At 34.5% G+C, this 144,179-nt stretch overlaps 5 protein-coding genes, 1 long non-coding RNA gene and 1 pseudogene across 7 annotated transcripts; 4 read left to right on the top strand and 3 right to left on the bottom strand.

Annotated features, from left to right (window-relative positions):
• Window positions 1-1,021: 1,021 nt before the first annotated feature.
• Window positions 1,022-1,489, top strand: LOC137819423 (uncharacterized). The gene is made up of 3 exons (XR_011082290.2): window positions 1,022-1,110; window positions 1,192-1,284; window positions 1,373-1,489. It is a non-coding gene; the product is annotated as an uncharacterized LOC137819423 (long non-coding RNA).
• An 87,423-nt stretch (window positions 1,490-88,912) lies between these two features.
• LOC137818221 (uncharacterized) lies at window positions 88,913-92,799 on the top strand (annotated as a pseudogene).
• A 7,386-nt stretch (window positions 92,800-100,185) lies between these two features.
• LOC137819401 (glyoxylate/hydroxypyruvate reductase HPR3) lies at window positions 100,186-102,718 on the bottom strand. Its single transcript, XM_068623238.2, has 2 exons — window positions 102,224-102,718; window positions 100,186-100,922 (listed from the first exon to the last, which is right to left on the bottom strand). The coding sequence occupies exons 1-2, from the start codon at window positions 102,683-102,685 to the stop codon at window positions 100,395-100,397; spliced, it is 990 nt and encodes a 329-aa protein (XP_068479339.1). The 5' UTR covers window positions 102,686-102,718; the 3' UTR covers window positions 100,186-100,394.
• An 18,058-nt stretch (window positions 102,719-120,776) lies between these two features.
• LOC137817945 (glyoxylate/hydroxypyruvate reductase HPR3) lies at window positions 120,777-135,837 on the top strand. The gene is given in 3 exon segments (XM_068621170.2): window positions 120,777-121,397; window positions 135,233-135,566; window positions 135,569-135,837. Coding segments are annotated over 3 exon segments (975 nt in total). The 5' UTR covers window positions 120,777-120,938; the 3' UTR covers window positions 135,751-135,837.
• LOC150024750 (uncharacterized) lies at window positions 122,662-135,837 on the top strand. Of its 2 annotated transcripts, XM_090296717.1 has the most exons (3): window positions 122,662-132,530; window positions 132,603-132,728; window positions 135,240-135,837. In XM_090296717.1, exon 1 carries the CDS (start codon window positions 123,561-123,563, stop codon window positions 128,988-128,990), a length of 5,430 nt encoding a protein of 1,809 aa, XP_090152843.1. In that variant the 5' UTR covers window positions 122,662-123,560; the 3' UTR covers window positions 128,991-132,530; window positions 132,603-132,728; window positions 135,240-135,837. The 2 variants fall into 2 exon arrangements, with proteins under 2 accessions (XP_090152843.1, XP_090152842.1); XM_090296716.1 differs by having other exon boundaries at window positions 122,662-132,728.
• LOC137818601 (uncharacterized) lies at window positions 129,917-131,870 on the bottom strand. The gene is made up of 2 exons (XM_068622123.2): window positions 131,060-131,870; window positions 129,917-130,990 (listed from the first exon to the last, which is right to left on the bottom strand). Exons 1-2 carry the CDS (start codon window positions 131,868-131,870, stop codon window positions 130,149-130,151), a joined length of 1,653 nt encoding a protein of 550 aa, XP_068478224.1. The 3' UTR covers window positions 129,917-130,148.
• Window positions 135,838-136,377: 540 nt separating the features above from the next.
• LOC137818311 (Nucleotidyltransferase family protein) lies at window positions 136,378-141,876 on the bottom strand. Its single transcript, XM_068621647.2, has 6 exons — window positions 140,695-141,876; window positions 140,068-140,439; window positions 137,821-138,044; window positions 137,574-137,637; window positions 136,992-137,188; window positions 136,378-136,804 (listed from the first exon to the last, which is right to left on the bottom strand). Exons 1-6 carry the CDS (start codon window positions 141,763-141,765, stop codon window positions 136,594-136,596), a joined length of 2,139 nt encoding a protein of 712 aa, XP_068477748.2. The 5' UTR covers window positions 141,766-141,876; the 3' UTR covers window positions 136,378-136,593.
• Window positions 141,877-144,179: the final 2,303 nt, after the last annotated feature.

Raw genomic sequence — 144,179 nt, 5'->3', positions numbered from 1 at the left:
TTCAACTGTTTTTTGAAAAGAAGTTAGAAACTGTTTTCTATATAAACAATGTCTCTCTCACATGAAAGAGTGATGAGGAATTACGCTTTTAACAGAGATTAAACAATTTCCATGTGAGAAGAAGGATTGAAAAGAGTTTGTGAAAGGTTTCCAAAGAGATTTTCAAGTGTCCTTGTTCTAGGAAACCTTGAATCTTGGTGAAGGTGCTGGTGCAGTTTCTGCAGCAAATTGAACTACTGGTTTTGAGTTCTTGCATCTTCTTTTCAGGTGTAATCTTTCCTTTATTCTGTTTTGTAAAGGTGTAAGTGTTAGTCACTCCTTGATAGGGTTTCTTGGAGTGCAAGGTGTGCTGAAATAGGGTTTTTCAGCATTGTATGTGGTGTTCTTGTAGGGTTCAAGAACTGCTGGTTTTGTAAGTAATTGGCACTGTTTTTTAGTGAATTCCACCTTGGGGTAAGGTGAGACTGGATGTAGCTCTGTATGAGTGAACCAGTATAAAAACGTGTGTATCTTGCATTCTCATCCCTGCACTCTTTTCTGTCTTTGCTTAATCCTGTCAAGAACTAAATCTGTTCTTTTTAAATTGAATCTGTTAATTCTGGGTTAAGTGAAAATTGTTCTTCTTGTCTTGTTAAAGGTTTCTGATCATAAACTAGGTTGCTGCATATAATGGCTTAAGTGAATTGTGAACAAACTGACCATTCATTAAAACCTGTGAAAGGAACATTTTTTCCTGAGATCTTGTGTTGTGTAATCTTGGTTGATCTCTAAGCATAGCTATATCCTTTATCCTCACAATAATAAGCTGATCTGGTTCTGTTCTGATTCTCTGTTGATCACAATTTTATAGTGAACAAAATTCAGATTGTGCCAATACTGCTCTGAAAAATCAATCTGTTTCGTGTAAAATCAATCTGTTCTTTTTGCCTCTGGAATACTAAAAAATTGTGTGTTCTTGCGAAAATTTTATAAGCTCAATTCACCCCTCCCCTCTTGAACTTAGACACTAATAGACCCAACAGAAGTGACCTCATCAAGAATGTTCCAGCTGGATTAAACATGGAACAATGGGTTGTTTTTGTTGATTATCGTTTGAGGCCTTCTACAGTGGTGTAGTAAACTCTGTTTTTTTTTTTTATTAATAAGCTTACTTTAAGTTTACACAAAATTGATTTCATTTTCACTTTGTAGAACATGTGTAATAGAAATAGAGATATAAGGAAGAGACAAATTATTCCTCACACTGGTGGTGTTATGTCTTTGTCAAGAAGAAGAAATAATTTGGTATTTGTTTACTTATATTGTGCTCTTTATTTTAATATATTACAATTTCCACCACATTATACTTATATTATTATTGTTGAACATATAGAAAATTGAGACTGGTAAAAATATTGGACGAGCTGAAATGTGGAAGATCACACATAAGAGGAAAAATGGCATATATGTGAATGAAGAGGCGCTGGAAATTGGGGTAAGTGTTTGGACTACTTTGATGATGATGTATTGATCATAGAAATATATTGGGCTGCTTTGATGATGATGTATTGATCATGGAAATATACTGGACTACTTTGATGATGATGTATTGATCATGGAAATATACTGGACTGCTTTGATGATGATGTATTGATCATGATGATATATTGAACTGCTTTGATGATGATGTATTGATCATGAAAATATATTGGACTGCTATGATGATGATGTATTGATATGGGAAGTGGTGGATAGGAAAAAGAAAAAGCAGGAAATCTAGAAATAGTAATAATAATAAGAATTATAATGATAAAAATGAATGGTAGTTTATGTGATGGTGACAGGCACAAAGAGGTATGATAGCATGGACTTAAGTGGAATCAGGGGTGGGTAATTGTTATTTATAGATGAATAGGTGCATCTATATTTAGGGGTATGATTTTACAGATTTTGTCTCTAAGGTTCCATTGGTGAATGACTTGGGCAGCCATGCAAGGGCATTGCTATTTACGTCGAAGACTTGGCATAAGCAACCACATGGTCTTAATTTGGATAGTGATTGATGAGTGAGAATGCTATCATACAGATTTTAGCACTAGATTGATTGATGACCAAACACATGGTCTGTTCTTAATCGCACTAGATTTTAGCATGCTATGGGAAATTAATAATGGAGTGCAGGTATAAAGAACCTTTTACCACAAGGGAATTTTAAAATTAATCAATATTTTCTTTTATAGCATGCTTTAATTATTATGTACCATTATTCCAAACACAATCACATTATTATGTATAAATAATTAATAACCAAATGATAAAGTCACTAATCAATATCTGCATGCATGCTCCCCTTTTTCTTTAGTCAGTATATTCAGGCCTTTAATTTCTCAGTTTTTTTTCTTACCTTTTTACCTTCTTTGGGTTTTAAGTCACTGTCATCAAAATTGTAGAGAATTGGGATGAACTTTGGATGGTTTCTTTTATACCTTACCCTCATTTTATGTTGTAGTTGAGAGTTCAACCATTTCATTATGTTTACTGCTGCTGCCATGATATATTTTCAATTTTATCCAGGAAAAAATTGATGAACTAATGTTGACAAATCCAAAAGGTGGTTCAAATATATCTCCAAAAGATCCAATTGGTGTCATATTTGGTAAGGAGCATCCGGGTCGAGTTAGAGGGCTATCATATGGAGCTTGTCCCAGCCTTGCTTTCAAAGGATCCACAATAAGGCTAAGTGGTATGAACCATGCTTCCTCTAGTTCAACTTCATCAAATGTGGAGGACAAGATAACTCAAATGGAAAATGAGCTTGCAATTGTGAAAAATCAAATGAACACTTTGCTTGTTTATATTGCTTCAAGAAAAGACGTTCCAAAACATTTTGCTGCAATAGCAGCTAATTTGGTCATGCATCCACCAATGAGGTATTAATATATTTAAATATTTATTGGTGTCTTTTATTTTATAATTATAAACATACAAATTCATTAACTTAAAATTATTTATTTCAGGCATCAGATTATGAAAGTGGTGCTCCATCACCTAATCAAGTAATAGGATAAAGTGTCGGAAGCAAAACTGATTAGAGATGTGTGTTTTAATTTTAAACTTGACTAGGAATGTATGAACTTTTGAACAATTATGTGTTGGAATTTTAAACTTGATTAGGGATGTATGAACTTTTTATGTGTTTTAAACTTTTGAACATTATTATGTGTGCTTTAACTTTCAATTACATATAAACATTTGAACATTATTATGTGTGCTTTAACTTTCAATTACATATAAACATTTGAACATTATTATGTGCTTTAATTTTTATTGAAATGAATGGATGATTATAACTTTATACATTATTTTATTCTATTATGAAAAAGTGGTGGTTAAATTTTATAATTGTATAAAACAGATTATAAAAAAGATTATAGAAAAGTGGTGGTTAAATTTTATAATTGTATAAAACAGATTATAAAAAAGATTATAAAAAAGTGGTTAAATTTTACTTATTCAGTATTAAAATTACGTCAATTAAAAACGCCACTACTTACGAATATTATGGTGCCAGAATCTTCTTCAATGATTGTAAATTGCGACAGTTATAACTGACACTACTTACATATAAAAACCGCCACTACTTACACTATGTTTAAAGTGGCGGGTGTTGCGGTGGGTAACATAAAACCGCCACATTAAACTTTGTGGCGGCTAGTTCTATGGCGGTTTGGGAAACCGCCACAAACGTATATTGTGGCGGTTATAAATGTAACTTTATACGAAAAAAACCGCCACAATATACACTTTTTTTTGTAGTGAGTGTATGGCGTCTTGAGCATGTATAGACAGGTCTCTCTGCCATCGGTAGCAGTATTCCAATCATCTTGAAGTTTCCTAGCCATGGCTCTAGTGATTAGCCCAATTTGACATGTTGGTGGGTTGTCAATGGAGTTGGTGCTTGGGCTTCTTCCATCATCCCCTCCCTCTTGAAAAAGATTTGTCCTAAAATCCAATGCTTCGTTTTCTTCATTAGTACCTACAAAAGGGGACAAATCAATAACATTAAAAGTATCATGTACTCCATATTTCGCAGGTAAGTCAAGTTTATAAGCGTTTTTATTGACTCGTTTGAGGACTTGGAAAGGACCATCACCTCGGGGACTAAGTTTAGACTTTCTCTTAGTTGGGAATCTATCCTTCCTAAGATGAAGCCAAACTAGGTCTCATTTCTAAAAAATGATTTCTCTCTTCCCCTTATTGTTATATTTGACATATTTATCAGTTTGTTGTTGTATTTGTTCTTTAACCTTTTCATGCATTTTCTTAACAAATTCAGCTTTGGTAGCGCCTTCCTTATGCAGAAAAGTTTGTGGGTTAGGAAGGGGTAATGATAAGTGTCTAATTTCAGTAATATTTCATATTAAAATATAGGCACTTATGAGGATTTATTGCTAATTTACATATAAAATAATCCCTAATTTATGAATTTATACCTTTTTACATTTTTTATGATCTTTATTTGAATAAGAGTATTTTATTCCCAAATTTGGTGTTAATTGCAGATTTCTAAGGAAGATTGGAGATTTGGATTAAAGATGAATGATTTGAGCTAAAAAGATAAAGATAGAAGGTCCCAGAATGGAAAAGATGCAAAGAAAGATTGGGCCTTTTTTATGTTTTATCATTTAGCCCATTAGCGCGACACAATAAACAACCTAACCCTAGAAAACTAGGATAAATAGAGGGCTAGAGGCTCAACCTTAGTGTGCCAGATTGAGAGGAAAACACCATAGAGTGAATTGTAACCCAATTGGGAGAATGGAAGGTGATAGAAGTATGCGTGGCTAATTCTATCCTTTGGGATTGGGAGTAATCTGCTCAAACTCTTATGTATTGAGGTGATATTTTATATATTAATATTCAGTTCTTGATTGATTATTGGTATTGTTGTTTTACTTTTAATTTTCCGTGACAAATTGAGAATCTTAAATCTGACCGGGAGGTATTTTTAGGGTTCGGACCTAAACAACAATACTTAACATATTTGAGTGCTAGGAATAGACTTGAAATGTTAATTGCTATTAAACGTTTGAGCTTCGTTCTAAGTTGTTCTTATAATTATGCGAGGGATCGATAGTTAGGGAACATTCTTAAGGATTTTATATGCGAGGAATCGATATAAATGATTTTTATATGGGCATCAATTTCAATCAAAGAACTTAATATTGACATGCTAATCAAAATACATGAGAGTGAGAGAGATGAAACCTAATCCCTATTTTTCCAATTGAAACAACTAATTCTTTGTCTGTTTTCTTATTGATCATTGCCAATACAACCACTTTCAATACACTTTTAATTGTTTTGTTCTATATTTAGCGATTATTGTACTTGATAATTCACTGTTCCTTGTGGGATCGATATCCGTCCTTAGGGACAATTATTACAACTTCAAATGGGGAAATATTGGTAGTCTTGTGAACTACTCTATTGTATTCAAACTCAATATGGGGAAGATACTCATCCCAAAATTTGTGGCTACCCGTCATGACCGCCCTAAGCATAATAGAAAGAGATCGATTGACTACTATCGTTTGCCCATCCGTTTGAGGATGACAAGATGTGGAAAATTGAAGTTTGGTGCCAAGTTTTTCCCAAAGAGTTTTCCAAAAATGGCTTATGAACTTTGGATCTCTATCCGATACTATGCTTCGAGGTAATCCATGAAGTCTTACCACTTCTCTAAAGAAGAGTTTGGAAACATTTTGAGCATCGTCCACCTTGTGGGATGGAATAAAATGTGCCATTTTGCTAAAACGTTCCACAACCACAAAAATGGAGTCAAAATCTCTTGCAGGTCTAGGGAGTCCTAAAATAAAATCCATGCTAAGTCTTCCCATGGAGCACTTGCAATCGATAGAGGAGTATATAGTCCATTTGCTATTGTTTTAGATTTAACTTTTAGACATGAAATGCATCTAAAACAATGTCTTTGAACATCTCGTCTCATGTGAGGCCAAAAGAATTTTCCTTTTAAAAGATCAAGAGTCTTATCAACTCCAAAGTGGCCCATGAGACCTCATTCATGTGATTCCTTTACAAGAAGTTTTCTATGTGTGCCTTGAGGTATACAAAGTTTTCCTTCTTTAAAAAGATACCCCTCGGATACATAAAATCCTTCTTGTGCTCTATGTTCACACTTAGCAAAGAGGGATGCAAAATCTTGATCTTCTTTGTACAGTTCTCTTATGTTGTCAAATCCAAGAATTTGGTCTCCAAGTTTTGAAAAGAGCACATGTCTCCTTGAGAGAGCATCGACCACTATATTTGTACTATCCTTATTTTATTTGATGACATAAGGAAATTGTTCAAGAAATTCCATCCATTTTGCATGGCGTTTGTTCAACTTATGTTGACCTTTCAAATATTTCAAAGACTCATGATCACTATGAATGACAAATTCTTTAGAAACTAGATATTGTTCCCAAGTCTTTAAGGCCCTCACAAGTGCATAGAGCTTTGTCATAGGTGGGGTAGGTAAGGGTGGCTCCATGAAGTTTTTCACTAAAATAAGCAATAGGATGTCCACCTTGCAACAAAACCGCACCTATGCCAACTCCCGATGCATCACACTCTAGCTCAAAAGTTTTTGCAAAATTTGGTAAAACTAGAATGGGTGCATTAGTGAGTTGAGCTTTAAGCCTTTTAAGGCTTGTTCATGCTTCTCATTCCAACAAAATGGAGTGTCCTTCTTCACTAACTCATTGAGTGGTGAAGCTATACTTGAGAAGTTAGGCACAAAACGTCTATAAAAGCTTGCCAAACCATGAAAGCTCCTAACATCTCCTACATTTTGTGGTGTTGGCCATTCTCTGATGGATTTGATTTTCTCGGGGTCAACATGTACCCCATTTTTGTTAACTACAAAACCCAAAAACACTACACTATCCACACAAAAAGTACATTTATCACTATTAGCAAACAAACTATTAATTCTAAGCACTAAGAGAACTTCCCTAAGGGGCCTTAAGTGATCTTCTAGGCTTTGACTATAAACTAAAATATCATCAAAATAAACTACTACATATTTACCTATACAATCCCTTAAGACATGATTCATGAGCCTCATGAAGGTGCTAGGTGCACTAGTGAGACCAAAAGGCATCACCAACCACTCATATAGTCCAAATTTGGTTTTAAAAGCAGTTTTCCACTCATCACCCTCTTTGATTCAAATTTGGTGATATCCACTTTTAAGATCAATTTTGGAAAATATGATGGACCCATGCAACTCATCAAGCATATCGTTCTAGTCTTGGGATTGGATGGCTATATGATGGTGATGTTATTGATGGCCCTACAATCATAGCACATTCTCCACTTGCCATCTTTTTTTGGCACTAACAAGATAGGTACAACACAAGGGCTTAAGCTCTTTTGAACCCAACCCTTCTCCAACAAATCATGTAATTGCGATTCTATCTCCTTAGTTTCCTTAGGATTAGTTCTATAGGTTGGTCTATTAGGTAGGCTAGCCCCTGGAACTAAATCAATTTGATGTTCTATATCTCTAAAAGGGGGAAGTCCTATGGGGCCTTCCTTAGAGAATATACCATCAAACTCTTTTAAAAGCTCTTTTACTAGAGGAGGTAGAACAAAAGTCTCAAGATTAGTGGCAGTGCATGTAAGTGTTCATGTACAAAAGATAAGGCTTAGAGGTTATTCAAAAAGAAGCATATTTTCAAAGGTATTTTCAAATTTTTCGTCTTGTTGAATGACATTGTGGGAAGGAACACTCTTCTCCCACGCCTTTTGCTCCTAAGGGCTTTTTGTTTTTCTAATTTGATTTTTTTTTTTCTCTTCATCCCTCTTTTGTTTTATTTGTACTTGATCTTTTACCACTTGTGAATGTGATAAAGGATTGAGTATAAACATCTTTTCATTATGGGTGAAGGTAATCTCGTTGGTTAGATCATTGTGCATGGTTTTCCTGTCAAATTGCCAAGGTCTACCCAATAAGATGTGACAAGCTTCCATGGGAACTACATCACATAAAATGTTATCTTTGTAGTTACCCACAGAAAACTCGACTTTCACTTGCTTGTCTACAGTTAGTTCCCCATCTTCATTGATCCATTGAAGTTTATAAGGTTTTGGATGAGAGACTAATTGTAGATTTAGCTTTTCAACCATCCTAGCACTACAACAATTGCAACAAAAGTCATTATCCACAATGAGAGAACATATATTTTCTAAAACCTTGCATCTTGTATGAAAGATGTTCTCTCTTTGTGTTTCTAGGTTCACACTAGTTTTGTTGTTGAGGGTTATTCTAATTATCATTAATTCCCCCTCACATGGATATACTCTCTCATTGTTCTCCTCCTCTTCTTTTCCACTAGGTGTGTCATCACAACTACTATACTCATCTACCCCCCTTAAAAACAAAGTTCTTTGATTTGGACATTGAGCTTGTACATGACCTCTTCCATAACACTTAAAGCACTTGACATCCTTAGCGCGAATAGGTGGAGTGAGCATATCTTTTCCTACACTTTTGGGAGTTTCTCTTGGTTTTTCCTTAGGTACACTCTCCCCTCTTTTAAATTCTCTTCTTGGATAAGAATTAGGGTGTGAACCTCCCCTACGACTTGAAGTTTTCCTCAAATTTTGTTGTTTAACCTTGATACACAATTGAACCAAATCATTCAAGTCTTGGTAGGGTAAGAGTTTAACTCTATCTCTAATCTCAAGGTTAAGCCCACTTAAAAATCTTGCTATGGTAGTGGATTCGGATTCCCTAATGGAGGCTCTCATCATATATAGTTCCATTTTCTGCTTATATTCCTCTACACTAATGGTCTTTTGTTGGAGTCTTTGGAGCTTGTCCATTAACTCCCTATTGTAATAGGAGGGAATATGGCGGCGTCTTAAAGATCCTCTAAGATCATTCCAATATTATATGGGAGGGTCTTTATGAAGATGCCTATCTCTCTCATGGGCCGTCCACCAATACATAGCATTGCCTTGAAAACTTAGAGTGGCTAAGGGTACTTTGTTTTCTTCACTCACTTTGTGACAAGCATACAATTGTTCTACTTTCATCTCCCAATCTAGATAGATTTCTACATTTTCTTTGCCATGGAAATGAGGTAGATCTACCCTAACCTCTCTTGGGCATTCTTTTTTTTCCTTTCTAACTCTCCTAGGGTGTGGTTGATAGTACTGATTGATATTAAGACTTTGTTCCCCATACGATTCATTTCCCCTAGAGCTAGATGTATGTGAACTCTTTTTAGATTGGACGTATTCATCTCTTTCTTTAACCACTTTCCACTCATCTTGTATTAAAGAAAATTGAGCATCCCTTTCTTTAAGTTGGACATCATGTTGCAATCGTCTATATGAAAGTGCTTGAACATCTTGTGCTATTTTTTCCAGAAGAGATTTTTTGTGTTATAAGTATTTTACCCCAAAAAAGATAAGGCGAGTAATGAAGGTAGCTTTCCAGGAAAGAGATGTGGATCACTAGGATCTCTTAAGTACCAAGTCTTTCCTTGCCAAAATCTATCCCTCACAACTTTTCACAAACCTTTTTCTAAGTAATTTACTTAGATCACAAGTAGAAATGAAAAACACAATTTTATGTAAAGAAAACAGTGCAAAGAAATTAAACAATACAACAGAAGTAATTAAAGCAAAGCAATTTAGCTAAACACAATTAAAGATTACTAACTAAAAAGCTTTAAAAACTAGTTGAATCCTAAGGTGAGGCTTCTAGACACTTGGAGCCATTGAAGACACACTCACCATCTAATACGTAATTATTCCACTAATTAATCAAAGTTGAACGCAATTACAATTAAAAAAGAAATACAATAGAAATTGAATTACAAAAATAAAATTTCAGATTTCCTATACTATGCACTCCTTTACTTTTGGTACTCCTCCTTGTTGTGTTCCACACTTTGTATGTTTTTGTAATCTTATTTGTTGCAGCCACTTGCTTCACCTCTTAAGGTTAGTCAATTTAAATCTTCAAAACAGTACCTACTAAGTAGGGATGGACTTACCACAAAGGTTAATTCCAAACTTAACAAGCACCACTTTGAAATTCTTTCACCAACAATTAGAGGTCAACAAATTTAAAGCTAAGAACAATTCAATTTAGAAATAGGACAACAAAAAATGGAGTAATTGTATGACACAACTTGAAAGAATATTGCATAAATTTGAAAAGAAATCAAATAAGGCACTCAATAAAAGGTGGCACACAAATTGAACCTAAGGAATGACACTAGAATTGATTAAGAAAACCAAAACAGTACTACTGGAAATTTTAGGCACAAAATGCGTGACTTTGAAAACTTATGCTGAGCTGGATATTTGAAATTTGAATTTGAAATTTTAACCAAAAGCAATTCAAGATCTTAACAAAATTTTGGCGCTGGAATCACACCAAAACAATGCACCAATTAATTGTGATAAAGTTTTCAAATATGTTGTCAAATTACCGTCTCTGTTCGCGCCAGGATGTACACTTTTTTCATTTGATTTATCATTTTTTTCTATTTTATATTTTGAATTACTTCTTTTTTTTCTTGTTTTTCTAACACATCATCCTGTGTAAATCCAGAATTTCACAATTTTTCTTCAACGGATTTTAGTTTGATAAGTAAAAACAGCTAGCACAGAATTAAAACAGAGTAATCCTAATCCTGGAATTAAAAACAGTTTGAAGAAACTTCAAGAACACAATGGAATTTGATGTATAGAATTTGTATGGATCTATCACACAAACTCAAATCTAAAATTAAAATGCACCAAAGGATCAAACAATTTCAGATTAGAAAAACTGGACTCAAAGCAAATCAAGCAACCAAAATTATCAAAAACAGCACTACATGGAATTGATGACAATTTAGGAGAAACATGACTTGACAAAACATGTATAGATTCATAAAATCAAAAGACTCAAGAATCAAAACAGTTTGCATTGATTGAATCACAAAGAAATACTCAAATCCTACAAAAACAAAATAGTTTACCACAACACAAATGAATCCTACACAAAATTTGCAAAATAGAAGCTCAAGATTAATTTGAACATGATTTCACCGATTGGATTGAACCAAAACAACATCTAACACAAAAACAAAACTCAAAACAACAAGACAATCAAGAATTCATGAAGAACAACACGGAATTAAGATGAACACCACAATAAAAACAAGATAAGGCATTTATCTCTTGAAGACCATGGCTCTAGATACCAAATGATGGAGAAGTGCCTTCATGATTTGGAAATTTAGTTGATGATCGGCGGAAGCACTATGGATTGTAAGCGAACAAGGTCCTCCTAAGAGATGTGGTGACCTTGGAGGTGCATGCTAGGTAGGGAATGAGAGTGGTGGGGCCATCTCTCTTTGGTAAGGTGAGAATTGAAGATCAATAGCCTAACCTTGGGAGGTTTTGGGCAAGAATTGAAATTGGCTCAAATTTGGCAGCAATTCACTATGTATATTAATCTTGTAAAATCATGAGCCAAGGTACTCCTTAAATAGTAATGGAGGCCGGTTTACACCAAGGTAAAAGAGAGGGAAATTCAAAACTATTCTAATTGAATATTGGCGCCTAGAATTGAGCACATGGGAGGCATGTTCTAGAATCTAGAATGTGCAATTGGTTCTAGAACTTGCGCTCCATTTGGGCTAGCTTGGACCGGCCTAAGTTTAATTAGATTTAATCAAAATTACAAAAGAAATATCCTATGCTAATTTTGACAAGAATTTAAATGCTACTTTACACTAGAGTCTATGGCATCTTGAGCATGTTTAGATAGGTCTCTCTGCCATCAGTAGCAGTATTCCAATCATCTTGAGGTTTCCTAGCCATGGCTCTAGTGATTGGCCCAATTTGACATGTTGGTGGGCTTTCAATGGAGTTGGTGCTTGGGCCTCTTCCATCATCACTCATATTTTTCGTGAAGGGAATGTGTGTGCTGATAAGTTGACTAATTTATATTTATTCATAGAGAATCCTTTCATTGGTATAATAGGCTTCCATCTAGTTTGTTATTTGAATTCTTTATTAATAGGTATAGTCTACCTATGTATCATTTTTGTTAACATATGAGTTTTGGCCTAGTCCCCCCCATATTTTTGTATTTTTTTTAATAATACTTTTTTCATGTGATGGCAAATGATTGTTGTTACTTGAGGTGTCAGCCTAGCTCTGAGATCTCAAGTTGCATAATGATGCCTAACATGAAAACTTTTATTTTTAAAAAATGCTTATTCAAATGTAAATTGATATTTAGTTTAAAGAAATATGTTGAATATATGAGATATTACTAAAATTAGCAATCAAATTAGTTTAATAAATTTGTATTTATTGGTTAATGTTAATTTAAATAATTCCTAATTTGTAGGACATAGAAGTTTATTTCATAAATTTTCTAACATCATTGTTATCTATTTTAAAACTATATATAGCACCATCTCATTTATTAAATAAAATCAAAACAAACATTATTTTGGAGGTGTTTCTTCTTAAACTCCTACATTTTTCTTCTTGCACTCCTATATTACTATGAATTAACAAAATTAACCATTGGATTTTCTAAAAACTCCAAGCCAGCGCAGACCACCCTCCATCTTTCTTCTCTACATTTTCGTGGACACTATTGAGAGCAAGCAACGACAGTGGGATTCCTTCCCTTATTCGTGATTTTGGTGCGCTCTTAACGACCTGTGTGGTTTCCAGTAGCATTGCGACAGTAACTAGGTGTTTTTTTGAAGTTTATCTTTTGTTTCGGAAATGGTAATCTGATTTATTTGTAGAGTAGCAAATCTGGAATTGAAATGGGGAGTACATAGCATTCTGGAAGAACCACTTTGTATCATGTTACCAAAATAGGTAATCCAAAATGCTTCTAGAATAAGCTATCTGGATCCTGATAGTCCTTGGACTTGCATAAAGGACAATGTGTTCTTTGATGCATAAGTTATATGGGGTCGTTTTGGACAACACAAAATCTTTGGAGACCTTGGTGAATATGCCAAAGTGAATTTCTTCTTCCTTGGTCGAGCTATTGCTCCATTTCTGGTTTTGGCTTACTCATAAGGAATTTCCAGAGAAAAGTGGATAACTCTAATTCAGATGCCTGTGTTGTTCGGTGCCACCTCAATTATGCTCCTGCAACCGCTATCAACTTCACTAGTTGGATACCATTTTCCTTTTTCTTAGGGTACGTTGTATATAAATATAAACAGTGGTGGAAACATTGCAATTATGTATTGTTTGGTGGTCTTGATGCTGGAACTGCCTTTATAAAAAATCTTACTTTTTCTTGCTTTAAACATTTTATAATTTACAAATTCACCATTCTGGAAGTCAAAAATATGTTATGGAAAAGAAATTTTGAAATTGTTTTGTTTGAGGATTTTCTATTATGGAACAAAATTGGCTTACGGAACAACCCCTTTCCAGAATTCATTTATACCTTAGATTACTCATTTTGGAATTTTTTTTTTTCAAATGGATTATCTATTCTAAAAGTCATTCTTGAAACCGACTTCTGGAAATCTCCACACCTCATTACCACCCTGTTCGATTTAATACCGGTAGTGTTGTTACATAGCTTGTATTTATGTTATAGTAGGTTCTTTACATAAGTCTTTCCCATAGATCACTACATGTTCAGTTCCTATGTAATTACTTTGAATACAAAATAATATTCCCTTTTACTCTTTCTCCTTTACTCTTCCTGTTACATTTACATGGTATCAAAAGCAGGTTCATTTTTTTTTTGAATATGATCATGTGTTCTTCATTTTCTCCTGCTTTCGATCAAGAAACCTGTACCGTCCCGTCCCCGGACGTTGACCAAAGTCAAAGTCAAAGTCAAAGTCAAAAGTCGACGTATGGTGGGGCCCCTCAAGGAACCCAAGGAAGAAAGTCAACAAATTGACCGCTTGAGGCGTCGCTAGAGGTGGGCGTCGCCAGGTTAGGCGTCGCCAAGATGAGGCGTCGCCAGGTTGAAGCATCACCAGGTTAAGGCGTGGCCCAGAGCAGTTACAGAGAGAAGAGAAAGGTGGCTTCAAGGCCATAGTTCTGGTACCAGCAGGGAGTAACCTGACTCGTGAAGTACCCACGTCACCTCAGGGAGACCCCCGGGATAGATACGACCCATGAGAGGGTCATGCCCAGGGGTAAACCAGGTGCATGGTGCGAGAGGAAGGTAGATACACTCCCAGGGCGAGTGACCAGAGGTTGGGGTGCATGAGTTGGCACCCAGAAAGTCACCCCACGCGCCAAATGCACTTCGAGGAAAGATGACTCACACGATGGAATAACCCTAAGTTGGGTTACGGCGTTGTGAGGCCCTCTGCATAGAATACGATCAAGTCAGAAGAACACGGGGCAATAAGCACGTGTTCATCAATGTTTTAGTGAAAGATTGCTAAGGTACGCGTTAATTCAGTTAAGTTTCGAACGTCTCAAGGGATATTTTTATACGTTTTCAATGCGCTTTAACGCGCTTTAAATGCGAGAGGTGTATAAAAAGGGGCCTTGGGACGTTTGAAACGGGATCCGAGTTTTGACCTAATTCTCGCAGTTTTACAAACATGTAAACCCTAGTTGTTTCGCAGCGCACTCACTGTACGCACAGACAATTAGGGCAGCACAGTATTAGTTATTCAGTACTTCGACCACCTTCAGAGCATCCTTTCACGGTGTTCCGATACGGAGGTGTGTCACCCTTTGATGTTTCTCGCTAGCTGACTTGATCGTCGGAGTGCAAACGGCCGCGAGGGCGCCCCTTTGTTCACTTCTTTTCAGGTACTCACGGACGGAGTAGAGCGAAGGTGCCCTAGCTCATGAGGATAAGCCACACGTAAAGACAACCCTGGTTAACCGGCGGGAACAAAACCCCTTCATCCTCTTCCTTTACTGCTTCTCAACTTCATACCTTTTCTACATCTCTCACCCTTAAACTCATCGATCACAACTTTCGAATTTGGCGTCAACAGGTTCTTGCGTAGGTCGAAGGCCTCAATTTGCTTAATTTTTTGGAATTGTCTTCTGCTCCTCTACCATTTCTCTCTTCTGGTAATGAAAACCCTAATCCTCTCTCTCTTCTCCATAAACAACAAGATAATCTTCTGATTGCCTAATTGTTGGCTTCTATGTCGAATTCATTGTTAACCAAAATGGTTGGTTTACGACCGAATTATCAAATTTGGGACAAGTTGAATGTCTACTTTGCATCCAATACCCATGCGAAAGTTCATAAGCTCAAAACCCAGTTGAAAACTCCTAAGCGGGATCGATTTATCAACGTTTATCTTCTTGACATCAAGCGAGTTATCGATCTCTTGCGGTTGTTGGATCCAATGTTTCCACAAAAGATCATCTTGAAGCCATCTTGGATGGTCTTCCTGAGGATTATGATGCGTTCATCACCTTTGTCACGTCGCGTCTTGATCCCTACACTGTTGAGGACATTGAAGCTTTGCTCCTAGCTGAAAAAGAAAGGTTTGACAAACATAAGTCTCTTGATCGTCCTTTCATTCAAGTTAATACTATATCTACTCATTGGAATCCTTCGGCCTCTTCAAGATCTCCGTTTCGTGGAACTAATTTGTGTGGTGGTCGTGGTTCTGCGCGTCATTCCTTCAATAAACGACAGCCACAGTTTCGGGATTCACAAAAGAATTCGTGGAGTGGGGTTTGGGATTCTTCTTCTTCTCAACCTCTTCGGGTTCTGCGCGTCATTCCTTCCATTAATAAAAATCTTATTAGTGTTTCTAAGTTTGTTTGTGATAATAATGTGTTCTTTGAATTTTATCCTAATCAGTGCTTTGTTAAAAATCAAGCTACCAAAGAGATACTTCTCCAAGGAAACATACGTGATGGGTCGTATGTTTTTCCCTCATTACACAGATCTTTGCTACCCTCTGTGAATACTAGTTCTCACAACTCTATTATGACTCTGTATGAATTGTGGCATAAAAGACTTGGTCATGCTTCATCTAGAACTGTACAAAATGTAATGCAAATGAACAATAAATTGTGCAATAAAAATTCTTCTTTTTGTGATTCATGTGTTATTGCCAAAAGTCATCAATTGCCTTTTTCATTTTCACACACTGTCTATATTGCTCCTCTTTAGTTAGTTTTTGTAGACATCTGGGGTCCCTCACATGTTATTGCAAGTGATGGGTCCATGTATTACATTTCCTTTCTTGATGCGTTTTCTAGGTATACTTGGTTGTATCTCATAATTTCTAAATCTCAAGCTACTGCTGTTTTTTTGTGTTTCAAATTACTTGCTTAAAAACAAACTGGTTTTCTCATCAAATGTCTTCAAACTGATAATGCTAAAGAGTTTATTTCCTTAACAAAAATCTTGCATGAACATGGTATTACTCATAGATTTACCTGTCTACACACTCACAAACAGAACGGATCTGTCGAACGCAAACATCGTCATGTTGCTAACACAGGTTTGGCTCTTCTTTCTGCTGCTTTTCTTCCTCTTAAATTTGGGGGTGAGGCTTTTGTCTATGTTGTTAATATTATTAATCTTTTACGAACTCCTGTTTTAGATAATGTTAGTCCTCATGAAAAGTTGTTTTCATCTAAACCTGATTATACATTTCTTTGTATTTTTGGGTGTGCATGCTATCCTCTTTTGAGACCTTATAATCAACATAAGTTTGATTTTAAGTCATCTTTGTGTTTATTTCTTGGTTATAACAATACACACAAAGGATATGTTTGCCTAACTCCTTATAGGAAGACTATTATCTCAAGACATGTGATTTTCAATGAATAGTCCTTTTGTTATTAATAATGAGAGTAATAATACTGATTCTTCCTCCTCTTCTTTACCTATAACTGTGGTTTTTGTTCCTAATTTAGTTGATCAAGAGTGATCAAGTGCTTTGAAGAATCCAAATCCAAGGTGTTTTATGAAAGGTTGGTGTTGCTATTGTGTTTGGGTGGGATCTGGGTAGAATAAAGTGTGATCCACTCCTTTGTTGAATCTAAAACTGATGTGATTAAAAACCTTTTTGAATTCAAGTGTTTTTCCAACTAAGTGAAAAACAACCTGTTGTTTTGTCGAATCAACCGGTTGTTTTAATCTTAGGAGTTATGAAAAGGTTGAAAACTATTTTGGTTTGGTTGACTTAACTATCAAACCAAACAATCGGTTGTTTCGTAGTTTCAACCGATTGTTTCTTTGAAAATCCTAACAGAATTCAATTTTGAATGGTGAATCTGCTTTAAATGTTTTTCCAACTGAATACGCTCCTTCATTAATTTCTTTGACCAATCTTTGGAAAATATAAATGGTTTGTTTATGTTTTCAAATAAAAGAAGAAACAATTCGAGGAATTCAAGTTTGAGATAATTGATTTTAAGATTTCAAGATTCACATCAAGCTTTGGGTTTTCAAGAGATAGTGGAATAGGATTGCCATTGTATTCAGTTCAGATTGTACTGTGATCAGGTGTAATCGTTTCTAAATCTACTGTATTTCTGGTGTTGTGTTGCCAAGGAGTATTGTGTGTTCTTGAGGTGTTCAAGATCAAACTCTTGGTGTGGTTTGCCAAAGGTAGTGTGTTTCTTGAAGGGTTCAAGGTCACTACTTTGGTGATTTGTGTTTTGTAATCTGGTTTGATTGCTTAGTGAATTATCCAGTAGCTCTTGGCTTAAGAGTGAACTAGTATAAACTTTTGGTGTATTTCTCTCTTACCTTGAACTCATTTAAATTCTGTTTTAAGCTTTGCTGATATAAACAATCGATTGTTTTTCTGTTGCTTTGCTGTATAATTGCATAAATTCTTGGCTAACTTGGTTCCTGTTCTGGATTTACACAAAGAATTTTGTTAAACCTGAAAAAGTTTTCAAAAACCCCTCTTAAACAATTCACTCCCTTTCTAGTTTAAGGCCATATATTCTAACAATTGGCATCAAGAGCTTGGTACTTGAAAAATATTCAAGTTTGATTCTAAAATCTTTTTTCAATGGCTGAAAAACTACCTTTTGGGGAGGGTGCCTCAATTAACAGGCCACCTTTGTTTTGTGGTTTGAATTATCAGTTTTGGAAGGTTAAAATGAAAATCTTTGTTGAATCTCTTGATAAAGGAATTTGGAATGCAATTGAAAACGACCCTTTTATTCCAAAAATTGAAAAGGATGGATTTTCTATTGAAAAACCATGGTCCCAATTGACTGATGCTGAAAATAAAAAGGCCAAGTTTGATTGCATTGCCAAGAATGTCATAACCTCTGCATTGAACTCTAACGAATTTTTCAGGATCTCACAATGTGCATCTACTAAGGAAATGTGGGATACTCTAGAGGTCACTCATGGAGGAACAAATGATGTGAAAAGAGCAAGGAAACATACTCTAATACAAGAGTATGAGATGTTCAGAATGCTCAAAGGAGAATCAATTGCTGAAGTACAAAAGAGATTCACTCACATTATCAATCATCTAATGAGTCTTGGAAAAACCTTTGACAAAGAGGAGTTGAACATCAAGATTCTCAAGTGTCTTGATAGATCTTGGCAACCTAAAGTGACGGCTATCTCAAAATGAAAGGACTTGACATCTTTGACTACAGCCTCCTTGTTTGGAAAGCTTAGAGAACATGAGTTGGAGATGAATAGACTCAATGTTCAAGAAAGTGAAGACAAGCATGTAAGGAACATTGTTTTAAAATCTGCCAAGCACAAGAATAAGCAAGACTCAAGTGATGAAAGTGAGGAAGAAAATCTTAGCTTGCTGTCCAAAAAGTTCAGCAAATTCTTGAAGAGAAACCGCAACAAGGAATCGAACAAAGAAAGGTATGGAAACAATAAAACTAGTGATTTCAATTCTAACAATTACACTTTTTTGGTTGTGGAGAACAAGGGCATATAAAAAGCAGATTGCCCAAATAAAGAAGGCAAGTAAAAGAAGTCAAGCAATAAGGAAAAGAAAGGGAAATCAAAAAGAGCCTATATTGCTTGGGATGAAAATGAAGTTTCTTCATCAAGCTCCTCATCAAGTGAAGATGAAAAAGCCAATTTGTGTTTGATGGCTGAAGGAGATGATGATTCAAGCAGCTCAAGCAGTGTAAGTTTTTGTGCTTCCTTTAATGTTGAAAACTATAGTCAATTACTTCAAGCTTTTAAAGAAACTCATGAAGAAGCTAACCGATTGGCTCTCTTAAACAACTAATTGAAAGGGTTGAATAATTGGCTTGAAAATAGAGTCAAGACTCTTGAAGAAGAATTGGAAAAGTCAAAAACTGATTTTGAAAATCTTGAAATGCATTGCAAAAATTCTTCTCATTTTTGTGACTCTAAAGTTTGAGAAAATTGTAAAACTCTTGAGAGTAAGATCCACTATCTTGTAAAAACTGTGGATAAACTTTCAAAGGGTAAATCCAACTTTGAAACTGTCTTGGCATCCCAAAAATGTGTTTTCGAAAATCTGGTTTGGGGTTTAATCCTCAAAACAAGAAAAATGGGATTTCAAAGCCTTTTTCAAAAGTGCCAGAAAAACAACCGATTAAAAGATCGAAACAACCGTTTGTTACATGCTTTTATTGCATGAAGAGAGGCCACTCAGTTAGATTATGTAAAATTAGGAAATATTTTGTTTCTAAAGGTATTATGAGATGGATTCCCAAAGGCTATGAAGTTTCCAGTGATAAAGCTGAATCAAAAGGACCCACATTTGTAAGGGGACCAAATCTTGTTGCTTGAATTTATTGTGTTACAGGGATACTAAAAGAAGCATGGGGTCTTGAGTTATCTGATCAAGCTTTTGGAAGAAAAGGATTTTGTCTGGAACTTAATTAAGGTTTTGTACCAGATCAAGGTGTCTTGAAAGCCAAAAGAAGCATTCTTGATCATAAATAATGACTCATTGAAGGGACTTCATGACAAAAGGATAAGACTTTCTTTGTCTCTGTTTTTTTGTTACAAATTCATGCTAAAATCTTCATCCGTGTGTATATGTACAATTACATTTTGATTCTTCTCTATTTTTGTTTTAAATCTCAAACATTGTTCTTGTCGCAGAAAAACAACTGATTGTTTTCTCAAAACAACCGATTGTTTCTTCTATGAAAGCACTGCATAAAATTGATTTAATTTCTTTATGCATCCTATTTGTTACATATTTCTTTTTTAAAAGGACTATGAGTCAATAAAGCAATCATGAGGTCTGATTTGGTTCAGGAGAAAGTTTCTTCTTGTCATAAAAGGAATATATTCCATATTTTGGAAATTCAAGTGCCTTTATGACTAGTCAAATCCACATGTGCTGACCATGTGATTTTCTGGTAAGGGCTGACGTGGTTCTGTGCAAAGGCTGCACCAGATTCCTCTTCTTGAAGACTGAAACCCACTGGAAACAAAGGATCAAAGAGGATTTCTATTTTGCTATAAAACCCTCTACAGCTGTTTTTCTACACAAAAGCAACCCATTGGCATATCTCTTGTTGCATCTCATATCTTCCTCTTTTTTTCTGATTTCTCACATTCTGGTTTCATGGATTCAACTCCTCCATCATAAAAAAAGGTTTAAAACCACAACTATAAGATAAGGAGGACGTCTTGAAGGCTAGTTTTCAGGAGACAATGAATTGATTGTGTTGGAGATCTCACATCGACTAGAGATTAGAGCCTTTCATAGTATATAAGTGGGTGCAAACCTCACCTCATTGAGTCGGTTTTATGGGGTTGAGTTAGGCTTAAAGTCCACTTCGTAATATGGTATCAGAGCCATTTCGAGCCTATCCTAGTGAGTGTTTGTGTTGGGCCTATCGTGCCACCCGCTATCGGGCCGCTATCGGGCCGCTATCGAACCACCCATAATATATAGTCCCACACACGAGTTGGCAGTCTCGGCGTGAGGGGTGTGTGTTGGAGATCCCACATCGATTAGAGATTAGAGCCTTTCAAAGTATATAAGTGGGTGCAAACCTCACCTCATTGAGCCGGTTTTATGGGGTTGAGTTAGGCTTAAAGTCCACTTTGTAATAGATTGAGAAATATCGCTTTGAAAAAAGTAGAAAAGTGATAAACAACCCAAAAGTTGTCTCTTTTAGCTGGTTGAAGAGTTAAAAGCTGGTTGATGTGAGAAGTCTTCTCAAAGAACAACAACTGAAGAGGTTCTTAGAGATGAATAAGAACATATATCCAGATCTTATTCGGGTTTTCTACACCAACTTAAAGTTTGAAGGTAACAATCTTGTCTCTCATGTCAAGGGTGTGGATATGGAGATCACTCATGAAGTGTGGGCTGCTGTGACAGGCCTAAAGTATGCTGATTTGAGAATTAACAAAGGGAACATTGGTGTGGTGGAAGACTTCAACAAAATTCAATATTACAAAAGCTGTTTGAAGAATCCTCATGCAGAAGTAAGAACTTGTTCTGTTGGAGAGTTGAAATTGAATGAAAGATTGTTGGCTTTCATTATCACTTGGATTCTACCACTAAGAGGGAGTTGTTGAATCAAATATGATCAAAGCTTTGAAGAATCCAAATCCTAGAGTTTGGTGGAGGGCTGGAGTTGCTTGGAGTTGCTGATGTGCTTTAGAGTAGGATCTGGGGTAGTTTATCTTTGTAATTCACTCTTTGTTGAATCTAAAGCTTAAGTCCTTTCAAATCTTTTAAGTTTAAAGTGTTTTTCAAACTAAGTGAAAAACAACATTTTTGTCGAAACAACCAATTGTTTTATACTTAGAGGTTTTTTTGGAAAAGTTTGAAAACTGTTTTGGATGGTTGACTTGCTGTCAAACCAAAAATACCGATTGATTCGATGTTTCAATCGATTGTTTGTTTGAAATCCTAACAGAAACAACTTTTGTTAGTAAAGTGAGCCTTAAATGATTTTATAACAGAATACGCTCCTGCTTTAAATGCTTTGACCAAGATTTGAATGCTATAAATAGTTTGTTATGTTTTATAACAAACAACAAGAAAGAAAAACATATTTGAGTTTTTCAAAGAGCTTTTCAAAGAATTGAGTATTCACTTTGAGCTATGGTTATTCAAGAGAGAAGTGGAATAGGATTACTCTGTATTGATTTCAGTTGATTCTGCAACAATGTAATTCGTTCAAAAGAATTGTGTACATTATGGTGTTGTAAAGCCAAGAAGGGTTGTGTGCTCTTGAGGTTGTTAAGATCAACATTTTTGGTGTGTGTGTGTGTGCTGAGCCAAAGGAAGTGTGTTTCTTGAGGGGATCAAGGTCACTTCTTTGATGGTGTTTGTATGTAATCTGGTTTTGATTACTTAGTGGATTCCCCAGTGATTTCTGGGAAACTGGATATAGCTCTTGGGTTTAGAGTGAACCAGTATAAACTGTTTGAGCATCTCTCTCTTCATTAAACTCTTTAAATTCAGTTGTTGACTATATTTACTGGTATAAACAACCGATTGTTTTTGCGAAACAATCGATTGTTTTTCTGGTGTTTTACTGTTTTGAGCTTTATTTCTTGGTTAACTGAATTCCTAATCTGGTTTCTTGCAAAGAAATTCATTCTAGCTTAAAAGGTTTGTGAAAACTCCCTTTAAACATTTCACCCCCCTCTAGTTTAAAGCCATACATTCTAACAATTGGTATCAGAGCTTGGTACTTCAAAAATACTCAAGTTTGATCCTAAAATCTTTTTCAAATGGCTGGAAAACTATCTTTTGAGGAAGGTGCTTCAATTAACAAACCACCTTTGTTCTGTGGTTTGAACTACAAGTATTGGGAGGCTAGAATGAAAATCTTTGTTGAATCCATTGATCAAGGAGCTTAGGATGCAATTGAAAATGGCCCCTTCATTCCAAAGATTAAAAAGAATGGATCTTTTATTAAAAAACTTTGGTCCTAATGGACCAATGAAGAATGTAAGATGACCAAGCTTGATTGTATTGCCCAAAACATAATAGCTTTTGCAGTGGATTCTAATGAGTTTTTCAGGATATCAGAATGCAAATCTGCTAAGGAAATGTGGGACACACTCAGAGCCACTCATGGAAACATCACTAAATCAAAGGAAGTAAAGACAAGAGGTCAAGCAAGAAAAAAAAGGAGGCAAAATCAAAAAAGCCTCAACCTCGTCTTCATGGCTAAAAAGGAAGATGATTCAAGCAGTGTAAGTTCCTCTAATTCTTCAAATGATGAAAATTACAGTCAATTACTACAAGCTTTTCAAGAAACACATGAAGAAGTTAATCGATTGGCTCTCTTGAACAACCGATTAAAAGGAATGAACAACTGGCTTTTAAAACAGAGTCAAAACACTGGAAGAAGAATTGGAAAATTCAAAAACAGATTTTGAAAACCTTGAAATCCTCTACAAAAACTCTTCTTGCAAGTGTGACACTCTTATTTGTGAAAATTGTGAAAATCTTGAAAAGAAAGTTCATTATCTTGTTAAGACTGTGGATAAGCTTTCAAAAGGTCAATCCAACTTTGAGAATGTCTTGGCATCTCAAAATTGTGTTTTTGGAAAAGCAGTATTAGGTTTTAATTCACAGAACAAGCAAGACAAATTTTCAAAGTCATTTTCAAAAACTGCCAGAAAAACAATCGATTGATATGTCAAAACAACCGGTTGTTACATGCTTTTATTGCATGAAAAGAGGCCATTCTGTCAGATTCTGTAAAATAAGGAAATATGTTGTTCCTAGAGGTTTCATGAAGTGCATTCCCAAATATTGTGAAGTATCAAATAATGAATGTAAGTCAATTGGATCCACATTCATAAGGGGACCAAATATTTGTACATGAAAATCTACTTTGTAGGAAACTTTGAAGGAAAGCATGCAGCAATGGTATCTGGACAATGGCTGCTCAAGACACATGACTGGAGATAAATCAAAATTTGTAAGCATCACCTTTAAATAAGAAGGTCATGTAACATCTGGAGACAACACAAGGAAAGAATTCTTGGGAGAAGCTCTATATGAGACAAGGATATCTTGATCACCCGTGATGTTCTTTTTGTAGAAGGCTTAAAGCACAACTTGCTAAGTATTAGCCAATTGTGTGACAAAGGATATCAAGTGATCTTCAAGATAAACTCATGTGAAATTTGTCTTCCCAACTCAAAAGAGGTAATGTTGATTGGTAAGAGAATCAATAATGTCTATCTCTTGGATATCTCTTCTCCTTGTTTTAATGCCTTCTTTCTAAGCATGATGAGTCTTGGCTATGGCATAGAATAATTGCTCACATTCACATGAATCACTTAAACAAATTAATCTCAAAAGATCTTGTGTTTGGGTTGCCCAAGCTTAAGTTTGAGAAGGACCACATTTGTGAAGCATGTCAAAAGGGGAAACAAGTTAAAAACTCTTTCAAAATTAAAAATGTTGTTTCTTCTTTAAAACCCCTTGAGCTACTTCACATGGATCTTTTTGGACCTTCAAGAACCATGAGCCTTGGTGGCAACTATTATGCCTTTGTTATTGTGGATATCTTCTCTAGGTACACATGGACTCTCTTCTTGGAATCAAAAAGTGATGCCTTCTCTGCCTTCAAGAAGCTTGCAAAATACAAAGAACAACAACATTTGCTCAATAAGAAGTGATCATGGAGGGGAATTTCAAAATGAGAAATTCAGTAAATTCTGTGAGAAGATGGGAATTTTGCACAATTTCTCAGCTCCAAGAACTCCACAACAGAATGGTGTAGTGGAAAGGAAGAACAGATCTCTTGAAGAATTAACAAGAACAATGCTAAGCAAATCTTCTCTACCCAAGTACTTTTAGGCTGATGTTGTTAGCACCTCTTGCTATGTGATGAATAGAGTGCTAATAAGGCTAATCTTGAAGAAGACTCCCTATGAACTCTTCAATGGAAGGAAACCTATTATCAGTCACCTCAGAGTTTTTGGTTGCAACTATTTTGTGCTAAACAATGGAAAGGAAAACCTAGAGAAATTTGATGAAAAAGTTGATCATGGTATCTTCCTTCGCTATTCCCTAAATAGTCATGCATATACGATCTACAACAAGAGGCTAATGACTATAAAAGAATCTTTTCACGTGGTCTTTGATGAAGTTGATTACAAAAGCATTCAAGTCTCAAAGAACAACACTGAAGAGGATGAGCAGAACATCAATTTGGAGAAGTTGGACTACTGTGCAAAAAAACAACCAGTTGAATGCTCGAAACAACCGATTGAAATTCTGCAGCAGAGTGAGTTACCCAAAGAATGGAGGATCCCTAGAGATCTGTCAGTGGAGAACATAATTGGGCAGATAAAGGAGGGTGTTTCTACACGTAGTTCTATCTCAAACTTTTGCAGGCACACTGCTTTTGTCTCTCAAATTGAACCAAAGTCTATTGAAGAAGCTCTCAAGGATGAAAAGTGGGTTGAAGCTATGCATGAAGAGCTGAATCAGTTTGCTAGGAATGAGGTATGGTTTCTTGTCCCTAAAACAGCTGAGATGAACATCATTGGATCAAAATGGGTCTTCAGAAATAAACTGGATGAGGATGGAATGATCACAAGGAGCAAAGCAAGGCTAGTTACCAAAGGCAACAATCAAGAAGAAGGAATTGACTATGGGGAAACCTTTGCTCCTGTTGCAAGATTGGAAGCTATGAGGTTGTTGCTGGCTTTTGCATGTATGAGTGGATTTAAACTCTTTCAAATGGATGTAAAGAGTGCTTTTCTTAATGGCTACATCAATGAGGAAGTATATGTAGATCAACCACCGGGCTTTGAAAATCATCAACACCCTAATCATGTCTTTAAGCTGAAAAAGGCATTGTATGGGCTTAAGCAAGCTCCAAGGCAGTGGTATGAGAGACTCAGCAACTTCCTTTTGTCACATGGTTATGAAAGAGGAATGATTGATAAGACTCTCTTCATCAAGAAGTCAAATTCTGAAATTATCCTTGTGCAAATCTATGTTGATGACATCATCTTTGGTGCTACACAAGATAGTTTGTGTGAAGAATTTGTGACAACTATGAAAGGTGAGTTTGAAATGTCTATGATGGGAGAACTTTCTTTCTTTATTGGATTGTAGGTCAAGGAAACAAAGGATGGAATCTTTTTATGCCAATCAAAGTATTGCAAAGAAATTCTCAAGAAGTTTGAATTCTCAAGTTGTTATATGGATGCAGATGCTGCTGGAAAAGGGGTAGATCAAACAAAATATAGAGGTTTGATTGGCTCATTGCTCTATCTGACATCAAGTAGACCGGATATAATGTTTGCAGTATGTCTTTGTGCAAGATATCAAGCAAATCCAAAGGAATCTCACTTCAAAGTTGCAAAGAGGATTCTGAAATATCTCAAAGGAACAACAAATGTTGGTCTATGGTATCCCTCTCACTCTCCTATACATTTAATTGGCTATTCAGATTCTGATTTTGCAGGGTGTAAGCTGGATAGAAAAAGCACAAGTGGTACTTGCCATCTTCTTGGTTCAAGTCTCATTTCATGGCATAGCAAGAAGCAAGCTTGTGTGGCTCTCTCTACTGCAGAGGCTAAATACATTGTTGTTGGAAGCTGCTGTGCACAAATTCTCTGGCTTAAACATCAACTTGCAGACTTTGGATTAAAGAATAGCAAGGTACCTTTGATGTTTGACAACACAAGTGCCATAAATCTTACCAAAAATCAGATTCAACACTCAAGAACTAAGCACATTAAGATTCGCCATCATTTCATAAGGGATCATGTGAACAATTGAGACTATGAAGTGAAGTTCATTGAGGCAAAACTACAACTGGCTAATATTTTCACAAAACCTCTACCAACAGAAAGGTTCTTCTTTTTTAGAAATGAGTTAGGCATTCTTGACTCTCAAAATCTTTCCTAAACTGCTATATAACTGTTACAGTCTATTTCTGAAGACAAATAGGGGGGAAATTGATTGGTTCTTGTGTGTCTTTCTCTGGAAAATTGTTTTTAAACAGCTGAAAATTCTGAAATAAAAAATGCTTTTGCTTTTGCTGACAGAAACAACTTATTGTTTCATTCAAACAACCGATTGTTTGTCTGATATATTGCTTTATAAATGTGAAAAAATAACCTGCTGCTATAAGATACACTGTATTGTTTTTGCAGAAACTGCTTTAGATTCAATCAAGTCCAACACAAGCAACCAGGGATTTGTCTTCATCAAATAGGGGGAGATTGTTGAATTAAGTATAATCAAAGCTTTGAAGAATCCAAATCCTAGAGTTTGGTGGAAGGCTGGAGTTGCTTGAAGTTGCTGATGTGCTTTAGAGTAGGATCTGGGGTAGCTTATCTTTGTAATCCACTCTTTGTTGAATCTAAAGCTTAAGTGTTTTCAAATCTTTTAAGTTTAAAGTGTTTTTCAAACTAAGTGAAAAACAACCTGTTGTTTTGTCGAAACAACCGATTGTTTTATTCTTAGAGGTTTTTGGAAAAGTTTGAAAACTGCTTTGGATGGTTGACTTGCTGTCAAACCAAAACAACCGATTGATTCGATGTTTCAATCGATTGTTTGTTTGAAATCCTAACAGAAACAGCTTTTGTTAGTTAAGTGAGCCTTAAATGATTTTATAACTGAATATGCTCCTGCTTTAAATGCTTTGACCAAGATTCCAATGCTATAAATAGTTTGTTAATGTTTTATAACAAACAACAAGAAAGAAAAACATATTTGAGTTTTTCAAAGAGCTTTTCAAAGAATTGAGTATTCAATTTGAGCTTTGGTTATTCAAGAGATAAGTGGAATAGGATTACTCTGTATAGATTTCAGTTGATTCTGTAACAATGTAATTCATTCAAAAGAATTGTGTACATTCTGGTGTTGTAAAGCCAGGAAGGGTTGTGTGCTCTTGAGGTTGTCAAGATCAACATTCTTGGTGTGTGTGTATGTCCTGAGCCAAAGAAAGTGTGTTTCTTGAGGGGATCAAGGTCACTTCTTTGGTGGTGTTTGTATGTAATCTAGTTTTGATTACTTAGTGGATTCCCAGTGGTTTATGGGAAACTAGATGTAGCTCTTGGGTTAAGAGTGAACCAGTATAAACTGTTTGTGCATCTCTCTCTTCATTAAACCCTTTAAATTTAGTTGTTGATTATATTTACTGGTATAAACAACCGATTGTTTTTGCGAAACAACCGATTGTCTTTCTGGTGCTTTACTGTTTTGAGCTTTATTCTTGGCTAACTGAATTCCTAATCTGGTTTCTTGCAAAGAAATTCATTCTAGCTTAAAAAGTTTGTGAATACTCCCTTTAAACAATTCACCCCCCCTCTAGTTTAAAGCCATACATTCTAACATGAGCAACCATTTTGTTCTCACTGACGAAGATCTTGTATATATATATTGCATAATGAGAAAAGTCAAGATCAATTAGATCCATATCATCAAGGAACACATGCAAAAACCCTTATGCTATCTTGATTTCTAAATTCTTAAACTATTTTGAAGTGAATCTTGATGATGAAACATCTGAGTTGGTGAAATCAACACATGAAGTGAACAATGGTTCACTAAGCAAGATGGGTTTTACCAAGATCAATGGAAAATGGGTAAGTAAAGATGGTGATCATGGTGGTTCCTCAAGTGGTGCTCATGCTGAGCATGATGACGAAGATCAAGAAGCTGCTGAAGGTGCTAATATGAATGTTCAAGATGAAGAACAACCTGCTAGTGACTTTGGTGCTAGAACAAGTGTTGGACATCAAGGAGATAAGACTCCTTCAATGTCTTCCTTTGAGAGTTACATGGTCAATAAGCTAGATGGCTTTGCTGAAAACCAAATGAATCTTCATGATCTTTGTGTTACAAATTTTCAGAACTTTAACAACAGATTTCAAAGCATGGATACACGTTTTCTGACCCTTGATGAACAGATTGAAGCTGTTCAGAATCAGATTTTTGAGTTGCAGTATGAGAAAGAAGATTGAAGAAAAACAATCGGTTGATATCACGAAACAATCGATTGTGAAGCTTGGAAGTCAAGTCTTTGTTGATCTTTCTTTGTGTGTATTGCTTTATTTTGGACTATTCTGTTTTCATCTCTTCCTAAAGTCTATTTGTGAAGACAAATTGGGGGAGAATATGGTTTATATGTTTTCTTAAACTGTTATAACTTTGTTATATCTCTGTTTTAAGTTTCTGCTGCATTATTGGTTTATATGGAGCTATTTTTTGTTTAGTTTTGGTTGGTTTTTTTGCTTTTAGATTTATGCAGAAAACTAGTTGATGTATGATCATAACCTGCTATGAGAGATGCTCTGGATTGCATAGCTTTTTGTTTTGCAGGTGCTGTTTCAGATTCAATCAAGATCAACACAAGCAACCAGGGATTTGTCTTCATCAAATAGGGGGATATTGTTGATAAAGAGTGATCAAGTGCTTTGAAGAATCCAAATCCAAGGTGTTTGATGAAAGGCTGGTGTTGCTATTGTGTTTGGGTGGGATATGGGTAGAATAAAGTGTGATTCACTCCTTTGTTGAATCTAAAACTAATGTGATTAAAAACCTTTTTGAATTCAAGTGTTTTTCCAACTAAGTGAAAAACAACCTGTTGTTTTGTCTAATCAACCGATTGTTTTACTCTTAGGAGTTTTGAAAATGTTGAAAACTATTTTGGTTTGGTTGACTTAACTGCCAAGCCAAACAATCGGTTGTTTCTTAGTTTCAACCGAGTGTTTCTTTAAAAATCCTAATAGAATTCAGTTTTGAATGGTGAATCTGCTTTAAATGTTTTTCCAACTGAATACGCTCCTTCATTAATTGTTTTGTCCAATCTTTGGAAAATATATGGTTTGTTTATGTTTTCAAATAAAAGAAGAAATGGTTTTGAGGAATTCAGTTTTGAGAGAATTGATATTAAGATTTCAAGATTCACATCAAGCTTTGGGTTTTCAAAAGATAGTGGAATAGGATTGCAATTGTATTCAATTCAGATTGTACTGTGATCAGGTGTAATCCTTTCTAAATCTACTATATTTTTGGTGTTGTGTTGCCAAGGAGTATTGTGTGTTCTTGAGGTGTTCAAGATCAATACTCTTGGTGTGGTTTGCCAAAGGTAGTGTGTTTCTTAAAGGGTTCAAGGTCACTACTTTGGTGGTTTGTGTTTTGTAATCTGGTTTGATTGCTTATTGAGCGGTATTCTGGGAACTGAATGTAGCTCTTGGCTTAAGAGTGAACCAATATAAATTGTTTGTGTATTTCTCTCTTGCCCTGAACTCATTTAAATTCTGTTTTAAGTTTTGCTGATATAAACAACTGATTGTTTTTCTGTTGCTTTGTTGTATAATTGCTTAAATTCTTGGCTAACTTGGTTCCGGTTCTGGATTTACACAGAGAATTTTGTTAAACCTGAAAAAGTTTTCAAAAACCCCTTTTAAACAATTCACCCCCCCCCCTCTAGTTTAAGGCCATATATTCTAACAAATTGTCATTCTCCTATAACTACACCCATTCAATCATCACCTATATCTATTGTTGATAATGATTGTCAAATTACTTCTCCTATTCCTGTTACCAATCTTCATCCCATGGTAACTCGTGCTAAGGCAGTTATATCTAAACCCAAAATTCTCCATACTGCTGTGACTAATGACTCTTTTGAACCATCAACCTACAAACAAGCTATGAATCATTCTCAATGGCTGCATGCAATGCAATCTGAATATCATACTCTTGTTCAAAACAACACCTGGACTCTTACCTCTTTGCCTGCTAGTGCAAATTTAGTTGGTTGTAAATGGGTTTTTAAACTGAAATATAACTTTGATGGGTCTCTTTAACGCTACAAAGCGCGACTTGTAGCTAAAGGTTTTCAACAATCTGAAGGTTATGACTTTACTGATACTTTTAGCCCTGTCATTAAGCCAACCACTATATGAATTGTCTTGACTAATGCGCTGACCTCACGGTGGCCAATTCATAAAATTGATATCAACAATGCCTTTCTCCATGGTGACTTATCATCTCTTGTTTACATGCAACAACCACCTGGATTCTCTACTGACTCTACTCTTGTTTGTCGATTGAATAATGCCAAATACGGTCTCAAACAAGCACCTCACGCCTGGTTTCAAAAGCTCTCTACAACTCTTCTTCATCTAGGCTTTGTTGCTGCCAAGAGTGACACTTCTCTCTTCACACGGTTTACTCAATCTCACACTATCTTTATCCTAATTTATGTTGATGATATCTTAGTTACTGGTAGTTCTTTGGTCTTAGTGCAAGATTTCAGCAAACAGTTAGGCTTATATTTTGCCCTAAAGAATCTTGGACCGCTGCATTACTTCTTAGGAATCGAAGTTTCTTGGCTTAAAAACGATTCTATTCATCTATCTCAAGCGAAGTATATTAAAGATCTCCTAGGTTGCACTAACATGGTTAACTCCAGGCCCCAACCTTCTCCAATGCTTTCTTCTCTACGGCTTACTACTGATGAATTTGTCTCCGTTGATGATCCAACTTTATATCGGTCTATTGTTAGTACTTTGCAATATGCTACTATTACCAGACTCGAAATCTCCTTCTCGATTAATCGAGTTTGCCAGTACATGCATAAGCCACAGATTCATCATTGGAAAACTGTGAAACGTATTCTGCGATACTTGGCTGACACTCCCACTCATGGTCTTCTCTTAACTCCTTCACCAGCCTATTCTATCACTGGTTTCAGTGATTCTGACTAGGCCATGGACTTGGATGATTGCAAGTCTACCATTGGATATTGCATATTTATGTATCGCAATCTTGTGTCTTGGTCCTCAAAGAAACAAAAAGTTGTCTCCAGAAGCAATACTGAGGCTGAGTACAGAAGCATTGTCGCTACCCTTGCTGATATTATCTGGATCCAGTCATTGATGATTGAACTATGCATCCCTTCTTCCACTCCAACAATCCATTTTGATAATCTCGGTGTTGTTCGTATTGCAGCCAATCTTGTTCTGCATTCCCGTTCCAAACATTTCGAGCTTGACTTGCATTTCATTTGTGACCGTGTTCAGCATAAGCAGCTATTGGTTGTTCATCTCCCATCTCAGTTTCAAATCGTCGATGTTCTAACGAAACCTTTGTCAGGGACGATGTTTCAGAAATTCAAAAATAAACTTCAGGTGGTTGATAACTCACTCGTAAGTTTATGGGAGGGTGTTAGATATAATATTGGTGGTGTTGTTACATAGCTTGTATTTATGTTATAGTAGGTTCTTTACATAGGTCTTTCTCATATATAACTAGAGGTATTACTTTGAATAGAGAATAATATTCCCTTTTACTCTTCTTGTTACATTTACACACCCAAAACACTTCAACACAACCCATTTCTTACTTTCAACCACCAACGAAACCTTCGAAAATGTACCACCACCATGTAAGTCATTCAAACTACGTGCATGGTACTACCAACAATCATATGTTGCCATCCATACAAGGAAAAATCATGAGTAACACCGGCAGAGCCAAGGAGGGTAGATGGAGGCGGGAGAGGGAGGAACACCGGAGAAGAGAGGACCAATACAAACACAAGAAGTCATTGGAAAAGAACTCATCAATGTTCTTCTTCTCTAACTTTCCTGATAGTCATGGGGAGTACGAAATGTTTAGGGTTTTCCAGAAATGGTCAAGAGTGAGAGAAGTGTTCATCTCTAAGCGTCCAAACAAGTGGGGAAGACGTTTCGGATTCGTGAGATTTTACCCTGTTCAGAACGAACTGCAGTTGGAACAACAGCTAGACCAAATCCGTATTGGAAACCTTAAGTTATTTGTTAACCTCCCTAAATATAGGAGAGTTGAGGCCATACAGAAGAACGTAGGACATAGAAAACATAATAGCATGGCAAAGTGATGTGAATGTAACTACAAGAACACATGATTCTTGACATTCTTAGGAACAACTTGAGCTGGATTTGAAAGGCACTTTACTTTAGAATTGGATCAATGTTCTAAATTCAAGAACTCACCAAAACTAAGCACCAACCAAGACTCATATTGAAGTCCATGTATTGTCAAATTGAATCAAAACAAAAGGAAAGAAGAACAAGAATTAAAACTGGACAGAATTTAAATGATAGCTACTAAACCAAAACAGAATTAAGAACACAATGCTGGAAACACAAAAATAAATGATAGAAAAAGAAGTAAACTCTAGGAATCAAAACTACCGAATGGAAAATTGAAGAAAAGGGAAGAAGAACACTTATAGAATAAGATGCTTGCTGGATTTTGAGAATTGGAAGAAGCCATTCACGCCACTTGGAACCTTGAACCAAGATAAGTGATGGAGTGCCACCACTTGAAGCTCACCATAGCTCACAAGATAAGGCAAAGAAGAGGAAGACTCAAAACTCACAAATTCTCTCCAAAATTGAGTATAGTCTCTCTACTATAAAATTCCAATCTGAATTGTGAAGGACCTAAGCCCTCCTTTTATAAGAGTAAGGGTTGGTCATTTACATAGCTTATTCCCTAAGCTACCCAAAAAACTCCTAAGATCACACCCCCCTTACTAAGCTCACTCCCCAAGCTTCTAGAATTTGCTAAACTAAAGCCTAAAGATGCTTTTACAAAAGAGGTGTCTCATGTTTCCCTCTAAGCACCTTTCTAAACATTATTCTATATTATTTACAATTTAAAAGAAACTATAAAGAGAGATATTTAATATGAAGCCTATTATTTGAGAGTTTGTAGACTTCTTTATCTTTAGGCTTGATCTTCTCTTTGACTTCTTTTAATTTGTGAGAATACTAGAAGGAAGAACTTCAAATGTGTAGGTGAAAATCCTCTTCCTTCATTAATAAAATCCTTTCCTAGTGGATATCCATCATACTCCCCGAGTTGGAGAGAATTCGTCCACGAATTCAGTACTCCAGCATAAAACAAAGTCAGTTTGCTATTATATAAGAGAAGACAAGAAGAAATGGGCAAACATGACTTATCACTTTGAAATGGTGGGAGTTCAAAAAAAGATGGTCTATACACAGACCATGTTGGAAAAGATTGTTTAGGAATGATATTATTTGGTAAAATAGGAGATATGAAAAAATCATCCTTAACATTCTTTATCCAATATGGTGTGGAAGTAGGAACCTTAGGTAATGAAAATGACAAAGAAGAAGAAGACCATGTAGGCGTAGCACGAGTCAACAAAAGTGATTTAGTTGAGAAGGTATTAAGACTCGGTTTATCATGTACTTCAATTTCCTTTGCATTTTCTTTTTGAGTTTCTTTGGGATTGGTCCTATATGACGATGTGGTAAAGAAACCCTGGGCATTAAGTCTATTTGGTGTTCAATCCCTTTTAGAGGTGGTAAGCCTTTAGGAGGATCTTGAATCACATCTTCATAGTCCTTTACCAAATTGTCCAAACATGTGGGACTATCCTTAGCCGACTCACAGTCAATAGTCCTAGGAATAGCTAAAAAAATAGGCTTTTGAGTAACTATTACCCTTTTAACTTGTTGTGTGGACATGAGAAGGCTTCTCTTGGAACTTTTTATATCATTTTCTTTCTCTCTTTTTTCTCTCATTTTAACTTGGTCCTCATGTACTTCCTTTGGAGAGAGAGACTTAAGAGTGACTTTGTGCCCATGGAAGTGAAAAGAAATTTTGTTGGTAAAGCCATCATGAAAAACTTTTCTATCAAATTGCCATGGCCTACCTAAAAGTATATGAGTAGCTTCCATTGGAACAACATCACACAAGACCTCATCTTTATATTTGCCAATGGAAAATGTAATGAGGACTTGTTTGTTCACTACTATCTCACCCACCTCACTCAACCATTGTAACTTGTATGGGCTTGGCATGAGAGATGGTAGGCAATCCAAGTTTGTCTACCACTCTTGTGCTTGCCACATTCGCACAACTCCCCCCATCCACAATCAAAGAGCATACTCTATCACTAATAAGACACCTTGAATGAAATATATTTTCTCTTTGAGTTTCATCAAAAGGTTTTAACACTTGTCCAAGCATGCGTCTTATTACTAATAGGTCACCCTCATGTGGGCTTTCACTTTCACTCTCACTTGGGGATCTAGAAGGTGAGGAATGTCTAGAAGATTCGGACCCATGCTCACTACTATCGACCCCATCATGCATATACATAGTTCGTTTAGTAGGGCAATTAGAAGCAATATGTCCATAGCTTAAACATTTAAAACACTTCTTACTAGACGATTTTTGTGGTGATTTAGGCCTAGCATTGGAAGTGGAAGGCTTAGACTCTCTAGGTTTGAAAGTAGAGTCCTTAGAAGGGATATTTGAAAAAGAGTTATTTTTATTTTTCCAAGAAGAGTGGTAGTAGTTATCCTTAGAAGAATTTTTGAAAGCATTTTTCCTTGCAAGTTGATTTTCAATTTTGCTAGCAAGGTGCACCACATTTTCCAAAGAAGAATATTCTTGTAACTCTACCACGTCTTGAATGTCCCTTCGAAGGCCACTCACAAACCTAGCTATCTTAGCTTCATCACTCTCATCCATATTAACTCGAATTAAAAGCGTGTCTAGTTGTTTAAAGTAATCATCCACACTTAGCGCTCCTTGATGAAACCGTTGGAGTTTCAACATAAGGTCTTTCCTAAAGTGTGGTGGTACGAATCTAGCGCGTAAACATGCTTTCAAATCGTTCCAAGAGACCACGGGCGGCCTCTTGTGTAGGTCAATGTCCATGAGGTATTGATGCCACCATTGCATGGCATAGTCCAAAAATTCTAAAGAAGCTAACTTAACCCTATGCTCATCCCTAACCCCATTTACATCAAAAATTTGGTCCACCTTAGCCTCTCATCCTAAGTATACATTGGGATCACTTTCACCACTAAAACTAGGAAGTTTTACATTAGGAGAACAAGGGCCAGCCACATGTTGGCGCCTCTCTTCATGGTGATGATGTCTTGGCCTTGGATTATCTTCATAATAACCATGGGAGTGCCTTGAAGAATGCCGACTAGGAGGAGGAGTTCTTCTCTCACGGTTTTGATGCATTTCTTCTCGGTTTAACTCCAAACTTTGGAGTCGTGCTTCCATCTTCCTTATCACCTCAAGATAGTGAGCATTGGATTGCTTGGCATTCTTTAAGTCCTCATAAAGGGCTGCCTTTTGTGGTGAGCATGGTTTGGAGGACTCTCCACTAGAGAAATGAGCCATGAGCAGAAAATACACAAAAACAGAAAACAAAACAGTAAAAGAAACTTGTTAGACAATTAAAAAAACAGTGAGATATAGGTTGCTGGAAAATGCCCAAGAAAGCACTCAAACCACTCCAAGAAAATATTTTGTCCTCAACTAAGCCTTGCTTGTGAAATGGAGTAGCTTCAAGTGAAATATGTGACAGCAAACCAACTTACTTAAGAACAAGTCTCCACACAACTTTTAAGAAGAACAAAAAGACAAACAAGAAAAAGGTGTAAACAATAAAAGCTAAACCAAAAACAGAGAGTAATGTATGACAAACTAGAAAGAATATGAATGAAAGACAATCAAGAAAAATAAGGAACTCAATGAATAAAGAAGGCACACAAAAAAGAGTCCTAAAGAAAAGTGCTAGAGTAGATTAAGAAAACAGAAAACAGCTACTGGAATTTTTTTTTTAAAAGCAAACTGTGCTATGTTTACAGATTTAACTGTACCGATTGAAAGAGAACTGGAATGTGAAAAATTAACCACAGAAACTTCAATGTCTTAACTCAAAAATGGCACTGGAATGAGGTAAAAACAGTAAGCCAATTGAGAGAAATAAATTTTTCAAATTTGCTGCCCAATTACCGTATTCTTTTCGGCAGTATTGTACACTTTTCGTATTTTATTTATCATTTTTTGTGTACTTGGAATTTTTGAGTGATTCTTTTTTCTATGCTTTTGTAACACTTTGAAGTATGTAAATCCAAATTTTCACAAATTTCCAGTGAGCCAATTAATTGCAGTAAATTAAAAACAGTAGCACGTTTGTAAGAAAACAGAGTATCCTATTCAGGAAAGAAAAACAGTAAGATGAACTAGCAAAGACATAATGGAATTTGTGTAAAGGAACTTGTATAGAATGAAGATACAAGCATGAACTCAAATCTAAAAATGAAAATGCACAATGGATCAAGCAAAAAAACTCAAAAACAGAAAGTAAACCAAAGCAAGAAACAATCAAAGCAATAAAAGTACTACTAGAAGTAATGACAATTATGGATTAACATGACTAAGACAAAACTTGACATGATTACAAAATTAAAAGACATATAACAAGATATAACCACAAGTGAAAGGAAGCTTAAGGTCAGCTCTAGGAAGGAGAATGCCATTCCAAAAGAGCAGTCATACTCATATGAACAATGAGTGCTAGAGTCCTTTTCACAAACACATGGTGTAACAAAAGAAAACAACAAGAAAACTCAAAATAAATCCTAAAACAGAATGGTAAACAACTTGAATTAAAGAGCTCTTGAAATGTAAAGTGCAATACAACTCAAAATTTAAGCAACAACAAGCCTAGACTCTAGATACCACATGATGTGAATGTAACTACAAGAACACATGATTCTTGACATTCTTAGGAACAACTTGAGCTGGATTTGAAAGGCACTTTACTTTAGAATTGGATCAATGTTCTAAATTCAAGAACTCACCAAAACTAAGCACCAACCAAGACTCATATTGAAGTCCATGTATTGTCAAATTGAATCAAAACAAAAGGAAAGAAGAACAAGAATTAAAACTGGACAGAATTTAAATGATAGCTACTAAACCAAAACAGAATTAAGAACACAATGCTGGAAACACAAAAATAAACGATAGAAAAAGAAGTAAACTCTAGGAATCAAAACTACCGAATGGAAAATTGAAGAAAAGGGAAGAAGAACACTTATAGAATAAGATGCTTGCTGGATTTTGAGAATTGGAAGAAGCCATTCACGCCACTTGGAACCTTGAACCAAGATAAGTGATGGAGTGCCACCACTTGAAGCTCACCATAGCTCACAAGATAAGGCAAAGAAGAGGAAGACTCAAAACTCACAAATTCTCTCCAAAATTGAGTATAGTCTCTCTACTATAAAATTCCAATCTGAATTGTGAAGGACCTAAGCCCTCCTTTTATAGGAGTAAGGGCTGGTCATTTACATAGCTTATTCCCTAAGCTACCCAAAAAACTCCTAAGATCACACCCTTCTTACTAAGCTCACTCCCCAAGCTTCTAGAATTTGCTAAACTAAAGCCTAAAGATGCTTTTACAAAAGAGGTGTCTCATGTTTCCCTCTAAGCACCTTTCTAAACATTATTCTATATTATTTACAATTTAAAAGAAACTATAAAGAGAGATATTTAATATGAAGCCTATTATTTGAGAGTTTGTAGACTTCTTTATCTTTAGGCTTGATTTTCTCTTTGACTTCTTTTAATTTGTGAGAAGACTAGAAGGAAGAACTTCAAATGTGTAGGTGAAAATCCTCTTCCTTCATTAATAAAATCCTCTCCTAGTGGATATCCATCACAAAGTCAGCTTCGGCTAGACTGACGGAGAAGGAGGTGTGGCGAGAAAAAACAGGCCATGTTACTCGAAAGGATAACAAATCAAACGACACGTACGCTGAGGTAGTCCGCAAAACCTTCCAAGGTACCTGGAAAGGCCCTATTTTTGAAACCACGCCAAATGTTCCGGCATGGCTGTCCTATAGTGCTGTAGGATGGATGACCCCTGATCTCACTTTTGAGTCGCTGCGTGAAGAGTTCATCAAAGGAGGTATGAGTAGGATCAAACTGCGTTATATGGGAGACAACTTAGTTCTCTTAACCCCCAGAGAAGGTCAAAGGATGGATGAAATCATTAAGCTGAACAATGAATGGTTCGTCTCCATCTTTGAGGATATTGAGCCCTGGTCCGAGTCATACGTAGCAGGGCATAAAATTGTCTGGGTTAGATGCTATGGGTTGTCGTTAACCCTGTGGAACAAAGATTGCTTCACAAAAGTGGTTGGTGAAGTAGCATCATTGGTAGATATTGATGCATCTACTCGGTCGTGGGAAAACCTGGAGTTTGCATGCTTGCAGGTGCGTCTAATCAAGTCTGGAACAGCGGAGTTGACGAAGGGGTTCAAAATCAACGGGCGAGTCTATAATATCTCCATTGTAGAGGAGAGGCCTAGTCAAGGGAAAGGAGAATGCCTATGTCCAGAGTATCACCTTTCATCCTCGGACAGTATATCTTCATCAGAAACTATAGTGGAGGAAACGTTCTTTTCTGGCATATCCAGTGGTGACGGAGATGACGCCGACGTCGGCATCAAGAGGTGGAGTGGGATACCCGAGGAGGAAGGGCAACAATACTCCCATTCCTTGGTAGAATCAAAAAGGAAGTTTTTTGAGAAAAAAGCGCAAAGTGATTTCGAGTGTTAGAGTAAAGGTGGATTTTCATCCCCAAATGAAGTAAAATGTGTGCAAGGTGTGTCTGAGGGAGGGGCAGGCAGGTCTGTAACAAAGCAGGTCAACGATGCGTACAAACAAATACAACAATCGCTAGCTAACCTAGTTGAAGGGATCCAATTTTTTAATGAAATCTCTCTTGGGCCTATGGAGGCGGAGGCCCAAATAGGCAGAAGGGGTGCGCTCAGAAAAGAAGGAAGCTTTGATGGGCCAGAGGAAGGGTGCAAGAAGGGGGGTGAAACCGAAGACAGAGGCAGGGAGGGATCGACAGCATCGTCGTCGCCCCCGGTCACCAGTTCTCGCTCGAAGAAGGAAGATAATTATGTCCACCAAGGAGTGACGATAGTGCACGGGAGCGACACTGGTATCCACCCCTGCCATGCGACTCGCCAGTACAGTGCAGGAGCGGGATCCTCCATGGGAAGTTCAAACTCCCACCACAGTGACAACACTTGTCCCCGTAAGGAGGGGATCGAGGAAGGGTTTGAGGAAGGTGCGGAGAAGAGTATGCCTGGTGCGGATGAGAAGGAGGGGACTGGCAAAATTCCTCTGGAAGTTCGGAGGTTGGGGGAGTTAAGGCAAATGGAAGCGTTAACCGCCCATCCAAAGTGGAGATCAAAAGGCGGAGTTGGGAACCTACACCATGGAGTAACTTCCTCTTCCAGGTTAAGCAAATGCTCTTTTGCGGAATCTGTTAATGACATTGTACAGTGTAACAATCATTTGAAGCTTGAAGATGATACAGCTGAATCCGTTAGAATATGGGAGTTTGGTCAAAATTTGGGGATGGAGTGCTTAGGAGATGAAGGAAGTGTGGCTGGAGAATTGGGGCGTATGGAGATTAGGGACAACGAAGTTAACAAGGTGTCTCGGGGAGGGAGGAGAAAAGGTGTTCCATGATTGTTGTCAACCTCAATATCATAGGTTTGGGGGGGGGACGAAAAAGCGTTATCTGAACCATTTAGTGGTAAAGGAGGGTGCCGAATTCATGTGTTTGCAGGAGACTAAATCGTCCTCACTAACAGATGCCAAATGTTTCTCTTTGTGGGGCGACAACAACATTGGTTGGGTTCATTACGAGGGGCTCAATGGGGCAGGTAGCCTAGTAACAATGTGGCGTAAAACAACTTTCTCCTATGGTAATCACGTTGTGGGAGCGGGCTATATTGCGGTTATGGGTCAACATCTCAAAACAGGTAGCCAGTGTGTCATGGTGAACATTTACGCCCCGTGTAGTCTAAATACTAAGGTTGGCCTATGGGAAGTGTTGACAACACTTAAACAACAACACCAAAATCAAGCTTGGCTCTTCTGTGGAGACTTTAATGCTATGAGAAGGGAGGACGAAAGAAAAGGTTTAAGAGGCTACTCAAGCCAAAAGAAGGAGATTGAAGATTTTAATCACTTTATTGAAAATAATGGGTTATTGGATATTCCTGTTGTGGGTAAGAAGTACACATGGTTCAAAACCAATGGCACAGCTAAAAGCAAACTAGACAGATGTCTGGTGTCAGATGAATGGCTCCAAATCTGGTCGGCGTCTAAGCAGTATGTACAACCGAGAACGGTCTCGGATCATTGTGCCCTAGTGCTGAAGGCGCGGGAGAAAGACTGGGGCCCTAAACCGTTCAGATCCTTTGACGTGTGGCTTATGGAGCCGGATTTCAAGCCGATGGTAAAGAGTAAATGGGATTCATATCACGTGCAAGGTGATAGTATGTCCATTCTCAAAGACAAAATGAAGTTACTGAAAGCTGACCTCAAAGTGTGGAACAGAAATACCTTTGGCTGCTTGGAAACTAGTAAGAAACGAATTGTTTTGGCAATTGAGGAGCTTGATGCCAAGGATGACAATGATGCCTTGGACGGCATTGGCAATTTGAGGAGGATGGAACTGGTTAGCCAGCTGGGGTTGGTTGACAAGAAGTTGGACTCTATTTATAGACAAAAAGCAAGAGTGAACTGGTCCAAATATGGGGACACCAACTCAAAGTTTTTTCACTCTGCAATTAGATGGAGAAGATTAAAAAACGAGGTTAAAGGCGTTGTGATTGACTCGCAGTGGTGTGAGGAGCCGGAGGTCGTTCGCAGGGAAGCAAAACTTTTGTTTGAAAACAGATTTAAGGCCATAAAAGACTATGGTGTTACCTTAGGATCGGTGGAGTTCAAGTCCTTGTCTATGGAGGTTAGTAGGAAAATGATTTCTGACTTCACCGAGGAAGAGGTAAGGGATGCTGTATGGCAATGTGGAGGTTCTAAGAGTCCGGGTCCGGACGAATTCAACTTTAATTTCATCAAGAAATGTTGGGACGTCTTAAAAATGGATCTTATGGAAGCTGTGAGATTTTTTCAGGCTACGGGGTCTTTTCCCAAGGGTTGTAATGCATCCTTCATTGCCCTTGTCCCTAAGGTAAGAGACCCATCGCCGCTTGAACATTTTAGACCCATATTTCTTGTTGGAGCCATATACAAGATTATTACAAAGGTCCTGTCAATTCGGATGAAGGAAGTAATGTCTACAGTCATTGATGATAGCCAATCTGCCTTCCTTAGCGACAGAGGTCTCTTGGATAGTGTGGTTATGGCTAATGAAGTTCTTGAGGAGTGTAGGAGGACCCGGAGGAGAGGTGTATGTTTTAAGGTGGACTTCGAAAAGGCGTATGATTATGTCAGGTGGAGCTTCCTGTTTGACATGTTACGAAGGCTGGGATTCCATGAAAAGTGGATTATGTGGGTTAAAGGGTGCCTGGTCTCGTCTTCAGTGTCTGTTTTGGTTAACGGAAGTCCTACAGAGGAGTTTAAACCATCTAGGGGTTTAAGACAGGGAGACCCTCTAGCCCCTTTTATGTTTCTAGTGGTGGCGGAATGGCTAGCTGGGATTGTGCGCAAAGCGTTGAGTATGAGGGAGCTCACGGGGATAAAGGTAGGAAGGAACAACACTAAGTGTTGTTTACTACAGTTTGCAGATGACACACTCTTTCTCTGCCAAGACTCCTTCAATAATATCTTCGCTATTAAGGCCATTCTCCGTTGCTTTGAAATTGCTTCAGGTTTGAAAGTCAACTTTCACAAATCAAAGCTGGTTGGAATAAGTATGGACAGCTATGTCCTGAACACCTATGCGAAAACGCTTAATTGTCATACTATGCAACTTCCTTTTCAATACTTGGGGGTAGAAGTTGGTGGTAATCCAAGGAAGAAACAGTTTTGGGAGTCGGTGGTGAAAAAATTAGAAGTTAGACTCAGTTCCTGGAAAGGCAGATCCTTATCTATGGCAGGCCGCATTTGCTTGCTGAAATCGGTATTCACCACCATCCCGCTCTTCTATCTATCCATTTATAAAGCGCCAGTAGCAATTTGTAACAGAATTACAAGTTTACAAAGAAGATTCCTCTAGGGCTGGGGGAGAGAGAATAAATCCATCTCCTGGGTAAGCTGGGACAACATCTGCAAGCCTCCTGTAGAAGGCGGGTTGGGGATCAAAGAAATTAGGAGGTTTAACTCAGCTTTATTGGCAAAATGGAAATGGCGACTTGTGAATCACGAGGAAGGAAAATGGAAAGACATCCTTAAGTCCAAATATGCTTTAGAACCAGGCGGTAGACAAGTTGGTCTGAAATATCAATCCTGGTGGTGGAGGGACTTAGCCAAAGTGTGTGGTGAAGGTGAGGAGGAAGGGTGGTTCCAGAAAGCTGTTAGATGGAAAGTAGGAGACGGGGGTAAAGCCAGATTCTGGGAAGACGTGTGGCTACAGGACAACAACCTTAAATCCCTATATCCAAGACTATACACTCTGTCGCTGGACCAAGGTAAGACGGTGGGGGAGCTAGGAGGATGGGAGGATGATAGGTGGCGATGGAGGTTAAGTTGGAGGAGGGACAAATTTGAATGGGAAGGGAATATGGAGAAGGAGCTAATTTCATCGCTGTCTTTGGGAAGATTATACCAGGATGCCCAAGATTATCTTCTCTGGAAGGAAGATCCAAAAGGAATGTTCTCGGTGAAATCAGCATACTCCCTTCTAGTTCAGCATCAAACTCATGAAGCTACGGATAATATTTTTGGCCTCTTATGGCAGTCGAAGGCCACGCCAAAAATACTTGTTACTGCTTGGAGAATCCTTCTTGACAGAATACCTACCAATGATAACCTTATAAGGAGAGGGATACAGGTGAATTCGCCATTATGTGCTATGTGTGGTTTGTCAGACGAATCATCTCAACGTGTTTTCCTTGAGTGTGCACAGGCACAACAAGTATGGTTCTGTTGCTATCGTTGGATCGGCATTTTGGGGGCCAATAACAAGGACATAAGGAGTCACTTCGTAAACTTCTCTTTAGTCTACCTATCCAGTACACAAAACCAGGTATGGAGAGGACTATGGGCGGCAATTGTTAGAAGCATTTGGGAATAGCGTAATCAGGTAGTCTTTAGAGGAGGGATCCCCGATGCAGACGAAGTTTTTCAAAATGCTCAGCTATGGTCTTGGTTGTGGTTAAAACACAAGACAAATGGTTTCACATATGCGTTCTCAGATTGGCTCCTGAATCCCAATCACTGTCTCTCCGCAGTTATCTGACAGTTGAATCCCTGTTCGCAGGTTTTGGAGATCGCCGGTTCATGAAACGGCGATCTCCATGCGTGCGTAGTCGGTGGTCGACGAAGGTATGCAAAGGTCAACATGATCGCCGATCGATGAAACGACGTTCCCTATATGTGTGTAGTTGGTGGTCGTCAAAGATATACAAGGTTAACATGATCGCCGGTCGATGGAACGACGATCTCCATGCGTACGTAGTCGGTGGTCGTCGAATGTAAAGGTCAACATGATCATCGGCGATCTCCATGCGTGCGCAGTCGGTGGTCACCGGAGGTATGCAAAGGTCAACATGATCGCCGGTTGATGAAGCGGCGTTCTGTCAACATGATCGCCGATCGAAGAAGCGGTGTTCTCTATATGTGTGTAGTCGGAGGTTGCTGAAGTTATACAAGGACAACATGGTCGCCGGTCGACGAAACGGCGATCTCCATGCGCGTAGTCGGTGGTCGCCCTAGGTATGAAAATATCAACATGATCGTCGGTTGATGAAGCGGCGTTCTCCATAGGTCAACATGATCGCCGATCGGTGAAGCGGCGTTCACCACATGTGTAATCGGTGGTCGCCGATGTTGGTTATTTTTTGGGTAGGGTTTTCTCACTTTAAGGTTGTTCTGCTCCAACCATAAAGGAGAGTTTCGCTTGTGGATGATATAGGAAGTCCACTTCTGGTTACTGTATATGGGTTGGGATACCACTAAAGTATCCCCTTTAATTTTATTTATTCTTTGCTGATAAAAAAAAAAAAAAAGTCATTCAAGCTACCTTTCAAATAAAATTGACAAAGGTGATTTTCGTATTTCGAAAATTGTAAGGATGAAAAAGAAAAATATGAAGGTGCAATAAGAAACATCTTATTCAGGTATTTATTTGGGTACCATATTAAGATCATAAATCAGCCCAAAAGCTCAATTTCTAACATTTGGTTTCCCGTTAGTAGTCGGAATTTAAACATATATTTTCCTTTTTGTAAAAAAAGTACTAATTTAAAAATATTTATATAAATGATTAGACTGGATTAATTTATATTATTGAAATAAAGTATTATTTTGAGAAAAAAGTGATATTATAAAATATTAAAAAGTTTATTATTAATTAATAAATATTGTCATAATTACATAAATAAGATAGTATTATATATATAATTAGAACTTTTATTTATTTCTATAATTTTTTAAAGAATATCAAATAGCTTTTTTTATTGTATTGATTTTTTCTCTCAATGTAAAGCATCATGTGTAGTCTCATAATCACATGATCTTAGCTCAAAGTTTCTTTTTTCCCTAAGTTTAACAAATATTATTTTGCTAATAAATTTTAAAAACTTAATCATTATTAATAATTAGTATTATTAACTAAAATTTAATTGTATATAAATTATTAAATTTAAAACCTTAATATAATTTAAAATATTAATAATATGTTAATATTAATTAATATTAAAAGTTGTAATTAAAATTCAATTTGATTAAAAATTATATTAAAAATTATTATTTTTATCCAAACTTAATATAAAAACTATGAGTAATAATAACTAATATTAAAGTAATTTTCTTTTATATAAGTATTTGTATAAATTATTATTAATAATATAATTTGATCGTTAATAAAAGTAAATTTAGTAAGAAATAGAATTGAAAATATAATATATTTTTCTTTATTCTATTTTTTATAGCAAATAAAGTAATATTGGAGTTTTGAGGAAAGTTTTTATATAATTTGTGGTATTAGTAACAAACTATTATATTCCCTTCCACTCAAAATCTTAAAGTAATAAAATAATAGTAGGTTTTTTTTTATGTATGTTGTTCAATATTTTTTTTATTCTTAAGTGGGATTCAAGATCATCAATCTATAATCTATAATATAAATAGAAGGCATTCTTAGGATAACTCTTAAAAAAAAAATCAAAATGAACAAATTTCAAAATTTAACTTAAAATAGTAATCTCAAATTCATTCTGGGAGTGATAAGTGCACGTTGTAGAACTTACACAAGTCATAAAACTCTCATTTTATTATCACTCACATTTCCCTCTCTCTCTCATTTTATTATCACTCACATTTCTCTCTCATTTACTTTCATTCACAGTTTCTCTCTCTCTATTCCGCCTTTCTCTTTCTTTTATTTCCTTGCCTTTTGATTTCTCTCATTCATTTTCATTTCTTGAGTTTCTTCTTCTCTTGGTTTGCTCTATGCTTTTTCTCACATTTCACCCTATTTCATTTGATTTGGGTTTTCTTTTGTCTGTGCAGCTGGAATCTTTCGTATGTTCAAGCACCTAGGTGAAATATTTTTCTTCTTTTGTCCGAATGGGTGTTTTCATTATTGATGTTTTCATTAGTGCAAAAATTAGGGTTTCCTAGATTTTCCGAGGTTTGCGTTGGCTGCGGCTATTTTCTTTCTCTTCTTAATTTTTTTTCGTTTTCCTTATGGCTGCCGCAATCTTCTCTCTGTTTTTTTTACTGCTTGTTCTTTTTTTTTTTTCTCTCTGTTTAGGTTTTAGACTGGTTGTCCAAGTTTGAAAAGGTTTAAAAAAGGTATGTTCTTTTTGTTCTTCCTTTTTACGTTGTCTTTTTCCTTTTTTCTTTTGTGTTTTCCTTCTGTTATTTATTTTTTACAAAAGTTTATTCCTTTTCTTCTTTGGTGTTGGGTTTCGTAACATTGCTTTGATATGCTTTCGTCACAAAATTATACGTTCTTAATGGATGTTTGTAAAATATTTGTGCTTTTCCAATTTTTTTCAATCTTTTCATCTCAAAGACATCTTTATATTGTTAAACTTAGGGTTTTCACGTATGTTTCAATCTGAAGTGAATGTTGAAGTTTTTTTTTCGCATGGTTGTTTTTATTATTGTCTTTTTTTTTGCTGTTGTATACGTTTTTAATGGTTGTCTATTAAAGATGTGTGCGTTTCCACTTTTTATGGTTTCTATGGTTCTCTTCCCTTTGGGTTTTCTTTTTCGCTCGCTGGCTTTTGTTTTCAACAGCTATGTCAATCACATTTCGTGTTCTTTTTTTCTCGGTTCTGGGTGTCGTTTTCAATTTCTATTTGAACCTTAAAGTATTCTTCTTCTTCTGCATTTGCTGGAAAAATTAGAGTTTTATGGTTTCTATGTTTTTCTTCGCTTTTGGTTTTCTTTTTTGCTCGTTGGGGTTAGGGTTGGGGTTTGGGTTTGGGGTTTGAGGTTTGGTTTCGTTTTCAACTGTTATATGAACCGCAACCTATTCATCTTCTTCTGCATTTGCTTGAAAAATTAGGTTTTCAACTATTTTCTTCGTTTTTTGTGTTCTTTTTTGCTCGATAATGTGTTTCGTCTTTTACTGCTTGTGAACCATCTTCTTCTGCATTTGCTGGAAAAATTAGGATTTTATGGTTTCTATGGTTTTCTTCGTTTTTTGTGTTCTTTTTTGCTCGGTAATGTGTTTCGTTTTTTATTGTTACGTGAACCATCTTCTTTTGCATTTACTGGAAAAATTAGGATCTTATGGTTTTTATGGTTTTTTTGGCTTTTGGTTTACTTTTTTCTCGCTGTGTTTCTTTTTCAATTGCTATGTGAACCACAATCTATTCATCTTCTTTTGCATTTGTTGGAAAAATTAGGTTTTCTATGGTTTTCTTCGCTTTTGGTTTTGTTCCGGGTTTCGTTTTCTTTTTTTCTTTATTTGTGCAAATATTTTGTTTTTGTTTTCTTTTATTCATCTCATACTTTTTTTTCAATTTGTTCATCTGCGGTATTCAATTTTGTGTTTTGATTCAAGTTTGAAAAGGTTGTGTGTGTATTATTATTTATTATTATTAATTATTATTATTTATTCTTTCAGATTTTCAAAATTTACAATTCCAATCATTAATTACTTTTCTGATTCATATCTTCTTTTTCTGAGTTCTGCTGTACACTTATTTCCAATTTCAATATTATTATTATTATTCAAATATTTAATTATTCAAATTTTCAAAATTTACAATTCCAAGATCATTAATTACCTTCCTTATTTATATAAAATATCCATTATTAATATTATTTAGCATTTTCTTTATTTGTGCAAATATTTCGCTTTCATTTTCTTTTGTTCATCTCATACTTTTTGCAATTTGTTCATATGCATGTATCCAATTTTGTGCTTTTGATTCAAGTTTGAAAAGGTTTAAGAGGTAAATGTGTTTGTGTATTTTTAGCTTTCATTTTTCTTTATTATTATTAATTATTCTTTCATATTTTCAAAATTTACAATTTCAAGATCATTAATTATCTTTCTAATCCATATATTCTTTTTTTTTTTACCCCTGCTGCACACTTATTTTCAATTCCAATATTATTATTATTATTATTATTATTATTATTATTATTTTTATTATTATTATTATTTCTGTTGAGTTCAGTGTCCAATTTGGATTTTTGATGTGTATTGTTGATTGATACTTTATTATGTGTATTATATTATTTCTGATGACTCTAGTGTCTAATTTGGATTGTCATGTGTATTGATACTTTATACTTTATGGTTCATTTATTTTAGATACCATTGTAACGTTATTTTATTTTATTGGTGGAGTACTTGCATCAATTTACGTGCCTAACTCACTACTTTGTAGAGAAACTCACTACTTTAAATACTTGCAAAATTCGAAATCATGTATTCAATAATTTTTCATATTGGTTTATGTAATGATTTTTTGTTATTTTATTAAGTATTTTGTATAATTACTTGTGCCCAACTCCATAATTATATTTTTGTAAAGAAACACACATTTTTTCTATTTGTAGGTAAGCAAGTCCGTATAAATAAATACTTTCAAGCAATAACAAATTTATTGGCTTTGATTTTCATTCCATATAATTTTATGAACAAAATATAAATTATAATATTAATAAAATAATGAATAAAATGAAATAATATTGGTAATTAAAAAGAAACTTAACACAAGTTAATAAATTATTAATTAATTTAAAAAAAGTATTTATATATTTTTATCAATCTAAACTTAAATTCTATTGCACTTAATCATCAAGGACCTTAGAAGGACTAATAATAAACTTTGTCTTTCTTAGACCAAATCTGAAATTATTAAATAAAATAATTTCTAAGATTTTTAAAATTCTAAATAAATAAAAATCCAAAGATTTATAATATCATTTTTAAATAAAAAATTAAAATAAAAAAATTTATTAAATCATTCAAAACTATAAATATATCCATATCCTAAATAATTTAATTTAATATTATTCTTGAATAAAAATATAAAATTAATACATTTTTCAAGTTTTCCAAAATCCTAAACAAATACAAATCCTAAATTGTTTTATTTCCTACTTAAATAATAATCTAAAAGAAATCAAATTTTCAAAATCCAAAATAAATACAAAATCTAAATTATTTAATGTTCTACTTAAATAAAAATTCAAAACCAATTATATGTCAAATTTATTCAAAATCCTAAATAAATACATATAAAGTATTTAATATCATACATAAATAAAAATTTGGAATAAATAAAATTCATAAATTATTCAAAATATTAAATAAATAAAAATCTAAATTATTTAATCTCCTACTTAAATAAAATTTTACAATAAATAAAATTTCTAAATTATTCAAACTTCTAAATAAATACAAATCCTAAATTATTGAATGTTCTACTTAAATAAAAATGTGAAATAAATAAAATTACTAAATTATTCAAAATCCTAAATAAATGGAAATGGTAATTTATTTTATGTTATACTTAAATAAAATCTCAAATAAATAAAATTTCTATGTTTTTAAAAATCTTAAAATATTTTATGTCCAACTTAAATAAAAAACTAAAATAAATAAAATGTATTACTTTTTCAAAATCCTAAGTTAATATGAATCCAAAAAAAGTTTCTGTCATTCTTAAGTAAGAAAATAAAAGTTAAAAAAAATTCTTAAATTATGTAATTTCATTCTTAAACAAAAACCTAAAATTAATAAAATTTCTAAGTTTTTTAAAATCTTAAATTATTATATTTCATACTTAAATAATAAGGTAAAATAAATAAAATTTCTAAAATTTTAAAAATCCTAAATAAATATAAAACCTAAATTATTTAATGTACTACTTGGATAAAAATCCGGAATAAATTAAAATTTTAAATTATTCAAAATTGCTAAAAAAAGAAACTATGAATATTTAATGTCATACGAAAATAAAATTGTTAAATTATTTAAAATCTTAAATAAATACAAATTTAAAATATTTAATGTCACTATGAACATAAGAATATTAACCTTGAAGATGAATTTAAATAGAAAAGATTGTAATGTTATTTAACGTAAAATAGTAATAAGAAGATGATGATAAGATTAAGTTTGGTTTGAGTGAGGAACTTTCTCGAAAAAGCAAAAAGACCATTAGGTCTACACATAGTGCCAATTCATTGTCATTTTTTCACGTCCTTCAACAGTGCTTCATTAAAGGCAACTCATACTTTTCCCAGCATATAAAAAACCTCGGTTCAAAAATGATTTTACTTCCACGTGTTCTTACAAATTTCTTTATTGTGTTGTCTCCATTGTTGTAAACTCCTTACTCTGTTAGTTTTTTTTTTAAAATCTAAATTATTTAATCTCCTACTTAAATAAAATTTTACAATAAATAAAATTTCTAAATTATTCAAACTTCTAAATAAATACAAATCCTAAATTATTGAATGTTCTACTTAAATAAAAATGTGAAATAAATAAAATTACTAAATTATTCAAAATCCTAAATAAATGGAAATGGTAATTTATTTTATGTTATACTTAAATAAAATCTCAAATAAATAAAATTTCTATGTTTTTAAAAATCTTAAAATATTTTATGTCCTACTTAAATAAAAAAACTAAAATAAATAAAATGTATTACTTTTTCAAAATCCTAAGTTAATATGAATCCACAAAAAGTTTCTGTCATTCTTAAGTAAGAAAATAAAAGTTAAAAAAAATTCTTAAATTATGTAATTTCATTCTTAAACAAAAACCTAAAATTAATAAAATTTCTAAGTTTTTTAAAATCTTAAATTATTATATTTCATACTTAAATAATAAGGAAAATAAATAAAATTTCTAAAATTTTAAAAATCCTAAATAAATATAAAACCTAAATTATTTAATGTACTACTTGGATAAAAATCCGGAATAAATTAAAATTTTAAATTATTCAAAATTGCTAAAAAAAGAAACTATGAATATTTAATGTCATACAAAAATAAAATTGTTAAATTATTCAAAATCTTAAATAAATACAAATTTAAAATATTTAATGTCACTATGAACATAAGAATATTAACCTTGAAGATGAATTTAAATAGAAAAGATTGTAATGTTATTTAACGTAAAATAGTAATAAGAAGATGATGATAAGATTAAGTTTGGTTTGAGTGAGGAACTTTCTCGAAAAAGCAAAAAGACCATTAGGTCTACACATAGTGCCAATTCATTGTCATTTTTTCACGTCCTTCAACAGTGTTTCATTAAAGGCAACTCATACTTTTTCCAGCATATAAAAAACCTCAGTTCAAAAATGCTTTTACTTCCACGTGTTCTTACAAATTTCTTTATTGCGTTGTCTCCATTGTTGTAAACTCCTTACTCTGTTAGGTTTTTTTTATACAACGCCTTATCATGAGAGCCAGATTTTGTGCTTTTTCTTTCTACTTTTATGGTTTTTTTTTGTTCATGTTAATGGTCCACACCATAAGAACTTTATTTTTCTTTTCGTTTGTCTTGCCAATAGTCAACCTAGGAACCACAACCACTGCATATCTAAGCATGAAGCGGAAAGGTAATAAATGTTTCATCTTTGATCATTTTGCATAGAAAGTGTTAATAAAATTTGCATTTTTACATGTATTCAAGTCACACATTTAACAGTTTTTGGATTCTGTTGAAAACACTTTCTGTAAAAATTGTGGATCTGACACAGGTCAGTTTCTACTTTCAGTAAACTTAGATATGATTTTATACCTTTATCGCAAGTCTTCCATTTGCTTCTTTGTTTTTATTCCATGATTACCTTAAGTCATTAATGTTGCTCATTGCGCTTTGTATCTCACATTTTCTCATCTTTGATTTCTTTACGTTTTTCACTAATCTGTCAACGCCATTACTACTTTCATAGGTTTGTCTATTGATTTTCATATTTTCAAACTGATTCCACCGTATATCAAGCACCAATGTAAGATTTTCTTCTTCTTTTGTATGCATGGGAAAGCAAGAATGCATTGTTCAATGAAAGTGGTAAGATTTCCCCGATTTTGGATTCTATTGTTTTATACGTTTTCAGAGTGTGTTGTATGTTGCTTTTCTCTCTATGTTATGCAATTTGTGTATTCTTACAATATGTGTAAGATTTCAGAAATTTCCAAGCAAGGGTTCCTTTTTTTGTTAAACAGAAAGACTCTTTTGCAATTTTCAAAAACAAACCTAAGTAAAGTTCTCATTTTTCTGCATAGTATGGTTTTTAGATCATGCTATGAATTTCTAAAATGTTGTACTTTATGTTTCATCCTTTTGACACATTGCTTGGACCTTCAATTGTTTACTGTGATTGTTTATAGATAGATGTCTGTTCAAATGTCTTCTTTATAAAACCTGACAATTACATTTCCTTACCGTTTACATCTTTCTAAAGTCGATCAAGAATTTCATTAATGGCAATGCTTAAAGTAGAAATATGTTCTTTTTGAATCTAAAAGCAAATTTGTTTGCAGGTTTCAAAGTTTTGATTTTTTATATGGTTAATCTTCTCTGTATACAACCTGACAATTGTTTATAATTAAATTTCTGACATTTCTTATTTCTATTTGTATCTTTGCTATGGGTAATGTTTGTTTTTATACATTTTCGTAGTCATCAAGGTTTGTCATTGATTCTAAATTTGAAAAGTCAATCTTATTAGGTAAAGTTTGTATTTTTGCAATTTGTGTATTATTTCATAAATTTCCAATGCAAAGGTTCCTTTTTTTGTTAAACAAAAAGACCCTGTTGCAATTATGCAAAACAAACCTACGTAAAAGTTCTCATTTTCTGGAATACTAGGGTTCTTAGATCATTCTATCAATTTTTAAAATGTTTTACGTTATGTTTAATCTTTTTGACACATTGCTTGGACCTTCAATTGTTTAAGGTGATTGTTTACATATATATGTATGTTCAAATCTCCTATGTATACAACCTGACAACTATATTTCCCTGCAGGTTTCTCTTTCTAAAGTCAAACAACAATTTCATTAATGGTAATGATTAAAGTAAAATCATGTTCTTTGGAATGGAAAAGCAAATTTGCTTGCACGATTTAAAAGTTAAGATTTCTTATATTGTTAATGTTTGCTTTTATACGTTTTTGAACTCAATATGGTTTCTCATTCATTTAAAATTGCAAAACTCAATATTGATTATGTTTTATCTTCTTTTTCTGACACTCTTCTGCTTAAAGTATTTATTTTCCCAAAATTGTATTAGACCATTTTAGGTTTTGATTCTTTCAAAAATGTTTTCTTTTTCATGAACATTAAGTGATAGATTTTTTGTTTTTATGTATATTTTGTATTAATGAAACATCAATTATTCTTCATGATCTTTAATTTTTGTAATTTTTTCTGTACTTTTGTTTATTTAAAAATATTTTTTTATTTCATGAACCTTAAGTCATGTTTTTTTCTGTATAATTTGTAAAAATCAAACATTATTTTTTCTGTACTTTTTTTGTTATGGACATCTTTTAACTAAATTCATGCTTATGGTAAAACTATTTTCAATTGCAAAATGAGAATAGTTTCTTTCTCTAACAATACACTCTTTATATTTTCTTACTATTCATAAAATTTATAAGTTTTTCAAAATCCTAAATAAATATAAATTCACTCAATTTTAATGGCATTCTTAAATAAAAATCGAAGATCAATAAAGTTACTAAATTTTTAAAAATTCTAAATAAATACATATTCTAAATAATTTAATGTCCTTCTTAAATAAAAATCTCAAAATAAATAATTTTTTCTAAGTTTTTCAAAAATCCTAAATAATCACCATATCTTAAATTATTTTATTTCCAACTTAAATAAAAATCTAAAATAAGTGAAGTTTATAGTTTTTCAAAATCATAAATAAATATAAGTAAAAAAATATGTAATGTCATTCTTAAATAAAAAAATAAAATCAATATAATTCCTAAATTATTTATGTCATTCTTAAATAAAAATCTAAATTAATTAAATTTCTATGTTTTTCAAAAAGTTCTAAATAAATACAAATCCTAAATAATTTTATTTCCTACTTAAATAGTAATCTAAAATAAATAATATTTCTAAAGCTTTCAAAATCCTAAATAAATTCAATATCTAAATGATTTAATATTTTACACAAATAAAATTTTAAAATAAATTAAATTCCTAAATTATTAAAAATCCTAAATAAATACAAATCCTAAATAATTTAATGTAATACTTAAATAAAAAATAAAATAAAAAAGTTCCTCAATTATTTAAAATACTAAACAAATAAAAATCTTAAATTAATAAATTTAGTACTTAAATAAAAATGAAATAAATAAAATACCTAAATTATTTAAAATTAGAAATAAATACAAACCCTAAATTATTGAATGTCATACTTAAATAAAAATTTACAATAAATAAAATTCCTAAATTATTTAAAATTATAAATAAATAAAAATCCTAAATTATTAAATATCATACTTAAATAAAAAATTTCACTAATTAAAATTTATAAATTATTTAAAATTTTAAACACATACAAATACTAAATTATTTAATGTCCTACTTAAATAAAATATCTAAAATTCTTAAATTATTTCAAATATTAATTTATAAAAATTTTAAATTATTAAATGTCCTACTTAAATGAAAATTTAAAATAAATAAAATTTCTAAAATATCTAAAATCCTAAATAAACACAAATCATAACTTATTTTATGTCATACATAAAGAAAATTTCAAAAGTTTTTAAAAATCTTAATAAATACAAAATCAGAAATTATTTTATTTCCTACTTAAATAAAAATATAAAATAAATAAAATATTTAAGGTTTTCATAATCCTAAATAAATAAAAATCCAAAGATTTGGAATATCATTCGTAGATAAAAATCGAAAATCAATAAAATTTCTAAATTACTCAATATTCTAAAAATTCATATCCTAAATTATTTAATTTCATTCTTAGATAAAAATCTATAAATTTTTACACTTTCTAAAATCCTAAATAAATACAAATCCTAAATTATTTCATCTCCTACTTAAATAATAATCTCAAAGAAATAAAATTTCAAAAATTATTTATTTGTATATGCTCATGTTTATTTCTTATATATTAATCTTTGAATTGTAATTTTATTTTTATTTTATTATTTTCATATTTAAATTTATATATATATATATAATTATATAAATTATATTTTGACACAAAAAAGTGAAAGAAGATGCATCAAATAAATCAACAAAACCTGGAGCGGGATGAAATAATTTTATGTTAAATGACTTTAAAGAAGACAATATGATTGTTTTTGGAGCAGAGATTAAAATACCAAATAATGAAATTCGGGTTATTCGACTTCTAGGATATGTCCTTTTTTACATAATTGTTTAGTGTTACTTACTTTCCTCGTAATTTTTGTTAGTTTTTTATACTTTAATTATTTATTTATGTGTATTATTTATGTTCATGCATTGTTTATATTAATTTAGTATGTTTAATTTTTTTATTTATTCACATATTCTAATGATTATTTATTGTATATTTGTAAATTTTTTTATTTATTTTGTCATTTATATTTATATTTATATATATAATAAATACAAATCCTAAATTATTGAATGTCATACTTAAATAAAAATTTACAATTAATAAAATTTCTAAATTATTTACAATTTTAAACAAATAAAATCCTAAATTATTTAATGTCATACTTAAATAAAATATCTGAAATAAATAAAATTCTTAATTATTCAAAATATTAATAAATAATAATTATAAATTATTTAATGCCTTACTTAAATAAAAATTTGAAATAAAATATCTAAAATCCTAAATAAACATAAATCATAACTTATTTTATGTCATACATAAATAAAATTTCAAAAGTTTTTTAAAAATCCTAAATAAATACAAAATCAGAAATTTTTTTATTTTCTACCTAAATAAAAATATAAAATAAATAAAAAAATTTAAGTTTTTCAAAATCCTAAATAAAAAAAAATCCAAAAATATTTGTTAATTTAATTCTTAGAAAAAATAAAAAATCAATAAAATTTCTAAATTAATCAAAATTCTAAATAAATCCATATCCTAATTTTTTTAATTTCATTCTTAGATAAAAATCTAAAATTAATAAATTTCTATGTTTTCTAAAATCCTCAATAAATACAAATCCTAAATTATTTTATTTCTTACTTAAATAATAATTTTAAAGAAATAAAATTTCTAAAATTACTTATTTGTATATGATCATGTTTATTTCTTATATATTAATATTTGCATGATAACCTTATTTTTATTTTCTTATTAAATATATATATATATATATATAATTATATAAATTATATTTTTATACAGAAAAGTGAAAGAAAATATGTCAAATAAATCAACAAAACTTGTAGCGAGATGAAATAATTTTATGTTAAATGACTTCAAAGAAGATAATAGGATTGTTTTTGAAGCAGAGGTTAACATAGCAAATAATGAAATTCGGGTTATTCAACTTTTAGGATGAGTCCTTTTGTACACAATTGTTCATTATTATTTACTTTCTTCAAAAAGTTTGTCAATTTGTTAGACTTGAATTATTTATTTATGTGTATTATTTATGTTCATGTATTATATATATTAATTTAGTATGTTTATTTTATTTATTTATTAACATATGCTAATGATTATTTCTTATATATTTGTAATTCTTTTATTTATTTTTCCATTTAGATTTAAATTTATATATATATATATATATTTGAAATAAATACAAATCCTAAATTATTGAATGTCATACTTAAATAAAAATTTACGATAAATAAAATTTCTAAATTATTTAAAGTTTTAAACAAATAAAAATCCTAAATTATTTAATTTCATACTTAAATAAAATATTTGAAATAAATAAAATTCTTAAATTATTCAAAATATTAATAAATAATAATTCTAAATTATTTAATTCCTACTTAAATGAAATTTTTATATAAATAAAATTTCTAAAATATCGAAAATCCTAAATAAATACAAAAATCATAAGTTATTTTATGCCATACATAAATAAAATTTCAAAGTTTTAAACAATCTTAAATAAATACAAAATCAGAAATTATTTTATTTTCTACTTAAATAAAAATATAAAATAAATAAAATTTGAAAGTTTTCAAAATCCTAAATAAATAAAAATCCAAAAATTTGTAATGTCATTCTTAGATAAAAATAAAAAATTAATAAAATTTCTAAATTAATCAAAATTCTAAATAAATCCATATCATACATTATTTAATGTCATAGATAAAAATCTAAAATTAATAAATTTCTACGTTTTCTAAAATCTCAAATAAATACAAATCCTAAATTATTTTATTTCCTACTTAAATAATAATCCAAATAAATAATTTTTTTTAAAATTAATTATTCGTATATGCTCATGTTTATTTTTAATATATTAATATTTGAATTTGAATTTTTTTTTCTTATTTCCTTATTTACATATATATATATAATTATATAAATTATATTTTTATACATAAAAGTGAAAGAAAATGCGCCAAATAAATTAACAAAACTTGGAGTGGGATGAAATAATTTTATGTTAAATAACTTCGGAAAAGACAATAAGATTATTTTTGAAGGAGAGGTTAACATACCAAATAATGAAATTCGAGTTATACGACTTTTAGGATAAATTCTTTTTTATATAACTGTTTATTGTTACTTACTTTACTCAATTTTTTTGTCAGTTTGTTATACTTGAATTATTTATTTATGTGTATTATTTATTTTCATGAATTGTTTTTATTAATTTTAGTATGTTTAGCTTTTTTAATTTATTCGCATATGCTAATGATTATTTCTTATATATTTGTAATTTTTTTTTCATTTACAATTACATAAATATATATATATATATATATATATATATATTTAATTATATAAATTATATTTTTATATATAATAGTAAAGGAAAATGTGCCAATTAAATAAACAAAATTTGGAGCGGGATGGAAGAAGTTTTGTAGGTTAAATGACTTTAAAGAAAGCGATAAGATTGTTTTTGAAGCAGAGGTTAATATATTAAATAATTAAATTCAAGTTATTCGCCTTTTAGGATGAATCCTTTATTTTACATGAATATATTATTTATTTTTATGCATTGTTTATATTAATTTTAGTATGTTTAGTGTTTTTATTTATTCATATATGCTAATGTTTATTTCTTATATATTAACATTAATATTTATTTTTATTTTTTTTATTTTCTTATTCACATTTCCATATATATATATATATATAATTATATAAATTATTTTTTTATACAAAATAGTGAAGAAATCACGTCAAATAAATCAACAAAACTTAGAGTGGGATGAAAGAATTTATTTATGTTAAATAACGTCAAAGAAGACGTTAAGATTATTTTTGAAGTAGGTGTTAACATACCAAATTATTAAATTCGGGCTATACACCTTTTAGGATGAATCCTTTTTTTACATAAGTGTTTATTGTTACAAAATTTTATAGTATTAAAATTATTTTATGATATTATTATTATAATTTAAATATGATACATAAAATTAGTTTATATTATAATATAAAATTTATTTTTATTAATAAATATTAAATTTGTTCTCACAAGACGTGGTGGTCGCACGAGTTCAAATGATAGCCTAATAATTATTTATTTTAGATGTTTTATTAATTTTTATAAAACAAAGTGAATTTAAATTTATTGTCATGTCATTGATTTATGCCTTGTTTTCTGTGTATTTTCTCTTGCAATTTAATTTAATTTAATTTAATGTTATTTTCTTATTTAATATTATTTTCTTATTTAATGTCATTATCTTTTCTCAATCCCACTAAGAGAAACAACTTGAAAAATATAAAGAAGAAGAATGGTATAAGAATAGAGAAGAAACTCAATAAACAATAATTATTAGAGTGAAAATGGGGAAGAATTCCAAACACTGTGTAATTTCACAAATCCAAACAGATATGCATATAGTCATAAATATTTTTCTGATTTTTTTAAAAAGTTAATTAGTAATAAAAAGAAAAGAATTAAATATGTGTGATTTATAGAATATTTTATTTGGCATTGTTTCTTGTTTATCATTTAAATCCATTTTTTTAAATAAATTTCTTCAAATAAATATTGCAAATATTTATCAATCTTCTTTAACCATAATCAATTTCAATAAATTGGAAATTTCAGGAAATTATTTTTAGTATCTCACATTATTTGGAACAAAATGATCTTGTCATCATCTTTTTATTTATTTCAATAATCAAGCTCACATATGCAAAAGATTGCAACTTGGTCTAATTTAACAAAGTATTTCTTAAAATATGTTAACAAATATTCAAATAAAGTCACAAATTAAAATAAATATTACTTCTACAAACTCTACATAAAAACTCATTAGTAATAAAATAAAGATGATTGTAGCAGTAAACATTGTTAATAATGATTTCCACTTACTACATTAAGAATTTATTTATTTAAAAATTTGAATTATTTATTATAACTAATATGTAATTGTACCGATCAGGTCATCGGATGTGATGACGTGTCTTGCGCGTGCCCGGGTGGGGCGTGCTCAGTGGAACACGTAGGCTAGAAAAGATGAATGGTTCAGAAGTGAGCATAGTCGTCGATCGTTGAATTGGCGTTCTCCGATCTCCAGTGTGCGTAACCGGTGGTCACCAGAGCTACGTCACAGTCGTCGCATGAAAGTGCTAGGAGGTCGGATGGTGAGAGATCGCCGGGATATGATAGGAGATCGGGTGGTTTACACACCACCACAAGAAGCACATCGCCGGGTCTCCCAGCAAACTTAGTTGAAACTGTTGGAGGCTCAGAAGAGTAATTTCAAGCGTGTAAGTCAGTAAGATGTTTGTCACGCCAGCATGGGGCATGAAGGTCAAGTGGGTTGGGGGGAACACCTTGCTCATCAGCGACAGGATTCCCAGGGTGGACATTCGTTGGTGGCAAGGTTTCCCCCAGCTAGAGCATGCACGGCGTAGCAATAAGGAGGGTGCCACTTGCAACGAGCGATATCACAGAGATGATGCACTTTGTTGCATCCGATACTTGCCTTGTCAGGTGGTGTTTCACAGCGCATTGTGTGCGAGCTTGCCCCTCGAGTAGGGGACTTAGCTGTGCGGCTGGTTACTACACAGAAATGACGTTCAAGTTGCCCCAGTCCAGATGACGACACGTGTAGGGTTGGATGCCACTAGTTACTCCAACCTAGATGATGACACGTGTAGGGTTGGGTGCAATAGAGAAATGACGCTCAAGTTGTCCTGGCTCAGATGATGACACGTGTAGGGCTGGGCGCTACCTGCTATCCCAGCCCAGATGGCGACATGTGCAGGGCTGGATGCAAGCGACGCGTCCAAAAGCATAACGACCTGGAGAGAGAAGAAACCTAGCTATAAAGGTAAACTTAACAGAATTTGCAGAGGTAAGTTTTTTATTACGGCTCATTCTGCTAGGGTTGTGTGCCTTTAGTACGGTCCTACAGAGCATATTTTCTCTTAGTTTTTGGGTGTTCTTGTCACTGACTTGAGCGTCGGAGCGCCACCGGCCGCAGAGGCGCCACCTTGTGTTTTTTTGGTTCTTAGAGAGGCTATCTGGGGAGTGACTTGGAGGGCACGTGGTGTCAAGCTGGTGAGGAAGACCGTGACAAGGCAACGCTCTTGCGCCAAGTTAACCAGCAGGATCATCTGGCGCCCACCGTGGGCCGTATAAAAGGTGATTCCCAACCATAGTTTGTGTTTGTGGTGTTTTTGGTGTTTTCTGTTCGACTGCTCGCTATCGCAGTCGATTCCTGGAGTTTTCACCGTTTGTTTGGGAGTTCTTTGAGTTGCTGAGTTTGCTGAGGAAGGATGAGGACAATACGCTCCAGTTCAGTTGCGCCATCAACAGACGAAGATGCTGTGTCTATGACGCAAGTGATGGACATGATGAGGACACTGCAGGAGAACGTGGCTGCATCGCGTTCTGAGCATGAAAGGATGCATGAGGCGGTGGTAGCCTCGCAAGCAAGGAATGAAGAGCTCAACAGGATCAACAAAGAGCTGTGCAAAGCCTTTCAGGAGCGGGAGGAGCGTGCGGCTGAGGACAGATCTGCACCCCCATCCCCACCACGCAGCTTTCCTATGCCATTTTCCCAAGAGATCATGGACTCGGTGGTCCCGGCTAACACTGTGGCAGTGAAAACGTCTTTCACTGGGGTGGAGGACCCTGAAGCCCATCTCACGGCGTTTCATACTCAGATGATGCTCTCAGGGGGCTCAGACGCGGTGTACTGTAAGGTGTTCATGAGCACTTTAAGTGGAACGGCGTTGGACTGGTTCGTCAGTATACCTACTGGCCACATCACCACTTTTCAACAGTTTTCCAAGATGTTTGTTGAGCAGTATATAGTGAACAAGGCGCCACCTTTGGTGTCTTACGACTTGTTTGACATAAGGCAGTACCAAGGGGAGTCCCTGAAGGATTTCCTGAACAGATTCGGAGCTCAGATAGTCTGTTTCCCAGGAAAGGACGAAGAGATATTCGTGCACGCCTTCAAAAAGGGTGTGTTACCTGGGCCTTTTAGTAAGTCGCTCATCAGGAGCCACCCCGCCACGTTTGCTGAAATCCGGCGACGTGCTGTGGCTCACATCGCTGCCGAGAGCGAGGTCACCGAAAAGAGGGGAAACGTGGCCCCAACTAAACCGTGAGCCCAAGCAAGGGTACAACCGCAGAGGGTAATGGAGGCGGCGACGGGAAAGAGGGATCAAAGGACGCGCCATCCTTACGACCCTAAGAAAAATAAGAGCAAGGGACCAGGGCGCCCCAGGGAGAGCAATCGCCCCCCAAGGTAAGAGTTTGTACTGGGTTTGGCTGATTTGATCGCCATCCCAAACATTGCTGCCAGGCTCAAAGTGCCTGAGAAAACAATGGAGAAGGTTTTGGGGCCAAAGCCAAACGCATGGTGCGAGTTCCACAAGAGTTTTGGCCACTCTATCAACTCGTGTTTGGCTCTGGGACACCAGCTCGCCGAGCTGGTCAAATGTGGTTTCCTGAAGGATTACTTGCTAGAGAAGCAAGCGGACCAAGCGTCAGGGTCTCAACTGGCAAGCAGCGGAGGGCAACAGCACGAGGTGCCATTCACGGCGAGATCCACACCATAGCTGGCGGATTCTTCGGCAGGGGGTGCACAGCGTCGCAACGAAAGAGGTACGCGAGGTCGATAATGTCAGTGGAAATCTTTGAGGATCACTCGCCCAACGTGGACATCACGTTCACCAAGGGGGACCTGAGGGACGTGGTGCCTCACGACAACGACCCTATTGTGGTCTCGCTTGTCACGGCGGGAAGGACTGTCCATCGGGTGCTGGTCGACCAAGGAAGTTCAGCAGATGTGATGTTCTGGCCGACCTTTGAGAAGTTACAACTATCCCCCGATCAACTGAGACCATATGGGGGCTGCTTGTACGGTTTTGTCGGTGACCAAGTGAAGGTGAGGGGGTATATCGGGCTGAGGACGACCTTCACTGACGGCTTGGCCTCACGAACGGAGAAGATCAGGTATCTTGTGGTAAACGCCCCGTCAGCGTACAACATACTGTTGGGAAGGCCAACGCTCAACAGAACAGGAGCTGTGCCTTCGACAAGGCACATGAAGGTCAAACTGCCGTCTATGGAGGGCATGATCATCACTATTTGCTCCGACCAGAAGGAGGCGAAGAAGTGTTACAAAAACAGCCTCAAGAACAAGAGGTCTGTGTGCCACGTAACCACAACGCCTCCCCCTGGCGTAGAGCCGGAGCGCGAACCCCGGCGAGTTTCGGATACGGTGTTAGAGGTGGTCGCCGAGGGCGATGTGCCGATGGGGAGTGTAGAGGCGAGGCCGGGGAGCGGGAAGGGAGAAAGAAACTGCTCGAAGATCGCCAGAGAAACCGATATCGCGAGAGCGCTGATCGCTAGCGAAAGGAAACCTCAGCCAGTAGAGGAATGGCTCGAGATGGAGATCAGCGGTAAGGTGTTTAAGTTGGGAAGAACCCTGGATAGCAAGGCGCAAGACCAAATCGCTGAAGTAATAAGTAGACACTTGGATGCGTTTGCGTGGGCTGCTTCAGATATGCCGGGAATCGACCTCGATTTCTTGTGCCATCGTTTGGCAATGGACCCCCAAGTCAGGCCCATCCGTCAAAGAAGAAGAAAGTTCAATGAGGAGAAGAGACAGGCGATCAAAGAAGAGACACAAAAACTCCTTGCAGCAGGCCACATCAGGGAAATCCAATATCCAGAATGGCTCGCTAATGTTGTTCTGGTCAAGAAGAGCAGCGGAAAATGGCGGATGTGTGTTGACTTTACAGACCTGAACAAGGCCTGCCCAAAGGATTCCTATCCTTTGCCAAGCATAGACGCCCTGGTAGACAGTGCATCGGGGTGCAAGCTGCTCAGTTTTCTCGATGCCTTCTCGGGGTACAACCAAATCAAAATGCACCCCATGGACGAAGAGAAGACCGCCTTCATGACGGAAAGGTCATGCTATTGCTACAGGGTAATTCCCTTCGGGTTGAAGAATGCGGGGGCCACATACCAAAGGCTTATGGACAAGGTGCTCGCACCCATGCTCGGAAGGAATGTGCAGGCATACGTCGACGACATGGTCGTGACGTCCCTGGAGAAAGACAAGCATGTCGCAGACTTGGTGATGGCATTTTCATGAAGTTCTTCTTGAATCAATGTAGAGTATGGGGCGGAAGCAATGTATGAGAGTGAGCAAGATCCTCCTAAGAGTGGTGTTGATCTTGTAGGTGCATGATAAGTGTGGGTATTGAGTGGTTCGGCCAGCTCAAGGGAAAAGATGAAGGAATTGAAGTTTAGAGCCTAGGATTCTAGGGAGAAGCAAAGTTGAGCACAAATTGGCAGCATAACTTTACTCACAATAAACTTGAAAATACAAGGTGTAGGCTCCTCCTTTTATAGGCTAAGGAGGACCATAATGCAACCCTAATGCTAGCCAAATGAAATGTAAATGTGAAGCACATGGGTGCACATGGCACATGGGTGCACAAATGAGCACAAGGGGAGGGGTGTGTCTAGTTTTTATGTTCACCCCCTCCATGGGCTTTCTAGACCGGCCTTGGTAAATTTAGAGGTTTTTTTAGAAACTCTAAGTTTACCGAGGTTGGTGTTTTAGGTGCCAAAATTAATTCTAAGAAAATTACAAATAAAGTTCCTATGCTAATTTTGACAAGAAATTAAAGTCTACTCTACACTAGAGTTTATGGCATTTGAACATGTAAAAGAACGTCTTCTTGGATCCTCTTGGCCATAACTCTATGGTTGGCCCAAATCTACCCTTTGGTGGGCTTGCATGTGGGCTTGTGCTTGGGCCTCTTCCATCATCCCCTCCCTCTTGAAAAGGATTTGTCCTCAAATCCATTGCTTATTCTTCTTCATGGCTAGGGGAATGGATGTGGCTGGATGGTGTCCATCATCTCCTTCTCCTTGAGAAGATCTATCCTCAGATCTAGAGATTTGATCTCGGATAGCAGCCTCTTGCTTCTTCAACTATGCTTGCCCTCCCGGATCAAACGTCCACCTAGGGGAATTATCTAATAAAGCAAATGAGTTAGTTGAAGCAATTATATACAATCAATTTTATGAAGTTGCCATTTTTGTTTTTCTTTTGTTTTTGGCAACTTTTTACAATATTTCTCTTTTGATGGTTGCATGTGTTCTCTAATCCTCTCATGCTTTGTAAAATTTTCAATAGTGGTTACTTGTTCCTTAGGAATAATTCCTTTAGGAAGTGGTAACAACACAAAAAGAGAAAGAGGACTATGTTCACATACAACTTCAAATGTAGAAATATTAGTAGTCTTGTGGACTACTCTATTGTATGCATGCTCAATAGAAAAAGGATACTCATCCCAAGAATTGTGGTTGGCTTTCATGATTTCTCTAGGCATAGTAACTAGAGCTATGTTTTCAATTTTATTTTGACCATTCTTTTGAGGATGATAAGAATTTGAAAAGGACAACTTAGTTGCAAGTTTTTCCAAGAGAATCCTCAAATGATGGTTTTCAAATTTTGGAGCTCTATCCAACACTAAGTTTGAAGAGAAATCATGAAGACTTGTCACTTCTTTAAGGAAGAGTTTATCCATGTCTATGACAATGGAATCAAAACCTTTTGTTGTCCTAGGAAGATCTAATATGAAATTTAGGCTTATGTCTTCCCAAGGATCATTTGCAAAAGGTGAAGGAGTATAGAGTTCATGAGACATCGCCTTAGATGTATTTTTAAAACACGGAATGTATCTAGGGTAATGTCTTTGAACATCTTTTCTCATGGGTGACAATAATTTTCCTTTTAAAAGCTCTAGAGTTTTATCAACTCTATTTTGACCCATGAGTTCTCCTTCATGAAGAATTTCTCTTTTATGTGTGAAGGTAGTCTCGTTGATACAACCTTTGTTCATGGAAATTTCAATTCTTTGCAAAGGTTGTCTCAATAAGACATGACAAGTTTCTTTAGGCACTACTTCACATAAAAAATTGTCTTTGTAGATGCCTATAGATGACTTGACCTTCACTTGGTGATATCTTGGCATGTATGTAAAATAATCTACTATATTTTTATCTATGCAAGCCTTTTTTAAGGATTCTTCTTTTTTTTCTAGGCTTGCAAGTGTTCCTTTACAAAAGGTAAGGCTAGGTTGTTCAACAAGAGGTATATTTTCAAATGTATTTTCAACTTTTCCTTCTTGTTGAATGACCTTGTGGGAAGGAACACTCTTCTCCCACGCCTTTTGTTTTCCAAGGGTTTTCTCTTGCATTTTTATTTTTACATTTTCTTCACTCTCACTAGCTTCTTTTTCTTGGCTACTATTCTCATCTTTGTCCCTTAAGATCATAGATCTTTCATTGAAACATTGAGATGCTAATTGATCATTGCCAAGGTATTCTAAACATGGAATTTCTCTAGCTTGAGTGTGAGAGATATGCTTGGTTAGGTTTTCTTGTCTCTCTTTCCTAGCTCTCCTAGGGAATTGTTGATGATATTCATTTTTCCTAAGACTTTCTTCCCCAAGATAATCATGATGTTTAGAGCTAGATGCATGAGAATGTAATTTTTTTGAAAATTGAGACTACTAATATTTCTCAGGGGGTGGATGCACCGCATCACAGAGGAAGAGGTACGCGAGGTTTGTGATGACGGTGGATATGTTTGAAGACCACTCGCCTGAGGTGGACATCACGTTCACCAAGCAAGATCTTCGGGACGTTGTCCTCATGACAACGTTCCCATAGTAATCTCGTTGATCACAGCAGGAAGAAAGGTCCACAGGGTTCTGGTGGACCAAGGAAGCTCGGCAGACGTGATGTTCTGGCCGACTTTCACGCAGTTGGAGCTGCCCCTTGACCAGCTGAGGCCCTATGGAGGGTGTTTGTATGGTTTCGCTGGTGACCAGGTGGAGGTCAGGGGATACATAGAATTGAGGACTACGTTTACAGATGAGGCGGGTTCGAGAACGGAGAAAATCAAATACCTTGTTGTAAACGCCCCTTCAGCATACAACATCCTGTTGGGAAGACCCACGCTCAACAGGATAGGCGCTATACCGTCGACCCGGCACATGAAGGTGAAGTTGCCGTCTATGGAGGGGGTGGTGATCACCATCAAATCCGATCAGAAAGAAGCGAAGAAGGGCTATGAGAATAGCCTGAAAAACAAGAGATCGGTGAGTTACGTGACGACCACCCCGCCTCCCGGTGTGAAGCCCAGATCGACGGTAATAGAAGAGACCGCCGGAAGAGACGTGGAGATGGTGGATGCTGAGCTGGGGGAGGGGAACGCCGGTCTGGAGGAAGAAGAGGCAAGGAATCGCCCTGAGGAAGCGAGAGAACTGGGAATCGCCAGGGCGGTGATCGCCAGAGAAACCAGACCAAAACCCGTCGAGCAGTGGCTCGAGAGAGAGATCGGGGGAAAGATCTTCAAGCTGGGAAGATCTCTGGAGGTCGAGCTCCAGGACCAGATTGCTAAGGTGATAGAACGGCATCTGAATGCCTTTGCATGGTCCGCTTCGGACATGCCCAGGATCGATCCCGACTTCTTGTGCCATCATCTGGCGATGGACAACTTGGTGAGACCAGTGCGACAAAGAAGGAGAAAGTTCAACGAGGAAAGGAGGCAGGCGATTAGGGACGAAACGCAGAAACTCCTCGCTGCAGGCCACATCAGGGAAGTCCAGTACCCTGAATGGCTGGCAAATGTCGTGCTGGTGAAGAAGAGTAATGGGAAATGGCGCATGTGCGTCGATTTCACTGATCTGAATAAGGCCTGCCCAAAGGATTCATAACCTTTACCAAGCATAGACGCCCTGGTGGATAGTGCTGCAGGGTGTAAGTTGTTGAGCTTCCTGGATGCCTTCTCGGGGTACAACCAGATCAAGATGCATCCCATGGATGAAGAGAAGACTGCCTTCATGACCGAGAGATCGTGCTACTGCTACAAGGTGATGCCGTTTGGGCTGAAGAACGCGGGGGCCACGTACCAGAGGTTGATGGATCGAGTACTTGCGCCAATGCTGGGAAGGAATGTGCAAGCATACATAGATGACATGGTCGTGACCTCGCCAGAGAAAAGCAAGCATGTTGCAGACTTGGAGGAATTGTTCACGACGATCGCCAAGTTCAAGTTGAAGCTGAATCCAGAGAAATGCATCTTTGGCGTGGAGGCTGGAAAGTTTTTGGGTTTCCTCCTGACTGAAAGAGGAATAGAGGCCAACCCGGATAAGTGTGCCGCCATCTTGGCGATGAGGAGCCCAGCCACCGTGAAGGAAGTACAACAACTAACAGGTCGGATGGCCGCCCTGTCTCGCTTCGTGTCAGCTAGCGGAGAGAAGGGCCTCCCTACTTCCAGTGCTTAAGGCGCAATAACAAGTTTGCTTGGACGAAGGAGTGCGAGGAAGCCTTCATCAAGCTGAAGGAGTATCTGGCGAGCCCGCCGGTTTTGTGTAAACCGCTGGTGGGAACCCCTCTCAGGTTGTATTTTGCTGTAACTGAGAGGGCGGTGAGTGCGGTGCTCGCCCAGGATCAAGATCAGGCTCAAAAGCCTATTTATTTTGTTAGTAAGGTGCTGCAGGGCCCCGAAACGAGATATCAGGCCCTGGAGAAGGCTGCGCTGGCGGTGGTATTTTCGGCGAGGAGGTTGCGCCACTACTTTTATAGCTTCACGATACTGGTGATGACTGACCTGCCCATCCAGAAAGTTTTGAAGAAGCCCGACGTTGCGGGAAGGATGGTGAAGTGGGCAGTAGAGCTGTCGGAGTTTGAAATTAAGTATGAGCCCCGAGGCCCGATTAAGGGGCAAATCTTCGCAGATTTCGTGGTCGAGCTCTCATCTGAGGCAACACGAGTTGAAGGGGACGATTTCCGTTGGGTGCTCTCGGTGGATGGATCGTCGAACCAGCAGGGTAGCGGTGCTGGAGTCATTTTGGAAGGACCCAACGGCGTGCTGATCGAACAATCTTTGAGGTTTGCCTTCAAGGCCAGCAACAATCAAGCAGAATATGAGGCGCTGATCGCTGGGATCTTGCTGGCAAAAGAGATGGGAGCGAGGGTGTTGATGGCTAAGAGTGACTCGCTAGTCACAGGGCAAGTAACAGGCGAGTTCCAGGCTAAAGATCCACAAATGGCGGCTTACCTGGAGTATGTGCAGGAATTGAAGAGTTCATTTGCCTCCTTTGAAGTGGTGCATGTGCCCAGGGAGCAGAATGCCCGAGCTGACTTGCTGGCCAAGCTCGCCAGTTCAGGAAAGGGGGGTAGGCAGAGGACGGTGATTCAAGAAACTCTGAAGACGCCGAGAGCATTTGTAGCAGATCACCTGGTTCTTCAGATAAGCAGGTCGACGGAAAAAGCGGCAAGAAGTCACAGGTCTTTGACGCAAGAAACGTTGAGATCGCCGAGAATTAGAGCATGTCGAGGAGAGAAGGTGAACATGACGCAGGTCTGCGCTACCCATGAGCCAGACACCTGGATAACACAGTACAAGCGGTGCCTGGCAGATGGCCTTCTCCCGCTGGATCCGACAGAGGCTAGGAAGATAAAGAAGAATTCTAGCAAGTTCACATTGATTGATGGCGAGTTGTACAGGTTTGGGTTCACTCACCCACTCCTGGAATGTGTGCTTGGCGAGAAGTGCACGAGAATCATGGCAGAGCTCCACGAAGGGATATGCGGAAGCCACGTCGGGGGACGAGCTCTGGCCGCAAGGACTCTCCGTGCAGGGTACTACTGGCCAACGATGAGAGAAGATTGCAAGAGGTATGCACAGTGTTGCAAACAATGCCAACAGCACGCCGATTGGCACAAGGCGCCTCCCGAGGAGTTGAAGTCAATTTACAGCCCTTGGCCGTTTCATACTTGGGGAATCGACATCCTGGGACCATTCCCGCTGGCGATCAGGCAGATGAAGTACTTGGTGGTGGCGATTGAGTATTTCACCAAGTGGATCGAAGCAGAACCAGTGGCCCAGATCACCGCACAAAAGATCGAAGGTTTTGTGTGGAAGAACATTGTGTGCCGGTTTGGTGTGCCCAAGCGCCTGGTGTCGGACAATGGGACTCAGTTTGCAAGCCACCTATTGAAGAAGCTGTGCGAAGGGGTGGGAATTCAACAGGTGTTTGCATCCGTCGAGCACCCTCAGACAAATGGCCAAGTAGAGTCAGCTAATCGGGTGTTGCTGAGAGGTTTGAAGAGAAGGCTAGAGAAAGCCAAAGGAAGCTGGGCTGAGGAGGTACCCCGTATAGTCTGGGCGTACCACACCACCGAACAGTCAGGAACCCATGAGACCCCGTTCAGCTTGGTCTATGGGTGTGATGCAATGATTCCAGTAGAAATCCAGGAGAGCTCGCCGAGATTCCAGAACTTCGTAGAGGAAGACTCGAATGAGGAGAGAAGGTTGAACCTGGATCTACTGGATGAGGTCAGGGAAGAGGCGAGATTGAAAGCTGAGGCGGTGAAGAGAAGGATTGAACGAAGATATAACTCGAAGGTGATGCCGAGACAGTTTAGAGAAGGCGACCTGGTGATGAGGAAAGCCCACCAGTACGAGATGGAGAATAAACTGTCGCCCAAGTGGACGGGACCGTTCAGAATAACCGAGGCGCTCGGGAACGGTGCCTACCGCTTAGAGACATTGGAAGGAGGGGCGATTCCTCGCACTTGGAACGCCACGCACCTCAAGTTGTATTACAGTTAAGAAGCTTTGTAAGTAAAGACAAACACGAAGTTATATTACAATGTCTCTGTCAAACAGTTTGAAGGGGGCACTCTTTTTTCCCTAAGGAGGGTTTTTAATGAGGCCACCCAATAAAGAGAAGTTTTCAAAGTTTAAGTTGTTTTAGATTGCATGCTTGTTGTTTTCAGAAAAGTTTTGAAGAAAGACCTTGTCACTTATATGTGACTTAAGGCAAGTTAAAGATATATTGCATGCTTTCTAAAAAGTTTTAAGTCCTCACCGTCTTTCGGCGATCGGAGGCATCAGTTAAAGTTAAAGTCCTCATCGTCTTTCGGCGATCGGAGGCATCAGTTAAAGTTAAAGTCCTCATCGTCTTTCGGCGATCGGAGGCACGAGTTAAAAAACCTCAACGCCCTCGCGCGTTCTGAGGCGAGATAAAGACCTCCTCGCCGTCGAGCGAGTGCAGGCGAGGAAGAGCGAAAAGTCCTTGGTGTTTCTGGGGGCGAGAAGATGTAACCCTTGGGGCAATGTAGAGGCACCAGCAAAAAGTCCTCAGTGTTTCTGAGGGGAGAGGAGATGTAACCCCCGGGGCAATGTAGAGGCAAGTTAAAGACCTTCTCGCTTATGAGCGAGTTCAGGCGAGTTAAAGACCTTCTCGCCTATGAGCGAGTTCAGGCGAGCTAAAGACCTTCTCGCCGATGAGCGAGTTCAGGCAAGATAAAATCCTTCTCATCTCGAACGAGTTCAAGTATGGTGTAAAGGGTGGAAGAAGTTTGGAGGATGGCTAAGGTAGGTTCGAAGAGAACGCCTAGCCACCCGGTCTCTTGTTCTGAAGCTCTGGAGGTAAAGAAGGATCCGGAAGGCGCCTCCACCCCCAGATGAAGGAACAATGGCCAAGTTGTGAAGGCAGGAAGAATTTGATATCGCCAAGAGTCTCTGGCGACCAGGAAAGGCTCAAGCAATGGCAAGAAAGTTAAGACCCGTTTTGATAAGGCAGATCGGATGAAGCTATGTCTTAAGCCATTAGTTGGGCTAAAGTTCGTTGTTTGAAGAATGATTTTACGCTAAAGTTCATTGCCTTGAGATTACAAGTTTTAAAAAGATTGTTATTTGAAATCGAAGTGGTTCGAAGCAGTTAAGTATATGCTCGCGCTTACAAAATCGCTAAGTTAATTTCTTGAAGAAAGTTGTGCAAAGAAAGTTAAAGCAGCTAGGGAAGTCGCAAAAGGAAATACAAAGACTTTATCATTAAAGTAAGTATTAGATTCAAGGCACATATACAGTAAAAGAAAAAGTTCATTACAATTATATGCAAGGGGAAAGCATAAAGGTAGTGGATGGAGGGAATTGATCAGTCTTCAGCGGGAACAACCTTCCCATCCACCACCTCGTTGTTGAGGGACACCATGTTGAGATCTAGATCGGGGAACAAGCAGGCAAACTGTTCCCGTGCGGCCTCGAATCCAGCAGCAAGAATTTGGGCAGAACTCAGATTAAGCTCTTCAATCTGTTTCTTAAGTTCTTCAGTTTGTTTCTTCAGCCCCTCGTTCTGCTACTCCAGCTCTTCAGCTTGCTTCTTGAGTTTTTCGATGGTTTCCTGAGCTTGAAGAAGGTCTTCAACAACCTTCTTGGATTCTGCCTGCACCTGGCCCAGTTCAGCAGCAATCTTCCCTTTTTCTTTGTTGGCTTCAGCAAGCTTAGCCATGGTATCGTCCCTCTCCTTCTCCACCTTTCCCAGGAAGACCTCCCGATCGGCTGACCTTTGTTCCAGTTTCTTCACCTTGGCGGCGTCAGTTTTAATCAAGGCCTCCAGGTCAGCCACTTTGACGCGATAAGGCACCAGCTTGCTCTCTAGCTCAATCTTCTCTTGAGCCAAGAGCTGTACCTTATGGCGGAGATCGGTGGCCTCCTTGCGCGCCACCCGGAGCTCGGTGCTCATTGCATCTTCTACTCGGGAGTGTTCAATCTCAGCGAGTGTCAGATTGCAGGATAACCTCTTCGCCTCAATCCTTATAGTGCCATTCTCAGTTCGAAGGGCGTAGAGGTCATCCTGGAGCTTCCTGGTGGAGCTCTCCACAGCTTTAGATATAATGGCGGGGAAATCCTCCGCCATCATCTTTAGTTTCGCTGAGAAAGGCTCCCACATCCTCGTGACCTCAAGGGAGAGGTTTGCTTGTGAAGGCACCGGGTGGGCTCGTTGTTGGTTTTCGCCGCCACCCTCTTGAGTTGGTTGCTCCGCGGGTGCTTCTTGGCGTGGCGGCGACGTCAGGGATTCAGTAATAAGAATTGGAGAGTGGTGGGCACCTTCATCCCCGATTGGCGCAACGTTTGCGGTTGAGGCATTTGAAGGAGGACCCCCTCCAGCTGATACATAAGGCGTGGAGGCGCTAGGGGGGTCCTCCATGAAGTTAGGCTCGGCGGCCTCAACCACAGGAGGCGCAGATGCCAAAGGGATCGCTTGGACTGGTGAGGCGGGAGCTGGTGGAGGAGGCAATGTTGGAGGCGGGGCAGGTGTAGATGGTGGTGTTGATGTTGGAAGAGGGGGTGGAGCAGATGGTGAAGAAGGTGTCACCCTCTTCCTCTTCGTGACGAGGCCATCTTCAGTTGCCTCGTCGTCTTCCTCTTCCTCCTCATGGACTACTTGGGGGGCTTTCCTCTTTGGTTTCTTGAGGACAAGCTTTTTACGTTGGTTGGCGGGTTGGACATCGGGAGGAGTCGGGCCTTTGGGTGGCGATCTGCCCTGAGCGGCGGCGATCTGCCCTGAGCGGCGGCGATCTCCACCACAGAGTTTGGCACGGTTTGGGAACCCGATGCCAACCCGTGGGTTCGGGTGAGCGCCCTCAGTTCAGCGAGCTTGCCCTGGCGCAACATATGATCTGCATAAAGCAAAAATGCATGGGTTAGCTCAGAGAGAAAATAAATGCATAAGGCAGTATGCAGCAAAGCAGATAAATGATGCAGAAAAATAAAACCAAAGTCTTGCGCACAACGCACAAGACGCCCAGAAACAGTTAACAGAGGTAATATCAAAAATAAACTTAGACGTTGAGGTGAGTTCTAACCTATGCGAATTTCAAGTTGATCTTCGAAGAACTCGAAGCTGATGAGCGTGGTGGTGAGGAAGGTGATGTTGGCATCTGCCACACTCTTCCAGAAGAAGCAGAGGTCCCTGTCCAAGGCACCCATGCTATCAGGACTCCTTGGCCTCCTGAAGCTGCTTTTGGACTCTTTGTTCCCCTTGTTTACCCAATACAAGGGGAAACCGTCGAGCAAAGAAGCGTCCTTGTCATTGGGGCGCACCTGGACAAACTTGCCCTTCCAGTCTTTGTAAGATTGCTGGAAGATAGAGAGGATCGACCTCCCAGCAATCCCGTTCAAGCTTACCCACAGGCGATCTCCTGGGTGCTTGGCTTCAAAAAGGAATAAGAAAACGTCCACTGACGCTGGCAGCCCCAAGTGGTCGCACATTATTTGGAAAGCCCGTACGAACGCCCAGCTGTTGGGATGGAGCTGGGCGGCGGCGATGTCGAGCTCGGTGAGAAGCTCCCTTTCAAAGCGAGTGAAGGGAAACCTAAGTTTCACCTTCTTGAACAGGGTGGTGTAGACGAAGCAGAACAACCCGCCGTTGTTCCCCTTGTCGTCAGCGCACACGGGCAGGTCGGGGGGGCAAGGTAGCACCGTCATTCTGTCATCATGCTCCTTGTGAAACGATTGGTGAGGCTCATCCCCTTTCGTCAGTCGAAGAACCGCCCCAGCAGAGTTTACTGAGGAGGTTTCCTTCAGCAAGGTCGAGGTGGCCCATGGGTACAGTTTTTTGAAATCTGGAGAAGGCACGGAGGCTCCTCCGGCGACGGGTGGAGTGGCCTGAGCCAAGTTGGGGCGGGAGGGTGCAGGCCTCTCAGCCTGAGAAGAAGAAGCACCGCGTGCTCGCGGTGGGTTGTGTGCTTGTGAGGAGGGGTTTCGTGACGAAGGAGGAGGATTTGGGGTGATCTTTGAGCGAGTCATTGCGGAAGCTGCAAAGGAAGAAGAAAAGAAAAGGTAATCAGGACTCGCAGAGGCTGACTCGATCATGAACGAAGGGTGAAAAAACGAACGAATGAAGGTTCGTTGTAACGAAGATGAAGCCCTAAGTTGCGAAGAAGGAGAAATAGAAAAAACAACCCACAACGTATGCACCAGACAGTTAAAGGATGATGCGAATCGGTTAAGATGCAGGAAAACCCAGCAGAAGAAGGAAAGGAAGTACCTTTTTATGATCGGAAGAGTGATGAAGGAAGTTGGTGATTCAGGAGGTTGAAGAACGTTGAGAGCTTTTTGCAGAAGAGAGTTGGAGTGTCTGAGAATACGAAGAAAGTGATGGAACAGTGGAGCGAAATGAGTTTAAGGGTTTTTCGAAATGGGTTTGGGAAGCGCAAACGTTAACTGAAGGTAACCGTTGATGAAGCCATGTGTCGAGCGATGGGAGGAGTGTTTGGTGGAGCGTCAGAGAAGCAGAAAGTACAACCGCTTGAAATTCTGCGCCAGTGCCACGTAGATCGGTATTGACGTGACTCTTTTAGTCTTTTCGCTGGACAAGTCTTCGCTTAAGACTGGGGGGCTTATGTACCGCCCTGGTAGTCGGAAGTGATGACGTGGCATCAAGCTACAGTATAGGCGTGTTGACGAGACGCCAGGTTGGCAGAAGGGAAGGAAGTCGGGGGGCTCGTGAAGTCGCCAGTTATGAAGCTGGCGTGCTCCGATCTCCAGCATACTAGAACCGGCGGTCACCGGGTTAAAGATGAAGTCGCCAGATGTAAACTCAGGCGACCAAGTGATTAGAGATCGCCGGAGCAAGCACATCGCCGAAGATGAAGGTGCTGCAGATTATGAAGGCGGCCGGCAAGACCACAGGGAAGGTGTACGAAGGCACCCTAACTCGCCAATCCCAGTAGAGATCGCCCTCCAAGTTAGCTATGCACTGGGTAGCACCATGCATAACTAACTTAGCCAAAAGAGAGTCAGAAGCAGCGCCCAAGTCAAGGAGGCTCCAGATGATGGCACGTGTACGACTGGATGCGAGCCACGTGTCCAGGTGCGTAACTGCCAGGAGAGAGAAAGTGACCAGGTATATAAGAGTTTCCCAACGAACTTCTGAGGTACGCACGTTCAGATTGTATTCTTTACGCTTGCGAGTTCTTGAGCATACTGTGAGAGAGAACATTGCACGGTTCCTTGAGAGTTCTTGAGTGTTGCTCTTGAAGTATTCGGTGGTTCAGTCACTGACTTGGGCGTTGGAGTGCGATCGGCCGCAGCGGCGCCGCTCTGTTCTTTTGCAGGTTCTTGAGGTGGATCGTGACGAAGGACGGAGGTTGAAGCGGTGCGCACGTCGATCCAAGTTTGACGAGGCAAGTTCCAACGTTCTGGTCAACAGGCAGGATCATATATATATATATATATATATATATATATACGTATATGGGTATGTTTTGTGTTTCACATTGACCATTGCATTCTACATTTTCCTTTTACTCAAAGGTCACCCTTACAATGTCTATGTTAAGACAAAATACAAATTGTGTGAAAGATGTTAATCCACAAAGTGAAAATTGGATCCTGATAGCAAGGGTTATACGTTTGTGGTTTGTTTCTGATTTCAAGAAAACAAAGTTTCCATTCTCCATGGAAATGGTCATACAAGACAAAGATGTAAAATACTTTATCATTTTCTTTCATATTTTTTGTATTACAGTTTAATGTAATTTTTATAATCATGCTTAATGTTTGTTGCTATCTTTCAGGGTGATAGAATTCATGTTTCCGATAGAAGAACTCTAATTTATAAATTTCAAAATGATATTTTTGAGGATAAAGTTTATTCCTTCAATTTCTTTAGTACTAATTCGGGATCTTATCGCACTACCTGTCACCAATACAAAATCAATTTTTCAGTTTGGAACCAAAGTAACCTCTGTTGGTAATGATCTGGTCTCATATCCAAAACCTCATAACACACCAATTTCTGTGTTAAAGGCGCCTGGTTTTGATATAGACTACTTAGTCGGTTAGTAATATTCTTTTACTTGAACAGATTTCTTTGGACATGTTTTTAAATGAATATGTTTTTACAGATGTTATTGGAATATTAACTGGTGTGGGAACTGAAAGAGAGCTGAATAGATCAAGGTCAACAACTAAGTTAAATGCGATTTCTATTGAAGTTGATGGCTAAGCTAATTTGTACCATAACGAATCCAAAATATTTGTTCTTACAATTGTAATTTTAACTTACAACAGCTACCACATTGAGTGTACTTTATTTGGTAACTATGTTGATGAGCTCAATGCATTTCTGTCATCTGGAGAGCTGGAAAATATTGTCATCAGTGTGCATTTTTCTAAAGTAAAAATTTTCCAGGGTATGTGAAGTGATGAATTTCTAATTTATTTAAATTTTTTTATTTGATTATTTTATTTACATTGTATTTGTTATAAAACAATGCATTATATTTTAATGTAGACAAGGTTTTTATACAAAATTGTTTGGACTGTACGAAAATAATATATAATGATAAGTCCAAAGATGCAACCGAACTCAAGAAAAGGTTAGTTTAATATATTATTTTTCGATAATTAAAATGTATGAACCTTTCTAACTACAACTTTTACATGTGTAGGATGATTGAAAGTACAGATTCTCCTACACAGGAACTCAGTCAATAGTGTGACTCTGGAAAACAGAATGTTGAGGATGAATTCATCAGCTTCATTCATAGAAATACTATTCAAGGCTTGAAAGATTGCAAAGAGGTATTACTAATGTTTTTTAACAGTTTATTGAAATGGATTATTAATATTTTAAGATCATTTTTTTCTTTTTACAGGAAAGCACTTTTGTTATCTTAGCTACAATAAAACATATTGTGGCTGATGACGATTGGTGGTACACAACTTAGTTATGCCCCAAAATGTTTTTTTGGGAGAAATGTAACAAACATGTTATCAAAGTCCAACAGAGATAGTGTTTGTACTTGCTTGAATTTATTTTTAATTACATATTACATATTTCTTAATACTTATTACTTATTATATTATTATATTAATTATTTTTTACTAATTTTAATTAATAATTTGTTAATAGTTAACTATTAATTATATTCGTTAAATTATAGATAGAATTTGTAAAACTTTATGTATTTTATATTTCAGGTATAAGCTGAAGCTGCAAGTGATTGATGAAACGGATTCCACGACTTTCGTTCTATTTGACAGGGATGCCACTACACTGATCAATAAATCTTGCGCCGAATTATTTGAAAGTCATGATAAGGTAAATTATCGAACCATGCATTTGTTTATTTATGCATATAAGAAAAGGTTATTATATTAATTGATATTTTTTTGTTAATATTTAGAACGGTGATTCTGGTGTACTACCAAAAGACTTTGATCTTTTGTTGACAAAACTGTGTTGTTTAAAGTTGGTTGTGTTAAAGATCAATCTCTTAGTTTGATCAATCGTTTCGTGTCAAAAAAGTTTGTATTGATGATAGTACTATACAAAGGTTTTGTGAAGGTCTTGTTGAAAATGTGGTATGTTTCCTAATTTGAGTGTATTCTTACTTACATTTTACCCTTAAATTCGTTATTTATACTGTTTTTACTTAATTTAACTTAGTTGTCATTTTGTGAAGGAACTTCATTCTCATAAGAAAAGACGGTGTACTATTAAAGATGTCCAACAGGATGAGTCTTCTGTACCACTTTCTCAGGTAATTATCATTTAAAGTATTAACTTAAAAAAGTGAATAATTTACTCCTACTAATATGTTTTGCTATCATCGCAGGATTTATTTAATAAATTCTCCACTAAAGCTGCTGAATTGCAATCTAAAACTATTGATTTAGGCAGTGATAATGTGTTAGTACCTGCTACTGAATTTGTTGCTCCACGGGTTACAAGAGATTTTGCTTCACCTGCTCACACACCTGATGATTATCCCACTGAGGATATTAAGGAAAAATATCAAGATCGAAAAAGGAGTAGTATAATTTCATACTGTTTCTCTAATGTTTTGTTACTTGAATGATCTATTTTCATGTATTGTAGACTTTCTTTAATTTCTATGTAGAACATATTATGATGTATTAGTACAATTCTATTTTTAAATCTCTTTATGTAACATTGTTGGTTTCATATGTTTACATTATGTTTGAGGTACGTACTGACTTTATAGTTTATTTTGAAGTTGTTACCTGATTTGTTTTTTTTTTTCAATTTTATGTCTACATTTTAATTTATTTAATGAGTTTGTTTTTGTGTAATTCATATTATTGCATACTTTTTGTAATTATATTTTGTAACAATGGTTCTTTCATTAAATATCAGAATCCTAATGGTAAGTGCCTCAACTTTTACTTTTTCTTTAATTCATAAATTTATATAGAATTATATAATATTTTATTAATTATAATTTGTGTTTTTTTGTGAAGGTTATTGAAATATTGTTTTCCTTTCCCAGGTATTATTTTTCCTTTATTACAAGTATTGTTTTCCTTTATTACAGTTATTGTTTTTTCGTCAATTCATTTTTTATACATAATATCTTAGTATGTGATAAAAAAGAAATCTTTGTGTAATGATATGTTTGTCCTTACGAAGAAAGATTTTTTAAAAAAAAATAAATTCCCCTCACACTCAACCTCTAAGGATTCAAACGGATATAGAGGATAGCATTAACTACGTGTCAGAGCAATTAATGCATCACTTCATTTTTTAATTTTTATTTTTGCATAAACCGTCTCTTCTGTATCCTTTACACTTTTTTCAAAGTATTCATTTCATCTTCCAAGACTAATTAATTAAAAATTATGGATAGAAGTAATAATTACAGAAGTTAAAAATATTATATTTTAAATTTAATATGAAATTATATTTTCAATTTTAAATTTTAATTACAGGTATGTTATTTAATGTTAGAGGTTAGGGTTTAAGTATTTAATTTAAATATATGTATATATGTATATATATATATAATATATATAATATATTAATAATAATTATATTATATTTATTTTATACTTATGTATATGTTTATTTATTATTTAGTTTTATAATATATATATATATATATGACAAATTATAATACAGTTTTATGTTCACTATTTTAATTTATTATTATATAATGCTAATTAATTATACGTGTCATTAATATTCATTTTATTTATCTATTGAAATAATTGTATTTTTATTAATTAGGATTTTTTATTTTGTTAATAACTTATTTAAACTGAAAAAACCCTGTTGTATAAGGCAATGTAAAATGGAAACGTCAAAGAATAATTACAGGTAACAACTCACCTACTCTGCATTTTAAAGTTTTGTCTTTTCATTTTTTTTTCTTTACTTTAATATTATTTATTTATTAATTATTATTATTTTTTCTTAATTTATTTTACTATCATAATTGGATTTTAATTATTTTATTATTATTTAATATAGTAACTGAAAAGACATGTTGCTTCAGAGAAAACTTAGCGTGGATTTGTGACTGAAAAGGTATGATTGCTATATATAAGTAACGTAGGACTTTTTATTACTCACAAACCTATTGATATCTTCTTTTTAACTTCTTAAATTACTCTTCTCTACTTGTACCGATCAGGTCATCGGGTGTGACGACGTGTTTGGTAAGTGACTACGTGGGGCGTGCTTAGCGGGACACGTGGACAAGAGAAAGGTGAATGGTCCAGAAGTAAGCATAGTCTTCGTTTGTAGAAGTGGAGTTCTGCAGTGTACATAGTCGGTTGTCGTCAGGTTTTTGTGTCATCGCCGTGTTCGATAATGGAAGATCAGGTGGTCTGACATCGCCACAAGAAGCACATCGCCGGGTTTCCCAGTAAACTTAGTTGAAGCTATTGGAGGTTCAGGCGAGTAAGTTCAAGCGTGTAAGTTCAGTAAAGGTGATTGTTACGTCAGCATGGAGCGTGAAGGTCGAGTGAGTTGGAGGAAACAGCTTGCCCATCGACGACGGGATTCCCAGAGTGGACATTCGTCGATGGCGAGGTTTCCTCAGCTAGAACATGCATGGCGTAGCAATGAGGAGGGTGGCACTTGCGACGAGCAATATCACAGAGACGGTGTACTTTGTTGCATTCGATACTCGCCTTGTTGGGTGGTGTTCCAGAGCGTGCTACGTGCTAGATTACTCCTTGAATAAGAGGCTTGGCCGCGCGACTGGTTACTACATAGAAATGACGCTCAAGTTACCCCAGCCCAGATGATGACACGTGTAGGGTTGGGTACTACCAGTTACCCCAACCCAGATGACGACACGTGTAGGGTTGGATGCTACATAGAAATGACGCTCAAGTTATCCTAGCTCAGATGATGACACGTGTAGGGCTGGGTACTACCTTTTACCCTAGCCCAGATGATGACACATGCAGGGTTGGATGCGAGCCACGCGTCCAAAGCGTAACTGCCTGGAGAGAGAAAAAACCTAGGTATAAAGGTAAACTTAACAGAATTTGTAGAGGTACGTTCATTACGGCTCATTGTTTTTTGGGTTGAAAGCACTTTAGTACGGTTCTACAACACTTAGTTTTCTCTCAGTTTTTGGGTGTTCCTGTGACTGACTTGAGCGTCGGAGCGCCACCGGCCGCAGAGGCGCCATCTTGTGTTTTCAGGTTCTCAGAGAGGCCATCGGCAGTGTGGACTTGAAGCGCATGTGGTGTTAAAGCTGGTGAAGAAAGATCGTGACGAGGCATCGTTCTTGAGCTTAGTCAACCGGCAGGATCACTACTTCTTCCCTACTTCCATCATCCTCATCTTTCTTTTTCTCATTGTCATGGTTGTCATTCCTGAGGAGATCGTAAAACTTTCTGCTCGAGGTTTATTTACAACAGTTAACATTCGTGGGGAGGTATGTTTTTGGTTCTGAAATTCCTTACTTTTCATAGTTTTTTCAGTTCTTTGAGTATTTTTATGGTTTTAAAATGGATAGAATGGACACGTGGATCGTGCATTCGCCATCGAGTTTGAAAATGAACTGGAGGAGGAATGGACCCTCAGCGGCAGTCAAGGCAATATTCATATAGTATATTATAACAAAGATATACTTTGTCCCCAAATTGTGTATGGATGGTCCCGTCTGAGTGATTTTTATGGGTTTAAAGGTGACCACAGTATATTGTTTCATTACGTGGGTAATAACTCCTTCAATATAACTATTTTTATGGGGGAGTTATATAAAATGATTATAAGAAAATTTCTGAAGGATGTTCAAGGGAGGTTGCCGCTCAACAATTGCCCCTTTATACATTTTGGCTTAAAGTTGAGTTCAAAACAGGTCTTTGGAGGATATGTGGTCAGTTTACCATCCTTTCTTTTTAAATGGATATTGATATATTCTATTTCTTTTATTAACTAATATTTTCGTTATTGTTTAAGGATTTGCCTTCTCCTTTTGCTGAATATGTTCGTAGAGGGAAGTTCAAGAAGGTTAATCTACTTGGATGGCTACAAGATGTGGAATGCACCATTTTCAAGTCTAGGTTTCCTTCCAGAAGCGTTACACTCTGTAGCGGGTGGAAACAATTATGTCGTCTTCATTCTATTCGTGAAGATGACAAAATTATATTTGAATGTTATAACAAGAAGCCCTCTTCTGATATCAGGGTTCTACTACTGATGATGTGTCACTACAAAAGACTTAGTGCTTAGGATAATCAGTTATTGTTTTGAACTATATTAGTTTGTTTAAGTTAATTTATTTTTGCAAGTATTGCTTCATTTTGTTAGGAAGCATCCAGTTTCCACTTTGAGGAAACAAGAACAATTTATTTTGTTTACTCTTTATTTTTATTTGATTGTGGTTCTGTTTAATTAGCTTATTTTATTTCTTTGTATTTATTGTTTAGTGTTTCAATATTTTCAATATGTATACATATATACTTTTAATTTTTCATTTCTTATCTGGCATATTAATAATGCGTTGGCATTTCTAAATATGCTCAATGCTATAAGAATTTCCAGTATATTAAAAAAATCATAAGCCTGTTTTAGATTGTGGAATGCATGCATATTAATTGGATTTTCTATACATTGTTTATGTTTATATTGTTTATTATTAATTATTAGTTTATTAGTTTATTAGTTATTGATGTATTAACTATTTTTTTTTATCTCGAAACCTTTTGATGTACATGTGTTTGTTTTTCTGTATCATTTTTCTAATTTTTAGAAATTTTTATGAGTACTATTTCATTTTAAAAATATTTCTTATATATTTCTGGAGGTGACTTCATAGTTCAATATGAATTTGCCTACAATCTGTTTCTATTGGAAGAAACACACATTTTTTTATTTACAAGGACTTGATTTGGTATAATGTAATGAATTATACTTTTACTTGCACTAATTATTTTGGAGTATTTTTTTGCAGGTTGAACTTAAAGAACGAAGTTAGTCTTTAATACTTCATTTTTTTATGTATATGGGAACATAGTATAAGAAATCGTTTTATTTAATTTAAATTAGTTTAAATTATTATAATGTATGGATAAAAATTATTCTTTCACTTTTTTACATATTATTTGTGCCTCCTTCACATTGTAAAATTGTGTAATTTTAATGTTAATTTTTTTTGTATTATATTTAATTTAATTTAATTAAATTCAAACTTCTGAATTTCACTATTTCTATATTCTTCACTTTCACAATTTTTATATTTAGCCTTAATTTTTTTGTATTATATTTAATTTAATTTAATTAAATTCAAACTTCTGAATTTCCCTTTTTCTATATTCTTCACTTTCACAATTGTTATATTTAGCCAGACTTATTATAATGTTAAAGTTCAATAAAAGAAAAGTTAAAATGTTGAATAGCATAAAAATATTGTTAAGAAAAATTAAAATAGCCGAAGAAAGGAAATATATATTATTTCCAAATAAAAAAAAAAGTTGTATAAAGTAATATTTAATACTTCGAGAACTTTCAAGTAATTATTAGTTCCACACTGAGTACAAATTTCGAAGTTAAATTAAAAAATAAAAATAAAAACAAATTAAAATAAATATAATATTAGTGTAGATTCAAAATGACTTAATAACACAATTTTCACTATAAATCATTAACAAGTGACTGAGGAAGATTCTGGAAAAGCACATAAAGTTGGTTCTCCTAATATTAGTTCAAACTCATTTGCCCCTTATCATCTTCATCTTCTTCGACATTCATAAGCCAACTGATATCTATTTTTTACATTTTAGAAACAACATTTGTCTCAACATCTTCTTTTTGTTCATTATATCAGATACCAGATCTGCTCTCCATGGTCTACTATGTTTCTGCTTGGTTCTGGGAGATACAACTGAAACGCTGTAGAACGGAAAAAGGTAATTAAAGCTTGGATCTTTTTTCATTCTAACCATAAATATTAATTAAAGGTGCATGCATTTTATAAAAAAATGTTGTTATATATAATATTTCTGTATTCTTAAGCTTTAAGACATAAAATCTCTTTCTCTTCTACTTTGATTTCCCAATATAGAACTTGGTAACCATAAGCACTGTAGAGGTATCCATGGAATGGAAAAGGTAATTAAAGTTTGGATCTTTTTTCATCCTAACCCTAAATATTGATTAAAGTTTCCATTTTTAAATGTTTTAAGTTCACATATTTAAGGTATATACATTTCATAAAATAATATGCTTATAATAATCATTTTAAGTTTTGTTTTAGTGAAATTAGTAAATACAAAATGAGATATCTGTTTTAGTCACTTTTTTTTGGCGGTATACATATACTACATGTTCTTGCATGCTGGGTATTATTTCAGATATATCCAATGCAAGGATTCCTTTTTTTTGTTAAACAAAAAAGTTGTTCTACAATGGTGCAAAAGAAAGTTAGCCAAAGTTCCTTTTTTTTTTTTTTTGCTTAATAGGGTTGTCAGATCAGGGTATATTTTTTTTAAATTGATGTACTTTATGTTTCTGTTTTTGGAGCTTGCTTCGTTCTTCTGTGGTTTAAGAGTTGATTGTTCCTAGATAAATGTCGGTCCAAATATATTGCTATATTTAATATTTACTATATATATTATTATATATACAATCTGATAAATTTATTCCCTATATGTTTCCTCTTTCAAAAATCAACCAACAATTCATTAATGAGAATGCTTAAAGTAGAACATTGTTCTTTTGCACTGGAATAGGAATTTGTTTTCATATCTTAAAAGTTAAGTTCCCCTTTTTCACAACAACTTCTAGACATGCATTGCATGACCTTTCTTCATTGAACATTGATACTACCTAAATTTGTAAATGTTTTTATTGTTCTTATTATTTGATTTTTTAAGAACATTACATTTCAAAGTTTGATTGTTTATTATGGAAAATAAAGAAAAATTGTGCAAGTGTTATCCCTTTTCAAAGTTAGATTTTTGGTTTAACATTTTTAAATATTAAATATCATTATTATATAATTAAATATAAATAGATATTATTATTATATAAAAATATTACACATTTTTTTCAATATTTTAATATTTAATTAATAACTGTATTATGTCAAATTAATAACATATACCGTCAAAATTGACGCCAAAACAAAGCTATCGTGAAAAATATATTTTACACACTTACTCCTGAAAACAGTACATACTTTTATGGCTGAAAATATTTGTTCTTACTACAATACTCCTGAAGTTCAGTCATTCAACTTTCAATAGTTATGGAGCAACTGAAGCAAAATATTAATAGAAGAAATGGGATTGTTAGCCTTTCTCAAACAAATTCTAATGCATCAGGTATAGCAACTACAATGTATATTTATATTTTTAAGTGTCATATATACATACATATAGATATAGATATATATTTCAAAATTATTTTCAGAAAACAATTTCATAGTCTATTATGATGTATATATAATCAACCCTTATGCCAATTTATGGTAAAAATATATAAAAAAAATAAATGGTATGTTATAGTTCTTAATAGATTTATTGTTTGTTTATGATTTGACCTATTTTTTTACATGATTTTATTTTCCAGAGAATCAAAATCCAAACACAACATGCATATTTGAATCCAACAATGGTAAGCATAACTTTAAGTATATTGTTTACTTCAAAGTACTATATGTTATTTATTTATGATTTTCTTTGTAATTTCCTTTTTTTTTTAGTTCTCGTAGCTGATAATGGAAAATATGCCAGAAGTAATATATTGTATGAATTGCGAAGCAGAAAAGTCAAAACAGCAGGTAGTGAACATAATTACCTTTTTTTTATCATTAATAATACTAAATGTCAAAATTTATCCATGTATTTTTATTTTGAAACATGTTAATCCAAATGCAATACACTTAACTCATATAATTCTATGAACTTAATTTTACTGGTATGTAATTTTTTTATTATATATATTTAAAAATTAGGTTCATAAAAGAAGTTAATAATCAGTTATGATGTAAGAGTGAATGAACTCTCAACACAATTTATGGTAAAAATATATAAAAAAAAATAGATCGTATGTTATAGTTTTTAACAACTTATTATTTTACATGGGTTTTATTTTCCAGAGAATCAAAATCCAAACACAACATGCATATCTGATTCCAACAATGGTAAGTATAACTTTAAGAATATTCTTTACTTCAAAAGTACTTTATCCTATTTATATATGATTTTCGTTGTAATTTTTTTTATTTTAGTTCTCGATGCTGATAATGGAAAATATAACAGAAGAAAAAGAAGAAATATATTATATAAATTGCATAGCAAAGAAGTTAAAACAATAGGTAGTGAAACCTAAATACCTTCTTTTTATATATATTTAGATTTAAATTTATATTTAAAATATAATTAACATTATTTGGCATCCCTTTACCTTATTTATCACTCATTCTGACTTATTGTTGTAGGTGGAAGTACTCCTAACTCATTTGAAGATCTTTATTCTCTAGCATCGCGAATTATGATAACAAATATCCCTGTTTATGAGAAGTTTACTCCCAACAATCAATTAATGCATTCAACAACCAAAGTATTGTCATCAATGAGTACTGTTAGTAATGTAGAATTGCTTCAAGGTTAGTGAAAACGTATTATAAATTTTATTCATTACAATTTAGACTAATACTACATCAATAAACATTTGAATTTTTATATATACTGTTTTTGTGGAATCAATTTTTTTTTATATTAATCAGATGTTGCCAAATCTGCAAGGGTAGAGGGGGAAAACTTCATTTATGATCAGCGAGAAAAGGTTGATCAAACAAGAGGTAATAACAATGACATTTTATTTCATTTAACTCTCGCAATATGTCATTCAATGAAATTTGTAATTATATTACTAAAGTCAAATCTTATGCCTAATTTATTTTTTTGTAGGTCAAACTATTCTGAACTCAATTAAGAAATTTTTGTGTCAAACTTCTCAAAATACAAGCATAAATGATTCTATCTGTGCAAAACTGACTCCTGACAATGAATTCAACACCATGCATTCAATTCCAAAAGTATTGTCATCAATGAGTACAGCTAGTAATGAAGAATTTGGGCTTACAGTGCAACTTCATGGTTAGTTCGAATGGATCATTCAATTGTTTTGATTACAATTATAGTATTATTACAAATATACAGACAATTTAGATTTATTAAGTATAGTACTACTTTATGTTTTACTATATGTTTTCTAAATCAGCTGAAATCATTAAGTAGTAATAATTATCATATATATATATATATATGGTTCAAACACACTGAAATGCTAAAGTTCTTCAAATCATTGTTCAAAGATTAAGTTTAATGTAAAATAATTTATAAGTTCTTATATACTGATGTTAATTGATTTATCTTATTTGATCACTCATTGAAATTTTTTTTTGTAGGTCAAAGTACTCTTAAATCAAATAAGGATTTTGCTTCTCAGACATCTGGAATTACAGGCTCAAATTTCCTTTCTTCTCATAACCTTACTCCTAAAAATGACTTAAACATGATGAATTCTACTACCAAAGTAATGTCATCAATGCAAACAATTACTCATGGAGACATTACCCTCACTCAACTTCCTCATGGTTAGTTTACGATCCATGATTCGTTATATTTGATTACAATATCTAGCAATAGCACATTAGAATTTTATTTCTTTATTTATTTTTTAAATATTTTTTTTTCTTTGTATTTGTGCACATTTTGGTAAAGCTACAAAAGGGTGATCAAGCTAGAGGTAGTAGAAATATAAATTGATTGAAAATTCATTTAATGAAAGACATACTTTTTTAACCTAAATCATTGTGTTTCTCAATCAGTGACCCCTAAGAATCATTTGAACGTGATGGATGCAACTTCTCAATCATTGTCATGTTTACAAACAATTTGTACTACCCCTAAATTTCAAGGTTAGTTCAGAAAACCAATGTAAATTATTTTTTGTTATTCCTTTTTGTCAATTAAATTTCAAAATCATACTCATGTTTTAGTACTAATTAATTGTTGCTTTGGAACATATTTTCTCCCGGTAATTCAGTTGCAGGGAGTGTAGGGTATGTATTTAGTAACACACTAAACTTACATAACAAGTCCGGTACACACAGTGTTCAAATCATTGAATCAGTGACTCAGAGATTGAATTTTGACAAAGATGTCCAAAATGAAGAAAATAATGGTACTAAAAATTGTTAATTTATAATTTTTTTTTTAATTTTGTAAAAACCACTTTCTTTTATTATTTTTGTTTCAGATGATACCAGACAAGTTTATAGTTCTGAATTATATTCAAAAGCTGAAAATGAAGGTGCATATCTTTAACTCTAACTTCTTCACTTCTTCATGCAAACTAAATTAATTTATATCAGAAAAGTAATAGATCACCTTTCTTAATTTTCTGAAAATAGCTATTGTTGAATTTGGACAACCTACTATTCAATGTGAATACTGCTTGGGCAAGGTCTGGTATGAAGAAAGATCTCAGAAATCTAAGACTTATGTTAACGTTGATTTTTCTATTTGTTGTCAAAAGGGAAAAGTACAACTCCCTTTCTTACAAGAACCTCCTAAATTGCTGTTAGATTTATTAAATGTGAAAGATAGTCGAAGTCAACACTATCTACAAAATATTAGAAGTTACAATAGTATGTTTTCATTTACTTCAATTGGGGGGAATATTCACTCTTTGATAAATGATGAATTTGGCCCTCCTCAATTTATTCTGCATGGACAAAACTATCATACGATTGGAAGCTTGCTCCCCAATAGTGGGTCATCTCCTAAGTTTGCACAACTTTACATATATGACACTTAAAATGAAGTGTCAAATAGATTATCTCACTTTGGGTATGTGTTATATTTAGTTACTTTAATGACTTACTTTCTATTTACTGGATTAATTCAAAGATCATTTTAATGATATATTTTTAAAAATTGCATGTAGGTCAAAAGTGAAAAATGTGAAGTTTGACAAATCCTTGATTGAAGATCTTACCAAGATGATTGATGACAACAATGTTTTGGCAAAAAGTTTTAGAAGAGTAAGAGATTTTGTACATGATGATGTAAATTCAGATTTTGCATTGAGGTTATTTAGACACCGATGCAAAGATCCAAGAGTGTACAATACTCCTACAACAGATGAGATAGTTGCATTAATTGTGGGTGATATGAGCAACATGGATATAGGGCGAGATATCATAGTGGAAAAAAATTCAGGACAAATGTATAGACTCCATGAAACACATACAGCCTTTATTCCATTACAATATCCATTAATATTCCCCCTTTGGAGAGGATGGGTATCAAGAACAGATTCCAATACGGAATTCTGGAAGTAACAGTAGAGAACGTAAGAGAAGTCGTATTTCATTAAGAGAATTTATTGCATTTAGAATTCCAGAAAGAAATGTGGAGTTTGGGAATATAGTCCATTCACGTCGATTGTTTCAACAATTTTTGGTTGATGCATATACAATGGTTGAAGCTCAAAGATTGTCGTTATAAGGCTAAACCAAAAAACAATCCGTTGTGATATTTTGCAAGGCGTACAAGAAGCAATGAATCGAGGAGAAACAAATTCTTCTGCAATTGGAAAGCGTATAGTTTTACCTTCATCTTTTACAGGAGGAATGAGGTATATGTTTAACAATTGCCAAGATGCTATGGCCATTTGCAAAACATTTGGATATTCGGATTTATTTATCACTATTATCTGCAACATAAATTGGTCAGAAATACGTGACTTTGTTACTTCAAAAGGATTAACTGCTGCTGATAGGCCAGACATTGTTTTTAGAGTTTTCAAGATGAAATTAGATCAAATGATGATTGACTTCAAAAAACATGACTATTTTGGCAAAGTTAATGCAGGTAATCCGTATTAACCCATATTTAACAGTTTCTTTGCTATATTATTATGTATTACATTTTGAAAAAAAAAAAATATTCTTTTAGGTATGTACACTGTGGAATTTCAAAAGAGGGGTTTACCTCATGCCCACATACTACTGTGGTTGGATGGAGAGAAAAAGTTAAGAAATCCAACAGATATTGATGGAGTCATTTCTGCATAATTACCCGATGCAATTTTATATCCTAAATTGTCGAAGGCAGTGACAACCTACATGATACATGGCCCTTGCGAGGTAAGTCAAATAAGTTCACCTTGAATGATTAATGGTAGATGTTCTAAATTTTACCCCAAGAAATTTAAACTGTTGAATACTATTGATGAGGATGGATATGCATGTTATAAATGTCAAGATAATGGAACATTCATTCTTAAAAATGGAATTAAGTTGGACAATAGAAATGTTGTGCCATAGAGCCCTTTGCTACTACTGAGGTATCAAGCCCATGTTAACACAAAATATTGCAACAAATCAAATTCAATCAAGTATTGGTTTAAATATGTGAACAAGGGTCCAGATAAAGCCAATTTGAAAATTACTAGTGCTGATAAAGACTCTACAGAGACCCCAATTATTGATGAAATTAAACAGTATTATGATTGTAGATACATATCTCCATGTGAAGTTGTGTGGAGAATATTTGCCTTTGATATTCATCATAGATGGCCTCCAGTTCAACGATTAACTTTTCATCTATTGTACGAGCAACCAATCCTCTTTAAAGACATTGATGAAATATTGAACTTCAATCAACATAAAAGAACAATGTTTTAGTTTGGTTTGAAGCTAATAAAATTTATCCATTGGGAAAAAATTTGACTTACTGTGAATACCCTAGATATTTTGTTTGGATGGCAGACAGAAGAGAGTGGAAGCCAAGGAAAATTGGTGTTAGTATTGGAAGGTTAACATATATTCCTGCAGGGTCAGGGGAATTATATTATCTGAGGTTATTGTTGAATTATCAAAAGGGTTGCTGTAACTATGATAATATCAAAACTGTTAATGGTTTCATTCACAAAACATATAAAGAGGCATGCTATGCAATGGGGCTATTGGCAGATGATAAAGAGTTTATTGATGCCATTATAGAGTGCAGTGACCTTGCTTTAGGAAATCAGTTGAGAAGACTCTTTGTTACCCTTTTAATGATGAATACTATGCCTAGACCAGATGAAGTGTGGAACAAAACATGGAAGTTGTTATCAAATGATATTTTATACCAAAAAAGAAAGGAGTTTGTCCTACCAGGTATAATTTTTTTTTATTTGAAATTTATAATTGTTGTATGACATATAATTTCTTTCCTAGGTCTTAGAATTGAACATGCTCAAATTCAAAACCTTTGTCTTCTACAAGTAGAAGAGTTATTAATTTCAAATGGTAAGTGTTTGAAAGATTTTCCAAGTCTGCCAGAACCTATTCATTCAGATTCTTTTATTTATCAAAATAGATTCATTATTAATTAATTGAATTATGACAAAATAGAAATGTCTGAAATGCATTGTTCTCTTTTTCAAACTCTTACTCCTAAGCAAGTGGAAGTCTATGAGAATATAATGACAGTAGTCTCGTCAGACCTTGGTGGTTTTTTTTTCTTATATAGTTATGGGGGAACTGGAAAAACTTTCATGTGGAAAACTTTGTCCACTGGTATTAGATCAAAAGGGTTGATTGTGTTAAATGTAGCTTCTAGCGGCATAGCTTCTTTGTTACTTCCAGGAGGAAAAACAACTCATTCTACCTTTTGCATTCCTTTGGTAATAAATGAAGAGTCAACCTGCAATATTCCTCAAGGAAGTCTTAGGGCCAAATTGTTGATCAAAACAAAATTAATTATATGGGATGAAGCCCCAATGATTAATAGGTTATGTTTTGAAGCCCTGGATAGAACTTTAAGGGATGTCATGAGAGCTGAAAGTGAAGAAAATGCTCTTAAACCTTTTGGTGGTTAAGTAATTGTATTGGGAGGAGACTTTCGTCAGATATTACCTGTTGTAAAAAATGGATCAAAATATGACATTGTGAAGGCAACAGTAAATTATTCTAACTTATGGAAACATTGCAAAATCTTAAAACTTACAGAGAATATGAGATTAAAGAGTCATACATCAATGCAAAGTCAAACAGAAATAAAAGAGTTTGTTGATTGGATACTTCACATTGGAGATGGAGATATGGAGTTAAATGAGTTAGGACAAGGAATGATTGAAATACCGGAAGAGAATTTAATTTTAGATGTTGAACAACATTTACTGTAGTTGGTTGAGTTTGTTTATCCCTCCTACATAAACAATGTGACATCTGATGGTTCTTTTGATGATGGTGCAATATTATGTCCAACAACAGAATGTGTGGATCAAGTGAATGAATTCATTTTATCATTAATACCGGGATCTGAAGTTACTTATTTAAGTTCAGACAGTCCTTGCGAATGTGAAGAACAAGAAAATGCTCAAGCTGAGTGGTTTACAACTGAATTTTTAAATGAGATCAAATGCTTTGGAATTCCCAATCACTGTGTTAAATTAAAAGTCGGAGATCCTATAATGCTTCTAAGAAATATTGATCAAGCCAATGGACTTTGTAATGGAACAAGATTACAGGTAACTCACTTGGGGAAAAATGTTATTGGTGCCAAAGTTATTACTGGGAAAAATATAAGTGATCAACTATTTATTCCGAGAATGAACTTGACTCCTTCGAAAACAGGTTTTCCATTTATGTTTCAAAGAATGCAATTTCCAATATCTTTGTGTTTTGCCATGACGATAGATAAAAGTCAAGGTCAAACTCTGAATAAAGTTGGTTTATATCTATCCCGTCCAGTCTTTACACAAGGACAGTTATATGTTTCTCTTTCAAGAGTAAAATCTAAGAAAGGGTTGAAGATATTGATTTTGGATAATAATGGTATTGCCACAAATTTCACTACTAACGTGGTTTACAAAGAAATATTCGAAAATGTTTGAAGTATTAACTTACAGCCTTACATATGAGGTATGAAAAATTATTTAATTATTTGAAATATATTTTTATTTATCATATTTTTTTTGTAATATATGAACAACAATTTAAGAACTAATATACACTATCTCTGATAGGTTTTGATCAATGCTTTTGTTGGACACAAATATTCATGGTCATCTTGAAAGTATGGTACGTATTCTTTATCAATTGTAGAATGTGTTAGATCCTATTCTGACATATCTTTGTCAAAGTTTGTTAATTTAATTAATGTTTTACATGAATTACTTATAAGAAGAAACAGTTTTGTAACATTAAAGTTAAAAAAGGATGAATCTCTAAAGCACTTCATGAGGATGCTTCTCTGAACCACTTCATAAGATTTATTCTCTTAAGCACTTGATGAGGTATGCTTACTTAAATTATTAATTTACATAATTTATTATTACTATTACAAAATTTCGTGTATCTATTTGTGTACTTAATCTATTATTCAGGCTCTTGAAAGGCAATGTGAAATTCTTGATTTATGGAGTCAAATTCTATTGAGGGCTACGGACTGGATGATCATATCTCATTCAAGATATTAAGGACAAATATCAACATTGATTGAAAAGGAAGTAATTTTAATGATGAAATTTTATGTATTATTAGCACTACTTGGACAGTTTTAGAGTCTATTCGTTACTCTCTACATATTATTTAATTTATATTCAGACTATATTTTGATGATTTGTAGAATTACTCTTCCAAATTTCTTTGTATAATGTTTTGGTTTCATCACAGGACACAATGTTTCAGGTACTCTTAATATTAGAGTTAAAACAATTTCTTAGACTTCAATACATTTATATATTATATATATAAATTTTTATTATTATCTTATTTTAATCAGTTTTTTTTATTTATAACTGATATAATAATTTTTTATCTTGAATATTTCAGGTGAGTTATTTGTTTCAAGAAACTTTCCAGGTATGTATAATACCTTATACTTATTCTTCAAATCATATAAAACAATTTCTTAGACTTCAATACATTTATATATTATATATATAAATTTTTATTATTATCTTATTTTAATCAGTTTTTTTATTTATAACTGATATAATAAATTTTTATCTTGAATATTTCAGGTGAGTTATTTGTTTCAAGAAACTTTACAGGTATGTATAATACCTTATACTTATTTTTCAAATCATATGTACTAATTTGTAGAACTATTTGTCAACAATGGTTACAGGAATGTGAAATTATTTTGTTTTCTAAAAATATATTATTCATGATTTTTTCATAACTTTTATCAAATTATTTTCTCTTATTGTCATCATTTTTGTGCACATTTTAAAAGTTTATTTTATTAGTAATAACAATGTATTTTATTAATTTTTAGCGGTTTTACTATTTGGACAGTTTTAGTTTGTATTCGTTACTCAGTACATATTATTTAATTTCTTTGTGTAATCTGTTGGTTTCATCATTGGACAAAATTGTTTCAGGTCTCCTTAATATTGCAATTAAAACAATTTGTTATAGTAATTAGGTTACTTTAAACAATTTTTTATTTATAACTGATATAATAATATAATAAAATATTTTTCTGAAAATTTTATGTAACATTGTTTATCTTTAGAAACTTTACAGGTATGTCAATTACGTTATACTTATTCTTCAAATACATGTACTAAATTGAATAACAAATTATTATTTAAATGGTTGATAAATTAAATATAATATTGTTAAGAATTATTATTTAAATGGTTGATAAATTGAATATAATATTGTTAAGAATTATTATTTAAATGGTTGATAAATTGAATATAATATTGTTACGACAAATTGCATGCTATGTCTAACAATGATTTGTTATTTAATCATGCTTTGTTTTTATTACTTATAACTTATACCTTAAATGATTATATAAGTTCTTGTGCTCATATTATATCAACATTATGGTCAACAAGATACAAGGTAGATCATTTCTTATTTTCAAGCCTTTTGTTTATTGATACATGGTTGCATTAAATAGGTATCAGAATAATTAACTCAATAATTTATTTTATTCTTTTTGAGATAGAGTGTGCCCTTTGTATTTTCCTTATACACTTTTTTCAAAATTTAATTCATTTTTCCTATGCAGAGTTAATGAAGCAGGTAATCATTTCATCCCAATTTCCAAAGTTTAGGATTTCAAAATTTATTTTTTTACACAATAATTTATTTTAAACATTATTTAAATTTTAACCTTTGGATTTACATGCTTATTATTATTATTATTTATGTCAAATAATTATATGTTGTCAGAATTGATTTTTTTTTTCTGGGACGACTTCTTTTTATGTTATATTTCTCATCATCAAACTTCTTAAAAATGAACAAATTCATTATTCAAAAATATTTATTAAATAAAACAATTTGTTTAAATAAAAAAATATATATATTTAAAGATTTTATTTATTGATACATGTGTGCTTTCCATATATCTGATAGCAATCAACTTACAAATTTACAGATACTGTCACCTACTTGATTTGTATTTTTTTAGATTGAGTCTGACTTACTTGATTTTGTATTTTTTCAGATACACGTGGCTAATGTAATCTCTCTTACACAGTTTCAAAAATATTCATTCCTCTTCCCTATCAGATTTGGTAGATATAGATAATCATTTCAACATTAAACATTAATAGTTTAAATTTAAATTTCACTTCCCAACAATCATTTCTTTATATAATTAAAATTTAATTCATTTTCAATATTATTTAAATTTAACTTTATTCTTATTATAATTAAATATTAAAAAATTTATATACATAATATATAATATTATATATATATTATATAATTACATATTTTGTATTATTATATTGTAGTATGTATGTTATAATTCAGTTTAATTTTTATTTTTTAATATTATTAAATGATTATTAATTAATTAATATTAATTAATGATGTACTTGAAATGAAAGAGACACTGGACAAACCAAAGGTCATAACATTGTGGTGTTTTTTATTATTCACAACCGTACTCATTTCTACTTAAATCTTCTATAAAATATCCTCCTCTACTACTTTCTTTCTGATGTTCTACTACTTTCTTTTTGGTGGTTTCTCTATTCTTTTTCTCTCCTACTGAGTTCTTGGTGTTTTCTCCATTACTCATTTAATGGCGCCCAGTGCTGAAGAAATCATTAGACTTCAAACAAGAGGAGTCTTTTGGTGCATGAATAGCCGTGGTGAAGTATGTTTATTTATCTTTTTTTCCAAAATTTCTTCTTTTCAACATTTTCTTCATTTGCTGACATTTTTTTTCTTTATTTCAAAATCAATAGCTTGGTTATGTAGATCGAGCTTTCGCCATCGAGTTTCAAAAAGAACTAGGAAAGGAGTGGACCCTGGCTGATTCAGAAGGAAATGTCCATATAGTGGAATATAACGAAAATTTATTGTCGCCTTGAGTGGATGGTTTAATTTGTTTGATTTTTATGGTTTCATAGATGATAACTACATTTTATTCCATTATGTGGGTCACAACGCCTTCCATATAACTGTTTATATGGATGACGTCCCTTAGAGTGGAGTAAATCGTTATTTGGAAGAAATTGAAGGGAAGGAACCCTTAAGCATTGGTCCCTTCGACCATTTTTCCATAAAGTTGTCTCGATTAAGTATCAAACTCAACTATCTGGTTAGTATAAAATTGATTTATTTAAAAATGTTTTGTATTATATTCTACTTCATTTCTATTTTCTTATTATTTCGATATTGTTGTAGGATCTTCCTGCTAAATTTTCACAATATATTCGACAAGGGAGATTCAATAAGGTTATTCTACATGGTCTACTAATGGATGTGGAATGCAAGGTCTTGAAAGGGAAGTCTCCTTCTAGACGGATTAAACTTGGCAAAGGGTGGAAGAATTTATGTAGTCTTCATTCTTTTCGTGAAGGAGACAAGATTATCTTTGAATGTGATACGAGAAATCCTTCTTCTCATATCAGGGTTTTGTTACTTACTTCTATTCACAGTTTAAGCTATCCTGCATAATTTCTTTTATTATTCTCATAGCATAATAGTTACCCGTGATTAAGAAAGCTCAGACATATTTATGTTTCTGCTTAGACTTTTTTGGAAAACTGAACAGTTAGGTACTTTTTATGTTTATATTATATTCATTATATGTTTCTGTTTAGTAGTATTCATATTCTATTTGTTCATCCATTTCTTGCAATGTGAATACATAAATTATTACAATTTTGTTTCATTATCTGGTATATTTATAATAGGTTGGCATTATTACATATGCTTAAAGCTATAACAATTGCCAGTATATTAAAGTCATAAAAATCTTTGATCATATTTTTTATTTTATATATTTTGTGTTAATATTAGAGAATGCTTATATTCGTTTTATTCTTTGTATATTGTTTATTATTAATTAGTCATTCAAGTATTAATTGTTCCTTTTTTTTATCTAGAAACCTGATGATGTATATATGTTTATTATTGTTGTATGGTTTTTAAGATCTTTAGTTATTTATATAATAGTATTTCATTGTATTTATATTTCATTATGTTTTATTTGTATTATATTACATTACATTTTAATTTAATTTATATCATAAAAGGTGAATTCATAATTTAATATGATTTTGCCTACAATCTGCATTTACTGATAGTTTTTTTGTAATAATTGTACTTGGTATAATATACTGAATTCTATTTTTTAATTACAATAATTTTTTGGAGAGTTTTTTTTTTTTTGCAGATTAAATTACAGCATGAAGATAACATGAGGTTGGTGAAGAGGACTTCACCATAAATACGTAATGGATACATAGTATTAGATAATTGTTTATATAATAATGTATTTGTTCAAATTATTTTATTGTATTGTATTTATTATGACAAAAATATATTCATAAATTTTTAATTATTTATGTTATATTATATTAAATTCATTAATATACTAAAAGTATATAAAAATATATTTAATTTCATTTCATCAACTTAATAATTTATATATATCTAAATAAATTTATTATTTTTAATATTAATATTTAAATATAAAATATTAGAAAAATTTCCATACGTTTGCACGGGTCAACGTATTAATTGAGATACATAGAAACAATTATATATATATATATATATATATATATATATAAAATAATCAAGCCAGTAAAAACTTGATTGGTATGAAAAGCCTAAAAGTTTACTTGAAGAAATGCTTATTCAAATGTAAATTGAATAAATCAATATTTAGTTTAAAGAAAGATGTTGAATATATAAGATATTACCAAAATTAGTAATCAAATTAGTTTAATAAATTTTTATTTATTGGTTAATGTCAACTTAAATAATTCCTAATTTGTAGGATATAGAAGCCTGAATTTTCTAACATCACTATTATCTCTTTTAAAACTATATATAGCACCATCTCATTTATCAAATACAAGCAAACACAAGTTTGGAGGTGTTTCTTCCTTAACTCCTACATTTTTCTTTTTGCACCCTATATTACTATGAATTAACAAAATTAATCCTTGGATTTTCTAAAACCCCTAAGCCAATGCAGACCACCCAAAATCTATGTAGAACAGATACAGATATGGACACTGACACTGACACGACACGGATACGAACACAGAGATACATATAATCTCTAAAATGTAGGACACGGAGACACAAATCTATATATTATATAATTTTGAATTATATAAATTGAAAATAAATATTTATGTGCAAAAGTATGTTTCAAATTTTTTTGGGAGCAGGAAGATATTTTTTATGACTGGTTTAAAATAATTTATTCCTTATTTTTATAATTATAATAAAAATTTATACAATAAATTTGAGTTTTTAGAAAATTATTGTATTTATACCTTTTAAAATTGTGTTATAGAACCAAGTTAGAATTTTCAAAAATCTAACAAATATTTTTTAAATTGAACACTTCATCGATAAATGTCCTACGAGTGTCGACACCGATACGTATGTCCAACACAGATACACCATTTAAGAGAAGTATCCGAGCCTCATAGTCCAAAACACTTCAACACAATCCATTTCTTACTTTCAACCAGCAACGAAGCCTTCGAAAACGCACCACCACCTCCACCATAACCCTCCTGATCTAAAAGTTTCCTGCACCAATGCTAACAATCAGAGTAGCAAACCCACCCATGCCACGGAAGTCATTCAAGCTACCTTTCAAATAAAACTGTGATATTTCAAAAATTGTAAGGGGCAAGAAAAAAAATATGAAGGTGCACGAAGAAACATCCTTATTCAGATATTTAGGTACCATATTCAAGATTATAAATCAACCCAAAAGCTCGATTTCTAACATTTGGTTTCCTGTTAGTAGTGAGAATTCAAACATATATTTTCCTTTTTCTAAAAAAAATCAATTATTTTTTATGAAATACTAATTTAAAAATATTTATATAAATTATTAGACTAGATTAATTTATATTATTTAAATAAAGTATTATTTTGAGAACAAAGTGATATTATAAAATATTAAGATAGTTTATTATTAATTAATAAATATTGTTATAATTACATGAATAAGATAGTATTATATATATATATATATATAATTAGAACTTTTATTTATTTCTATAATTTTTTAGAGAATATCAAATAGCTTTTTTTCTATTGTATTGATTTTTTTTTTCTCAATGTAAAGAGCATCATGTGTTGTCTCATAATCACATTATCTTACCTCAAAGTTTCTTTTTCCCCAAAGTTTAACAAATATTATTTTTCTAATAAATTTAAAAAAATTAATCAGTATTATTAACTAAAATTTAATTTGTATATAAATTATTAAATTTAAAATCTTAATATAATTTAAAATATTAATAATATGTTAATATTAGTTAATATTAAAAGTTGTAATTAAAATTCATTTTGATTAAAAATTATTATTAATAATAATTATTTTTTATCCAAATTTAATATAAAAACTGAGTAATAATAACTAATATTAATTATTCATTTAAAATATTAAAGTAATTTTTTTTTATAAAAGTATTTGTATAAATTATTATTAATAATATAATTTGATCGTTAATAAAAGTAAATTTAGTAAAAAATAGAATTGAAAATATAATAATTTTTTTATTCTATTTTTTTTATAGCGAATAAAGTAATATTAGAGTTTTGGGGAAAGTTTTTCTATAATTTGTGGTATCAATAACCATAAACCAACATATATAACAAACTATTATATATATATTTTTTTATATATGTTGTTCAATTTTCTCTTTTATGCTCAACGTGGGATTGAAACTCATATTTGTATTACATTGTTATATTTTTGTCTTGAGAGAAACAATATCAGCTAGAATAGCAGAAGAATCTAAAGTAAATACTAAAAATAATTAACAACATACTCTGTGCTATAAAAATGGACTTGAAAAACTTATCCAAATAGAGTTTTGTTCATCTTCTTTCTTTTATCAAAACAGTTTGAAAAGGCAACTCGCTGGGATGGGTTTGGGAATAGAACTAAGCCATTTATGACTGAAGAATCATTGAAGGAATGAAATAAAATTGTACTGCACGATATTATTATGTTGCCAAAAAGAAGTTATTCAGGCAACATCACTGGAGTAATTAGGGGCTTATTTGAGAAAAAGGCTTCTAAATTCCCTCCAGCAAGATCACACATATTCATGAAAGATTCCGTAGTAATGGCAGCAGAATGAGGAGACAAAACCACATTATTCATTTGAAAGAGCTCTTTGGGAACATGAGGCTCGTTCTCAAACACATCCAAACCAGCACCTCCAATTTCACCTTCCATCAAACACTTTACCAGTTCCTTTTCATCAATAAGAACCCCTCTTCCAATATTCACAATAAATCCTCCTTTTCCTAACGCCAAAATCACTTCCCTGTTAATTATGTGTTTTGTTTGCTCATTTAGTTCACAACAGAGCACAAGAACGTCGCAAGTAGTTGCAAGCTCAACAACACTGGAATAGAAAGGATATGAAACTCTAGTTTTTTTATGCTTAGAGTTGTATGAGATTATGCAACCAAAACACTCCAGCCTCTTCGCCACTTCCATGCCAATGCTTCCCAATCCAACAATCCCAACTTGCTTCCCTGATAACTGAAAGTAACATACATGTGTATAATGTAAGAATGATCTGATTATGAACAGGGGGATATGACTACAGTTTGACTTAAGAAGAACAAGCACGAATACATGCATTTTCCTAGTTGTCACTTTACTTAGTTCCGTAGAAATTTATCAACTAAGCTCAAGAATAAAATCCCTTTAAAATTAGCAATGACAAGGTCACATCAGATACGAAATGCATTTCAATTCAGAGAACAGGAAATCATACCGAGGACAAAAATTACAAAAAAAAGTTATTTTTTCCCCACACCGTGATTTTAGCCTATGTTATAAAAAAAAATCAAAAACTATATATTCAGGAATGATGATGATATTAAGAAGTAGACTTTAAGTTTAATTCAATATTATAAAATCAGTTTAAGTTAGATTTGTACTCACTTATATATTACTAATATTAGATATTATAAAATATTAGTATCTTTAGTTGATGTGAAATCTTCAAAATATTCTTTCACGCCGAGACCTGTCAACTTGTGTGTAACACTGTATATTTATAGGTGGTCCAATATAGCGGGTGCTAATAAGCCCAATAAACATTTAATAGAGTAAACTCTGAATGATTATAATAATATATCAAAAAATAAATTTTAAACTCAACTCAATTTTATAACCCACTTATAAAATAAGGATGGATTACATATTTTATAAGGATGGATTACATATGTGATCTCTACCATCTCACATGTATTCTTATTCTTGTCTACAATAATTATTTATTTGACAAGCTTCATACAAGTTACAAATATAATTTACGTGTGCTTTAATAACTACAAGTTACAAATATAATTGACGTGTGTTTTAATAACTATAAATATCAAATCTTAGATTTTCTCATAAGTTATTTTTTTTTTCTTTTTCAAAATTCTTCTTGGCATTTCTACAACAGTGAAAGTATATTATTTGATTCAGAGCATCTAACTGTATTGATGATAACTGTGTTAAACCAACACTGGTTAGTGTACATTTGTATTTATGGTTAATCCACTTATGATGAAGATGAACCTGAATAATTAGGATTTAAGATGTTGATTATATATAGGGTCACAAATGGACATATATTATATCCCACATTCAGCACCAAATAACCAATAATGAATCCCTAGTTTGTAGGGTCATATGTATGACCTGTTACTTGGACAACGACAAAAGACTACAATAATGTGGGTACGTTGATGTTGAATTCTATGTAAATTAAAATCGTCAGGTGTTTAATGGATTTAACTGGACTTTATATTAATAATAAAATAAAATAAAATTAAAAGGTAATTAACCTTGGACCCAAATGGGAATAAATCCCAGGGCGTATTGTGGAGATTCTGCGTCCTTAACCACCGATCCGCCGCCGAGATTTTCCTCATTCCGTCAATGAGCAGAGCCACGGCTGTATCCGCCACATCCTCCGAGAACAGCGGTCCGGCGCTGGCGACCTGGATTCCGCGGCGGCGACACTCACGGAGGTCGACATGATTTGTTCCGGCGCTGCAGGTGACGAGGAGGTGGAGCGACGGGAGGAGGCGGAGGACTTCGGCGGTGATGGGGTAGTTAGCGCTGCAGAGAATGGCGGTAATGGAGGGAGGATGGTGGTGGTGAAGGAAGTATTGAAGTGAGAGATCTGAGAGGTGAGGTTTGAGAAAATGGAATTTGTGAGAGTAGAGAGATTGAATTGATGGGAAGCACAATGGAGGACCCAGAACCAGCACTTTGGGAACCCCTTTCATCTCATCTTCTGCCATTGGAGGACCTTTAGATGGAAGAAACAAAAGTATTATGACTACCACAATTTATACCTTAATATTTTCTTAAAAAGAATAAATAATAATTAATTGACATTATTTATGTAATTAAATCTCTAAATAAAATTAATCATCTAAAATTATATATAGTTTATGTTCGTGATAGTTTTTCTGACATTTTCGAAAATTAATAATTGTAATCCAATTTTCAATTTTTCATTTTTTAATTAATAATTTTTGTTATAATAATTTAATAATTATGTTAGATGTAGACTCAATTCTATCAAAATAAACAGAAAACGTATATAAAATTAAATTTTACAACAAAAAATTATATTTTTTTAATATGATAACCAGTCAATACGATGTAGACTTTATTATTATTATTTGCCATTGATGTGGTCTTAACCAGTCAATTAAGAGGAAAGATTTTTTAAGAAGAGAAGGCATCACGTTTACAAAAGCTTCACCTTTCCAGATGGAAAAGAAAATAAATTAATATTATATATATGTAAAAATAATCTATAAAATTTCTTCTTAAACCAAATATAATTTATATTAAAAAATAATTAAATTTATTTAATCATTTCAATGCTCTTTCTTTTATTTCATTTTAATCAGACGACAAAATAATAAAATTGATGTTTGAATAGAATTTTATAAGAACATGAGAATCAAAAAGTAAATATAAACGTACAAATAATTAAAATAATTTTATATTGTAATTGACTTAGAGAATGAAAGTGAAGAGTGGAAAAATAAAGAAAGAAAAAGAGAAAGAAATGAAAAGAAAAATTTATTTAAATTAAGCAATATAAGTGAAAAAAGGAAAATTAAATATATTTACTATTTATTTTAGTGTTATTATTTAATTATTTATTCTATTATAATAAAATAAAAAAATATCAATAAAAAAATTAACGATCAATTATGTTAATTTTATAATATATATTAATAACATATTATCACATAAACGATTGTTTTTCTTTATTGTAATTTTATGTGAAAAGTTTAATTTATACCAAAGTTTAATATGTAATTTTTTTTCCGTGTTTCCTAGGTTTTATTTTTTTTATATGTTTTTTTTTTCTCATTTTCAAATATACAAAGTGTCAATGAATGACTAGATGAGATAATATCAACAATCATTTTAGATATTTTAGATAGGTTAAGTAGATTTCGCATAGTTAAGAAAAAAAAAGTAAAAACTTGTAAAATAATGTTAGAAGTCACATTGATTTTTTACTATTTTTATTTTGTATTTGTATAGATAAAGTGGGTCTAGATAGTATTTGAAATTAGTTGTACAATTGTTGACATGTCAGTCGTTCCATCGCTCTTTTACTTCTCACTTTAAGTCTCCTTCATAAAATGCTAGTGTTTGGTCAAGGTTGACCTGAAAAGGATACTCCAACGTACATATTCGGTATACAGAGTGTATATTGATAACTAATTAAAAACGTACCTTACACCTCTCTAAAGGGTTTATTTATAATGTTTAGTCATGAGTCATCTCTTGTAATGGGTCAAATATATCATATATCAGTGTTAGCTTTATTATGGGGAAGTTCTTGGCGCCAAAATTACATACTGATTAAATCCGTATGTAATCAGTTTTGGCTTACATATGGAAAAATCCGTATGTATATATCCGTGTGTAATTACTTTTGACTTACATACGGAAAAATTCGTATGCAATATCTATTTACATACTGAATTAAATCCATGTGTAAATATCCGTGTGTAAATATTCGTATGTAATGCTCACTTTACATACAGATTCGGATCCTATGTAATAATCGGTACATAAATGAACAATTTTTTATAGTGAAAAAATGTTTTTCGAATTGTGTAATTTGAACACATGTTTGACTTCTAGATTATATATTTTGGAAACCAATTTTGACTTCAAAATTGTGTTTTATATTGTACAATTCAATACAAAATTTTGAATTTCAAATTATACATTATGGAATCAAAATTAGATTTCGGATTACACAATTCAAAACACAATTTTTGAAGTCAACATTGATTTTCAAATTATACCATCAGAGATAGACTTTTGGATTCCAAAATAGACTTTTAGATTTGAAAGTGACTTTCAGATTGCACAATTTGAAATTTAAATTTCATAAAGAAATATTTTCTAATTGTGTAATCCAAAAATCATTCTCAGGTGACACAATCCAAGAAATTCCTAAAAAAGAAAATTTAGAGTACTGCACAACCTTAGAAAGAACACAGGACAAAAGAAGAGATTGGTGCAGAAAATGAGAGAGAAGAGTGAGCTTTAAGAGAGAATGATAATATACGAAAGACAAATATTAGGCTTAAGTGCAATTTGGTATTTTACTGATCCTTATAAAGGTGCAGATAGAAGTTGTAGGATGCAAAAAGAAACACCCTCAATTTATAAAGTGGTTATGACAAATAATAGTTTCTATCCAATTAAGGGGCATTGCATTATGCATCTTTGATGAATTGACAAAAATGTCCTTAAAAAAATACATTCCAGATTGCACCTTCTGATATGTATTTCCAGATTCAAAAAATATCTTCCAAAATTTACAATTCAAAATATATTAATACATTTTAGACGGTAGAATCTGGTATGTATTTCCAAAATTTGAAATACCATCCATAATGTATAATATGTAATGTATTAATGCATTCTGAATTGTACATTCTATAAGGTATTTCTAAGTCTGGAAATACATATCAGATTGTGCAATTCAAAATGTATTAATACATTCCATATTATACATCATGGAAGATATGTGTTCTTTGAAAAAAAATTCACGAAATTGAATACATTCTAAAATATAATCCAAAATAGCAAATGTATTTCAAAACATAGAATATATATATATATATATATATATATATATATATATATTCGAATTATACGTTACAAAATACATATTTTGTATTTCATATTTTACGTTCTAAAATACAAAAACCCAACTTCTAACATTTCATATTGTACAAAAAGGTCACAATTTTACATTACAAAATTGAACCTACAAAATAAAAATGAAAGACTATTCGAAATCGCTATAATAATCATTGCAAAAATAAAGGCAAAAGCATTTCACTATTCCTTCTCCGCAAATTTGCGAAGATTTGCAAATTTTTTGATTAAAATAATGTAAATAATAATAATAATGATTAAAATATTAATAAATATATAAAATGATAATTAAAATAAAAATGTTAATAATAAATTTATGAAATAGTTATTATTATTAAAAATTAAAAATTATAATTAATAATGATAAAAAAAAATTAAAATAAATAATACTAAAATTAAAATTAATTTATAATATATATTTTATAATTGTTAAAAAGTTACAAGTATTATTAAAATGTTAAAATTACTCTTAATTTATTTGTATCAAATACTTAATAATATTATTAATAAAAATAAATAATAATAATAATAATAATTAATAATAATAAAATATAGTTATTTATATAAGTATAATATTATTAATTATAAAAATAAATATATAGATTAATTACTTATTTTTTATTATTCGTATATATTTAAAAATAAGTGTAAATTTGTAAACTTTTATTTTAAAGATATTAAAAAAATTAAAAAATTTCACACAACCATCATATCATTTACAAAATTTAATAAAACAATTTCCCCAAATCTACTCTAATATAACTGAATCCAAATAACCTCATTTTCTTCTCAAATCACTTGAAATCCACTCCCTCAAATCTTTTCCTTAATCCAAAGACACCATTACATTAGAGAATGAAAAGTGAAGAGTGGAAAAATAAAAAAAGAAAAAGAGAAAGAAATGAAAAGCAAAATTTATTTAAATTAAGTAATATATGTGAAAAAAAGGAAAATTAAATATATTTACTATTTATTTATTTAATTTAGTATTATTATTTAATTATTTATTCTATTATAAAAAAATAAAAAATATCAATAAAAAAATTAACAATCAATTATGTTGATTTTATAATATATATTTGTTGGAAAAAACGGATAATTTCCCCACTAAAACAGAACACTAACAGAGCTACCCGACAAATAATATTGAATAAATAGAGTGGAATAATAAAAGAGATAAAGAGGAAAAAAACACATACCCGAAACTTGTTAACGAAGTTCGACCAATTTAGCCTAATCTCCGAGCATAACTGAAACAGCCTGCTTTTATTATTATGAGAGAAATTATTACGAATTGGGATATATTACAGTGAAGGAGGAGAGGTTAATTTATAACCCTCAAACCTCTTTCCCAAACAATGAACCCACCGATGTTGGACTCGGGATTAAGCCAAAATCAACAAATCTCCACCTTGGCTTAATTTCAAGTCTCACCTAATACAAATCTTCTCTAAACATAACAAAAACAAACTTTGCAGTGCTTCAAATTTGCGCCTTCGGACGCCAACTTCAAATGTGCAAGATATTAACCAAGTCTAAACAATGTTCAAACTTGGCCCTTGTAACCACCTTGGTGAGCATATCTGCAAGATTCTCTGTAGTTTGAATCTTCTGGAGAACAATCTCCTCTTCTTCGAGAATCTCACGCACAAAGTGATAGCGAACATCAATGTGCTTCGTCCGTGCATGAAAGACTTGATTCTTTGCTAAATGAATAACACTTTGACTGTTAGAATATAACTCAAGTTGTTTCTGACCAACTCCCAAGTCTCTAAGCAACCCATGAAGCCAAATTGCTTCCTTCACAGCCTCTGTAATCGCCATATACTCTGTCTCTGTCGTAGACAAAGCCACCGTCGACTGCAAGGTAGACTTCCAACTAACTGGCGCTTTTGCTAAAGTGAACAAATAGCCAGTTGTAGACCGTCGCTTATCCAAATAATCAGAATCACAATATCCAACTATGCATTGACCAAGTGATTCATCTTGCTCAAATGTCAATCCAACATCTAAGGTATTTTGGAGGTACCGTAGAATCCATCTTACAGCTTGCCAATGACCCTTGCCCGGATCATCCATGTACCTGCTAACAACACTCACAACTTGTGAAATATCTGGTCTCGTACACACCATTGCATACATCAAGCTTCCAATTGCATTTGCATATGGGACTTTCGCCATGTATTCTCGTTCTTCATCAATCGTCGGAGATAAACGGCTACTCAATTTCAAATGACGAGCAAGTGGGGTACTTATAGGTTTTGTATCTTCATGTATACCAAAACGTTGTAGTGCCTTCTGCAAATATTGCTTCTGTGACAGCCAAAGTTTTTCCCTCTCTCTATCCTTGTTTATCTCCATGCCGAGAATCTTCTTGGCTTTCCTCAAATCCTTCATCTCGAACTCTTTACTCAACTGAGTCTTTAACTTGTCAATCTCAACTTGGCTCTTTGCTGCAATCAGCATATCATCAACATATAAGAGTAAGTAAATGTAGGAACCATCTTTAATTTTACGCAAATACACACAGTGATCATATTTGTTTCTCTTGTACTTCTGATCCTTCATGAACTTATCAAATCGTTTGTACCACTGTCTCGGAGATTGTTTCAGTCCGTACAACGATTTGCTAAGTTTACAAACCCAATCTTCTTTACCAGCAACCTTTTATCCTTCTGGTTGAGTCATATAGATTTCCTCCTTCAAATCACCGTGTAGGAACGCGGTCTTTACATCAAGTTGAGCTAGCTCCAAATTCAACTGTGCTACCAAGGTCAACAAAATTCGAATGGAGGAATGTTTAACAACTAGAGAAAATACCTCATTATAATCAATTCTTTCCCTCTAAGCAAAGCCTTTAGCAACCAACCTTGCCTTGTAGCGAACATCTTCTTTATTAGGAAATCCTTCTTTCTTTGCAAATACCCATTTGCACCCAATTGTCTTCTTACCTTTTGGTAATTGTGCCAGCTTCCACGTCTTGTTCTTCTTCAAAGACTGCATCTCCTCTTCCATCGCACCTGCCCAATTACCACTCTCTGAACTCAGAATGGCTTCTGGGTAAGTGGATGGAATGTCATCAACAACTGAAAGTCCATAGACAACCATATCCATGAAACGAGCAGGCTTCTGAATATCTTGTCTTTGTCTTCTAACTGCAATTGGCGTTGATTGTTGTTGAGATTCTTGGGTAGGAACCTCTTCCTCATCTGACTTTTCTTCTGCCATAGGAGAGTCACTTGTGATATTTCGTGTTGGGATCACCACCGTCTGCTCAAACTCCACCTGCTTCCGGACACACTCCACCTATTGCGGAGTACTATCAGCTCCTTATGGATTTACCTTTTTTAACATGGCAGATTCATCAAAGGTAACATCCCTGCTGATAATCGTCTTTTTTGCCTCTAGACACCACAAACGGTATCCCTTCACTCCAGGACTAAAGCCCATGAAAAGAGCCTTCTTTGCCCGTGGATCCAACTTTGATTCAATCACATGATAATATGCAATAGAACCAAAAACATGCAAAGAATCATAATCAGTTGCAGGTTTTCCCGACCATACCTCTAACGGGGTTTTGCCATCTATAGCAGAAGATGGCAAATGATTGACGAGATGTTGAGCGTATGTCACAGCCTCAGCCCAAAACTCTCTGCCTAACTCAGCACTAGACAACATACAACGAACTTTCTCCACAAGTGTCTTGTTCATACGCTCCGACACCCCATTCTGTTGTGGTGTTTTTCTAACAGTGAAGTGTCGTACTATGCCACAATCTTGGCATACCTGTAGGAACGAATCACTCTTCTATTCTCCTCCATTGTTTGTTCGGAGAACCTTAATCTTCCTTCCTGTCTGGTTTTCAACTTGAGCTTTCCACTTAAGGAAAATTTCAAGCACATCATTTTTGTTCTTCATAGTAAACACCCAAACTCTCCTGGAAAAATCATCCACAAAAGTGAAAAAATAATGCCTACCTCCGATTGACGGAGTCTTGGCAAGTCCCCACACATCTGAATGCACATAATCCAGAATACCCTTGGTATTGTGAATTGCAGTGTCAAACTTCATTCTTTGTTGTTTTCCCAGAACACAATGCTCACTAAATTTAAGTTTGTAAGCCTTTGTACCTTTCAACAATCCCTACTTGGTAAGAATTTGCAAGGATTTCTCTCCAGCATGTCCCAACCTCATATGCCACAACTTCGTTGCCTTGGCATCCTTCTTAGAGCTAGAAGTTGTTGTCGCTAATGTCCCCACCATTGTACTACCTTGATAGTAATACAGATTGTTCTTCCTCATGCCTTTCAACATCACCAGTGCTCCTGAAGTTGCTTTAAGAATTCTATCTTGCATCATCACAACTAGGCCTTTAGATTCTAAAGCCCCCAATGAGATGAGCTTCTTCTTCAACTTTGGCACGTACCGTACATCCCGCAAAATTCTGGTGGATCCATCATGATTCCACAACTTGATTGAACCTATCCCAGCTGTCTTACATGGATTATCATTACCCATGTAAACAACCCCGCCATCAAGTTCTTGAAATTCAAAGAACCATTCCCGAATGGGACACATATGATAGGTACAACCTGAATCCAATATCCACTCATCTGGATACGATGATGCTGAAAGCGAGACAATTAAAGAGATATCTGATTCCACATCACTTTTGCATTCTGCAACATTTGCATCTTGCGGAGCCTTCCCTTTCTTTTGTAGTTTTGGACAGTCTTTCTTCCAGTGTCCTTTCTCATGACAGAAAGCACACTCATCTTTGGCAACGGCTCGACCTTTAGACTTAGACTTCCCTCTTCTCCCCTTTGTATGGCTTTGTTGACGACCTCTTGCCACCAATGCTTCTTCTGATGTCGTTGATTTGGTTTTCATCTTATCATGCTTTCTCAATTCATGACTATATAAAGCAGAACAAACAACATCTAACGACCATTCTCCTTCCTGTGAAGGAGCGTAGTCTCCAAATGTTCAAATTCATCAGGAAGAGATGATAACAACATCAAAGTCAAATCCTCATCCTCAAACTTCACATCTAAATTAAACAGATCTGCTACTAATTGATTAAACATAGTGATGTGTGCATTCATAGTAGTACCTTGTTGGTAGTCAAATCAAAACAACCTTTTCTTCATCAGGAGCTTATTCTGACCACTCTTCTTCAGAAACTTGTCCTCCAATGCCTTCCACAGTTTGTGTGCAGAAGTCTCATTTTTTACAGCATACTTTTGCTCTCTGGACAGGCAGGACCAAATAGTTCCGCATGTTAACCGGTTGATGATGTTTCAGTCTTTCTCCTCTGCCTCTTCTGGTTTCTCTCCTTCGATAGTAATATCAAGACCCTGCTGAAAAAGAGAGTCCAAGACCTCTCCTTGCCACATGCCGAAATGTCCAGTGCCATCAAATATTTCCACCGCTAATTTCAAAGTGGACACCGGGAACCTCGACCATGATGACGAGGAGCCCGACACTCTGGATACATCCTTCGCTTCTTCTTCTTGATTTACCATTACAAACTCAAAATATAGTATTCAATATTACAAACAATTTCAAACAACCCAAGGGCGAACCTTCGGCTCTTGATACCACTTGTTGGGAAAAACGGGTAATTTCCCCACTAAAACAGAATACTAACAGAGCTACCCGACAAATAATATTGAATAAACAGAGCGGAATAATAAAAGAGATAAAGAGGAAAAAAACACACACCCTAAACTTGTTAACGGAGTTCGACCAATTTAGCCTAATCTCCAAGCACAGTTGAAACAACCCGCTTTTATTATTATGGGAGAAGATATTACGAATTTGGATATATTACAGTGAAAGAGGAAAGGTTAATTTATAACCCTCAAACCTCCTTCCCAAACAAGGAACCCACCAATGTGGGACTCGGGATTAAACCAAAATCAACAATATTAATAAAATATTATCACATAAACTATTTTTTTCTTGATCGTAAATTTTACGTGAATAGTTTAATTTATAGCAAAGTTTAACATGTAATTATTTTCCGTGTTTCCTATAGGTTTTATTTATTTTTATATGTTTTTATTTCTTCTCTTTTATTTTTTTTCTCATTTTAAAATAAACAAAAGTGTTAATGAATATATGAGATAATATATTTTAGATAGGTTAAGTACATTTCACATAGTTAAGAAAAAAAATAATAACTTGTGAAATAATGTTAGAAGTCACATTGATTTTTTATTTTTTTTTTAATTTGTTATTAATATTTTTAATCGATTTATTAAGTAAATTATGAAAGGAGACTTGGAAGGAGGTGTGGTAATCTCTTTTTTTAATACAAGCTTACTTCTCAATTCTTTGCATTTTCTATGGATATTTTTTAAAGATAGAATTTTAACAAGGGTGGTAAAACAAGTAAGTATCATCCGTTTTGGTCCGACCCACTATTGGTCTACCAAAAGTAGGATGAGTTGGATTGATCGTCTAGGTTATATGAGTTGAAATTAGCAATATGTCTCGTCATAAGATGAGTTTTCAGGCTTATCCCCCACTTTTCAATTTTTTTATTTTTTTTATAATTTTTTTTGTTTAGTACCTATTTATTTGGTTGTAGTCATTGATATAACTTTTTTGGAAAATAAAAATGCAAGGGAGAACAATAAAATTGAATCAAACTTTAATATTCTAATCAAAGAAGATTTAATGTCTAACAAAACAAAATAAGCATCAACAATACTTCAATTAATAAAATTATCTATAAAGAAATTAATGTAAATAAAGTTCTATATAAAATATTGACAACCACCAATTTTGATCCATAAAGCATGACATTCCTATTTAAATGTACCAAAAATAAAGGAGGATAGGTTATCAGGCTAGCCTGTCCCATCCTACATGTGGCCCATCGGGTTGACGGGTTAGGCAAATCAGACCATTTTGGGCTAGCGGGTTGAAAAGATTGACCCGTCCCGCTTAAATGATGGTGGGTTGGTAGACCAGCTCGTTGGACTTGATCAAATTGCTACCCTTAATTTTCAACAAACTTGAGAAACAAAATAATTTTTCCATAGATAGAAAATCTCGTATGTCCTTTTTATGATTTCTATGAAGAAATGTTTGCATATTCTCATTTTAGTGTACTAAGATTTATGTAGTATGGATGTCCTCGTGTGTATGGGTAAGTGTTTCTATATCTCTTCTAAGTAGCACTGCGATAGTGGATTTTTCCTATATAAATACCTCTTAGATCCACTAAAAAGACCAACAAACTCAAATGGTTAAAAGATTACATTTGACTATTACAATGAGTTATAATGAACTATCTTTGTTAAACATATTTTAAGTTTGACAATTATCCTTCCTACCTACCTACACTAGTATTTTGTTCTAAAAGACTAACATCATGAATGAAAAATAAAAAACAAAGCTATGAAGTTCCATTTTTTTATTTTTTTATTTTATGTTTTCTTACCTTAGTGTGTTCTTCATATCAAATTGATGTTTTCATTAACTAATTCAATATCTTCCAAATCCAACAAATATATAGAAGAAATCCTTTATATTATCCTGAAAAAATTAAGAGCTTTAAAAATCTAATTAAAATTTAATTGTGATTTTAATGAAAATCATCATACAACGCTTCTCACTTTCATGAAATATTTTTGGTCTACCATGAAAGAAAAACAACAAAAAACTTCGCAACATCCCCATGGTGTGCTATCAATTTTGTCATCACGCCTTCACCATAGATGAAATAAAGGCAAAGAAGAAAGTTATTTCGATTAACCTTCACCAAACATTTACACTAGTAAAAAAAAAGTTATTTACATAACAATTTTTATGTCAGGCCTCCCTGGCTATGACATAAAAAAAGCATGGTAACAATTTTGAAAATAAAACAAAAAGTTTAGTTGGATCACATATCGTCCAATATAAAATTCAAAATTTACAACAAATGCCCTAATAGTTCAATGTAAAATTTGAATTTTAGATCGGACCTTATGTGGTCTAACACAAAACGCTTTATACCCTTTGGCACAAACCTCTTTTTCCCTTGCAAAACAGTGTAAGAAGGTTCTTCTCTCTCGTTTTTTGTAACATCCCTAATTTTACCCATAATTAATAAAATAAAAAGCAAGCAATAACTAGTTAACATATGAATATATACAACTATCTCATAATTGTATCTCAAAAAGATATCCCTCTTCATAGGGATTTCAATATATACACAACAATTTTAAAAAAACAAAACAGAGCATTCAAAATAATGTCATCTCATCCTTCAGCTGCTCACTAAGGAGCTCTATTACCTTCAACCTCATCTGCTCCCGTGTAAAAATACGATCATCACAAATAAAGAAAACAAAACACAACAAACAATAGGGTAAGCTAGCTATAAAATAATTCTATAAATTTTCAATTTCAATTTAACAAGCATAATTCATCAAGTCTCATAAAATTTATCAAACCTTCAAGTTTCTATCATAAATCATCATTCACATTTCTCATGTCAGAATTCTACTGACCAACATACTCAAACACTTGACTCTACTTCCAGAAGACTCGTGTGTTGACTTAGACTCAGAGATCTGCACCTATCATACTATCTCACTCTGAAATCCACACAGCTATGCGCATAAATAATCTCATTATCATCTCTCCTAATATGGCAGGGTTAACTCATATAACAGGTCAAGTTAGTTATATTTCAAACAACTTATTCATTCATATGAACCTCCTTCGACTCTCACCACCTGAATAACTTCATCTATATTATTCCATTATCTCAGGAGAGTCAATATATCTCCTTCTAGACAAATCTCTAGTCATTTCACATCCTAAACAATCTTAACACGATATTTTCTTTCTTGAAAATACTATGTCTTGATTAAAATTCATATTCCACATCTTACAATATCCAAAATCATTTAAAATCAGACAACCAATTCTCATCAAACATTTCATTTGAATTAATTCAACAAACTATTCAAATACATTCATTAACTCATTCAATTCCAAACTCATATACATTCTACAACATCTATTATATCTACAATTTCACATTTCAATCTCAAACAAATTTCAATCTACTAAAAAACAAGAAATCCTACAAGAAAATTTGAGACTGAGGACCATGTTACTCTCACATCCAGATCTTATAGCCTAGGGTTCTATTAGAAATTTAAACTAGCTTCTCTTACCTTTACTTGAGCAAATGCTCACTAAGAGCTCCAATACTACCAAAAGCTTAAGAGTATATTAACATGCACCACCGAGTTCTAATCAACAATCTAACTATATTACTAAGACTACGAGCTAATAGAGATTAGTCCTGAAGCTAAAAGAGTCACATGCAAAAAAACTAGATTGAGACAAACCTACGAGTTTAAAATTTGACTAAAAGAGAAGATAAAAAAATGAACTTACTCTATTAGTGATTCTGATCAGGCAGTCTTGTAGACTTCACTGCCAGGAATCTAATGGCGTACTCCGATTGTCAAACTGATGAGCGAGAAGGTCAAAATATTAAAGAGAAGGGAGAGGAAAGTAAAAAATAAACTTTTAGATAGATGGTGATTCTTTTAAAATAAAACTTGCATAACTGAATTTTCTATTTATATGTTCTTTTCATTTTAATAATAAAATATTCAGGTGTCATTTAAAATATACCACTTCTACTCTAAGGTTATTTTCTAGATCCTTACAGTTTTCTCTCTGGCAGAAACTACAACAAGTTTGTAGAAGCTTCCTTAGTGGTTGGCTCACTTGCTTTCTTCTTCCCTGTGATTGGTTTTGCAAATTGGTCATTTTTGTCTAATTAGATTGATTTTTCGTTCTTCAATGAGGTTAGTGGACAATACTTACTATTTGTTTTTTAAATTGATATCGTGATTTTTTTTATCTCAATCACGACAATGCATGAATGTCTCCCTTAAATTGTTGTTGGTTGCTTATGATTGTTATTGGTTATTTAATATTGAAACCGTGTTATGTTATTTAAATGTGCATGAAACGTTTACACTAATCATAGAAATGAGTTATATTATAATATGTTTGGGTGATATAATATGTTTTGTTGTACTAATTCTATTTGTATTAAGTATTATTGATGCATATATTGAGCAAACCTTACTTCCCATTTGAGATTTAGTGCAAATGATTAAACATTAATCATTTGTATTAAATTTTGAGTTGTCCAGTTGGGTAGTTTGGGAAAATTAATTTTCATAATTTGTTAATGCATACATACTTTAAGACTATGCTTAAATTTTTGTTGCGAAATCTGCTGACGAAAATCTTTCCTTTTTTTTCAATTCTGAAGCGAAACCTAGCGTCTCAATCGATTCTCACTACCGAATCGATTTCTCCCAAGGCTAAAGAAAGCACCGAGCCTGCTCTGAAAATACTGTGAGAAAGAGGATCTGTTGGTTTAGGAAAACTATCATTTTTGGTTCATGAAGAAGCGACCCCTCTGCATCAAGATAGTCAATCGATAGAGGTGTTCAATTAAAATAATTTTATGTTGTTCTATATGTGCATACTTGATTATGGTGATTTGTCCCCACTTTCATTTCATGTACTTTGGAGACTAACGCGAAATGCTATCGATTTTTTTTATCAAATTTATGATAATTTATTTTGTTTGTATGTGTTATGAAATTGTGAAAAATGTTTTTGCAAATGGGTAGGGCCTCACCTTCAACTAAAAAAGTGATAATTTTTTATTGCATTATTAATAATGATGGAATTTGTAACATACATAGTAATGAAGAGAAGTTGTGGTGAAGAGTATGAAAAACAAGTTGATGAGTTCTTGAATTTGGCTCACCTAAATGAAAACCTATCAATGGGACACATTATTTTCCTTGCGTTTATTGTCTAAATCAAATACATCAGGATTTGGGGAATACATGATTATTTGTTTTTCTTTGGTATAGTGAAGATTTATACAACATGAACTTGACATAGAGAAATATTACACAATCGTACTGTGTCAACAACAAAAGAAAATTATGAAGAACGGATGAACGATCATTTAGAGGACATGATACGTGATGTGGGTGGAGAAAATTTTGGAAAGACTCATGTGTATGATTCTTTGAAGTCCGATTTAGAGTAACAATTGTACCTAAGATGCACCAAATTTACGTGATTATCATCAACTTTAAAATTGTTCAGTTTAAAAGCAAGGAATGGATGGACTAGTAGAAGTTTCACCAAATTGTTGGAGTTGTTAAAGAGATGTTTCCAAAAAAAAATTACCTAATCGTAATTACGAGGCGAAGAAAATATTATGTCTGATGGGTTTGGAGTACAAAAAGATACATGCATATGCCCTAATGATAATGTATTGTACAAAGATGAGTTTGATGCATTGAAAGTTTGTCCAACATGTGGGTTAGCATGACTTAAGAAGAAACTTGATAGAAGTAACGATGAGGAAGATATAGAGGGTCCCCCTGCTAAGGTGTTGTGATACTTACCAATAATACCAAGGTTTAAATTATTGTTTTCCATTAAAAAGGGTGTAAAAAACCTTACATGGCATGCAAATGGAAAATGTGATAATCTTCTTCAACATCTAGCTAATTCTCCATAATGGAAGAAGATTGATGAAACTTTTCCAAGATTTGGTGCAGAGTCAAGAAACTTTAGATTTGAACTTGCCACAAAGGGTATGAATCATTATGGAAACTTAAGTAGTAAACACATTTCATGGCCAGTTTTGTTGATGATTTACAACCTGCCTCCTTGGTTGTGCATGAAGAGATTTGGAGCACAAGGTGTGTATTTTTAGGTTTGATTCCAACTCGATTTATAGGTTTCCCCATGTCAATGAATCTGTTTTAGAGGCGCGATCATGGGCTTTTGTCTAACCGACCCAGAAAATTACAATTTGTTGCAGATAAATACTAAAAATACATATTAAAATTTTAAAACTAAAAAATATATTCAACACATATATTCTTCTTTAGAAAAAGAATTTTGTAATCCTGATTTTTCATTGTGAATGGAAATAATTTTGTAAATATTTTCTTGATCCTAAAAAGTAATGAGTAATAAATAGTTTTTAAGTATATTTTGTTTGATTTTTAAGGGAAATTAAATATTTTAAAAATTACATTAATTTTGCATATTTGATTAAAGGAAATCATCTTAGGACGAACATTGTTGGGTGTTAATACCTTCCCTACACATAATCAACTCCAGATAGCAAACTTGGTTTCGAATACCATTCTTTTTAAATGTTTTCCATAGTTTTTCATGATAAACTATGGTGGCGACTTCTCTATACCTTTAAAAATGAATTTTTATCGTTCCATTGTGACTTTGGTTGTGACAACTGTAATATTTCTTAGCAACCTAAAAAATTAAACTTCATCTCGTATTTGTCTAAGGACATAGCATCTCCTTTAGTTAGAAAACATATGATCTTTTGATCACATTTATAAACAAGTGTTTTAGCCAAGAGTTGGTGGTGCTTCAAAAGATACTCATTTTCGTAATTATGAGTGGTTTGGAACTATACTCAGTTATTTAACAAGGAGTGTTGTGGTCCAAAGTTTACTTGGTTTATATTTACAATGTTAGTCTGGTTAGTAGAACTTAATCGTATTGATAATAAAATGGACATAGTCTTTGTTAACAAACAAACTAGTATGAAAACACTAAGCATAAATTTTTCTTCCTTTTAACTCCTTGAATTTTATATTATTAAATTTTCATCTAACTTTTAAAGAATGAGTTGTTTTTTAAATAAGATTTGCAAAAACATATTTTGAAAATGAATTTGTTAATCATCTGATGAGATGCTACCCTTGCAAATTAATACATTTTTTTAATACACAAATCAACCTTCCCTTCTTTTGTATTTGATCAATTCTCTCACAATAACTTACTTTTCTAACCATGTCGTCTTTCACTTTTAATAATTTCCCTATTATCCTTTTTTGGGTCTACCCGACCATCATTTCTTTTCACCAAATATCTCATTTCATACACATAGATGATGTCACATCTCTCCACTTTCTCACCTATCACCATCTTGATCTTGGATTAGTTTCCCCTTGTCCTTCTCCCACCACCTAGCTTGCCATAAATCCTTGTAACTAAATTTGAACATATTTTTTCCATACATTGTCCCCACAACCACCATGTGCCTCTACCACCTAATGTCGCTCCTACCAACATTAAGTCCTATCGCTACTCATATGCTCATAAATAAACCTCATCACAATAATTTTACAAGATGACATTTCTCTTCACAACAATCAAGCATAAGCTCTTTTTTTTTCTCTAGCAATACTCATAAAAATATATGCATCATGACATTTTTGTGTTTATTATAGGGCTTTAAATGCTAAATCGGTTTAGGAGCATTATCTTATTCCTATAATAAAGGAACTGCATGGTGAACGCACTGCTGCTTAGGTTTTACTAAGTTAGATCCATGTTCTAATTATGACAAAAATGAGTCATTCTAAAAAACTGCTATAAGAGAACTTTTGATAATCATTTCAAAATTTTAGTTATGACTTTCAACATATCTAATACTTATTCTACCTTCCAAACAATGACTTAGTAAAAGTACATTTACACAAATTTGTTCTATTGATTTTTCATGACATCTTGATTTAGTCAAACTCCATATAGGATTATCTAAATCACTTTTCAACAAGTATTACAAGAGCACTTATTTTTGTCAACTAGTCAAAATGCTCGTTTGGTGTCTCTTTGACAATTTCTTCCTCCACCTCCATAGTTTATGCCTGCACCTCCATACTTTTGGTGAAAAGTCAGATTTATTCTTAATGAAATAAAAAAATTAAGTCTAAGTTCATGCACCCTCTACATCTAGTATTCTGAATTCTATAATTCGGAACTCATTTTCTATTCAAAAGTCATTTTTCGAATTGTAGAATTTAGAATATAAAGTTGGATTCTTAGTTCTACAATTCAAAAACCATTTTCTGGATTCAAAAATGACTTTCAAATATAGAATTCGAAAATCAACTTTTGTTTTCCAAATTAAAGAATTAGGAAGCCAACTTTGTATTCTGAATTCTAGAATTCGAAAATTATTTTCTAGATTAAGAAATAAATTATGAATTGTAAAAATAGAAGCCAACTGTGTATTCAGAATTTGAAATTCATTTTTAATGACTTTTGAATTGTAAAATTCTGAATATAAATTCAGAAGAGTATTTAAAAAATTTCAATAATTATATAATTATAGAGATGCAGGAAGATATTGTCTCTCTCTTCTTTAATTACGTATTTGGGTCATGCTTAGAAAAATGAATAAACCAGAAATATTAAATAAATATATAAATTCAAAATTTTATCAATAATAAAAAATATACTTACTATTAAATTGATATTAATTAATTTAATTTAATAATTTATTAAATAAATCATTTTTAAAAAAGAAAAAAATTTCATCATTTCATTTTTTTTTTTAAGTTGAAAAAGTATGTTAAAATATTCCCTAAAAAACCGAATGTTGAGTTATTTTTCTTGTGACTATAAAAGAAAAGATTAAAATGTGGTTATGAAAGGATAAATATTATGAATATTATTTTGGTACCATATGAAAAGAAAACTCTAAGAGGTTGTTTTTATACTTGATGCCTCTTAGTTAGAGTTTCGCCACTTTCACCTTGCTAAAAAAATATACCCCTCTTCAAAATTCATTATATTATTATTTTAATAATATTTTTTTATATTTTAATATAAATTCTTAATTATATCATGAACTTTCATGCAAAGTTATTATGATCATTCTTGGAGTGATATGTCTTCATTTTAAATGGACAATGATTGACTTAAGTAAATCGATTCCAAAAATAGTTGAAAGATTGACCTCTAAAAGATCTCGAAGATTGACTCCTAAAAAACTTGGAAGATTAGTTTAAAAAAAACCTCACTCCATCTCGACTATATTTACAAAATAACAATCTAGTACTATTGATATTTTAACAAATATCCACAAATTACTCTTAATTATTTATGTATAGTATATAGAATAAACATCATAAAAATAAAAATAAAAAATATAAATTTTTTATTTAGAATAGTTGAAGAAAAAAAAAATAAACTCTTTAAACATCATTTTTAACCCAAAACATTAATATATTATTATATTATTAAAATAATTTGTAAAGGGAAATATTTTGTATTATATGGTGTGAAAGAGTATTTTTCTTCTTATTATTACATAAAAAGTGATAAGAAGGGGCACCAACATCACATAAAATAAGAAAAGCAAGATCTTTTTGATGCACTAAGTCCTACACACACTTCACAACCACCATATCTGGAAGACAACACCTCCCTCACCACACTTCACAACTGCCATCAATGGAAGACCAACAATTGAAAAACCTTAATCTCCCCAAAGTCCTTCTTCACGGTCCCCCAGGTTTTTCCTCTGTTATCCAGCCACCCTATTCCCAAAAGTTCCATTTTTTAAACCACTCTTCCATTCCCCTTCACCAATTTGCGGCCACCCACTCCCACCATTGCGCCACCGTGGCCGCCGTCCTCTGTGACGGCGGATACCCCCTCACCGTCGACATGCTACGCCTCCTCCCGTTGCTCCGCCTCGTTGTCACCGCCAGCGCCGGCACCGATCACATCGACCTGGACGAGTGCCGCCGCCGCGGAATTCAAATTGCCGGCGCCGGAAACTTGTTTTCCGAGGACGTCGCCGATTTGGCGGTGGCTTTGTTGATCGACGTGGTGATGAAGATTTCCGCGGCGGATCGGAGTTTGAGAAAACGGCGCGTTGATTCACGAGCTATTACGCTTGCTTCGAAGGTTCGTAATTTTGTATTTCTTATGGACCCTGATACACTGACACCAAGAAGTATAAATTTTATATCACTAAATTAATAATCAATTTTATTTTAAACACATTTTTACCAAAAAAATAAAATAAAAATGGAGAGTTTAATAATACTTCGTGTTGATAATATAATTTAAATAAATCATAATTTGACCTGCTAAATATCTGAGGTTTTTTCCAGACAACTTTTCTATAAATTTACAGTTGGTCATTAAGTTTTTTTAATAATTATAATTTTTGTATATTAATTATTTAATAACTTATATGATTTTATACAAAAAATTTAAATATATATGTTAATTTATATTTATGTAAAAAATATATCTTTAAAAATATTTATAGAAAAAAATAATGTTTCAAACTCTAAATTATCTTTTTTAAAATAGATTTATCAAATAAATTATTATTTGCTATTCTCACTCCTAAAATCACATTCTAAAAGGAATTATCTGTTATTTTGACTTTCAATATAAAAATTATAATCAATTATAAAACTCAGTTTAATACAAAGGACACGTTATAAATTCACACTTCAACGAATTTGGAAAAAGATAAATATATTTCGGGGTTTGAAAATGTTAATATTCTCTGTTTTATTTTTTATAAAATATTTATTTGGCACTCGAAGTATTAAATTAAAAAATTAAGTGCAAAAGTATTTTTAAACAAATAAATTGACTTTACCATGATTTTATATATGAAACTATCTTTAAAGCCATATATTATATTAGTTTCTCAACTTAGACAATACATTCTCAATCAAAACATTATATGAAATTAAATTATTCTACACATATTAAGAATCTAAATATTAAGAATCTAAATATAAGGTGAAAGTCTCATGTTAATATATAAGAAAAAATATTCAAAAATACAAATAGATAGTTTTAAAATTTTGAGTTTGACATTGTGTTATGATTTTTTATATGATTAACTCATGTTTCATTGATATTAAATTTTTCCAGTGTTTTCTTACTAAAATAAATTCCAATAATATGCAAATATTTTTGTTTCTTTTTTTCAATTTCAACAAATTAGTCTTTGAAACTATGGAAAGTTGTATGAGAAAAGTTAGAAAATAGAAAAACAAGAAAGATTTGATGAATAAAGTATAAAAATATAAGGATTAAATATATTAGTCATTCACCTAATACTTGTGGAACCAAAGAACTTATAATAGTATATTACTAAATTAATTAATTGTTATTATTATTTTTTTAATAATATTTTTTATTGTGTAATGACAAATTATTCTTATTATTTAATGTGTCAAGATATAAGTTCTCAAGTTGCATTAATAATGTGTAACATAAAATTTTTTATAAAATAAAATAAAATAATTGTTATTCTTATTTTCAATGAAATTTTAATTAATAATATGAACATCATTAAACTTAATTAACCATAAATCACATCATTTACATTAAATGGAATTTTATTAGTAAAAAAAAAATATATGTCAACATCAATTATTATAATTTTTTTGTAAATTTATAATATCGATAATAGTAATTTAATTTCAAGCAAATCAAGTCTATGCGAACAAAGACAGTCCCAACCTTTTCATTTTGTTCAACTATGGGAGAGAGGTTAATGTACCGGTCGGCACCGGACGACCGCGTGGTTCGAAGTAAATTATCTAATTAAGCAAAGAACGTGGTTACACGTGGGACAAACGGTTACAATTCCCACTGAGCAACAAACACACGTGAGCACTCCCTGGATTTTCGGGAACACCCCCTAGATCCCAGGAAACCATCTAACACGACCCACGACCCAAGGACCACAAAACAGGTCGCGAACCACTAACGACCCGGAGGGCCCAAGCCCAAGGGGACATACAAAAGAAGAGAAAGAAAGAGAGAAAGGTATGTTTTTCAGATTATCAAGGATTCTCACTGAGAGAGATTACTGACTTGAGCGTCGGAGCACAATCGCAGGTACCCCCACCGGCCGACCGAGGCACGCGAGGAAGAAGGAAACTCGAAGGACAGGACAACTAAGACTGAAGCAGACACCTTGTATCGACGTGGACCAACATTACTCAGTCCCCAATATCCATACAGGTACAATTGGCGCCCACCGTGGGGCCGAGTAATCATTATTCCCAGACCTAAAGATCCCAACGCTGGAAGATGGGCTCAACGGCAAACAACAACAATGATATCTCAGAAGAGCATAGGACAATACTCCAAACTCTCCAGGTTCAAATGCAGGAGTTACTCCAAAAAGGAGTCATCGACCAACTTCGCCAAGATGAAGAAAGGAAAAGACGAGAAGAGGAGCGCCAGCGGCACGCGGAAGAGATAGCCCAATTGAAAGAGCAGAACAAGAGATTGTTGGATAGACTCGAGCAATCTGAATGTGAAGGACATTCACGTGCGCCTTCCCCATCACTGTTCCAATCAGGAACAAAAACAATAGCCCAGACTATACCTCACATGTCACTCATTCAACACACCCATCAAAGTGTAAAGCCAGTAACTCCAAACAAGGTAACAAACCCGAAAGGCCATCCGTTCACTGACGACATCATAGCCACTCCTCTCCCTGACAAGTGGAGGGGCTTAACGATAAATCTTTATGACGGATCTACAGATCCAGACGAACATCTGAATATATTTAGAACTCAAATGACCCTTTACACAACCGACCGAACGGTATGGTGTAAAGTCTTCCCCACCTCTCTCAGGGAAGGCCCCCTTGGATGGTTTTCTGACCTTCCACCCAATTCCATTACAAGCTTCGACGCCTTGGAATTGAAGTTCACAACGCAATATGCCACAAGTAGACCTCATCGGACATCCTCCATGTCCCTTCTAAATGTCAAACAAGAAAGGGGAGAATCATTGAGAACATTCATGAACAGATTTAGTAAAGTGTGTATGAGCATTCGTAATCTTAATCCAGAAATAGCCATGCATCATTTGGTCTCGGCCATACTGCCGGGGAGGTTCACGGAAAGCCTTATCAAACGGCCTCCGTGCGATATGGACGAATTAAGAACAAGAGCAACAAAGTTCATGCAGATAGAAGAACATATCGACTATCATCGAAAAACTTATGCTGAGAACACAGACAAAAGCAAAGGGATTCGTCCCCCCACAGTACCGACCGATCGAGAACGGCATCGCCCCAATAGGGGTCCCCGTTTCCACAGCTACACCCCCTTGATTGTACCAAGGGGCAAGGTTCTCGACGAAGCACTACAAATTGAATTGATTCCGGCATTGAAGCAGTCACAAACCCCTCCCAATGCCGACACCAGTAAACGTTGCCAATACCATCGTAACTATGGCCACACGACCGAAGGATGCCAAGTGCTGAAAGACAAAATTGAAGAACTCGTCCAGGCCGGTCATCTCCGCAAGTTCGTGAAAACCACCATCACTGCACCCAGGTCACCCCAGCGCGACCATGACCCCCGAGAACGTTCGGGACGAAGAGACGACCGGACCCGCGACAACCACTATCATTCAAACAGAAGAAAAAGAAGCGAAAGTCCGATCAGACGAACGAGGCCTAAAAGCGAAAGCCCTGAACGTAGAAGTCGAACTAAACAAAAAGTTCGCACAGTCATCAATACAATCGCTGGACCGGTGTCGCTCGGTCAGCCCCCTCAGGAAATTAATTACATTGCAGGTGGCTTTGCGGGTGGAGGATGCTCTAATTCAGCAAGGAAAAAACATTTGAGAGCAATTCAATCCGTTCATTCGACTTCCACACAACGCCGACCGCATATACCACCAATCACTTTCACTGACGAAGACTTCACAGCAATCGATCCATCTCAAGATGACCCCATGGTAATAACTGTGGAGATAGATAAATTTGCAATTGCAAAAGTTTTGGTAGATCAGGGTAGCTCGGTCGACATCCTGTATTGGGAAACGTTTAAGAAGATGAAGATTCCAGAAGCAGAGATACAACCCTACAACGAGCAGATAGTTGGTTTCTCAGGGGAAAGAGTGGATACGAAAGGATTTATCGATCTATACACCACGTTCGGAGATGATTACCTCAGCAAGACCATCAACATACGATATCTACTCGTTAATGCCAATACATCGTACAATATTTTGCTCGGTCGACCATCTATCAACAGATTGAAAGCCATTGTCTCAACTCCTCATCTAGCTATGAAGTTCCCCTCGGTCAATGGAGATATAGCAACCGTGCATGTAGACCAGAAGACAGCGCGAGAATGTTATGTAGCTAGCCTGAAGGTGGAGCCGACCCGAAGGCTTTATACCACGTCAGCCGAACGGACCACAGAGCGAAGAGGTCGGTCAACAGAAAGACACTCTAGAGGGAGAGAATCGAGAAGACACTTGGTCGCTTTAGTCGATCTAGATCCTCGACTGGATGATCCCCGGATGGAAGCAGGGGAAGATCTTCAACCCATATTCCTTCGGGACAAAGACCGGAAAACATACATGGGAACATCTCTCAAACCAGACGACCGAGAGACGATCGGTAAAACATTAACAAAGAACGCTGATCTTTTCGCCTGGACGGCTGTAGACATGCCAAGGGTAAAATCAGATGTGATTACCCATCGATTGTCTGTTTATACAGAGGCCAGGCCGATCGCTCAAAAGAAAAGGAAACTAGGTGAAGAACGGTGCAAAGCCGCACGAGAAGAAACAGACAAGCTAATTAAAGCTGGTTTTATTCAAAAGGCCCACTATACGACATGGCTAGCCAATGTAGTGATGGTAAAAAAGACGAATGGAAAATGGAGAATGTGCGTAGACTACACAGACCTTAACAAGGCGTGCCCAAAGGACTCGTATCCCCTACCTACTATCGACCGACTGATCGACGGTGCAGCCGGTCATCAAATCCTAAGTTTCCTTGATGCTTATTCAGGTTACAATCAAATACAAATGTACCACCGTGATCGAGAAAAAACCGCGTTTAGAACAGATTCTGATAATTTCTTCTATGAAGTCATGCCGTTCGGCCTCAAGAATGCAGGAGCCACATACCAGCGACTCATGGATCACGTATTCCACGACATGATCGGTCGGAATGTAGAAGTATACGTTGACGACATCGTCGTCAAATCGGACTCTTGCGAACAACATGTTTCTGACTTAAAAGAGGTTTTTCAAGCCTTACGTCAATACCGCATGCGTTTAAACCCGGAGAAGTGCGCGTTCGGCGTAGAAGGGGGGAAGTTCTTAGGCTTCATGCTCACACATCGGGGTATAGAGGCTAATCCAAAAAAATGCAAGGCAATCACCGAAATGCGAAGTCCCAACGGACTCAAAGAGATCCAGAGACTAGTCGGCCGTCTCACTTCGTTGTCTCGATTCGTACCTAAGCTTGCCGAACGAACGAGACCCATCATAAAACTTCTGAAGAAAACAACTAAATTTGAATGGACAGATGAATGTGAACAAAATTTCCAACAGTTAAAAGCATTTCTGGCGTCTCCACCGGTCATCCAGAAACCAAACCCACGGGAACCCATTGTGGTCTACCTCGCTGTCTCCAATGCAGCAGTAAGTTCCGTTCTAGTACAAGAAATTGAAGCAGAAGAACGTCCGGTATATTTTGTAAGTCGAGTCTTACACGACGCGGAAACCCGATATCAAATGGTCGAAAAAGTTGCCTTAGCTTTGATCATTACCGCACGACGGATGCGGATGTATTTCCAGAATCACAAGGTTATTGTTAAGACTAACTATCCCATTATGAAGATTCTCACTAAACCTGACCTCGCCGGACGAATGATAGGTTGGGCAGTCGAACTGTCAGAATTCCAAATTGAATACCAACCCAGGGGGGCTATCAAGTCCCAAGCCCTCGCCGACTTCACAGCAGAACTCACTCCCTATCCGGCCGAACGAACTCCCCAATGGACGCTATACGTAGATAGGTCATCAAACAGTCGTTCGTCCGGTGCGGGAGTTGTACTTGAAGGACCAGGGGAGATTGTTATCGAACAAGCCATGAAGTTTGAATTTAAAACTTCCAATAATCAAGCCGAATATGAAGCTATAATCGCAGGTCTGCATCTAGCGATTGAATTAGAGATAACAAATATAATTTGTAAGAGCGACTCCCGTCTAGTCGTCGGACAGCTTACAGGGGAATATGAGGTAAGAGAAACATTACTCCAACAGTATTTTCATTTCGTGAAAAATCTTCTAAACAGGTTCAAGGAAATCTCATTCCAACACGTACGGAGGGAAAATAACACTAGGGCGGACACTCTATCGAGATTGGCTACCCTAAAAAAGAAAGGCGTCCACCGGTCGGCCATACATGTGACCCTTGCTAAACCGAGTGTTGGTACCGAAGAATGCATGGCGACCGACACGCAACCTAACTGGATGACCCTCATAATACAATATCTGACTGATGGTGTATGCGATCCACATTTGGAGAAAACGATGAAATTACAAGCCGCCCGATACATACTCATTGGCCAAGATCTTTACAGGAGAGGGTACTCCCGTCCCCTCCTAAAATGCCTTGGTCCAGAACAAGTCACTTATGTAATGACCGAGTTACACGAAGGGATATGCGGAACCCATTCAGGAGCGCGGACTATGTCCGCCAAAATTCTACGAGCTGGATACTACTGGCCGACCTTACAGGGAGACTGCACTGAATACGTTCAAAAGTGCGTGAAATGTCAAGAGTGCGGCACCTTATTGCACCAAAAACCAGAACACTTGCACTACATCCTATCCCCTTGGCCGTTCGTGAAATGGGGAATGGATATTATCGGACCTTTCACACCCGGAAAAGGGCAATGCAAGTTCCTACTGGTGGGTATAGATTACTTTACCAAATGGATTGAGGCTGAACCACTAACAGCCATCACCGCCCGGAACGTACAAAGCTTTGTGTGGAAAAACATTGTCTGCAGGTTCGGCCTACCTCAGATCATTATCACAGACAATGGTCGACAGTTCACCGACCGTGGGCTAGCTGAATTCTATGAGAAACTTCACATCAAACATATAACGAGTTCGGTCGAACACCCTCAAACCAACGGTCAGGCGGAAGCCGCCAACAAAGTTATTCTCAATGAGTTAAAGAAGAGACTTGGCCCGTCCAAGGGAAACTGGACTGAAGAATTGTTAGAGGTTCTGTGGGCTTATCGTTGTACTCCCCAGTCAACGACTCAAGAAACACCTTATAGCCTGACGTACGGCACAGAAGCCATGATTTCGGTCGAAATCGGCGAGCCTTCACTACGCCGACAGACATTAGACCTAGACTTAAACAAGGAAAGTCTACTAGTCGGCCTCGACCTCATCAATGAATTAAGGGACAAATGCAAGATAAGGGAAGAAGCATGCAAGATACGAGCAGCACGAAGGTACAACTCGAAAGTGAAGCCACGAAGCTATCAGAAAGGAGATCTAGTTTGGCGCATGCGCAGCGACGCCCGGAAGGACGGAGGAAAGTTTTCAAGCAATTGGGAAGGTCCGTTCCGCATCTCCGACACAGCAACAGGAGGAGCTTATTACTTAGAATATTTGTCAGAAAAATCTATACCGAGAACGTGGAATGCCACGCATCTCAAATTCTATTACAGTTGATGAATAAACTTAGTGCACTCTTTCCTCGCTCGGTAGTTTTATCCCTAAGGAGGGTTTTCTACCGAGAAGGTTTTAACGAGGCACTTTAAATTACCAACCTTGGTCAGAAATTAATTAATTCATTAACCGTTCGTTCGACCAGAATATATAACTAAAGTTATCCGAATTATAACTTAAACGTTATTCACCAACCTTGGTCAGGAATTCAATTATTAATTCACCGTTCATTCGGTCAGAATATATAACGAAAGTTATCCGAATTATAACTTAAACGTTATTCACCAACCTTGGTCAGGAATTCAATTATTAATTCACCGTTCATTCGGTCAGAATATATAACTAGAGTTATCCGAATTATAACTTAAAGCGTTATTCACCAACCTTGGTCAGGAATTTAATTAATTTATTAATTAACCGTTCGTTCGGTCAGAATATATAACTAGAGTTATCCGAATTATAACTTAAAGCGTTATTCACCAACCTTGGTCAGAAATTTAATTAATTTATTAATTAACCGTTCGTTCGGTCAGAATATATAACTAAAGTTATCCGAATTATAACTTAAACGTTATTCACCAACCTTGGTCAGAAATTTAATTACTTTGTTAATTAACCGTTCATTCGGTCAGAATATATAACTAGAGTTATCCGAATTATAACTTAAACGTTATTCGCCAACCTTGGTCAGAAATTTAATTAATTTATTAATTAACCGTTCATTCGGTCAGAATATGTAACTAAAGTTATCCGAATTATAACTTAAACGTTATTCACCAACCTTGATCAAAACATGCGACTCATAACCTAAGTGGTTAGCCGCTCGTCCGCCAACCTTGGTCAGAAATTAATAATTAAGTTATTAATCAACCATTCGTCCGGTCAGAGCTTGTGACTTGGGTTACATGAATTGTAACTTAAACGTTATCTACCAAACTTGGTCAGAACATACAATTAGTAACTTAAGTGTCGTCCGAGCGCATAACTTCGAATACTGACATGATACGTTCAAAAACAATAGAAGTGCGCGGAAAAAAGCAAGAACTAAAAGCAGTTAAATTGTTCAAACGCCCACAACCCGGGTCCAGATATTTTCACAAATTATACTATCTCGATGGCTTCATCCTGCTGCGGAGCCTCCGACACAATTTCTTCACGATTCTAACGTTCGTCCTCCGCCCCTTCTGCCTCCTCACCCTCTTCGCCCCCAAGAGGTACTAGGCGGCCATCCACCACATCCATACCCGGGTCGTAGCGGTCATCATCAGTCGGCACACCATGAAAGAAAGCTACCTGACGAACGCCCTGATTAAAACTCTCTTCACTTACACGCAGCATAAAACTTTGGCATTGTTCGATTTCGGCGGTCAAAGACTCCTTTTCAACCATCAGACCATCTTTTTCTCTCTTTAAAAGATTTCGTTCGGTCGTCATTTCAGCCAAAGCGGTTTTCAATGCTTCTTGCTCTTCCTTCGCAAGCCGGATATCTTTCTCCCTCTCCCTTTGGCATTCTTCAACAGACTCCAAGGCTCTCTTCAAAGAAGTGGCCGAGTCGTCAAGCTTCCGCTTTAACTTTGGAATCACGACTGACTCAGCCCTCTTCAACTCCTCACCAATAGCATGGCTTACAACCGCTGCCCGACACTGAAGTTCTACCATTTCTGTAATAAGGTCCAAAGTCGGGACGGCAGCCAAGATCCCCTCGTCCTCTGGTCGCAGATCAAATTGCATGGTGGGGGCAACTTGTATCCCAACTCCCAACATGCTGATGGGTTTGCCTCCAGAAGAAGAGCCCGCCTCGATTCTCGGCACCTTGGTCGGACGACCCCTCTTCTTATTCGCAACTGGAGCAACAATAGCAGTCTCGGTCGGCTCCTCCCCGATGACAGCAATTGGGGATTTCGGTTTCACACCAGCAATAGCAGCAACCTTGCTCTTCTTCGCTTGTCTTTTCAAGCTGTTCATGAACTTACTCAAACTTGGATCCATTGTTACGACAATATCTGCAAAACACACACAGTTAAATAAGTGTCAAATATCAAATCGAACTAGCGAAGGGCAAAGATGCTCACCGTTCAGATCTGCCCATTGCTTGGACGATCCATAAAGAGCTATCAGTTCCCGAGTGGGAAGTCTACACGGCAATTGGTTTATAATCATCAAAATCTCCTGATCAATAGGGGATAAAGATTCCCAAAATCGATTTTCAAGCGTGGCAGGTTTCTCGGTCCAATGAAAGGGAAATTTGGTAGTCCCATCAGCATTATAGAAAAGATCTCGGCCGTTCGGCTCCACAAAAACTTTAAAATAATAGTCTTTGAAATTTTTGTAAGAGGAGGTAAACGCAGCAAAACGCACATTACCCGGACGACTGGATAGGGATAACCAACCCACAGGATGGCTGGGATGAGTATTATAGTAGTACAAGAAGGACTCAGGAGTCGGCGTAAGGCCAAAAATTTGACAGATAACCCGGAAGGCTTGTAAAATGGCCCACGAGTTCGGATGTAGTTGGGTTGGTGCAACATTAAGTATCCGAAGGATATTCATGGTAAAATCATCAAAGGGGAAAGATACGTACAAATGAGAAAATAAAGTGCTATACACGAAGAAAAAGTCATGCGGAGCATTTTCCCGGTCGTGACACACACGGTCGGTGATACCGCATATATCGACATATAACGCCTCTGCCGGACAATCTGGTGTTAAAAAGTTTTTATGGACAGCAAGAAATTCATCTAATTTATCAGAGGACTTTATTTTACTAGGAATCCTAAGGACGGCAGGATCGACCCAGTCATACGTTGGGCCATCCGATGCCTGACTCGCACCGCGAGTCAAAGACGAACCCACAACACTAGAAGACCCCTCAGAAGAAGGCATGACTAACCTTGAATTGAAGAAGACACCGGCAACAAACTCAACACCTGGCAAACGAAGCAAGCGACGTGAAACTCAGAGCAAGAGAAACGGAAAACCCTCAACTCCACAAATGAAGCACTATTTATAGGAGAAGCAAAACCCCTACGTTCGTCTAGCACCATTAGATCAAATCTAATCTAACGATCAAACACGCTCGGCATATGAAACGGCACGTAATCCCTACCATTCAATCGATCTAGATGTGACAGCATCCCCAAACGGCAACTCTGCCATGCGTCACATCTCTGCCACACATTAATGATGCCAGCTATCAAGCATTATCTCAAAAACCCTCTGCGTCTCATACGACTCTTCGTCCTTCCATGACTTCGAGCCTGGGGGGCAAGTGTACCGGTCGGCACCGGACGACCGCGTGGTTCGAAGTAAATTATCTAATTAAGCAAAGAACGTGGTTACACGTGGGACAAACGGTTACAATTCCCACTGAGCAACAAACACACGTGAGCACTCCCTGGATTTTCGGGAACACCCCCTAGATCCCAGGAAACCATCTAACACGACCCACGACCCAAGGACCACAAAATAGGTCGCGAACCACTAACGACCCGGAGGGCCCAAGCCCAAGGGGACATACAAAAGAAGAGAAAGAAAGAGAGAAAGGTATGTTTTTCAGATTATCAAGGATTCTCACTGAGAGAGATTACTGACTTGAGCGTCGGAGCACAATCGTAGGTACCCCCACCGGCCGACCGAGGCACGCGAGGAAGAAGGAAACTCGAAGGACAGGACAACTAAGACTGAAGCAGACACCTTGTATCGACGTGGACCAACATTACTCAGTCCCCAATATCCATACAGGTACAGTTAATAAATTTGTTAACACTCAATTATGGATTTAGTTCTTAAAATTTGGGTTAAATTTAATTTTAGTATTTAAATTAAAAAAAAAATATGTTTTAATTTTAAAACTAAATTTAAGGGATTAAATATTTTTATAAAACAAATAACAAATCAAAGGAAAAAATAATTTAATTCATCTACAAGTATTTCCTTGTCTTATTAATATTATATGATTCTGAAACTTTTGATACTAATATATTATCATTGTCTATAGTTCGAGGAGGTAGATTTAAAGATAAATCTGGGATGAATTTTTAGATATAATATAATAACGCAACACGACAAAAATATGAACATGAAAAAAATCTACTTTAACCATAAAAAGGGGATCAATTTTGTCCATTAAAAAAAAGATAAAATTTGTCCATAATTGAGGAAAAAAAATTGAAATTTACCTTATTTCATTTAGAAGTTTCAATGTCTTAAGTTAAATTAAGACGAAACAATTCTATTAATATTACGTTGTTTTTTAGTGAAAATGAAAATGGACTTTTAAATAAAAAAATTTATTTTTACTCTTTAGGTTAAAAAAAGACTTCATTAAACCCAATTAATTAATTTGTGTGTTAGGACACGCCACACTACTTTACACACGACTATTTACACCATACACGGAAAAACACAATGATAAAAAGAAAATAAGAAAATTTTCTTCATTACTATTGAATAAATATATTATTGAGGTATTTTAAAGTGTATTTATACCTACAATAATAGCTAAAACCAAATTTAGAATCTAAATAATTTGTGGTGCAAGATGAATTGAACACGAGGTAATTGAGTGCAATAAAACATTAAATATAAACCAATATTTAGAGCAATAGTAACTAAATTAGAGACCATTTTAAAAACTAAAAAAAATAGTTTCTATTATTGTTAAATAGTTTCTAAATTGGTATCTAATTAGCAACCAATATTTTAACTACCAATTATTTAGATTCTAAATTTGGTAGCAAAAATCTTGGTTGTTAATTAGATACCAATTTAGAAATCATTTAACAATAATAGAAACTAATTTAGAAACCAAAAATTTATTTAGTCCCTAAAATGGTCTCTAATTTAGTCACTATAACAACTAATTATTTTTTGTATCTAAAATTGGTTTTTATTAAGTGTGTGAACATTCTTCTTATCTTTGTTGTTTGTATTGTTTCTCTAGCACCACTCATAAAACTAATGATCAAATTGTCACAATAGTAACACTACACTTTTCTTTTGTCAAAATTCTTTCTTCCTCTCGGTACTAATTTCCTCACAGTGTCACTACCATCATTAACATTATCTTAAAATTTTAAATATATATTTATACCACCACATCTACCTCTTCTTAATCTTCCTCTTGACCTTTTACTCAATCCACCATATCATTTATTCTTGTTTTGGCTAGTTCTAACTTAAAAGGCTTTGTTCAACAATCTTTTCAGTATTCTTTCTCTCAGTCACACATTGTTCATGTGCCTCCAAAGGATTTTGTAGTCATAACTTTAAGATCTTTCGATTCTTCAATTGCAATCAGAATATGATCAAATTGAAAAGTTAGAGTTCGAAGTATCTTTTTCAAAAAGTATCTTTTTCAAAACCTTGCAATCATCTATACTCTTGTCACACGCTCACATTACATTGAACAAAAATTGAAGTTTGTTGAAATGATTTCTTGACAACCTCATCAACTTCTTGAAAGTCAAGAATTGCATGCATCTTAACTCACCAATCATCATAATTCTTCTCATCAATATGGACAAATTTATCTATATACTTGAAACACTCACAACAACGTTTCAACATAGTACTTGTCTTTTCACACCTTTGAATACCAATTTGTTAGGACATGACACAATATTCTCACATATTGTTGTTTACAACACACATGCAAGAACACATTGATAAAGAGAAAACAAAAAAGAATATTCTCATTACTATTGGATATACATTATACATGTATTTTAAACTATATTGTATAATTACAATGACAAGTTAATTCAGTTACAAAATGTTTTGATTATTACAATACGTACATAAATTAGTTATCAATTAACTTAATAAATACTTTATAAAATGATAACAACAAAACTCCTTCAAAAAGTAAAGCTAAGAAAGTTTCTTGCTTTGTTTTAGTTAAATTTGATTGTAAACTGAATTTCACTTCAATTTAGCTTTGAATCTCGATTTGAAATAAAAGGGGAAAAAACTACTTACAAACTAAATTGGCAGAATAAAATTCAATGAAGTTTAAATTTATACAACTTTATCCTAGACAAAAAATACATATATACTGGTGTAACTTTAAAATCTATTTTCACACATCTGCATGAAGAATATAAGAAGAAAAAAATGAAGTGAGAAATAAAGACATATGATGTGCAATGTTAATTTGTTTTGTTTACATACAAGAGTATGGTACTGGTTTTGGTTTAGTTTGTTTGAAGCATTGATGATAATGATGGAAATGATGTTTGTGTCAGTTAACAGGAAAAAGAGTTGGAATTGTGGGCTTGGGAAAAATAGGGTTAGAAGTGGCACAAAGGCTTGAGGCTTTGGATTGCATGGTATCATACAACTCAAGGAAGCAGAAACCCTTTGTTCCATACCCTTTCTATTCTAGTGTTGTTGACCTTGCCAGTAACAACAACGTGGTTGTTCTGTGTTGTGCCCTGAATGACGAAACGAGGCACATGATCAACAGAGAAGTGATGGTGGCACTGGGAAAAGGAGTGGTTATTGTGAATGTGGCAAGAGGGGCTGTGATAGATGAAAAACAACTCTTGAGGTGTTTGATGGAAGGGGAAATTGGAGGTGCTGTTTGGATGTGTTTGAGAATGAGCCTCTTCTCTCTCAACACTTTTTTTCCTTGGATAATGTAGTTCTATCACCACATGCAGGTTGTTCCACCTTAGAGTCTTATGTTGCTATTTGCCAACTTCTGGGACGCAATCTGGAAGCTTTTTTCTCCAATAACCCTCTCATTACTCCTGTCATTTAGTTTCTTCACCAATTTTACTTCCTTTTCAGAAGACAAATATTAGGTTAATGTATATACTTTGGTTAAATTTTGTTATGCCATTTTCTATTTGACTTTTTATCTACAAAAAAGTTGGTTTAGATAGAAGAATTGGATTGATATTTCACAATAATATAATGTGCATTTAATTTCACGTCAATTGAACAAAGATATATTATTCACATTTAAACTAAAACTACTTTAAATGTATTCTATTTTTTTTATATCAAAACATGAATAGAGTTCAAACTTTAAACAAGTATATAAATTTAAACTCAAACTGTTTGCATAAAAAAACCAGCACTGATGTGTAAGTATCTCAATGGTGATGATACTAATTATTAATAGGATTATTATATTCACAATCTTTTCCATCTTTCTTTTCTTATATTCACAAACTTTACAATGCACATGCGTTTGTGGAGATTGGGTGATTTTTCATTGAAAGCTTTCTGGGGATAATGATTGGTAGGTAGTGGGTTCTCTTGAAAGCCCCATTAATACGTATGTAGAATTAATATTGATAGAATATGCATGTCATAACAATTAAACCGGGATCAGAAGAGCAAGAAATTGATAGAATAATTTCATTGTGATGTTGGAAGCAGGTTGAACGTAACACTGAATTCTTGCCTTTGAAATAAAAGATTAAGATGGCCAAAAAGTTCTTTACATTGAGGATGAAATATAAAAGCCTAACTAATAATAAATACACCTATAAACATGAGACTAGGTTAATATACGAGAGATGTGGTAAAAGAAGGTTTACAAGCTGAGTGTCCATTACCTCACCTATAAAATCTATATCCAAAACAAAACAGTAGATCAACTGGGAACATAGGGCTCAAAAAGTTTAAAACATGGATTTGGATCATTCTGCATAACTTCAGCAGCACGTTCAAACTCTTCCCTCAGAACTTTGATGCTATATTTATCAACCACTCGCCCTAGATCATGAGATGTTTCAAAAGGATCCTCTATACATATCAAATGCCGATCATTGCCAATCCTTCTAGTCCAGTCCTTCTCTCGTTTGCTACACCAAAATAGAGTATCATATATTCAGTTAAATAAAATAAAATAAAAACATCTCTTGAAATATTATAACCTCAGCACAACAGATTTAAATGAGCAAAGCATTACCCAGTTCCTATGATTTTGTTAACAACGGAATGGAACATAAAAGGGTATGACAAATATTTAGAGATAACGAGTTCTCATACCTGATTATGCTTCCTGTGCGTACAGATATAACAGTATTTGCATAATCATGACAATATGCCCAATAATGGAAAAATCCCCGCACAAGCTGAGCAATTGTTTCCTTGTTATGGCGACCAAAATCACTAAGTTTTTCAACTTTATCAAAGAAAGCACAATGAATATCATCCACAGTCACAGAATACGTTGTCTCCATCTCCTGTAGAGAAAATAGTATTCAATCATTAAATGTGTTTAATGATAAAAAAAATTATTCCATTCACTGGCCACGCAATTGCTAAAGTGGTTTCCTCAGTAAGAAGTGATTTGCCATTAACAACTACAAGACTTTGCCACAGCACAACATTTTGAAGTGGTTTTCCAGCTAAATGTATGGAAAATGATAATGAAAAGAAACCTAGAACTCTTGGTAAATTAATTTTTTCATTCTGTGGAAAATGGAAACACAAAACAATTATGTTCAGATAAAAACAAAAGGGTTGCTTCTGAAACATAATAGCATAAACAGTGACATTCGAATTCTTAAAAGGCTAAATAATATATCTGACATAAAGGAATACAAGAATGAAAACTGAAGTACACACCTGCAAGCATGGAAGGATAGCAGGTCTTCTCATTTGCAAATAATGAATGCACATCAAAACATACCTGAAATTAAAATCAAATTATTATGTCAGGGAATACTGTCCAGTCATCACATTTAAATGAACTTCAATTGTTTGATCATGTCTACTTTGATTTTGTAAATATTAGCATAGTACCTTGCCAAATTAGGTAATGAAGACAAAGCAAAATATTTTTCAACAGAAATAGCATCAGAGGTTAACTTACGCATAGCTAGACAAAGTCCCATGGTAAGTTTCATTGACTCTTCTTGACTTAGCCCAATGTTTAATAATGAAAGCTAGCTGCCGCAACCTTGGATCTATGCGTGCATAATCCTGAAGAAGCTTTGTATTCACAACAGCTAGAAGATTGTTAATGCATATGTCACAAGAGATTCCTGTCACTGGATCCATGAGCTTTACTATTGGAACCCGTGCACGCGTCAATGCCTACAAACAAACTCAAATTAAGGACTCAAGAAAATTTCATTTCCATTTAATTACTTCAATGTTTCCAATAGCAAATAGACTCTTCAAAAGAAAAATGGAGTCAGTCAGTTACCATTCATTTTGTGTAATATTCCAATTTATTAATCCACTTCCTTTTCCTTCTTTATGATTACATAAATTTATTTCTAGGTTTCAAAAAGATTGGCCATCATGCTTTATTTACATACAACACTTCTAACCATTGCATTTTCTCCATCCAATAAAAATCAAACAGAAAAAACGGATTAGAGATGCTGTGGTAATAAACTCTAAATGCTGCTGATCCCTGAAATGCTCCTTTTACCCGTCCACAACATGTGTTGCTTCATTGTGCTCCCTTATTGCCAGTCCCCAGTCCCTTTCCTTGTTTTACCCGTGCTACGGCTGGGTAGTTTTCTGCTGGACTCTTGCTTTATAAAAATGGTAAATAAGAAAAGGGAGCCCGATAGTACTAGGAACTATTGTGAAAGCCTTCCTACAAATAGACTAGAAGTAAAATGTAAATATTGTTCTCATGCTTGTTGGGTGGCATAGGGAGGATGAAGCATTATCTTCCTAGAACAAAGTTACTCCTTGTCCTAGTGTTCCAGATGAAGTAAAGGAAACATTTGTCAAGCTGCTGAAAAGTAAAAAAAAAAAAGAGAAAAAAAAAAACAAGAACAACCCTGATTGTGCAGAAGTTACAAAAGAAGTGGCAAAAGGAAAGAATGCTCTCCAACAAATGACAATCAATGCATAACTGCATTTATGGTAATCCATTTCCATTTAATCTTATAAGGAAGTCCCTCTTAGATCAATGTTTACTTTGGAGCACATGCTACTAAAACTGAGGCTAAAGCAAGTGATGAATCTAGTGTTGAGTGATGGTACATTTTGGAGATCAATCTATGTGATCCAACTAGTAAAAATGCTGAGGCTTGTAGATAGATGGTTATGCAAAACCAGCCATGCCATAAATTTATGAAGCAATGGATAGATAGAGCTAAGGATCAAATTGCTCAAGTTTTCCAAAAGCAAGAAAAGGGAATAAAAAATGTGTGGAAAATTATTTGGAATTTGCAACTACATAGGCCACTCCATACAGCAGCCTATAATCTCAATCCTAGGTAAGTTAATTACATCAAAATTTGTCCTACTAAGTATCACTTATCCAAAACATTTCATAGAATGGTTTTAGATGCAACAACAAGAGTTGCAATTGATCAACAACTTGAAAATTTCAAGAGCTACTAAGGAGCTTTTTGGACATATATTCTCTCATTACCTTTGTAAAGATATTAAGTGGTACATGCTCATGTGATCCAACTAGTAAAAATGCTGAGGCTTGTAGATAGATGGTTATGCAAAACCAGCCAAGCCATAAATTTATGAAGCAATGGATAGATAGAGCTAAGGATCAAATTGCTCAAGTTTTCCAAAAGCAAGAAAAGGGAATAAAAAATGTGTGGAAAATTATTTGGAATTTGCAACTACATAGGCCACTCCATACAGCAGCCTATAATTAAGTTAATTACATCAAAATTTGTCCTACTAAGTATCACTTATCCAAAACATTTCATAGAATGGTTTTAGATGCAACAACAAGAGTTGCAATTGATCAACAACTTGAAAATTTCAAGAGCTACTAAGGAGCTTTTTGGACATATATTCTCTCATTACCTTTGTAAAGATATTAAGTGGTACATGCTCATGTTATCCATGGAGAAGTTTTCTGTGAACAGTAACTATCAAAAGCCCTAACAATGTCTGCCCAAACTATTTCTTTATTATTTAAGACAAAATTCAAGGACAAACCCCCATAGCAAATTTCTATTTTTTTTTATTTATAAGCAAAGTCATTAAATCTCCTTTATGGAAATTTCTTAGTAAGCTTCTAAGTACCTCTGCTTTCTTAAAAGTTATTGAACATTTCTTTATATGTGCCAATGAATGCAAACCATCAAGATAAAAATGGTAATGCAAAGAAAGCATGAAATTTTCTCACCTGCACATTCTGCAGATTATCTGATTGAAAAATATCCGCCAGTTTCATTATAATCTTAGCTTTGTCCAAGTCTGCTTCCTCAATAGCAAGGCAAACATCAATGTCACTTTTAGAAACACCAAACGAATTAGCACATGATCCATAGAGATAAAGCTTAGCTGCTGGCCATTCTTTGCTAACTAATTTCTCCAATAATGCCACTAATTGCTTTTGCTTCAGCTTTTCTTCTTCAGGGGGTATTAGAGACTCATATATTGCAAGGAAAGGAACATTAAAAACATCAATATCCCTTCGACAAACTATCTGCCTTTTGTACGTTCTTGCTCGCTGGCTTAGGATCTGCTGCCCTCTTGAATCCGATGATCTAGCATCCTGATAATAAATGCTACAAGTGTAAATAACAATCATAATTTACCAAAAAAGACTGATGAACCTCACAATTTGATCACTGGTAGAGAACTGTAAAACTAAACAATCTATCTAGGTTTCCAAACAAACGTATTATCAACAATAATGGATACTCAAAGTACTTAATGGAATTCAGTTTAAAAATTAGCACTTAATAATGATTTACAATAAATAACTAGTTAGCTACCAGCAATATTATCAACAAATATAACTATGGACCTTCTCTCGAGTGGCGCGGCGTTGCCTTGGATCAGAGTCATCCTCTACCAACAATGAATCAGCCAACTGCTCCCCAAGGACATCAACATGAGCGCCACTTCCACCAGTCTCATTCACTACACTGGAATGCAAGTTACTCCCAGCAGGTGGCCCAGGGCGATCAAGCTGATCAACAAGCCCCATTTCACGAGCTACATTGCCTCTAACATTGCTCCTTTCACCAGACACCATTCTCACACCTTCCCTCTTCCCATACAAGTTCTCAATCCTACCTCCACCACCCATTTCACCACCCCCCACCCTACCATCTTTCCTACCCTCCAAACCCTTCCCTCTATTCCTGTTCCCAAACCCTGGTGGAACCCTACTAGCCTCATGAGACAACGACCCACTAGCCGTATAACCCTCAAGTCCTCTTCTTTCCCTGTCCACAACATCATGATTAGCCTGAAGAAGCACATTCCCACTCGAATTTAAAGTGGGGTGATCGACATGCAAGTTCCTGTCAAGCCCGTTGTACCCTCTGTTGAACTTCAAATTGAGCAACGAGTCCACATTGGGAGAAACTTCAGAGGCAGAGTACGCAACCGTGGGCAAAGACCCGAACTGCAGCTTCAGTTCTTGCTGCTGGACGAAACCATCGACCTTGTTGCTCTTTTCTTCTATGGGAAACCCTAGTTTTCGCAGATCGTGGGTGAGGCCAGCGTTAACGTTGACGCCATTAGTGACGGAGTTCGGGGTGACGGGGAAGTGGGTCCGAGGAGGGGGAAACGGGTTATGGGGCAACCCGAAAAAGTTCGGAGGGTAAAGCGGAGAAGAGAGAGTATGGGACCAAGGAGGAAATTGGTGAGGGAGAGGGAGGGGGTGTGGGTGATCGGCGCCGGCGATTGGCCACTGCGGAGCGCCGACGGGGATCGTTGGACCGACGACGGCAACTGCGGGATCTATCGCTGGAGACTGTTGCCGCGGGTGGGGGTGGGAGTGGTGGGGACGTTGGATGAGAGAGAGGAGGAACTCACCGCCGTTGGAGGGCTGCGGCGGCAGTGGCAGGTCACCTCCACCGCCGTTCATGGAGGCGGGTGGCGGCGGAGAGAGGGTGACGTGGAAGTTGTGTGATTGCGAGGGAAGAGAGAGCGTTGAGAGAGAAAGTAAGAGGAGAAGTGTGGGAATGAGAGTGTGTGTGACTTTAACTTTATATAAAGCCAAAGAGTTTTTATTAATATGATTTTTCTTTGCTATTATTTTTTATTATATCTATTGCTAATCTTTTATCTTATCTTCTTGGTTTTTGATAATAAAGGAGATAAATACAGTAACTAATTAATCAATTTATAACATGTTACTCTTTTTATGTAATACACAGTATCTGACTTATTACTAAATATTATTAAAATTTATATATTCAAAAATATTATCACCTATCATCACCAATCTAAATTCTTCATAATAATTAAAAAAACATTTTGAAGAAAATAAATTAACAAATTCGATTAAATAAGCAGTATGTATGGTTTTTCTAAGAAAATATAATAAGAAAGATCAAATATTCTGCAATAACATTGTAAACTTTGCATTATCTTTAATCTTAAAAAAAATCCTTATTAGTGAAAGATTAAAAGTTACTCTGAAAATATATAATTATTAAACACGTGAAATATCATGTTATCAATCAACAAGAAGGTTTTACTTTTAAAGTAACTATTGTAAAACAAATAAACTTATTATATATGAATTGATTAAATAGTAATATCAAAACTTTATATAATTAATACATGCCAATGAAATTCTACTTTTAATCATTAAATAATAACATAATTTCTCTTTTTCAATATAATAAATGTATATTTCAAGAAAGAACTTTAAAAATACTTTTATAAAATTAACAAAATAAAGCATTATTAAATATGTTTTGGTGTGAATGACTTAAGGAATGTTAATATTTTTTTTATTTCTCTATATTAGAAGATAAAACACAAATTGCTCTATTTATTATTGGTAAGGACAATGTGAAAAGTTACTCATAAAAAAACATTAAAAAATTACATGTATTATATTGTATGGTTTGAATGAAGGATAGAGGAACTTAGGGAAGAAGTTATATGACTGGGTAAGACTAACTTTATATAAAGTTGTTTGTGGAAAGTTTGGATTGTGTGAGGAAAATTCTAGAGTAATTTTTTAAAATATTTTTTTTCTTCTAATTCTTATCTTGTTTCGTTGATATTTGATATCGAATTGTTTAATTATCCTAATAAATGAATATCTAACGAATTTCATTAAATATTTTTAATTAATACAATAATAAGATATTTTTATATTTTTATATAACAAAAAATGGACTTTGATTTAGTGCACTTAAGAGTATAATATTAAATAATGTTTTCTCCAAAAACTTGATATAAATTAAATGTTTTTAAATAAATAAAAAGTTATATTAAAATTACTTTTATAAAACTAATTAAAAAATTTATCAGTTAAAAAATAAGATATATAAATAGTTATTACATATTTCAATTTGTTATTGATATTCTTAACCTCTTGACTTGTATAATATTCCTCATCCTAAAGTTAAGTATATAAATCACATGAAATCCTCACTAAATCTCTAACTTGTGTTTGTTTTTCATTTGTATATATATTTAATATTATAATAAAAGTAAAAAATGTTTATATTATTATCATAAAAAATGGATAGTAAACATGACTGTTTGAATTCAGTAAAAAAAGCATAAAGAAAGAAACAAGAATTTTTGACTTCATGACAAACTAAAATTTGCAATAAAAATCTGAAAAAATACTAAAAAGAAATGTTTGTGTGGAGAAAGATAAAACTCTGCGGGTCATCGGCGGGATCGTCTGCTTCTAGGTCGGCGGCGTCGCCCGCTTTTAGGTCGGCAGCCGCGAAAATTTGGATCGTCGTCATCTTCCAGTCAAAGTGGCTCTCTATTATGCTCATAATCTTCAACATTTTTCCCTTCGATAACTTGTTCGGGGGGTTCGCTATATTCATCAGACTTCAAATAAAAATTAGGTGATCGCCACCATAATAACTAAAATTAGAACTTGATTCCTCCGCTTTGTTGTGCTTGTCTGGCATCTTGCCCCATGAAAAAAGGACGTTGAATTACAAGATTGTTCATTGTTTCTTCTCTTGCGCAAGCGTTACTTCCTCATGTCGATGTCAACGTTTTTCTCTCTGGCATCTTGCGCACTGAAGAAAGGACATTGTGTTGCAAGATTGTCCCATTTTCCTTTTCTTGCGCAAGCATTACTCCCTCAGGTGTCAACGTCAACACTTTGTTGTCTGGCATCTTGCACGCTGAAGAAAGTACATTGTGTTGCAAGATTCTCTCATTTTTCTTCTCTTGCGCAAGCATTACTCCCTCAGGTGTCGGTGTCAACACTTTGTTGTCTAGCATCTTGCGTGCTGAAGAAAGGACATTGTATTACAAGATTGTCCCATTTTTCTTTTCTTGTGCAAGCAT

Source organism: Phaseolus vulgaris, chromosome 10, assembly GCF_051622355.1.
Source record: "Phaseolus vulgaris cultivar YP4 chromosome 10, ASM5162235v1, whole genome shotgun sequence".
NCBI classification, from domain to species: domain Eukaryota; kingdom Viridiplantae; phylum Streptophyta; class Magnoliopsida; order Fabales; family Fabaceae; genus Phaseolus; species Phaseolus vulgaris.
Note: the sequence above shows the minus strand (reverse complement) of the source record. Positions and strands in the feature narration are given on the sequence as shown.

Excerpts from the sequence above, each read along its gene's own strand:
- LOC137819401 (XM_068623238.2), bottom strand. The coding sequence starts at position 102,685 with ATGGCAGAAGATGAGATGAAAGGGGTTCCCAAAGTGCTGGTTCTGGGT. Across the intron at positions 100,923-102,223 it reads TATTCCCATTTGGGTCCAAG|TTATCAGGGAAGCAAGTTGG; the intron begins GTTAATTACCTT and ends TGTTACTTTCAG.
- LOC150024750 (XM_090296717.1), top strand. The coding sequence starts at position 123,561 with ATGGGCTCAACGGCAAACAACAACAATGATATCTCAGAAGAGCATAGG.
- LOC137818601 (XM_068622123.2), bottom strand. The coding sequence starts at position 131,870 with ATGCCTTCTTCTGAGGGGTCTTCTAGTGTTGTGGGTTCGTCTTTGACT. Across the intron at positions 130,991-131,059 it reads GCAATGGGCAGATCTGAACG|ATATTGTCGTAACAATGGAT; the intron begins GTGAGCATCTTT and ends TGTGTTTTGCAG.
- LOC137818311 (XM_068621647.2), bottom strand. The coding sequence starts at position 141,765 with ATGAACGGCGGTGGAGGTGACCTGCCACTGCCGCCGCAGCCCTCCAAC. Across the intron at positions 140,440-140,694 it reads GCCGCGCCACTCGAGAGAAG|GATGCTAGATCATCGGATTC; the intron begins GTCCATAGTTAT and ends ATTTATTATCAG. Across the intron at positions 137,189-137,573 it reads CTATCCTTCCATGCTTGCAG|GAGATGGAGACAACGTATTC; the intron begins GTGTGTACTTCA and ends TTTTCTCTACAG.